Genomic DNA, 144,179 nt, shown 5'->3' with positions numbered 1-144,179 from the left:
ATTATATCCCCTTGTCAAAAGGGCTTTAAAAGCTGAGGACAATAAACTCTCAAAGCGTCTCTCTCTCTCTCTCTCTCTCTCTCTCTCTCTCTCTCTCTCTCTATCTGTCTCTCTCTGTCTGTCTCTCTTCATCTCTGCCTGTTTGTCTGTGTGATTAGACTCACAGTTACAAATGTATCATCTGCTCAGTGCGCTTGCAAACCAGCCCTCGTGCAGGTGAACACAAATTGCGCTTGATTCTGAGCGGTACGTACGGCTTGGCATATCCGTGTATATGGCTGATTGCAAAAACGGTGAAGTGCGGCTGTCGGTTTTATTTTCTCTCTCACTGTGCTTATGTGTCAACACCATGAAATATCACATTCCTTTAATCGGCATGTTCTAGACGTTGCCCTTGTTTGATGTGATTGCACAAATCCCCGTTTACCGAGATGTTGTCAGTGCAAGTGATAAATCGCCTCCTGTTTTGGGCAAGACGCCCGTTTTTGCATGCTAAAACTATATGTATCTTCCTTACAGTCTTGAAGTCTTGGTTTGTTGAATAAAGACAGAGATAAGCATGTCGCGTCAACTCTGTGTGTGTGTGTGTGTGTGTGTGTGTGTGTGTGTGTGTGTGTGTGTGTGTGTGTAAGTGTGTGTGTGTGTGTGTGTGTGTGTGTGTGTGTGTGTAGTTGGCTTTAGGCGAGATATGCTTTTTTTTCAAAAATACAGTACCGGTATATTGTATTGCCCAAAGTTGGGAATTTTCCCTGACATCGAGGTTAAAAAAACATTTATACAGCCAGGCTCACCCAAACACACGCATAAATAGAACGAATCCACAATATCAAATAAAATCAAAAATTATCAGCATAATCAATCCATAACTTCCTCTCTGACACACCCACACACACGCACGCACGCACACACCTACACGCACACACACACGCAAACGCAAACCGTCACACTAACGCGCGCACGCATACGCACACACTTGAACGCCTGTATTCTTACATATCTGTCTCATACAGTCTCTAATCGGAAAAAAATCACACTGCACTGAACGCTTGGGTAAAAGTAAAACTCAACAATAATAAACATAAGGCCAAAAAAAAATATACGTTGGTTTAAGGTAACCTGACCGACCCTATTTTTTCCCGCCGACCCAAAACTTGTTTTTCATTTCTAAAAAAAAACACAACTTTTGGCACATTTTGCGAACCATACCGAGACTAAGGGAAGTAACCTCCTTTAAAGTCGACTAAATGTTTAAAAAAAATATATATCTATATATATATACGACTTGTGTCTGTCTGTCTGTCTGTCTGTCTGTGTAATCGCGATGCGCGGCCAAGGTTCTCGATGGATCTGTTTCAAATTTGGTGTCCATATTCAGATACACCCCGGACACAATCTGGTCGATGAGATATTTCAATACGTGCTCTCAGCGCGCAGCGCAAACCGATTTTGTTTTTTTTTTCGGGATCAACTACCATAACTCTTCCTTATCTTCTCCATGTTTTCAGCGTTTACCTCCCTTCCTTCGTATGGTGCACTACGGGGCATCTTCGGATATTCCCGGCGTTCTGTTACTATTTTTAGAAGGTCACCGCAGTGTCCAGAACGCTTTCCTTAGACCCGTAAGTTGTCCTCACTGTAAAAGTGCAAAGGTCGAATCAATTTATAGCCACGCGAAAAATACACTGTCATCTATCTCTATGTATTTATACATATAGATATATAGAGAATACTACATGGCTTGCTGTGTCGTACCAGACTTACACGAGTTGTTTTTATTAAATATTGAACTGCGAGCGAAAGCGAGCTGTTCACTATTTGAAAAAGCAACGAGTGCAAATCTGGTACGAGACAGCAAGCCATGTAGTATTCTGTTTATCCTACATACTGTACTTACGTGTATTTTACTGAAAATGTCCTGCAGTCGAAACAGCTAACTTAAAGACGCTTGTTTTGGAACCTCGATCTCTTCTAAAGCCTCGTGCAATCTATTACGTCAAAGCAAAGAAACGTCACTCTGAAAGTGTGGCGTGACGTGTTGGTTCTCAAAATTCATCGAGGGTAATTAGCGAGCGCAATTTTTTTGGTCTATTATGACGTTTGTCTCGGTGACTTTGGCATCACGAGCAGTAGAAAAACAGGTCCCTGTCAGACTTGCTTGACATGACCTCATTTACATGAGACACACACGTGTGATTTGAACGATTATTATCTCACGGGTGTCTCTCTCACGTATGTAGGATAAATATATATACATACGGCTTCTGTGTGTGTGTGTGTGTGTGTTTGTGTGTGTGTTTGTGTGTGTCTGTAGAAAACACCTGTGGATTGTAGAGTTCTGTTTGTGATGTGGTATGGCTGCTTTTCTGAGTCTGTATGTTCTGGCCTTCCTCTGAGAAGCCATCACAGATTGAAAAGGGCTTAGAGATAAGCTCTAAATTTCTCAATCCTGTTTGAGTGGACTTCGCCTCCAAATGTGATTGTGGTCTTTCGGCACTCAGTTACATTGGGCGTCGGCGACAAATATGGGACTCGACATGATATGATCAGGAATGGCATTATCATGGCCACTGAATCATTTTCGTGCTGTTCCCATTCCACGAATCTGGGAGGGACCTTAGCTTGGCGGGTCCATGGTTCGGACCCGGCGAAGCCGGCGTACGGTGCGCCACTCAAGCCGGGTATTCGGCTCTACTTGCTACCCGGCGAAGCGGGTTTGTTTGTTTGTTTGTTTGCTTAACTCCCAGCCGACCACGAAGGGCCATATCATATACTAGATGAATACCCGCTTTGCCGGGAAGAAGGGGAGCCGAATACCCGGCTTCGCCGGGTGAGTGGCGCACCGTACGCCGGCTTCGCCGGGTGAGTGGCGCACCGTACGCGATTGACGCCACACGAAGGAAAACTTCTAAAAATAGTAACAGGAATATGGATTGAGCGTTGTGGACAGTGACCTTCTAAAAATAGTAACGGGAATATGGATTGACGCCACACGAAGGAAGGGAGATAAACGCAAAACACTGGAGAAGATAAGGAAGAGTTACTGGGAATGGATCTGGGAAGATGAACAGAAAAACCAAAATCGGTTCAGCGCTGCGCGCTGAGAGCACGTGTTGAAAATTCTCATCGACCAGGTTGTGTCCGGGGTCTACCTGAATAGGCCCACCAAATTTGAAGTAGATCCATCGAGCACTTTGGCCGTGCATCGCGAACACACAGACAGACACAAGTCGTATATATATATATACTGTTCAAAAAAAGAAACGCATAGCTTGTAATATTTGGATAATTTAGTTATATGGCTACAAGGATATCCACCAAACTGCAGAAAATGTTTATCTGGTCGTCGACCTTTCGTCCATTGCCACAAGTGAGCTCTGCACGTGACGCATGCGTTATCAGTGGCTACAATGTCAAAATTGCTCATTTGGCATGACCACTCGTCATGCTTCAGTGTAATCTCGTGAAACTCGGGGAATATTGAGCTCTCACCATGTCTTCCAAAACCCATAAAAGCGGATTGTTCGCCACAAAGAAATCAGACGACAATTCAGCGACGAAAGATGGCCCGATTGAGCAGAGAAGACCGCCAAATTGCATTGGGTCGTTTACAAGCAGGCCAAAGTCAAAGTGCAATCGCCAGGCACTTCCACGTGTCCCAGAGCACCATCAGTAGACTGTGGGTCAGGTTTCAAGCCACTGGCTCCGTTGCTGACTTGCCACGAGCGGGAAGACCAAGGGCGACAACTGCTGCTCACGACCGCTTCATACGGCTCCGCCACCTCCGGAATCGTTTCCTGTCGGCCTCATCTTCTGTCCAGGCTCTCCCCGGGCCACACCGATTATCGGACCAGACCGTGCGGAACCGCCTGCATGAAGCTGGTTTGAGAGCTCGCAGACCTCACAGAGGAGCTGTCCTCACCCGCCGCCATCGCCAGAACCGAGTGCAGTGGGGCAACCAGCACCTTCGCTGGACCGTCCGGAATCACTGGAGACACGTGTGGTTCAGCGACGAGTCCTACTTCCTGCTCCAGCGACATGATGGTCGGAGGAGGGTCTACCGGAGAGTAAACGAACGTTACGCGCCCAACTGTGTGGATGAGGCACCCGTTCATGGTGGTGGAGGCGTCATGGTGTGGGGGGCGATCAATACCGCTGGAAGGAGCACCCTGCCCAGCGATACGTGGAGGAAATTCTGCGCCCACACGCCCTTCCTCTTCTGGCTGACCAGGATGCCATATTCCAGCAGGACAACGCTCGCCCGCACACAGCACGACTCACCACCCAGTTCCTCACCGACCACCATGTCCAGGTGCTTCCCTGGCCATCCATGTCGCCAGACATGAACCCGATAGAACACCTCTGGGATGAATTGGACAGACGTGTGCGCAGGCGAGAAGAAGCGCCGGCAAATCACCGCGATCTATTGCAGGCACTTCAGGAGGAGTGGGACACCATCCCACAGCAAGATATCCGGCATCTGATCCAGTCCATGCCCAGAAGGTGCCGGGCAGTTGTTGCTGCTCAAGGCAGTCACACCCCCTACTGACTTGACAGCCTCGGCACCCAATCGTATTGATTGACTGATTGATTTGAAGATGCAAATGAACTGTGTGTGCATTCAACTGTGTCCATACCAAATTTCAAACAAATAATCTAAATATTGGATTTTCTGTTAATTTTTTCGAAAAATAAAACAAATTTGGCAAGTAGCAACTATGCGTTTCTTTTTTTGAACAGTATATATATATATATAGATATATTAATTTCTCTCACACTGTGCTTATGTGTCAACACCATGAAATATCACATTCCTTTAATCTGCATATTTTATATATATCTTTTTTATTTTTATTTTATTTTTTTTATACTAATACCATGCTTGTGATTCAAATTCAAATTTTAAGGAAAAAAAGATCGGCAATTTCTGAATAAACATTTCATAAACTAATTTTAAGGTGTCAAACTCAAACGCAATCCAATAGTCCAGACGGGGGGGGGGGGGGGGGGGGGGGTAAAAGGATCAAATTAGTGGGAAAATGTGTCCGAGACAGTGCGGCCTCAATATTAAATACCTTAAAAAAAAAATACATACATCACATAATTTTGATTTTTAAAAAAGGAAAGACGTCTGATACATTTTGAGAAAATCATGCTTTTGACAGACACACACACATACCAAGGGAGACAAAACGGGTCGTTTTATAATGGTCTGAACTTAACCACATGTTATTACATGCCGATAAAACAAAAAACATGTTAGTAACAACGCGGCAAAAGCGCAAAAACTTGATATCAAAACTAAAACATCTTAAAGTAAATAAATCTAACTATAACAGAAGTACAAAATAATAGAGTTTTAGGTCTAATGGTTGATAATACTCTATCCTGGAATGCGAATGCTGCGGAAGCCAGGGTTACAGCACCAGATCTGATATCTGCTGCGGCAGCCAACTTCAGACCAAGGGACTTAACAATGAATGCTGTGGAACCCAAGCTTACATCACCAGATCTCATATCTGCTGCGGAAGCCAACTACAGACCAAGGGACTTAACAACGAATGCTGCGGGACCCAGGCTTACAGCACCACATCTCACATCTGCTGCGGCAGCCAACTTCAGACCAAGGGACTTAGCAACGCATGCTGCAGAACCCAGGCTTACAGCACCAGATCTCATATCGGCTGTAACAGTGGGCTGTACTCGAGGGAATTTAATAACGCTTGTGGTTAATTGGATAAAATTGATATTTTATTAGCCAATGATGTACAAGATATTAACCCTCTGACAAAACGAGAAAATATTAAAACAAAATTGGAAATATTTTCACTGGAAGAAGAGCAGAGTGCTCAAGTCCGTTCCCGTATTAAAGTTTATAGAAGAAGGTGAAAAGAACACGAAAATTAATATTTTTTGAATTTAGAAAAGAGTAGAGCCAATATGAAAATTATTGATCAATTGAAAACAGGAAATGGCAGAGAGCTTGATACACAGAAAGAAATAATGAAAGAACAGGTACGGTTTTTTAAGAATTCGTATGAAAAACATTCCGAATTTAACGAAACGAACGTTACGGAATTTATACATGGTCTGAATATTCAATCCCTCTTCCGTGACCAAAAATCAGATTTGGACATTGATATTATTGAAGAAGAATTAACTGCTGCCCTTTAAATTATTAAATAACGATTCTGCCCCGGGTATGGATGGCCTAACGACAAGTTTTTATAAAGTTTTTGGTCCAAGATTGGGAGTGCTTTTCACGCCTCGTTTATAACTTCTTTGCTGAAGGTGAATTATCTACCACTCAAAATCAAGCAGTCCTGACTTTAATTCATAAAGGTAAAGAATTACCCAGAGATGATCTCGGGAATTGGAGACCAATTTCTTTAGCTAATACTGATTATAAAATCCTTGCGAAGTGCTTGTTTGTTTGTTTGTTTGTTTATTTGTTGCTTAACGTCCAGCCGACTACGCAGAGCCATATCAGGACGAGGAAGGGGGGGATGAAGGGGGCCACTTGTCAAGCGATTCCTGTTTACAAATGCACTAACCCATTACTTGTGTCCCAGCAGGCTTTAGTAAAACTAAATTAATACCTACTGGAAGATTACCAGTTTCCAGTATGTTAAAATAGGCTTAACCTATCTACTGCTGGACTTACATCAGAACACTAACAGATTAAACTATACATGAATCGCGAGACAAGCGGCAAAAGAAGCGATTTTTGGAAAAAATACAGGTGAATGAGCAAGAAGGCAGAAAAAAGAAATGAATTCATGAAGAAAAAGAGAGCATGACAGGAAAGAGGAACCAAAAATCTACCTAACAGCAAACTAGAAAGCTCCTGCGGTTCCAAAAACAGGAGGGGCCTTTAATTAACAACGGATTGCGAAGTGCTTAGCGAAACGACTTTCCTCTGTACTTTGTGACATTGTCCATGAAAATTAAGTTGGTTTTATGAAGGGTAGAAAAAGTAGTACAATGGTAAGACTCATCAAGTTGATGATACCATAGACATTATGAATACATTAGATAAACCTGGAGTTTAACTGGCAATCAATTTCCGTCGTGCTTTTGACAACATATCCAAGGATTTTATTTTGTTTGCATTTGATAAATTTGGTTTTGGAGACCATTATAAGAGATAAGGGTTTGTTCTCATGAACAACAGTCAGAGTTGCATAAATTATACTCGGGATGGATATCAGAGCAGTTCCCTGTCGAAACAGGCATTTGTCAAGGGTGTCCATTCTCGCCAATGGCTTTTATTATTGCCCTTGAACTTCTGGCGAACAAGATCCGATCTGAAGATGATATTAAAGGTATTTATCTGCCTATGTCACATGGTGAGGCGTCACCAATAACTGTTCTGAAACTGCTCTCATACGCAGATGATGTAACCCTTTTTCTACGTGATAAAGAGGATATGAAAAAAGCAATAGATGTTTTAAATATGTTTAAAGTTTTACTAATTTAGAATTGAAAGTTAATAAGACTGAAGCAATGTGGATTGGTTCGAAGAAGTATTGTTTGGAGGAGTATTATGGTTTAAAGTGGAAACGAAAGGTGAAAATCGTTGGAATTGTATTTTTTAACAGTACGCCTGCTCCATCAATTGAGAAAATTGGATAAAAAGAATACAACGGATGCAACAATTAATTACCAATTGGTCGAAAAGAAACTTAAGTTTGCAAGGTAAAATTTGTATTGAAAAATATTTTTGATTTCTCCGTTTGTCTATATTTTTCAATCACTGACAGTACCTTATGATGGTTTTTTTTTTTTTTTTTTTTTTTTTTGACCTCAGTTGCATGCAAGGCTGCTTCAAACCCATCTTTTTTGCCTCTTTCGTCTTTTTTTTTTTTTTTTTTTTTTTTTTGGCGGTGAGCATATCCTTCTTCATTGGTCTTTTTACATTTAGTCAAGTTTTGACTAAATGTTTTAACGTAGAGGGGGGAATCGAGACGAGGGTCGTGGTGTATGTGCGTGTGTGTGTGTGTGTGTGTCTGTCTGTCTGTCTGTGTGTGACGTGTGTGTAGAGCAATTCAGACTAAACTACTGGACCGATCTTTATGAAATTTGACATGAGAGTTCTGGGTATGAAATCCCCATACGGTTTTTTTATTTTTTGATAAATGTCTTTGATGACGTCATATCCGGCTTTTCGTGAAAGTTGAGGCGGCACTGTCACGCCCTCATTTTTCAACCAAATTGGTTGAAATTTTTGTCAAGTAATGTTCGACGAAGCCCGGACTTCGGTATTGCATTTCAGCTTGGTGGCTTAAAAATTACTTAATGAATTTGGTCATTAAAAAACTGACAATTGTAAAAAAAAAATTTTTTTTATAAAACGATCCAAATTTACGTTCATCTTATTCTCCATCATTTGCTGATTCTAAAAACATATAAATATGTTATATTTGGATTAAAAACAAGCTCTGAAAATTAAATATATAAAAATTAATATGAAAATTAAATTTTCGAAATCAATTTAAAAACACTTTCATCTTATTCCTTGTCGGTTCCTGATTCCAAAAACATATAGATATGATATGTTTGGATTAAAAACACGCTCAGAAAGTTAAAACAAAGAGAGGTACAGAAAAGCGTGCTATCCTTCTCAGCGCAAGTACTACTCCGCTTTTCTTGTCAATTTCACTGCCTTTGCCGTGAGCGGTGGACTGACGATGCTACGAGTATACGGTCTTGCTGCGTTGCATTGCGTTCAGTTTCATTCTGTGAGTTCGACAGCTACTTGACTAAATGTTGTATTTTCGCCTTACGCGACTTGTTTACATTTAGTCAAGTTTTGACTAAATGTTTTAACGTAGAGGGGGGAATCGAGACGAGGGTCGTGGTGTATACGTGGGTGTGTGTGTCTGTCTGTGTGTGTGTGTGTGTAGAGCGATTCAGACTAAACTACTGGACCGATCTTTATGAAATTTGACATGAGAGTTCCTGGGTATGATATCCCCATACGTTTTTTTCATTTTTTTGATAAATGTCTTTGATGACGTCATATCCGGCTTTTCGTGAAAGTTGAGGCGGCACTGTCACGCCCTCATTTTTCAACCAAATTGGTTGACATTTTGGTCAAGTAATCTTCGACAAAGCCCGGACTTTGGTATTGCATTTCAGCGTGGTGGCTTAAAAATTAATTAATGACTTTGGTCATTAAAAATCTGAAAATTGTAAAAAAAAAATTGTTTTTTATAAAACGATCCAAATGTACGTTCATCTTATTTTCCATCATTTTCTGATTCCAAAAACATATAAATATGTTATATTTGGATTAAAAACAAGCTCTGAAAAATAAACATATAAAAATTATTATCAAAACTAAGTTTTCCAAATCAAATTAAAAACACTTTCATCTTATTCCTTGTCGGTTCCTGATTCCAAAAACATATAGATATGATATGTTTGGATTAAAAACACGCTCAGAAAGTTAAAACAAAGAGAGGTACAGAAAAGCGTGCTATCCTTCTCAGCGCAAATGCTACCCCGCTCTTCTTGTCAATTTCACTGCCTATGCCGTGAGCGGTGGACTGACGATGCTACGAGTATACGGTCTTGCTGCGTTGCATTGCGTTCAGTTTCATTCTGTGAGTTCGACAGCTACTTGACTAAATGTTGTATTTTCGCCTTACGCGACTTGTTTTTTTTTTCAATGAAATTTTAATTTTGTTTTCTTTTACATTACAGGTTACATTTCCATTAAATTACTTTTTAATTCAACAACAATCTAACTAAGTACAATGGGGATAAACCTTTCGTAGCGCAAGTTCTTGTTGAAATACAATTTCCAATGGAATACGCGATTTAGTTTTCTTAACTTTGCTAATGCACATTTTTGCTATCAATAAAACATGGTTAATTAACACTGATTCCTGACATTTTTCAATTCCGAATAATACATCTGTAATAGACAATAAGAAAGCCCGACCTGTCAGACTGTTCAACATTTGTTCAATATAAGTCCAAAACCTTCTAATTCGGGGACACTCATAGAAAAAGTGTTCCATGACATCCAAAATATGTGGGCACTCGTTGCAGTTTTTTGTTTGACTTACTTTCATTTTATGTAATAAAATATTGGTGGGATATAAATTGTGACAAATTTTCCATTGCAACACACGCAGGCGCACTTCTTTTGTCACCTGTCGTGGCAACAACCACGTTTGTTCGACAAAAACAAAATCTAGTTTTCTTTTCCAAAAATCGATTGCATGAGGTTTTTCAATGCTATAATTCCGTTTTTTTCTTTAAATATAACTTACTTAACTTGGGTTTGCTTTTAGACACATTCAATTCATCATCAATCATATCTACATTAACTATATATGTGTTGGGTTGTCTACAATCCAATCTTTCCATTGTTTTGGAATTGCATTCATCACAGCGTTGTATTCAAAAAATGTTATTGCAGGGTTTTGCTGCACAGTGATCTGTACTTCTTCACATAACAGAAACTGATTTCTTTCAACATTCAACAAATCATTTATAACATTAAAACCTTTCTGACGCCATTTTGCAAAATCCAACACTTTACCCTTAAACTGAATCAGTCTATTATTAAATAACAGTTGATTGCTAACACCATTTCTGTCAACTTCCTCTAAACCTACTTTATTCTTATTATCAAGATATGTCAAAAAAACCTCTTTCCAGAAATCATGTCTTTATCATAACTGTGAAGAACAGAACGGAGATCACTGTCGAAGTCGGCCAATCTGCAATCATTTTCGTCTCGCGAACACTGATCTCAAATTAAGATCAGTGCTCGCGAAAAAACATATGGGAGATAACTCTGTATTCCTAGTTTTGATAGATTCGCGTAGGACTGTCGCGTCCTGTCAGGAAGAGAATGTCTGAATGAGCCGAACTCATTTTGACCTGAGTTCAGGATGATAACGACACGTGTTTCCTTCTCTCTTTCTCCAGGATTACCACAGTCACTCACACACACACACACACACACACAAACACACTGTGACGTGCGCGCGCGCACACACACACACACACGCACGTTTGTTTTTATGGCCTGGCCGTTTGACCTCTGACAGATGATAGGTTAAGGGAGGTAATCCTCTTGCTCGGCAATGTGATTTTTCCTGTGCATGGGATTGTCCACACAAAAATGTTTTTTTAACGTGAAGTAATTTATCAATCTGTGCATAATCATCGTGAAAAAATATCACATTCTTTTCCAACAAATTTGTATCTTCAATAATACAGTCGAACCAGCCTTTAACGACCACCCAAGGGACCGAGCAAAAGTGGTAGTTATGGACAGATACATTATATAGAAACAAGTCGCGTAAGGCGAAATTACTACATTTAGTCAAGCTGTGGAACTCACAGAATGAAACTGAACGCACTGCATTTTTTCACAATGACCGTAGTCCGCCGCTTGTGCAAAACGGAGTGAAACTGACGAGCCTGTTCAGCGCGGTAGTGGTTTCGCTGTGCTGCATAGCACGCTTTTCTGTACCTCTCTTCGTTTTAACTTTCTGAGCGTGTTTTTAATCCAAACATATCATATCTATATGTTTTTGGAATCAGGAACCGACAAGGAATATGATGAAATTGTTTTTAAATCGATTTCGGAAATTTAATTTTGATCGTAATTTTTATATTTTTAATTTTCAGAGTTTATTTTTAATCCAAATATAACATATTTATATGTTTTTGGAACCAGGAAATGATGTAGAATAAGATGAACGTAAATTTGGATCGTTTTATATATATATATAAAATTACAATTTTCAGATTTGTAATGACCAAAGTCATTAATTAATTTTAAAGCCACTAAGCTGAAATGCAATACCGAAGTCCGGCCTTTGTCGAAGATTGCTTTACAAAAATTTCAATCAATTTGATTGAAAAATGAGGGTGTGACAGTGCCGCCTCAACTTTTACAAAAAGCCGGATATGACGTCATCAAAAGTATTTATCGAAAAAATGAAAAAAACATCCGGGGATATCATTCCCAGGAACTCTCATGTCAAATTTCATAAAGATCGGTCTAGTAGTTTGGTCTGAATCGCTCTACACACACACACGCACAGACAGACAGACACACACACACATGCACCACGACCCTCGTCTCGATTCCCCCCTCTATGTTAAAACATTTAGTCAAAACTTGACTAAATGTAAAAAGGAGTCAAGGATCATTTGGGGTAGTCGTAATGGGCAGGTGGTCGTTATCAATAGGTGGTCGCCAGGACAGGTTTGACTTTTTTTTCACTATTCGTGTACTGAAGCGCAAACAATTTGGTGTGGACATTTATTATGTGAGATTGACTGGTAAGAATGGAAAGAGGCAACAGATGTGTGACATGTTTATGTTTGATACGCAAAGCACACGGTAACTGTATCCGAATTTGTTCTGTAATATGTAACTGTCGAGTGCAGAGCAGCTGCCAAATCATGGCCTAGTATAAAATGAGACGTCGCGGACCCAGAGCGTCAGAGTGCCGAGAGCAGCTATACGTGTACACTGAGACTTGACTAGCGAACTCCTCACACACTGAGAGATTTCACGATTTCACGCTCAAGCAAACCCAACCAGCCTGTGAAGATGAGGGCCCAACTGCTGGTCGCGAGCCTGCTGCTGTGTGTCTCTCTACTGTTGGGACAAACCTCGGGTAAGTCGCTTAATTCTCTCGACATGTTTAAAGTTGTACGGAACCTTCCCTCTCATGAAAACCATCACGTCAAGCCACCGCCGACCTGTCCAGGCTCGTAAAGGGGTAAGCGCATCCTTCAGCCTGAAGACATTCCCACACAAAAATATTAACCTTTCTGTGCAGTGGATATTTTGTTGTTGAATTAATGTCGTAACTTGCACAAGTGCCAAACATGTGAAATCGCTTCTGCAGAAATGAGAACTCTTTCTCGTTGAGAACGCAGCAAGGATCGTGGTTCTTACTTTTTTTTGTACGCATGATTGTCTAGAATACGAGCAGTTCGGTCAGTGAAAAAAAATACGACGAGAAAAATTCCTAGACTTCTTTTCTTCATATAAGCGCATCCCGAATACGATCACGCGGTCATTTGACACATGATTACAGCTTTAAAGTGTAACTAAACAGACATTTTGAAGTGTCAGCTTTACTGAATTGCTTTATGTTTTGTCCAAGTATAGACCTGTAGAAGCGATACTGGACGATTTTTCCAACGTTTACTGTGTTTTCTGATTTACTACGATTTTTTAAAAGTGTTGAACCCATTTCAGATTTACCTGCTTATCTGTTCTTGATTTGATACTTCCAAAGAACAAGTGGTACTTTGAGTTCCGGTTTTATGTTTTAACCAATCAGAATTTGGTTCCTAAATAAAATCGTCTGCTGCCTGTCCCAGCAGAGTCGGCAACAAGCACTGCTTGCCACATGTGTGATGTTACCAACAGAAATAGCCATAAATTGGGCAAGGTAGCAATGTAAATGAATTGGATCTAACTAATGTGCTTGTACTGCATCTCTGGCCTTTGAATTCACTCCAAATGTACTGGCTCAGCGTGAGAGGCAACATCCTGTCGAAGTCGTAAGCACGAGGCTGACTGGGAGATTATTATTCGAAGAGCATGCTGAAACGGATTGTAAGTACACTATTTTACATGTTCTCGACATTTCTGTTGATCTTTCCTTAACTTTAATTGTTTCCTTGATTTAAAACCCTAGGGCTTGTATTTTCAGTTGTGATACTAAGCACGTATCTTTACCACAGTAGTTGATCACTTCACACTTGAATTTTGGAATGATGAAGTGGAATTATTTCTGGATCAAATTTATTCCTTGTTCCCCCCTCTCGATTCCTTTTTTCGCCACATATGTATTGTCGTGTAAGGGGGTAGATGCGTGTACTGGCTGAATTTTTTACTTCGGTCAGATACAGATGATTGGAAAAAAAACTTGTCAAGGATTTCAGAATTTAATAGATCTGTTCGAAGTTTTTACGGGATGGGTCCTGTTACAATACAGACTGAATGTGCGCAAGATTAACTTTTGATTAAACATACACACACAAATGAATCTCTTGATTTTGTTATACGGCGAATGTCCAGTTTCCACCACCACGTCTGTGGTATGTTTTTATACTGTTTGATTGAATAGACTGACGTGCATTCTCTCGCAAATGTGCGCGCGTGTGTGTTTGTCTGTGCCTCAGACTTATTAATCAAAGATGATGTTGCACATTGCAGATCTATGCGACAGGAGCAAGTGGACAGCTACATTTGTCTGAGCGAAGATCCAACGGTAACCAAGCTCTTTTAGCCGAAGACAGCGAGCCTGGGTGCATGCAAGCTTCTATCATGTTCGTGTGAGTGCTGCAGGGCTATTAGACGACTTTTCATTATTCTTGATTTGGAGATCCATGCAGGGTATTAGAAAGTGCAGAATATACACGTTTGAACAAATACGATGTGTGTTTGCTCTGAAAAAAAGAAAAAACGCAACAAACAAAAATTTGTTTAAAGTATCACAAATATTTATTAACCGTATCTGCATGTTTTGATAATGATGAAGGGTAAATTTCTTTGACGTGTGCTTTTGTTTTAACCACACTGATAACGAATGATAGAAACACAGACACACTTAATAACATATCCACAAAAATTGTAACAATAAATGTAAGCTGAACAATGCCTGCAACACATTTCAGGCCTCAGAAGGAAGTAATTATGAGATTCAGACAGAGAGAGAAAGCCCAACACGAAACCAGTTGTGACATTTTTTATTTCATTATGTAATATTAAAAACACGACAACAACGTATTTCCTGTACTTAGTTTCGTGCAATTATGGATTGCAAAGTATGTCTAATTGAGTGGCATAAAGAGGCACAGTTGCATGAAAAACCAACTCGGATCTTGACTAGGATCAGGATTTTACATGGACACAACCTAGAATTTAACATCCTGGGGGGAGGGGGGTACTGCGCCTTTCACATCAAGATGTAAAGATCTATTTTAAATAATACTTATTGGAAAGGAACAAAATCAAACAAACTACAACAATCGTTCTGAGGGGAGAGAATTACCTCTTCCGAAGAAATTACCTCCCTTGCTTTTCTTGTCGTGACTTATGTAGAGTAAAGTGAATAGAAAGTGAATCAGTCAGTAACAAAAAAAACCACAACATTTCTTAAGATCAATGAGGAGTCTTGAAGTATTTGTCAATGTTAATCTTGTATGCATAACAAACAATATATTACGGATTGATAATTAAAGAAAATCGTCTCTTCTACAGGGTTGACCCCCCTAAAAAGGACACCCACAACCATGCAAATTACTTCTGCATCTGTTGAACCAATTATTTTATATGTGGTATTCATTAACTTCAGTGTATGTTCTGCCTTTCCAGTAAGTGGCAATTTTGTAAATTGAATGGTCTGACTTTTGTGCAATTTTAATTTTTTTCTCCAAATTCGGGGGTCGACTAAACAGAACGAGTTTTGACATTGAGCGGTAGCCATTTTTACCTAATTTAAACCCTTCAGGCTTTTACCTTTTTGATTATTTTGAATGTCTGAGTATGTAAAAACATCCCCTTCAACCCCCAGGCTATCGATGACCTGAAGAAAGCATGCAGTTACAGCTAGGTTCAGGGCAATCCTCAGACACGAAAGCGTTGGTGTCATTGGTGATGCAAAAGTTAGATAATTTAACCTACAAATTTGCCACTTTGTGAACTGCACATGCATAAAATCAAGTTTAAGTATGCTGAATATGAAGTTATCCAGTCCATTGGTGTAGAAGTTATAGCATTTCTGTCAGTTAACAGTATTTAAAATCTCTAAAGTAAAATCTGACATATTCGAAAGTTTTGCAGACAATTTTTACGATATTCTCCTAAGCTTCTCCACTTCTCAGCCCTGTCTTGGAAATGAATTCGAATAAGGCAGTCAAAATAACTTAGTTTGGAGCACCCATCAATCAGAATAAGCATTAACTTTTGACACAGGAAATATCTTCTACCGAAAGCTCTCCTGGTTTTATTCTACATTTTTTCTGCATAATGGTAACAAATTTAATGATAAATCTAAACAACGAAGTGACTGTGGTAAGATGAACAAAGTTAAAAAACAAAGGATTACTGTAAATGGTTTACGAATCGAAATCTAAACAAGTTTTAATGATAAGTAAAATGATAAAAAAAATAAAATTAAAAAAAGCTAACGTCCTCGCATTTGTCCAGACTTATTCCATGTTTAACATGGGAACAGAGGGATAATTGGTCTAAAGAATTTTTAAAAAGGAGGGTTAGGGTCTTTGGACTATCTGTATGCAATGCCCGCTATAGGTGAAAGACTTTTGTGGACGCCATGGAAGAATGCATCGCTGTTGTGCTGGTTCAGCTTGAGGTCCTGTCCTAGCGAATATCCTGCACACACAAAAACACGACTTTTTAAGCCACTTATGTTGCATTCCGTGACATAGCTTTGTTATAACAGTGTGCCTGATAATAATGACAGATTTTGTTGATATATATACATTGTTTTTTTAAGACACCCCATATAATATTGTTTGACAATCTCTTTCAACATAGTTTACGAATCACCAATGTGTATACAAACGCAAATAACCCACAGGTCAATAAATTACTTTCCAGACAGAGAGAGAGAGAGAGAGAGAGAGAGAGAGAGAGAGAGAGAGAGAGAGAGAGAGAGAGAGAGAGAGAGAGAGAGAGAGAGAGAGAGAGATTAAAACTAGAAAATGTGTGCTATATAAAACAAGGATAATCACTGTCAAATCTTTGCTTGTACCTGCATGGTGTTTACTGCGCTATATACACAACCTGTTTTATTTCATTTATTTAAATTTTTTTTTTTTTGGGGGGGGGGGATGTTTTGTGATAAGGGTTTTTTCAAAGCCTTTACTGCTTTAGTCATTGAATCCACCCGACTTCGATTTATTGTTCAGTGATGGGTAATTGTGTGACCAACTATGTAAGCTAGTGATTGTTCTGGCTTCATACAATGACATTGCATTAATTTTATGACAATACCAACAACCATGCAAAACAAATATCCCCCCTCATACTAAGGGGGGATAATCAATAAAAACACAAGGCTTATGATCAGTCAAGTTCATTTTTATTAGACTGATAAAAAGATATATAGGTAAAAGTTTGGCATGATATGGGCACGGATTGGCGGAAGATAAGCATGACAACCTGTTTTATTTCATTTATTTAATTTTTTTTTTTTTTTGGGGGGGGGGGATGTTTTGTGATGAGGGTTTTTTCAAAGCCTTTAATGCTTTAGTCATTGAATCCACCCGACTTCGATTTATTGTTCAGTGATGGGTAATTGTGTGACCAACTATGTAAGTTAGTGATTGTTCTGGCTTCATACAATGACATTGCATTAATTTTATAAGTGTATGTGTGTGTGTTTCAGGCAAAAGCTGATATTACAGTCCTAGTTGTATGCAGTACCTCTGCTTCTTCGTTCAGGAATCAAAGTATACAATCTAAACCGATTATTTTGTTCAATAATGTTCAGCTTACCATCCCGAAGAAGGCAGTAACGTGCCGAGATATTGATTATAGATATTAACGTACCTAACCTGGTTACTGGTGTGTTTTCTTTTTATTTCAATAATGTAAATGTGTGACAACTTGCAGGGTACTTGATGTTCAGAGCAATTTTTCTGGCAAAAGACCTTTTATGGATCAAAGAAAACTTTTGTCATGGTGCACAAGTCAATCAATTTGGTTCATAAATAATTTGTGCTGCATTTTCCCTGGTTCCAAAACGTAGTATGTATTACCACATGTCCTTACCTGTCATTGGCATCACATGATTCTCTGCAAGCAGTCTTTTGTGGAAATACGTCATTTAACACTTGCACTTATAGTAGGTGGCTGTGGAACGGTAGACATGCAACGACAACGAACAACAAAAGACAAAGTGTGGAGTACACTCATTTTTCTTAACATACGCTAAGTTTCTTTGAGAATGCTCCAAGTGAAAATCAGGGGTTCCTAGGCCTGATATCACAATTAAACAGCTTCTTCTCAGAATCAGGAGGGAAAAAACTGTTATATGGCGAGATGTCGTGACAAGAACAGACAGCAGCAGCAGCAGCAACAACAACATTGCTAAATCGTCGCTTTAACAAAATTTCATGTTTAGTATCGCAGACAAGGCACGGCTACTGATCCGACCAAAGCCACACTTCATGCACGATGGGCACATTGTTATGGCCAGCTTAACGTGAGCATTGTGCATGTTTTTACATAGAATTGAATGTGTTTGTCGTTGTGTCTGTCATCTATCCTAGTCGTTTGATTTAGAATAAAGCAAACTTATTACAATGACGATTTTCTTCGGTTTTTGATGAAGGATTGGCATCAAGACTTTTCCTATTTTCCAACTCTGCCACCATACACTGGCCGTTCAGGTCTGCATGTCGACCACATGGTGTGTGATCAGATTTTTCGGACATGTTCACAATGCTTACATGACCACCAAATGGAAAATCAGTTGGTATTTGTTATGTTTTTGTGTTAGCACAATCTTCATACAAGTAAACAGAAACAGTTTTGTTGCAAACAGAGCCTTCATAAGAAAAAAATGCTTCTGAGTCAAAATACATACCCCCTTTTTCGTATTGCGTAAAATATACCCATAAATTCTGGACATCATATTTTTATTTTTTTTCACAACAATGAAACCAAACTTTGGCATATGTTTTAGCAATATATTCACAATAAAACCTATGAGTTTGAAGGCTGCATTCTTGTTTTGTTTATTTTTGAGAATTTTTTTGCAAACCCATGCAAATGGCCAGTTTCTGGGGAGAGACTGGGGAGATAATGGCCAGTATAGAAAGAGTTAATAAGTAAACTAATGTCAGAAGTAGGTATTTACCTTGTTTGCCTTCGCGTTCTTGATAGCCCGCTGCAGCATTTGTATCACTTTCCTTGACATTCAAAACGCCAATGTATTTCTGAAAGGAAAATAAAGATATTGACCGAAACATCACACAAGTGGTATATCATGCTAGGTTTTGTTTACAGCGCCTGTTCTACGACCACATCTGATTGTAATTTAAATAAAGAAAAACTGTATCCATTTATTACTTCTCTATTTGTGTGTGTTTGTGTGTGTGCAGGGGCGGATCACATCATTTTTAAGGGGGAGTTTCCAAATTTCTTTTAGGGACAATTTGACGACGCGAAGCGTTTAGTTGAAGACGCGAAGCGTTCAACCTCCTTGAGGGGGGGGGGGGGGGGGGGGGTCCGACAAATGTTGATAAAAACAAGGAAAATGGATCAATCTGAGCCAAGAAACATCCCCTGATACACCTTCCAAAAAAGTAAATATATTAAGAAGAAAAATTTGAATCACAACAAGGACAATTGATCGATCTGGCGCAACCTGAGCAAACTAATTAGCCAACTTCTTTCCAAAATCGTCACTTAGAATACAAAGGCCGGCTCCTAAGTGGTCCGGAAACCCCGGAACCCCCCTCCGGATCCGCCCAGTGTGTGTGTGTGTGTGTGACCGATGACCTTCTCTAAATTCTAATCGTTGCGTTTGCATGGTAATAAAGTTTTAATACTGGATATGCCCATGAAAAAATATCATTTCTTGTTCATGTCATTGTGTGTGTGTGGCCAGGACCGTGACTTCTGCTTGCCTCAACGTCTTCAGAAAAGACACAAAATGCCAGCAGGCGTATGTTCTTGGAGCACTCAGTATGCCGTCATCTGCAAACAAATAAATACAAATTATTCAATTGTGTAGATAAAGAACAATCATTTTAATATTACAACAAAAAATTCATATAACTGTAGTCTTCACCAGAGACATCCACTACACTATCTTTAAATAAAACTGCCGTAAAAAATTGAAATACTATAAAACTTACCCCCACTCAGATCTATTTGGGATTATTCAAGTTTCAACCATGTAACGATGCCGGTTTGGACAGATCTGCTAGTTTGCCGCTGAAACTGAAATCAAAGGCGATCTTCAGAACTATTTCTAATCTTGTATTTGTGATTAATATAAAATACTGATCTTCCCAATAGAAGCTGATGTGCATACACATGACCAGGACAAGGTATTTTGTTACAGGGCATTTACGCAGACGTCGCAGTTCAAAATATCGTTTTAGATCTGATTTTGTACAGCAGCCTGTGTGATTTAGAATCGTCTGCCCTTTTTCGGTTTAACATTTTATGGACGATTCCTATGAGACTGCTCAATCATAACTGATGACAAATTCAGAAACAGATGATGGTTTCAAGTAGGCTACAGTAATGATTCGTTAAAAATGTCAAGCCACTCGTCGATCATTCACACTCAAAGAACCCAAGCCAAATCTGCTCTGGTTCCGAGCAGCTTTTTCCAACTGAGACCCTAATTGTTACGCATCTGCCGCGAAAAGATAGACCACAAACAAGCGGCACTGTACCATGCTTTCGTTTATGTTGCTAAACAGATTAAATGTGCATTGTAAATGTGCTTACAGCAAAGAAATGCATCCTTACTTACCACAAAAATACTGGTACCACATTCATCGCACTTGTGTCTTCTTACCAAAACCTATCGATATGTTTGTTTACGATATATTGGTAATTACTAACCGTTAACTATTTTTCAAAAATCTGAAATGACTTTTAAGAATCAAAGAAAGATTAGCTAAAACGGTTGACTTCAGAAAATAAGCAATATTTTTCTGAACCATGAAATAAAAATCGAAAACTCCGTTTGATCTTTTATTTTGGTAGATTAATGACAACAGCCGGAACTGAAAGTACCAGAACCAAAAATTAAGGGCATTAATCAGGTAAACTAAGAAGATTGTCGTTCCTGGCGCGCACTTCACATGTCCGTCAAACAGTGTCCGAGTGAGAGAATTTTTTTTTTTTTTCGCAGTTCGACAGTGTATGAGGCCCTTCTTCATATCAAAGTGTAAAGGTTGCTGAACGATGTTTTTCCTTTTTGCTTGTTTAGTTACACTTTAAGTCAGTAAACATTGAAAGAAACTTCTTTGTTTTAAATGTATTGGTTCACTTAATTAACGACGCGACGGACGTGTCTGAAACATGTTTGAATCATGGATGTTCAATAGCTGTGTGGAGTACGCACATTTTTTTTCTGAAAATACACCAAGTTTGCTTGATAAATACTCCAAGTGCCAAACAGGGGTTCCCAGGTCTGGTATGGACGGAAGGACGCTCTCGACCTCATTCCGTGTAAAAGACTAGAGAGATAGGTCTGTGGTGGTTGACAAGATCGTCCACACGGCAAGGAAAGTATGCTTAAGTTTAAACGAATTCCTGAAATCACTCTGTCACCGGACGGCCTAACACTGCTCATTCTTAAGACTCTTCACACAGTTATTTCCGAACATCGTCTGTTCACGGAAGCAGTTATAAGTTACCAAACTAGTTTTGCAGAAGTAGAGAACTGTGGCAGTATGTTGTAACACTTATTCCGTAAAATTATTTCCATGTAAACTAAAAGCGACATAATTACATGGCAGATTGTCGAAGCGAAGAGTTGATTTGCAACGTAGCTAAACTTGAATTCTACCTCTCTTTTTTTTTTTTTTTATACATGGCCGAATATGCAGGCTGGGATGGAGACGGGATTAGAGGGACAGGAGAACTAACCTGCCTGACATGCACTGCGTGGTGCTAGTTGATTGTAAACTGTGCAAAAACATTATTCTTTCTTTATTTGGTGTTTAACGTCGTTTTCAACCATTCAAGGTTAAATCGCGACCGGGAAAGGGGGGAGATGGGATAGAGCCACTTGTTAATTGTTTCTTGTTCACAAAAGCACTAATCAAAAAATTGCTCCAGGGGCTTGCAACGTAGTACAATATATGACCTTACTGGGAGAATGCAAGTTTCCAGTACAAAGGATGCTTGACTAAAATCTTTACAAACATTGACTATATTCTATACAAGAAACACTTAACAAGGGTAAAAGGAGAAACAGAATCCGTTAGTCGCCTCTTACGATATGCTGGGGAGCATCGGGTAAATTCTTCCCCCTAACCCGCGGGGGGAAAAACATTATTGCACTCATTTTTGTACCACAACAAAAACAATCATTCCCGTGTCATTTGATTCAAACTTTCTATGCTATTTAAGGCCCTACACTTAGCTATTTGGCACACTTTTCGGATCAAAGATTTCTGTTATAGGTGTTACGTGACCGCCGCCGAAGTAAGGGTACCCCAAAAATCGACCTGACAAAAACGCCAGGTACCAATTATAAAATCAACAAAACATTAGAATAGGCGCAACTTTCCCACTTTTACATACGAGGAGAAAGCAAAATCAATCCAGAACAGGTTGTTTTGTTGGGCTATCTTGCGTATCTCTTGTGTTATGCCATTTCTACTGATGCAGGTGTGGAACGCATGAGCAGTAAAAAACGAGAGGGTTTGCGTCCATTTTGAGTAGTACCATGACAAAAAGCGCTCTCTGCAATTAGGTTAACAAGGGACATTTGAAAAGGCCTGAACAATCCTTCTCATTGCGGTCAATGCGCATGCGCTAACATGGGGAGATTAATCAGGTCGTGAACAACCTAACCCTAACCCTTACCCTAATCCTAACCCATACCCATGGTTCGTTCGGTCAAAGGGTCGCATTTTTTAAGTCCAAGATTGGCGCATGCGCATTGACCGCAATGAGAAGGATTGTTCAGCAGAAGTTTCAGTTCGTGACACCGGTCTGGGCAATTGGATTGAACTTCAGCTGGGAAGGTTAAAAACAAATCAGTTTATCTGTTCATTAAAATTCTGATTTAATTGAAATTATTGCACTTTATTCTGTATCCACACCAGACCGATTACAGCCAACTTTCATTTTCCAAGGTCAGCAGTGTGGTGCGTACAACACAAGAAGCCAGATCTGCTGTGCTGGCCGACTTCAGAGCAAAGGATCTGACAATGCATGCTGCGGAACCCAGTCTTACAGAACCTCGTCTCGTATCTGCTGCGCTGGCAGGCTTCAGATCAAAGGATCTGACAATGCATGCTGCGGAACCCAGTCTTACAGAACCTCGTCTCGTATCTGCTGCGCTGGCAGGCTTCAGATCAAAGGATCTGACAATGCATGCTGCGGAACCCAGTCTTACAGAACCTCGTCTCGTATCTGCTGCGCTGGCAGGCTTCAGACCAAAGGATCTGACAATGCATGCTGCGGAACCCAGTCTTACAGAACCTCGTCTCGTATCTGCTGCGCTGGCAGGCTTCAGAGCAAAGGATCTGACAATGCATGCTGCGGAACCCAGTCTTACAGAACCTCGTCTCGTATCTGCTGCGCTGGCAGGCTTCAGATCAAAGGATCTGACAATGCATGCTGCGGAACCCAGTCTTACAGAACCTCGTCTCGTATCTGCTGCGCTGGCCGACTTCAGAGCAAAGGATCTGACAATGCATGCTGCGGAACCCAGTCATACAGCACCACATCTCGTATTTGTTGTAACGGCCGGCTGACTTCTATGGGATTTAATAACGCTTGTGGCTGACATTGCAAGGGTATGAACCGCTGGCTACCGCTTACTGGGGGAATGTTTTGAGACTTAAAACAAGCCGCAGTAATCATAGAGCAGAGACACATATTAAAACAGTTTAAAATCAATGTTTGTTTTTGTTTATATTACGATGACGAATCATTGTGGTGTTTGTGTGAGCTTCCGTAGTGTGTGTGTGTGTGTGTGTATGTGTGTGTATATATATGTGTGTGTGTGTGTGTGTGTATGTGTGTGTGTGTGTTTGTGTGTGTGTGTGTGTTTGTGTGTGTATGTGTGTGTGTGTGTGTGTGTGTGTGTGTGTGTGTGTGTGTGTGAGTGAACATGTTAGTCCAACATGCTGATAGAAATGCTGATTTTGTTGTTGATTTTTGTACATGAAGTACAGTATGATTATCGCATTGAAATCCCGTCAACAGTAGGCATGCTTTGCCAAATTAAATGATGGGTTGGTGTGACCGAAGCTTTCCTGTCAAGTATGGTGCAACCTGTAAGGCAACAAATCTATCAGCAATTACCCAAAACTCCGTCCGACCCATGTTACCACCTCAAACACAAGATTCCTTTTCTGGGGTGAGAAAGAACTCAATAAGACAAAATGCTATGAACAAGTCTTAATAAATAAAAGCTTCTTTATAAGTTAATGAGTATAAAGCGCGAACCACACAATTAATATGTGCTCTCTCAGCAACAACATCTTACATGGCCATGTCCACAAACAAAGAGACTGCCAACGTTCCAAAATTCAGAATAAAAAAACAAGAAAGGTAAGTTGTTGGAACGTTGTTATGAACAAAAATACGTTACAATCACAAATATATCGACCCAACGGTCTTTTAAGTGAACAGACCAACAATTAGTCACAAAAAACTTTAGCTTGATGGAATCAGTTTTTACCCGCTCGCCAGGAAGCCGAGCGAATGAATGAACAACTTACCTTTCTTGTTTTTTTGATTTTATATGGCCATGGCTCAGATTTCGTATCAAAAATTGTGACACAAAGTGATTTACTGAAAATATGACTTGCATAGGGTATAGCTCGATGAGAAAAAGATAACAGTTCAAACAATACGAGTTTCAGAGAAATCGGACCCTTATTGGGGACATTATAGTGGACAAAAGAGTGTGCATGTGCTGTTCATAACACTTACACCATGCCACAAAATTAAAGTTGATTTAGAGAAAACAGATGACACAGCATGAAGAAAAAAAGAATTGTATTCGATAAGAAACCCTCAACTGAAACAGCGTGTACAGTAGCGGAACGAAGTTCAAGACACAAACTTAGAGATTATGAAATCTAGCTATGCAGTTCATAACCTTACAACAATGTGAGGGTACTCGGATAATTAAGACTAAAACTCAATGATGTTCTGAGCAAATGAGAAGGGAATTGTTATAAAGCTATAAAGCAGCCTCAAATGTAAGTTTAAAAAAAAAACTTCTGCGGGGTACCACATGTAAATCTAGGTATACAAGTCTCATTAAGCCTGGTGTAACGAACATTGTGATTTTTTAAGCACAAAAACAGGGAAACCTGACAAAAGCCAGACATAAGATTGTGAGCTAACTGAAATATTAAGTCAACTGACAGAAATTATCATGTTATCAACAACCAGTCAAAAAATCAAGTTATACCTTTTTTGTTCATAACTTTACACCGTGACATAGTTTAATTTGGCTACTTAGCAGCCAAATGGTACAGAACTTTGATACACTAAACATGTCCAGAAGACATGCACTCAAGACAGATACCAATCATCCAATGGAATATTTTGCAACAGTAAGTGCTCAGCTATCATTCTAAATCAAAGATGGAGGAGTTCATAACTTACACTAATCTTGCTAAAAATTGGAACAAAGACGATTCTCATGGCTGTAAATTCATTCAGTAACTTCAGACACGAGCTAATTAGGTTTATAGAGTAAATATATTGTGAATTATTCAAATTACACAGACAGAAACATTGGCACCGATATGGTGCATGTTCATAACATTACACGACAAAGATGAACGCAGTGAAAGACCAGCTTGCCACTTTGAAAACAAAATGTAAACAAAATGGGTAAATATGGCATACTAATACATGGTAAGACAAAAAGGAATACAGAAAAGCCAATACCAAGAAATTTTGTTTGACAGTTCGTAACTTTGCAGCAAGTTCTAACAGTAACAGTCTGCTTGCTGCGTAAAGTTATGAACATATATTTATATCACAAAAATGCTCGCCACAATGCTTGTCACACAAATGAATGTTTTTGAAAAGAAGGTATGCAATGAATTCAGCAGACTTTTCTGAGTTCCCCTCACAAGCAGACATAAATTTGATTCAGATGTACCCATTGTTAACATGGCACACAAAATCAACCCAAAACGTGGTATATATTTTGCAGAAATTGCATCATAATGACCAAATCTAACTGGTATTTTTTTTCTATTGGGAGCAGAAACCTTAACATGTTTCAGATGTAACTAACATGGTTTTGTTCTCCAAGTGCAGCTCTGTTAAGAGAAAAATTAGTTAACAATGACACCAAGTTGGTGAAAAATGGCTTTGACGCCATTTCTGAGCCATATGGCCATATGAAACATGTTACAAAAAAATGACAGCTGGCTTGCAAAGCGCGGTACTTCGTATCTTTCACAATCACAACAGCCTGCACGATATCACTCAAGGCCAATAGACAACTCAGCAGTGCAGCGAACAAATGAGAGCATTTGCAATACTGTTTGTAATGATATGTTGGAATACAGGAATGAATGTGCACCTCTCAGAACGCAATGTTTTGATTGGTTATCAATAGAAGCAGACAAAATAAGCTATTGATATAATTATTGGAAAGAAAACTTTGCGGCTCTGTAAGTGTGACTGATACTATGATGCACCTCTTGTGAGCAATAAATGTCGGTGCCATTTTGATTTACAAACCAGGTGTCTAATTATTCCCAGAGAAAAGCTATGCAGCTTTGTCTGTGACCGCTACACCCAGATGAAATATTTGAGAGCAAGCAAAAATAATTATAACAGTACACACGCGTGTGAAATTCCATCACGGTTGCAAAATCATCTTAAAAAGTCAGTTGAGATCACAAGGCATTATGAAAAAGACTAATATTGAACTTTAGCGTTGTAATTCAATAACTCACAATCCAGTGGGATTATTGACTTATTTTTGATACAGGTCCTTTTAATAAAACCAATAAAATATGTATCGTGAAATTTATTGACGGATTAAGCTCTGAAATTAAGCATGAATGATTAGTATGGTAATTTGATTGAGGAACATTAATGCCATGGTAGACAAAATGCATATGTAACAAGAGGCGAAGCCTTCAAGGCTCACGTAAGAAATAGACAAACAGTAACACAAACTCAATCACTCCGTCACACATACACACCCACACACACAGTAAGCTTAGGTGACACTGTGCAAGAAAGAGAGACACTAGATCTAGATCTGTCTGTGTCTGCATGTAGCCTACTTACAGGGACACGACTGCCAAATAGTCTCGGCCCGCTCAAAATAACAATGACCGAGACCACACACACCACGCGAGAGAGAAAGACTACAGGGAGGCATGCCGTCATGATGCATTAATTGACGTCAAACACTTTTGACCGTGACGTAATCTTATGCGAGCTTTATCCATAGTCTTGGATAACCACTCACACATAGACTCGGAAATGTTAAAGTTTCTACCACAGACATACACACACACGCACGCACACACACACACACGCACAAACGCACAGACAGACAAAGTTACGATCGCATAGGCTACACTTCGTGAGCCAATAACGACAATGGTACGAGTGTTTAACTTTAGCGTGTTAAATTCATAGCTCAGAATCCACTGCAATTAAAGCCTCCAATTTTGCAGTACCTGCTCTTGTTAGCATAGCAAGTCAATTTAGATACCTTTGAAGTTACGGAATGAACTGAATGAACTCCACATATGCCTTTCATTTTACATGGGTTTTCGCATCGAACCATAAGCGGCGGCCATTTTTGATGCAAATTTTCAAGGAAGGGAGACAACTTTGTCAATATGACGTGTGTGAATTCTCTCCTTTGGCGCATGACGGCAGCCTTTTTCCTTGATCAAATGACCAAATTATGTATTCATGCTTAATCGTGGAGCTCAACCAGTTAAGTAATTTCACGATAACTATTTTTGGGGTTGATTAAAGGGACTTGTATGAAAAGTAAGTCAAAATGCCACCGGATTGTGGGCTATGAATTTAACACACTAAAGTTCAAGATTATTTTAAGAAACTGAAATCCTCTTCTTGCCTTACTTCGTCCTCAGCCTCTTGAGATAGTATAATAATATCACAGTCCCGCATCGCCCCATCGATCGAGCAACAACCGTGAAGTATCCTTTCAGTCTCACACCTTGCTGGCAGACGAAGTATCCACAGAACCGCCGCATGCTATAGCCGGTGACTGTTATTTTCGACATTACCGACTAACTTGAACTCCTTGCTCGATTACCAAACCAAGTACAATGATCTATCTCTCCGGCGCTGACCCCATTCCGGTTTTGGGCAAAGAAAGTAAACTTGGCCAAAATATTATTGCAATAAATTTCGCACCCAAATTAAAGCATTAATTCCAGTATCAATTCATTAAAACTGTATATGCCAGTTAAGGCCGTTCACTTGACTATCAGGATAACTTTTTGGATTAAAGATATCTTTTACAGGGATCACGTGACCGCTGCTCAAATAAGGGTACCTTCAAAATCGACCAGACAAAAACGGAAGGGCCCAATTAAAAATCGACAAAAAATCACAATAGGCACAACTTTGCAACATTTACATACAAGAAGAAAGTCAAATCAATTATCTACCCTGAACAGGTTGATTTGTTTAGCTAGCTTGCGTGTTTCGTGTGCTATACTATTCCTCCTGATGCAGATGTCGATAGCAAGAGCGGTCAAAAACGGGACTTTTTGCGTCATTTTTTCGGGGTATCATGACAAAAAGCGCCGCACTTTAGCAATGACTTGGTGGATTGCTTTGAAACTTTCAGAATAATTAATCAACATACCGAAAATACTGCGACCGAAATTGTGGATCATTACAATTGTGTGTTGAGATGTTATGCAATGTTTTGAAAAAAGTTGTTAAACTCGTCATATGATTGTTCTTCTTCTTCTTCCATTTAACGCCCAGGGTCAACGTTCTGACTATTAGTGGCGCATTGGAGGGTTGCGGAAAAAAAAGAAGAAAAAAAAGAAAAAATCACCTAATTTGCAGGGAGAGGGGTGGGGGGGGGGGGGGGGCAGGACCACACAGCATTTCCAAGTCTCGGGCTAGGCCAAGCCGGCGGCCGGAGCGGTTGCAGGGGTTAAACCCCTGCCGGTACTGCCCTAGCCTTCATCGACCCTACTTACTGGTGGCCTAGGACAGGGTACAGGGTTTTGTTTACAGGTGCTGGCAGTGGTGGGATGCGCTGGAGGTGAAGGCGGCTGCTGTCGCCGCGCTGACAACCTCCTCTGGTAGCTCATTCCACTCCCTGATGGTTCTGGGGAGGAAGCTGTTCAGTCTCGTATCGGTCTTGCTTGGGATCCTGTTGAAGGCTCTGGTGTTTGTTCTTGAGCTTCTTCTTGATCTGCTGGGGAGGTGTTGGAGCTCGTCGCAGTTGACCTTGACGAGATTGTTGGTAATCTTGTACAGCATACACAGTCTGGACGTCCGTCTGCGTTGCTCAAGAGAGGGCCACTGGAGGGTCTGCAGCATCTCTCCGACACTTGAGGTGTTGCGATGTCGGTGGAGAACGTAGCGTGCTGCCCTGCGCTGTACGGCTTCGATCTTGGCGATGTTCTTCTGCGAGGAGGGGTCCCAGGCTGTGCATGCGTACTCCAGCAAAGGTCGCACTAGGGACTTGTAGGCCAGTTCCGTGGTGTGGACTGCTCCTATCTTGAGGTTCCTGCGAAGGAATCCAAGGGTCTGGTTGGCCTTCTTCACAATGGTGTCGATGTGAATATCCCACTTCAGATCTGCTTGCACTGTCACTCCAAGGTATTTCGCGGAGGTGACATTCTCGAGGGCGTGTCCGTGCAGCGTATACTGGTGTGCGGAGGTCTTCTTCTTCTTACTGACTGTGAGCACACTGCATTTGTCGGGGTGGAAGGTCATGTCCCATTGTGACTCCCACTCTTCTAGTCGTTGTAGGTCGGACTGAAGGGCAGCATGATCGCATGTTCACTTGTGTCAAACAAATCCATGACCTCGCATGTCTTTCGACAAATGATTGATACACACACTGCGAACGTTTTATGTGCGTATATGCACTGACGCGAATTTGCTAGGCTTGTAAACACGCTTGATATTTTTATTCTGGTGCCACAGCGATGCCCAGTCAAGCGTGACCAAAGCATGTTTTGAGAGGCACGCAGCGATAACAGCAGTCAGAGCGAAACAGCGTGAACGTTCTATATTTTTCTCATGTGTTTGCATGACTAGCAAATTTACGCCAGTGGTTACACGCAAATGAAACTTCGACAGTATCTGTATGAATCATTTATCTGTAGACATGCAAAGTCATGAATTTGTTTGACATAAGTGAACAATCCCATCACGAGTTTAACAACTTGTTCCGAAACATTGCGTCACATCCAAACAAATATTATCTGGAACGATCTAAACATTTCGCTCGAAGTATCTGTATTGTGTTGGTTAATTATTTTGAAAGTTTCAAAGCAATCCACCAAGTACAGCGCTTTTTGTTAGGACACCCCTAAAAAATTATGCAAAAAGTCCCGTTTTTGACCGCTCTTGCGATCGACACCTGCATCAGTAGAATTAGCATAGCACACCAAATACGCAAGCTAGCTAAACAAATCAACCTGTTCAGGGTAGATAATTGATTTGCCTATTGTGATGTTTTGTCGATTTTTAATTGGGCCCTTCCGTTTTTGTCTGGTCGATTTTGAGGGTACCCTTATTTGAGCGGCGGTCACGTGATCCCTGCAAAAGATATCATTAATCCATAAAATGATCCTGATAGTCAAGTGAGCGGCCTTAACTGGCATATAAAGTTTTAATAAAAGGATACTGGAATTAATGCTTTAATTTGGGTGCGAAATTTGTTGCAATATTTTTGTGGCCAAGTTTAGATTTACAGATCTGCAACAAAATTTGAACGCTCCAGACGACAACTTCTTGAGCTTTTCGTAACTTCCCGGGAAAAGAACGAATTCAAAATGACCTTGACCGCTGGTGTGGTACATGTGCACCCAATCATATCAAACCGAGCGTTAAACCAGAAGGGAAAGTCACACCTCGGCTAGCTGTTGTAATACAACGTAACATTACGTGAAAAGCGAGGGACGCGAGGGTCGGACTGAAATCACACAAAGGGAACGACACAGTCACTGGCCCTTTCGCGTTGCACAGTTTTAGACAGCTGCAGCGTGTTTTGCAGTATATCACAAAATAAATATTCCTAGTTTTTCCTCTCTTAACAGATCCATTCATAGCTCAGAGGTTAGCGAAGCACGTTTCGGTTCGAGAAGCCGCTGGTTCGAGCCCCGCATACGCTCAGGTGTTTTTTCTTCTTCTTGTTTAGAATCATGCGCGATTTTGCTTTTCAGTTTATAAAATCAGCTTTTAGGGGGGGCAAGTTGTGAGCGAAAGAGGCAGTGCTCATTGATATCTTTATCTCTGCTAAATAGATCGTCATTCAAGACTCAAAAGACTCAAAGATTTTAATGTCCTTATAAAAACAAGGAAAATTGCCTTGCAGTGTCAGGCGGTTTAAAACATAAAATAAATCTTATTCACTAAAAGTTCACAATTGTGATTCTAAAACTGATCTCCATTAATCTTTCTCCAAAAAAGCAAAGACCACAGTTGTTTGAAATCAACTTTAGAAGACAATCTTTAATGAACAAACCATCGGACCTCGACAAATAAAGGCCGGTAGCTTGTGGAAAGTGCCGGTCATTGAAACTGGGGGCCCCGTAACCGACTTCCCGTTTCCCGAGCCACGGCCTTTACATTAACATCACGATTTTGTGAGCAAATACTATTATTTCTATTTTTCCCTCCTTTCAACGATTTTAACAAAATAATTGATTTGTCACCTGCTTTTGTTTGTTTCTTTATTTCTTTGGTGTGTTTTTTCTTTCTTTCTTAATTCTTTCACATTTAATGCTGTTACTGATCTTCTTGTTTGTTACCGTTAAGTTCTCTCTCTCTCCCCTACCTCTAGCTATCTTGGTCTCTCTCTCAGTATCTGTTTCTTTCTAATAAAGTGGGCGTGATTATGCGCGAATTTCCTGCTCAGTTTCTAAAATCAGCTATTTGGGGGGGGCCAAGGTTTGAGCTAAACAGGCAGTGCTCATTGATATCTTTAGCTCTGCTGAATAGATCGCCATTCAACCTGTATTAGGGTTCTTCTTTGCTGCTGGTCTCATTTTGGAGGTCGCTTAATTTTAATCATGTTTTCCTTAATTTTAGTTTTCCTAAAAAGTTTTCACATGAGATGAGTACAACTTCAATTTCATCCAAGAAGCAAGGAAAGCACTGAATAGGTAAATGAAACTCGCGTGTCACGCAAATATTTCGAACAAAAACGGGAATGGTCATACCCTTGCTCATTGTACAGGAAGCTACTTTATAGCAGAAGTTTATTTTTTTTCAAAAGATTTTTCCAACAGCAATAATATCATGAGATACAAATCATGACACAGTACCATGTACACTGGCCTAAATGTCTCGTATCATAACACAACCAATCAGTCAGCCGTAACATTCGAAGTGTTCCTAAAACATATGCTGACACGAACAATCAATCAGGTAGAATATTCATAACGTATTTGTACTGATAATATGTGAGCACAACCAATCATTTAGCCGCAACATTCAAAGTGTTCCTAAAAGTAAACGTATGTTAACACAAGCAATCAGCCAGCTAGAACAGTCATAACGTATTCATACTGATAATATGTGAACATCCCGCCTGGACACAGTAATAATTATCGTGTTCGTAAACAAACATTTTAACGCATACAATCGGTCACCGGAATATATATATTTATTGTGTTCGTACAATAAAAAAGTGTTAACATATGCAAACCGTCACCTAGACCAGTCAAAAGCGTGTCCGTAAAATTGTTTTTATGAGTACAGGCAATCAGTCAGTGAAACTCCTCATATTATGTAAGTATATAACAAACAAAAAACAAACAAGTCGCGTAAGGCGAAAATACAATATTTAGTCAAGTAGCTGTCGAACTCACAGAATGAAACTGAACGCAATGCCATTTTTCAGCAAGACCGTATACTCGTAGCATCGTCAGTCCACCGCTCATGGCAAAGGCAGTGAAATTGACAAGAAGAGCGGGGTAGTAGTTGCGCTAAGAAGGATAGCACGCTTTTCTGTACCTCTCTTTGTTTTAACTTTCTGAGCGTGTTTTTAATCCAAAAATATCATATCTATATGTTTTTGGAATCAGGAACCGACAAGGAATAAGATGAAAGTGTTTTTAAATTGATTTGGACAATTTAATTTTGATAATAATTTTTATATATTTAATTTTCAGAGCTTGTTTTTAATCCGAATATAACATATTTATATGTTTTTGGAACCAGCAAATGATGGAGAATAAGATGAACGTAAATTTGGATCGTTTAATAAATTTTTATTTTTTTTTACAATTTTCAGATTTTTAATGACCAAAGTCATTAATTAATTTTTAAGCCACCAAGCTGAAATGCAATACCGAAGTCCGGGCTTCGTCGAAGATTACTTGACCAAAATTTCAACCAATTTGGTTGAAAAATGAGGGCGTGACAGTGCCGCCTCAACTTTCACGAAAAGCCGGATATGACGTCATCAAAGACATTTATCAAAAAAATGAAAAAATCGTTCGGGGATTTCATACCCAGGAACTCTCATGTCAAATTTCATAAAGATCGGTCCAGTAGTTTAGTCTGAATCGCTCTACACACACACACACACACAGACACACAGACACACAGACACACGCACATACACCACGACCCTCGTTTCGATTCCCCCTCGATGTTAAAATATTTAGTCAAAACTTGACTAAATATAAAAAGGAGAAAATAACATGAATCTATATATATATCTATATATATACGACTTGTGTCTGTCTGTGTGTCTGTGTGTGAGTTCGTCTGTCTGTGTGTCTGTGTGTGAGTTCGCGATGCACGGCCAAAGTTCTCGATGGATCTGCTTCAAATTTGGTGGGCATATTCAGGTAGACCCGGGACAGGACACAACCTGGTCGATATTTCAACACGTGCTCTCAGCGCGCAGCGCTGAACCCATTTTGGTTCCACCTCAGCTACCCGGGCCCCCATACCGACACACCGGCAAAGCCGCTACACCACATCACAACGCCAAAGTTCTCGGTGGATCTTTTTCAAATTTGGACACCGTATTCAGCTACACCCCGGACACAATATCATCGATGAGATATTTCAACACGTGCTCTCAGCGCGCAGCGCTGAACCGATTTTGGTTTTTGTGTTCATTTCACCATTATAAGTAACTCTTCCTTATCTTCTCCAGTGTTTTGCGTTTATCTCCCTTCCTTCGTGTGGCTTCAATCCATATTCCCGTTTGTAAGTTACTATTTTTAGAATGTCACTGCGCTGTCCACAACGCTTCCCTTGCACCCGTAAGTTGTTCTTACTGTCAAAGTGAAAAGGTCGAATCAATTTATAGCCACGCGAAAAATACACTCTCACCTATCTCTATATATTTATAGATATAGATATACATATATATATACGGCTTCTCTGTGTGTGTGTGTTTGTGTGCAAAAACCTGTGTATTGTAGAGTTCTGTTTGTGATGTGGTCTAGCGGCTTTTGTCTGTCTGTATGATCTGGCATTTGAGAAGCCACAGCAGATAATATAGAGCTAAGAAATAAGCTCTAAAATTCTCAATCCCGTTTGACAGGACTTCGCCTGCAAAGGTGTTTGTGATGAACCGCCACGCTGTCTGTCTCTGTCACGCGATTCACCATATGCCCCGGCAAAGCCGGGTATTCCTCTAGTATATATATATATATGTCACGGTAGAGACGAAGATCTGGTGGAAACGTCGTTTCTACCGGTAGAGACGAGAATCGTCGTTTCTACCGGTAGAGACGACGTTTCTACCAGTACAGACGACGATCGTCGTTTCTACCGGTAGAAACGAAGAAATAATACACAAGAGTTTTTAAAACAGATGGTTGCGAGTTGAAAGCGAGAGAAACTTTGATCTTGTCATTAAAACCGCTGGTAAAAGTCACCTCACATAGCACAAATAATACACAAGAGTCTTTAAAACAGCTGGTAAAAGTCAACTCATATAGCAAAAATAATACACAAGGGAACTCTCTCTCGCAGATATAGCCTGTGTGTACTTGTCTTGTGTTATCGTAAACGAGTCTCTTTTTGTTGAATCAAGGCCATCAATGTGAAGCCTTAACAATTTGTAGAACTCTTCTTTTTGTTCCATTGTCAACAATCTTTAGCAACAATTAAAATAGCCGGCTATAAGAATGTTGAAGGTCTGTGGAATACTGTTTTCGGAAGTCAAACTAACAGAGATATTTCACGAATTGTGTTCACTCTGAAGGAAAAAAAAGTTGTGATTGCTGTCTTCGTCTGGTCAGTGAAGGCAGTTGTAGTAGGTGAACAATATTTGCTGACATTCTCAATACATTTCCCACAAATGCACGTGCTCTGTAAACAACGTTAACAATGAGTTCATTCCGGTAAGATAGAACTGTGTTCATAATTGACAAAATCACCTACATTGCACACACACACACAAACGTTTTATTCCGATCGTCGTTTCTACCGGTAGAAACTCCGATCGTCGTCTCTACTGGTAGAAACGTCGTTTCTACCGGTAGAAACGAGGATCGTCGTTTCTACCGGTAGAAACGACGATCCTCGTCTCTACCGGTAGAAACGACGTTTCTACCAGATCTTCGTCTCTACCGTGACATATATATACGACTTGTGTCTGTCTGTGTGTGTGTCTGTGTGTCTGTTCCTGTGCTCGATGCGCGGCCAAAGTTCTCGATGGATCTGTTTCAAATTTGGTGGCCATATTCACGTTCACCCGGGACACAATCTGGTCGATGAGATATTTCAATACGTGCTCTCAGCGCGCAGCGCAAACCGATTTTGGTTTTTTTTCGGGATCCACTACCAGTAACTCTTCCTTATCTTCTCCATGTTTTCAGCGTTTACCTCCCTTCCTTCGTTTGGTGCACTACGGTATGAGAAGCATCTTCGGATATTCCCGTTCCGTTACTATTTTTAGAAGGTCACCGCAGTGTCCAGAACGCTTTCCATGCACCCGTAAGTTGTCCTCACTGTAAAAGTGCAAAGGTCGAATCAATTTATAGCCACGCGAAAAATACACTGTCATCTATCTCTATGTATTTATACATATAGATATATAGATATACGGCTTCTTTGTGTGTGTGTGTGTGTGTGTGTTTGTGTGGGTGTGTAAGCAACACCTGTGTATTGTAGAGTTCTGTGTGCGATGTGGTCTGGCGGCTTTGATGTGGCTGTATCATGGCAGGGCACACTGGTGCGTGATGGGTGATTTTAATAATCACCACCCTCTGTGGGACTCTGCTAACCCAAGATACAAACATGCCAATAGCAACCTTGCTGACGTCATTTTGGAAACTGACTTTTGTATACTAAACGATGGCTCGGCAACCAGACTTCCAGACAGAGCTGACCATTCCCCGTCAGCAATCGATCTCTCCCTTTGCTCAAATGCCATAGTCACTGACATCGACTGGAACGTTTTCCCGGACGCCCTCGGCTCCGATCACTTACCCATTGTTCTTACCTTCCGCCACTTCGCCCCTAATCGCAATAACTCGGAGGTCAGAAAAAAGTACAATTACAAACAGGCAAATTGGGACAGCTTCCGTGCGGAGCTCGAGGGTGTCAGGGAGGAAACTCTCCTTACGGATGACATCGAAGCCTCTTACAATAACATACGTCAATGTATACTCACTGCTGCCAATAATCACATTCCGCTTAAATCAGTAAATCCTAACTGTAAGGCCAAAAGGAATGAGTGGTGGAATGCAGACTGTGATGAAGCCTTGGCAAACAAGCGATATCACATTAGGACATATCTCAGGCACTGCTCAGACGCTAACTTCACGAATATGAAGTCAGCTGAAATACAATTTAACCAGATCACCGCTGAGGCTAAACTTCAAAACTGGGAAAACTTTGTCCACAAAGAAACTAAAGATTACAAAGACTGTGGCAAAATCTGGAAGAAAATCCGCAGATTTAAATGTAGATACAGAACTAAAGAAAAGCCACTACTATCGGGTGATAAAATGACCACAACTGACTCTGAAAAGGCAAACCTATTAGCAGATACTTTTGCCAAAAATAGTCAATCAAAATCCCTAGATACTGAACGACTCAATTATAGGTTAGATCAGGAGAAGGGTTTCACATACCCCCCAGATGACAACCAGTTGCCTATAAACTGCATGTTTAAGGCAAAAGAAGTCCAAAACGCCATCTCTTCTGTGAAAGACCCAAAAAAATCCACAGGTTTAGACCCAATATCATATCACATGATAAAACATCTACCACCTAACTTTGTTAAGTTGCTCACTCAGTTTTTCAACCTATGCTGGTTAAAGGATACTATCCCCGCAGCGTGGTCAGACTCACAAGTAGTAGCAGTATTGAAGAGCGGAAAACCGGGCAATCTACCTGGCAGTTACCGCCCCATATCACTAACCCCCCACCTCAGCAAGATCTTTGAGCGTGTGGTGAACCAGAGGCTGGAGTTCCACCTCAATAAACACAATATCATTCCTACATGCCAGGCAGGTTTTAGGCAAGGTCGTTCGTGTGCGGACCACATTGTGCACGTCACTGAAAAAATCAAAAAGACCTTGGCACATAGTAATAATTCTCTTCTTGGAACCTTCTTTGATATTAAATCTGCGTACGACAGCGTCTGGCATGCTCGTCTACTCCTAAAACTCGGCAGAATCGGTGTCTCTGGCCACATGTACCAATTCATCAAAAACTTCATCAGCAATCGCAAGATGTCTGTCCGGGTGGGCTCTTCGGTGTCCGAAACCCATGCGCTGGACATGGGGGTTCCCCAGGGCAGTATCATCGCGCCAAACTTATTCAGCATCATGCTCTATGACATTACTTCTGTTAAGGTTGACGGTGCCAGTGTACTTCTGTATGCGGACGACCTCGCCTTAATAGACACTAATAGACCACGCCATAACAGAGTTACCAACACTGTTGACTTATCTTCTTACCAAACTAAAATCGACAACCTCTGTCAATATATGTACACCAACGGCTTCCAACTAGCCTCAAATAAAACAGTCTTTCTTGTTGTCTCCCGTAGACAACTGTACAGGAACTGCAGTATAAAGATAGGTTGTGATATTATCAAACCGAGCTCAGAAGTTAAGTTCCTCGGCGTTATCATCGATACCCGACTTAACTGGACCAGTCATATCGAACATCTGATCAATAAGGCCAACAAGGATCTTTATATCATACGCTACCTGGCGTCCCAATCCTGGGCCAGAGGACGTAAGTGTGTCACAGAGGTAGTGCGGGCATTAATTCGCTCCCGCCTCCTTTACGGGTGCGAAGCTTATTTCGCGACGCGCCCGGCGCTCATGAAAAAACTGGCTATTATAGAGTGCAGGGCGCTCAAAATAGCTCTGGGACTCTCCCAACAAGCGAGTAAGAGTCGAGTCTACAGCGAGTGTGGGTGGCTGCCCCTTGTGGATGAGATAAAACTCCGTTCAGCTCAGTATGCTGTCAGAGCCCACGCGGTAGAGAACTCTGCCTGCGAGGTCCTGACTGACTTTTTTCCTCAGCACCAAAATTATGAGGCCAACACCAAACATAGCACTCAACTCTTGGCCAAAACGCTACCCTTATCCGACACAGTAAACTGCATTCTAGCCGATAGCGGGGTGAAGGTCAGTGAGCTGGCCAGGGTCCCCCCGCCCTCCTACCCGCCTTGGCTTGAGGAAACCCCTACTATCATATACGACAGTGAAGATAATATTACCAAAAAAGATAACCCCGTCTACCTAGCTACTGTTACAAAAGAAACCCTAAACTACAAATTCTCGGAGCATTTAAAAGTCTTTACTGACGGATCCAAATTTGCAGACGGCAGCGTTGGCTGCGCCTTTGTGATCCCAGATCTCAAAATCTCAAGGAAATATACTCTTAATAAAGACATCTCCATATTCTCAGCCGAGCTATTTGCCTTGCTCATGGCATGCACTTTTATAAATGACCTCCCAGTCACACCGCGTGCGGTAGTTTTCTGCTCTGACTCGCGCTCTTCATTACAAGCTCTGCATCGAAACACATCAAATCGGGCAGAGCTACAAAGAGAAATCCTCTTTATATGTCACCAGTTAATCTCATCCGGCACATCCGTATCATTTCTCTGGGTCCCCTCTCACGTAGGGGTCCGGGGAAATGAACTGGCGGATGTCGCTGCCAAAGAAGCGGCAGAATCTAGCCCAGCTAACACTAACATCGGCTACTCAGTAACCGAGTTCTACAGTAAAATCCGTAAACTCATTCGAAGTCAGTACGTAACATCTCTGTCCTATCAACCCATTGATATGAACGATCTACACCCCGATCTCCCAACAAACCTCCTCACTATCTTCAGACGCCTCCGTGCCGGCGGCTGCCGCTTCCATATCTTTAACAAGTCCTGCCATTGTGGAGAACCCTATTCATTTCAACACATTTTCGCTCCATGCGCTACAAATAGAATTACCTTTAAAACCTTATATGACCATATGCAGCTCCATGGTCTGAGTCCCCAGGATTATCTGCGCAGTAGCAGTTCTCTAGGCTGGTCACACAGCTTGCTGCTGTGCCGACTGGTCAGGGACTCGGACATGGGGCTGTGGGTATAACTAAGCCCAGATTATCACATCAGCGTGTTTCAGTTTGAGGTCGAGTGGCTCCCGCCATCCCTCCTGATTCCAGCGACTACCTTCTAGACAACATATCCTCACCCAAGGCCCATTAGTCGCCAAACTGTACATATTGTTTTTATTACCACGGCCTTCGTGGCTTACATCTTAATCCTTTTATTTGTAAAAAGTTTTGAGATTTATTGTTCGTGTTCCTCTTACTTGCTCATCTATTTGGTTTTATTGGTGATCCTGAAAGGTTCCACTTTTTAACTCGATTTGAAATAAAATAAAAATAATATTACAAGCCCGTTATTCAAGATATAGAATACAGACTTATAATTCTTACCAAGAAACATCTTAACTACTTTTCATTTTAACAAATTCCACAGAGCATTATCAACTCAACCCCACCCCCTGCCCTCCTCTCCTTATTTTTTGTTTCTTTCTTTCCTCTTTTTGAAAGCGGACAAACACTCAAGTCCTTAATGGCTCAAAACCGTAGGACTTTTAATATTAATTTTAACGTGGCTGTATGTTCTGGCCTTCCTCTAAAAAGCCATAACAGTTTTAAAAGGGCTAAGAGATAAGCTCTAATGTACTCAATCCTGTTTGAGTGGACTTCGCCTCCAAAGGTGATTGTGGAGTTTCGGCACACGGTTACATTCGGCGTCGTCGACAAGGTTGATATGATCAGGAATTGCATTATGGCCACTGAATCATTTTCGTGCTGTTCCCATTCCACGAATCTGGGTGGGACCTAAGCTTGGCGGGTCCATGGTTCGGACCCGGCGAAGCCGGCGTACCGTGGTGCGCCACTCAAGCCGGGTTATTCGGCTCTACTTCTTCCCGGCCAAGCCGGCTACCCGGCGAAGCGGGTATTCATCTAGTGTGTTATACTAGAGTGCCAATTCGGTGATACAGACCTGCGATTCGGGAAAAGTGTTTCTGGGCGCTGAAAACGCTAATATATTGGATCGTGCTCAGCGTAACGCACGGCGATCAAGATAAAGGCGAAAAGTGCCAAGATACCGATCGAATGTGACAGCTGCTACGTTGTGCTGTGTGCGTGTATTGTGCAAGAGGGCCGCTTACCGGGGTTGGCAGATTATTAAGACAGAGCGCACTGCCTTCATCTAGTGTGCCCTAATCTGCATGTATGTAAGCATGGGAATCGTTTCTTTCTCCCCCATGTTTTTGCCAAGCACATCATTGTGGGGCTTTTAATCAATAACATGCATCCGTCCATTCACAATGTATTATCATCCATCCTTCAACATTTACCACTCAAGGAAACCTAGAGCATTGTGATCCATGAAATAAATGAAAGGCATCTCCGGATATATAGATACATGGTTGACCACACACATTTTATATACATTCTGACAATTCAGATGTAAATGGCACATATACAACACATACATATAATCATAACATTAGGACAAAAACAGACAGACACGTACAACATAACATTCACCTACAAGTAATACCGGAACATAAAACACGCCGAGTACAATACTGATGAGAGAGAGAGAGAGAGAGAGAGAGAGAGAGAGAGAGAGAGAGAGAGAGAGAGAGAGAGAGAGAGAGAGAGAGAGAGAGAAAGACTCAGACTCAGAGAGAGAGAGAGAGAGAGAGAGAGAGAGAGGTAGGGCATCCTCCTCCTGGTTAAGTTAATATAGAGAGTAAAGTAAGGCATCATCATCCTAGTTCAGTTAATAGAGAGAGTTCAGATTACAGATTATTACGGCGCTGTAGGCCTATAAACGGCGGTGTCGGTGAAATATGACTGAGAGAGAGAGAGAGAGAGAGGGAGAGCGAGGGGGGTAGTGATGGTGGTCATAACATTTACAAATGACACAATCTTAAATTTTATACAAATACAAAATGATAGATTCTTCCTTTAGGTTCCATCCAGCTATAAGCACAATGAGAAAGAACCACACAAATACAAGACACCACTACACCCATAAAGTTAGACGGGGTAACACACACACACACACACACACACACTCTTAGCTTATAAAGGTTTGCCGTTTCAACTGTGAAAAAAGAGAAGCTGAAATGGACACTTTACCCTGGTCAGTAGCCTAAAGTAAATCCACATTAATAAGGGCATAACAGATATTTGCATTGGATAAGCAGTCTGACAAATAATCCAAATATCTATTTCTAATAAAATTCAATTCCGAATGTCCCCTGTCTTTTCAACAACCCACCCTACTGTCTATGTATGTGTCTTGTCTAGGTATGTGCATGTGTATGCGCTAAGACAATCATATCTTATGCTGATAAACTCTGTGTATGCTGTATGTTATGTAGTGTTTATGTGTATATAAAAGAATTAAAAGTTTTTAAAATTAAAAAAAAAACGAAACGTTATTAATGTTCACATTATCATCATTACCAAATATTATCAATCTTTTACGAAAAGTCAATCGTTCACAACGCAAACATTCTTTGTGCAATACATTTTTTAATTCAATCCAAAAAATGTTAACAATCCTACATTCCCAAAATAAGTTAAAAGTTGTCTCTTCCTGATTACAAAAAAAAAAGTGCAAAGCAGTGAATCTTTAGTTTTACACAACTATAAATATCTATTGCAAGGTAAAATCCGGTGCAAGAGTCGCAGTTGAAACCACCTTAAACTTATATCATCGGTACTTTGAAGGGTTTCCGAAAATATACATTTCCAATTCATATTCTTTTTATAGAATCAATATGTTATTCCATTTTAAAACCGACTGCACAAAAATCTTCTTCACAAACTGATTTCCTTTTTTTTATCACTGACCACACTCTAGCATGCTGACAATTCAATGTCTGAACATTCAATTTCATTTGATAATTTTTCACAAGGGATACAATTCCACTATACAACAATAATTATATTACTGTTATCATTAGGAAACAATTCAGAAAACTCTTGATAATTCAAATATCTACCATAAGAATTTACTAAATGTTTTACAGACAATTCCTTCTTCATACTAACTTTCAAAATAAATACTTCTATTATCTCTCACCATTCTATCATTATAAAAAAGACATTCACACAAAAATTCATCAATATCAGCAGGTAAACATTTTGCACATAACTTTTCATAACGCTTTAAAGGCAGAGTAAGCCTCCCGTAAACCATCACAGATACGGTCAGGCTTTTACACACAGTACAAACACCATTTCATTTAAACACTCACCAATTGAGAACATCCTAGGTGCCCTCCGTAAAGAGCGAACAATTTTCAAAGAATTTATTTTTGCGTGGTTTATCTTACCCCTGAGCCATCGTGAACCCGTGTGATCCAGTTTTCCCTTTTCACAATGCAGTCGTCATAGTTAGTCATTTGAATGCGACTCGACGTGAGCTTATCTACAATAGCACGTTTTTTTTTATGCACGAAACAACGGCTGTGGTTCACAAGAACTCTAGCGATGGCTTTTGACTGTTGAGAGGAACGGCGATTTGCACTGATAAACCGGCCGTCGTCTGCTACGACCCTTGCGTGACCCTGCTTCCGGGCTTTTCTTTTTTTAAACTTTCACAACTTCGAATTGTTCTGATCTTGTCTTGATGAAAAACGAATTCTTTTATGATTAAAGAATGTTTGTGTAACAAGCTGTCAATTTATTATTTAGATTTTAAAAGTTAGGTCTAGCGCAAAAACGAGGCGCCGTTGTTGTTAACGGAACAAGTCTACGGAAATAAATTCTTTGAAAATGTCTCACGCTCGACAGAAAGCAGCCAGGATGTTCCCGTTCGGTGAGCGTTCAAATGGAAGTATGCTTGTACTGTATTTAGACGCTCGGGGAGCTCTGTGATGGTTTACGGGAGGCTTACTGTGCCTTTAATCTTGCCAAAAATTGTTTTTCACCTTTTTTTCTCAACACTTTCACATAATTGCTACCAAACAAATTCACAATACTTAATGCTGGGTATAATATCCATCACAAATCTCTTCAAACATGAATCACTATAAACAACTTTTCGCATCCAGTCAATCTTCAATGTTGACAAAAGTACATAAATATTGACCATATTTAACCCCCCTTTTTCAAGGGGTTTACACCCTACTGTTTTTATATTTAGTCAAGTTTTGACTAAATATTTTAACATCGAGGGGGAATCGAAACGAGGGTCGTGGTGTATGTGCGTGTGTGCGTGTGCGTGTGTGTGTGTGTGTGTGTAGAGCGATTCAGACTAAACTACTGGACCGATCTTTATGAAATTTGACATGAGAGTTCCTGGGTATGAAATCCCCATACGTTTTTTTCATTTTTTTGATAAATGTCTTTGATGACGTCATATCCGGCTTTTCGTGAAAGTTGAGGCGGCACTGTCACGCCCTCATTTTTCAACCAAATTGGTTGAAATTTTGGTCAAGTAATCTTCGACGAAGCCCGGACTTCGGTATTGCATTTCAGCTTGGTGGCTTAAAAATTCATTAATGACTTTGGTCATTAAAAATCTGAAAATTGTAAAAAAAAATAAAAATTTATAAAACGATCCAAATTTACGTTTATCTTATTCTCCATCATTTGCTGATTCCAAAAACATATAAATATGTTATATTCGGATTAAAAACAAGCTCTGAAAATTAAATATATAAAAATTATTATCAAAATTAAATTGTCCAAATCAATTTAAAAACACTTTCATCTTATTCCTTGTCGGTTCCTGATTCCAAAAACATATAGATATGATATGTTTGGATTAAAAACACGCTCAGAAAGTTAAAACAAAGAGAGGTACAGAAAAGCGTGCTATCCTTCTTAGCGCAACTACTACCCCGCTCTTCTTGTCAATTTCACTGCCTTTGCCATGAGCGGTGGACTGACGATGCTACGAGTATACGGTCTTGCTGAAAAATGGCATTGCGTTCAGTTTCATTCTGTGAGTTCGACAGCTACTTGACTAAATATTGTATTTTCGCCTTACGCGACTTGTTTTAATTTTGGCTCTTTTAGCACTCCATAAAAATCAAATAACAACTACTCCAATTCTTTCAAAAAAATATGATCAGGATCAGGCGAAGACATAAACAAGTGTGTAATCTTTGACAATACAAGGGTCTTAATAACTATTATTTTACCTAGTGGGGTAAGCTAGCTGTCTCTTGCCCCATACATATAAAGACTTTTTGATATCATTTAATTTATCCTGATATTTAATGTGAACTACACATTGTCTTTCTTTCTTTATTTGGTGTTTAACGTCGTTTTCAACCACGAAGGTTATATCGCGATGAGGGAAAGGGGGGAGATGGGATAGGGGAAAGGGGGGAGATGGGATAGAGCCACTTGTTAAGTGTTTCTTGTTCACAAAAGCACTAATCAAAAAATTGCTCCAGGGGCTTGCAACGTAGTACAATATATGACCTTACTGGGAGAATGCAAGTTTCCAGCACAAAGGACTAAACATTTCTTACATACTGCTTGACTAAAATCTTTACAAACATTGACTATATTCTATACAAGAACCACTTAACAAGGGTAATAAGTGAAGAATTTTATGGGTGAGAAAAGGAAAGTAAAAGGACTTTGGGGAGGCAGAAATAGAGAAGAAACAAGAAAAAGATCCTAATTAGGTTCACGGCATCGAGAGTGATGCGACCTTCTCTCAGAAGTTAGTAGAGAAGGCTCCCCCATCCACCACCCGGGGGACGCGCCTCTACGCCAATTAGGGGGCGCGAGGAACTACACATTGTAAATCAACATAAACATTAATAACAAAAACTATCCAAAAAAATACCAGGGTTCCAGCAGAAATGTTGATCTTGTAAAAATCTAACATGCGGATTCTTTCTACTACCTATCCAGACATTTGTTTTATCATAATTCATGTTCAAACCAGACATAGCGAACAATTTAAGCGTACATATTTCTTCTATAAATGACCCCTCACTTCCATCTAAGTATAGGGTCATCTGCAAACCGAGACAATAAAATATTTCGTTCTTTAATATAATTTCTTTAATTTTATCATTTTGTCTTATCATAATTAGGGATAACATTTCCGCACAAATTAAATACAAATAAGGTGAAAGAGAATCTACTTGTCTAACACCTCTGTGTATCCCAAACCATCCAGTATAATGGCCATTTACAGTTACCACAAGTGGATAAAATACTACAAGTCCACATCACTGTTCATTGGCTATCGACTCGTGACACCCGTTATTAACCGCTTGCTTCTCTTTATATCATAAACCGTCCATAGATCGTCGTCCTCCTGAACAAAATTCATTGTATGTCCACGAGAATAGAGGATTTTGGGTAGAGAAATCCTTTCGTGCAATGACGTCAGGGCCTTTCGAGGAGAAAGCAAAATCAATCCAGAACAGGTTGTTTTGTTGGGCTATCTTGCGTATCTCTTGTGTTATGCCATTTCTACTGATGCAGGTGTGGAGCGCATGAGCAGTAAGAAACGAGAGGGTTTGCGTCCATTTTGAGTAGTACCATGACAAAAAGCGCTCTCTGTGTGCATGCCCTCAGGATTGGAAGTGTGTGATGAGTGAAGCAACATGAGACGTCATCCATACTCGAAGTCCCACAACAGAAGTTTGGTTGAATATTATTATCTCGTCAGTTCCAAGTACAAATAAGGAGAGAACGGGGACAAATAGGAAGGGACATTGGGTGGGTACATGGCAAGGCAGTTTGGGGTTGTGGGTGTTCATCGGTGATAACTGCAATAGACAAATAATACCTTATAATACATGCATTGTGAACATCAAATACTATACCAAGTCATTCAAGTTGCAGACAGAAGGGCCAGGGGAAACTAGGCGGATAAAGAAGAAATAAATGGACGAGAAAAAGGGAGGGGGAAGACGCCGGGTGAGAAAGAACAAGTAAACACGAAAAAGGGGGGGGGGGGGGGGGCATGAGATAGAGGTAAACACGAAGACCAAGGTGGGGGGGGGGGGGGAAACGGGAGGCAGGCATAATTAAAGCGGGAGGGGTGAGGGGGGGAAGGGGTGAGCACGAACTTGAACTTCCAGTAAAAAAATAGTAGTAAGCATTATCGTTGAGAAAAGGGAGACAATCTGCACTAATGTGCACATTTAAAGAAAAAGCATAATTGTATGCATATTGGGACCGTTTGGGGATGGGAGAGACCGTACTAAAGTGTGCCTTTAAAAGGTCAAGATATACATGTGTTCAAATCAATCTCGTTCTGTTCCCATGACATAATTTTCACAGGTGGCCGAGGCCAGCGTTTCAAAACACCACTCTGTAAATAGAGTCCCGTGCTTCACGTTATTACGTTGCAAAACTGTCTAGTGACAGTACCGTTCGTTTTCAGATCAAGCCGACTGCATAAAGAAACAAGTCGCGTAAGGCGAAAATACAACATTTAGTCAAGTAGCTGTCGAACTCACAGAATGAAACTGAACGCAATGCTATTTTTCAGCAAGACCGTATACTCGTAGCATTGTCAGTCCACCGCTCAGGCAGTGAAATTGACAAGAAAAGCGGTTTAGTAGTTGCGCTGAGAAGGATAGCACGCTTTTCTATACCTCTCTTCGTTTTAACTTTCTGAGCGTGTTTTTAATCCAAACATATCATATCTATAATTATGTTTTTGGAATCAGGAACCGACAAGGAATAAGATGAAAGTGTTTTTAAATTGATTTGGAAAATTTAATTTTGATAATAATTTTTATATTTTTAATTTTCAGAGCTTGTTTTTAATTCAAATATAACATATTTATATGTTTTTGGAATCAGAAAATAATGGAGAATAAGATAAACGTAAATTTGGATCGTTTTATAAATTTTTTTTACAATTTTCAGATTTTTAATGACCAAAGTCATTAATTAATTTTTAAGCCATCACACTGAAATGCAATACCGAAGTCCGGGCTTCGTCGAAGACTATTTGACCAAAATTTCAACCAATTTGGTTGAAAAATGAGAGCGTGACAGAGCCGCCTCAACTTTCACGAAAAGCCGGATATGACGTCATCAAAGACATTTATCGAAAAAAGGAAAAACACGTTCGGGGATATCAATCCCTGGAACTCTCATGTAAAATTTCATAAAGATCGGCCCAGTAGTTTGGTCTGAATCGCTCTACACGCATGCACGCACACACACACATACACACACACACACATACACCACGACCCTCGTTTCAATTCCCCCTCTATGTTAAAACATTTAGTCAAAACTTGACTAAATGTAAAAAGCTCACTTAGTCGTTTGCCCTTTAGTCCTTTACACTTCCGTTTAAATTTAATGACGGAGCCGTTTGTGGCAAAGTTATATCCATGCCACAAAAACTTGCGTGGAAGTCATGTAATCCCTAACATAGCGTTAATTTCGTTTTAATTAACATTACATAACAAAATAACATTTGCACACAAGGCGGGGAAGGAAGATCAACAAGTGAATACCTCACACTCACAATATATAAGATTTACACCACCGACTGGCGTGAGAACAACTTGAAAGGGAGTAACCATTAACAGGTGGGGGGGATAATCGACCCAATCAATTTAGCATTAACTAAGCAAACTTAAGCACGCAGTCAGGTTAACATTACAAGCATCGATTGCCTACAAAAATCACAACAACAACTATTTAAAATACTAACCATTTGGGCTCATTTCTTCACGACACTTCTCATAAAGGCACGCAAGTCATGAATGCGCAAAAACTTTAAATCTGATGCACTTCTCTCCTGAACTATTTTGAACACAAAACCATGGTCGGTTTTACTGTTAATCTAAGTTTCTATTTTCTGACACATCTGTAGAGATGTGTTCGGTTTCACAGACAGGAAGCAACTGATGGTATTTGCGGGAAGAATAGTCCGCGTGAACCTTTTTTGAGACTGTACAAAAAACTGATTGTGCAAATTCGTTCTCGTGCGTGTTTCACGCCGGCCCGATCAACAATCATGACATAAATTCAACTCACTGCGTGCGTCTCGTTCAAACGGAGCTGAGGGGCAGTTTTCACAACAAAAATCAACTGCTATCCGCATTACAAAAACATTCACACATTCATCCATCGAGTACGTGGAACTAAAGCGTCAATCCCAATACATAGTAGAAAAAGTGAGTCAGGAGTCAATGAATGATAGTCGGTCCAGTAAAAGTCTCAAACCAAGGAAAACAACATCTTTCTCACACGCATGACAACCCAATGAACAAAAAACCCTTACACAGGTACAAAAAAAACCAATACCAATTAATATCGTCATAATTTGAGAACGCACACACGGCAACAACAATTCTGTCTTGTTTCGTCAACAAACAAAAATTGACAATAATAGCCCAACCATAGGCGCATGACATTAAGTAGCATGCCTTGATCAGGGGCATGCACACTCTGCAATTAGGTTAACAAGGAAAATTTGAAAAGGCCTGAACAATCCATCTCATTGCGGTCAATGCGCATGCGCTAACATGGGGAGATTAGGTAATCAGGTCGTGAACAACCTAACCCTAACCCTAGTCCTAACCCATACCCATGGTTCGTTCGGTCAAAGGGTCGCATTTTTCAAGTCCAAGATTGGCGCAATGAGAAGGATTGTTCAGCAGAAGTTTCAGTTCGTGACACCGGTCTGGGCAATTGGATTGAACTTCAGCTTGGAAGGTTAAAAACAAATCAGTTTATCTGTTCATTAAAATTCTGATTTAATTGAAATTATTGCACTTTATTCTGTATCCACACCAGACCGATTACAGCCAACTTTCATTTTCCAAGGTCAGCGTACAACACAAGAAGCCAGATCTGCTGTGCTGGCCGACTTCAGAGCAAAGGATCTGACAATACATGCTGCGGAACGCAGTCTTACAGCACCTCGTCTCGTATCTGCTGCGCTGGCCGGCTTCAGAGCAAAGGATCTTACAATGCATGCTGCGGAACCCAGTCTTACAGCACCTCATCTCGTATCTGCTGTGCTGGCCGACTTCAGGCAAAAGGATTTGACAATGCATGCTGCGGAACCCAGTCTTACAGCACCTCGTCTCGTATCTGCTGCGCTGGCCGACTTCAGACCAAAGGATTTGACAATGCATGCTGCGGAACCCAGTCCTACAGCACCACATCTCGTATTTGTTGTAACGGCCGGCTGACTTCTAGGGGATTTAATAACGCTTGTGGCTGACATTGCAAGGGTATGAACCGCCGGCTACCGCTTACTGGGGGAATGTTTTGAGACTTAAAACAAGCCGCAGTAATCATAGAGCAGAGACACGTATTAAAACAGTTTAAAATCAATGGTTTTTTTGGTTTATATTACAATGACGAATCATTGTGGTGTTTGTGTGAGCTTCCGTGTGTGTGTGTGTGTGTGTGTGTGTGTGTGAACATGTTACTCCCACATCATACTGTTTGAAATGCTGATTTTTAAAAAAAAATTTACATAAAGTACAGTATGATTATTGCATTGAAATCCGGTCAACAGTAAGCATACTTTGCCAAATTATATGATGGGTTGGTGTGACCGAAGCTTTCCAGTCAAGTTTGGCGCAACCTGGCTGTAAGGCAACACATCTATCAGCAATTACCCAAAGCTCCTACCGACCCTTGTTTCCCTTGTTACGTACATCCCAAACACAAGATTCCAGTCTGACACACATACGAAACCCGACATGAAATTAAAAACAAAAACATTTATAATTACTATATGCACATTCACAAGCCTGCCTGGGGCATATAATGTAATGCTTTCCAAAAATATCATGATGAAAAAAATATCCTCAGACGAGAGAAAGAAATTGCCTAAATATTTCCTATATCCGGAGTCTGCTGATAAGAAAAACCTCAATAAAAGAAAGCAAAAAAACATTTCCCCTTGACTTTCTTACATGCTGGTTCCACTGTATATCCTAAAAATAACAACTAAATTAAAATACTTTAAATTAAATTGAATTTAATTTAAAGTATTTTAATTTAGTTGTTATTTTTAGGATATACATTAAATTAATTGTCTTCCCTATTTTTTGGGCCTTGGCATTAGAACTAAACATTAACCTTCGCCGGTCGTCGTGGGTCCGTGTGGACCCAGAAGGGTGTTTAATTGCAAATATCTCTTAAACCAGTTGGAATTTTTTAATGAGCTTTTAAGAATGCCTCAGACACCTAAAAAGCTCTCATGTCCTAAAAGATCATTAAATTTCAGCGAGAAGTAATTAAAAAAACAAAGGTCAAATTTAGACTACACACAGAAGACATCGTGGGGCCGTGCGGACCCATGTTTCTCAAACTGAAGGAACTTACATAAAAACTAGAGAGAGAAGTCACAAACCTTCAGGTATTGGCTCTAAACATCATTTTCTACGATCGGTTTAATTTTGGAATTAATAAGCAAGTCGCGTGGAGCAAAATTAATACATAACAATGTGGGTCAACACGGCCCCACGACGTCTACGGAAGGGTATTCACGTTTTTCCTTTTTTGAGAAGCTTTAGTCCGCACGGTAATAATTAAATTAATAATTTAATTTAATTACTTCTCGCGGAAATTTAACCACGGCGTCTACGGAAGGGGATGCACGTTTTTGCTTCTTTGGAAAGCATGGGTCTACGGAAGGGTATGCATATTTTTCCTTCTTTGAGCAGGGTCCCCACTGCTTTTTAGAAACAAAATTCCATGACTTTTCCATGACTTTCCATGAGCCTCAATAACATTTTCCATGACTAGATCCACAGGTCGCCATTTCCGAACACGCAAACTTTTTACGTCTTGTCACTGCCAGTTTTGACACTGGCTTGCTTTGCACTGAATTTGAGTCAGTTTCTACGCAGTGTCTCTTCCACAAGCAAGTCAAGCATTTGCTACGCAGTCAGATTATCGGTAATGTTTGCTGGTCCTGTCATTTCACTAAACTGGACCAGCCACTGTTTGTATCTATCTGCACTTTCGTAAATTCCGTTTCGTAACCGTCACTGTGACTTGACGAACTGTCATTTTTTTCACAGCGATACACAGTTCATTGCGAAGATCTTCCTCGGTAATTCGTTCCAATTCCGCATACTTTTTGTTGTCAAGAAACAACTTGAAAGAAAGTTTCAAACTCATCATCCTCCATCTTGCTTGTCGAAGCGCTAAAGTACTTTATCGATGCAAAAACAAAACCAGAAAACTTCGACGAAACTGACTCAAATGCAGCACAGACGACACGACGAGATAACGGAAGGAAGTGAGCCTCGCTTTGGCTCAAGTGCCGTTAAAAATACCGTTATTCTCGTATGCAAATACGAACGAGAAGTTGGTCATACGAACAAGCCTTGTGCTGGCGACGCAAATCGCCACTGGCTGGCAAAGGGGGGCGAATGGCTGGGCGACAAAAATCGCCGCTGGCGTGCTAAAGGTTAATTTTTTTTTTCTTTCTTATTTTTGTTAAATTCCATGACTTTCCATGGCTTGAATTGAAATTCCATGACTTTCCAGGCCTGGAAAATTAAAAATCAAATTCCATGACTTTCCAGGTTTTCCATGACCTGTACGAACCCTGTTTGATGTCTTCCGTGTGTAGTCGATAACCCGGTCGGGCGAAGGTTAATTAAACAAAATAATTTAATAAATGTTGGCCTGAGAAAATGATGTGTCGTTATCCAGTGTTGAGGTTGCAGATGCAGCCATGTTTGTAGCTGACTATGTGTGTCACCCAGTCAGTGAGTTAACATATATACCTGACCTCTTCACACACAGTCACACACACTCACACACACACTCAGTCATACAATGTAAAACAAAGGAAAAAGAAGATGATGAATTTTACAGGCAAATGCCTGAACACAGTTCTTTCTCTTCAGTACACCTGCTTGGTAAGAAATATAACACAGATAGTCAGTAAATGCACATATCATCGATCTCTTCTTCTGTATCTTTGTAACTTTTTTCGCCCTCCATTCTCTCCCTTTCTCACATAAGTTATTTAATCTTTCTCTCTCTCTCTTATCTGCACACAAACACACACACACACACACAAACACATTGACTGTCTTCCTGTCTGAAGAAAATCATTGCAATTCAGTGCCTCGGGCACAAGTGTGAAGTCCATTGAATTAGATATGTTAGCCCTGGGTTGACTGAATGCAATTCAAACAGTGTCAAGGTTTTTGCTGAAAGCCATTGTACTCTCGGTGAATGCAGTCAAACGTTGGACAAAAATAACTTAGTTGGGGTAGCTTTTCTCTTCCTCCGAGTCTAAATTATTTTGTAATCATCTGGAAGCTGACACAGCAACCTCTGAAAGTGGCCTAACATCTGAGAGTTAACCATGCCTGATTACTAAGCCAACGCTTTGAGGAGACTGGACACCCTGCAGTCAGAGGAGACTCTCTGTGCCCTGCAGTCAGTTGCATGGGTGAAACCTAGGAAAATCAAATTGACTGAAATTTTTTTGAGGCAGGGGTCCAGGGCAGGGCCCCGTTAGGGCGTCCAGGGGGGGCGTTGCCCCCCGGCCAAAAACGAATTTTTGCATTATTCATTGTGATTTTGTGGCCTTTCCTGGCAAAAAAATACACTATCATGCAGGTCAAAAAAATACCTTCAGATTCTAATGATATGGTAAAAAGGGTAAACAAAATTAAAAAAATTCAGAAAAGTAATCATTTTTTTTTGGTATCCTTTCACATTTGCATCTTCCAACACAACGACACAATTGATAACAATTAACATTGACAACAGCCATACTACATGAAATAGAAAGTGAACAACTGAAATAAAAGTTCGAAATATTAAATTATAAGAAGCAAACATTGCCAGACAGGCATTGAAATAAATGATGAAACAGAATGTCACACATGCAAACAGCATGATGTAGCACTGCACGAAGTAGCAACTAAGCAGTAGCATCTCTTATACAGTGGAACCCCTCTCTAAGACCCCCCCTCTCTAAGGACTACCCCGCCACAACGACCCTTTTTTTTTTTAACCGATGTGTTTCCTTATATAGTTGTCACCAGTGTAGCGACCACCCCGCTCAAACGTCTAAGGACCAACCTAACAGCTTGTGCAACGACTTTGTCAGACCACAGGCGAAGGTATCGTCCACTGACTGACTATTAGGGTTTAACGTCCTCTTAGACCAACTGGTCTATATTGGGACAGGTATTGGTAATACGTTGAAGATATGGTGTGATACTTTGATTCGAACAAGCCCGCTGTGGCTGTCTTCTTCGACACACCAGCATTGGGTTTTTCTCGTCAAAGTATCGAAATACGATCATGATAATCGGAGACGAGAGATGATGCATGCGTGTCTTCGTGTTTTCCAAGCCCTGAGACTTTTGCTGTGAACGTGGGATCTTTTTCGTGCGCATGTGTGCACACGGGGGTGTTCGGACACCGAAGAGAGTCTGCACAAAGTTGACTCCGAGAAATAAATCTCTCGCCGAACGTGGGGATCGAACCCACGCTGATAGCGACCAACTGGCTACAAAGCCAGCGCGCTACCAACTGAGCTACGTCCCCGCTCCTACTATAGTAGCCTGTGGTCAGACAAAGCCAAGACTCTCAGTCAGCCTAACGCATCACTGACAAACCAGTTAAAACCGTCGCAAAGGCACTAAACCGCTGAGAGGTGTGATGGTTGGGTGGGCTGAGTAAACATCACAAACCAATCATCGAGATCAAAGGCAGGTCCATTGTGATAGCTGGGTGGCCTTGTTTATAGACACTGACCTTCTTCCCAGGGGTCATTGACCCAGTTTTAGCTACGAGAGGTGGTTCCCCTTTCATATTTGAGAGAGGAAACACTTCCTGCACCCGGGTCAGTGACCGAGTTTAACCTATGGGGAGTTTAACCTATGGCGCGGTCTCTTTGATGTCTTGAGAGGAAACTTGGCCAGGGTACTGAGATCTGAGGGTAGTACATGCACCGGAACTGGTGGACACCATGGACAATGTCAAACATGAAATCGAAGCAGTTTGCTTGAGGAAACGGTCGTCAGCAACTCAAACTTCTCTGTTTTCTTTTTTTAAGAAAATCTGAGGTGACTTTCTTTGTGGCCCCCTGACCCCGCCCCCTCCCTCTGTAAGGACCCCCCTCCATAAGGACCGATTTTTGTCAACATTTTCAAGGTAGCTAGAGAGGGGTTCCACTGTAGTGCAAAGTTCACAAGGAAAAGCACTTGAGTTTCAAGCACCAAACTTATCACACACAGTTTTAGTTTCATGAACTCCAACCAGTCCCATCGCCATTTGTTGGCTAGACCAGCATCAATAAGATCTGTCCATGCGTTTTCCGTCAAAACCGGCATCTTTGTCGCAGAAATCGTGTCACCACTTCGTAATGCCTGCCAAAACGCGAGAGAACTTTTTTTTTTATCGTGATGCAGAACGAATCCGAAAGCAAAGAAACCTCACCTACGGGGTTTACCGCGAGCACGGGCAAAAGCGCTTCCGTTTCCGGGCAAACTGCAACCGGTTCACAGTTCGAAAACGCGTTTCGCAAGGTTCGGTGGTTTTTTTTCTCAAAAATTTGTTGGTTTTTTTCAAAATTGCGGATTGACGGAATTTCCGTCAGACTTATTTTCAGATTGACGGATTTCAGTCAATTGATGGGCTAGTTTCACCTGCAGTCAGATAAGACTCTCAGTGCCCTGCAGTTAGTTGTGCAGCGAGGTGCCCTCAACGTGAGCTGTCTGTAGGATCTCAGCCGATGCCTTGAGGAGACTCTCGGTGCCCTGCAGTACGGGGTCGCCCGACGTGAAGTCCACCAGCTGTGTGGGGCAAGTGACATACGTTTGTCGCTGCTGACCCCCTGACCCTGATGCTGCCATCACCACCTGCAATGCACAAAGTGTGTCAAGTTTCAGAGCTCTAGCTTCATTACCATCCGAGAAAACAAAAAGACCCAAAAATAATGTACTGTGAACGAAGACGACAAAAATCAAAAATCAACGTTTTGACCCTGGGATCTTCTTTCGGAACATTAATGAAAAAGAAGAAGACAGACGATAGAACAGAAAGAAGAACTAGATGTCATGACTCACAAACCAAAACAAACGGACAGAGGAGCATGGAAGAAAAAAAAACCGCAATGTGAATTGTTGTGTCTGCAGCCAGCTTACCTTACACACATTAATAGCATTAAAGAGACTCTCCTAACTTTTCAGGTGAGTGAAGGAACACCAGTGATGTGCACGGAAATAAAACAAAAACAAAGATTATTATGAATGTCATTATCAAAGTTGTTACTGCATAAATACTTATACCCCAAAAGCAAAAGACCATTAAGATAATTATGAACATCAGTTGGAAAATCATGAATGACGTTTGTAGACGTTATTTAAAACTCGCCAAGGAAAAGATCCCAAAAGGAAGAGAACATCAGGATAACTACAAATGATGTCAGCCAAACTTTTGCTCAGGTAGAAACGTCTATCCCACTCCTCTCCCAAAGAGAAGAAGTTGACCAAGACGTACCTGAGTGGCCATGACCTCTGCCCCCTGGGAGACAGCGACGACGGGAAGCCCGGCCTCCATCATGGCGGTTGCCCCTGTCATCTGGACAGGTGTGGCCTCGATGATGGTGATTGGCTGCAGCGTGCCGGCAGCCAGCCCCGCTTGGAGGGACACGGGGGTGAGGGCAGTGTGCAGCGTGGGTACCATCCCCCCGTCACTGCACTCAGTCAGGTGTACCACAAAGTGGTCCATCACCTGCCCGCCATCCAGCTCACCTGATATCACCTGTAACACACAGTGAATTCATTACACTCCTGTATCACACAGTGTCATCATTACACACCTGTAACACAGTGACATTACACACCTGTATCACACAGTGTCATCATTACACACCTATAACACACAGTGTCATCATGACACACATCACTGCTGTTGTCAGGTGTACCACACATTGGTCTATCACCTGCTTATCATCCAGCTCACCTGATATACTTAAACAAAACCACTTCGTAAATTTTGTCCGATAATTCTCATTTCACTATTTTTAACACTTTCATTTCTATTGCCAATGCCATGGTCCAATTTTTTTTGTAAAACCTGTCCAAGCAGTGTGTACACCATAGCTATTTTTAAAAAATCACCAAAAATCCACTACAGCACCGATATCTTTAAAATTTATTTCATATGTTTTTTCATAGATCATCTCCATTCTGATAATCATCCGTCCACGCTATCGCTGGTCTCTCTGACGGGATAAATAATTACTACGCGCATTAAAGGGAAATCTATCAAAACAAGAATACAGAGTTATCTCCCATATGTTTTTCGCTAATGTTGCTGATAACAGACGAAAGACGAACGTGATTGTAGAATGGCTGACTTCGACAGTGATCTCCGTTCTGTTCTCCACAGTTATGATAAAGACATCATTCTAAGGTCAAAACAAGTCAAAATTTTGAGACTGCTGTGGGAAGGAGACCGTGATATTGTTGCATCACTCCTAACTGGTTACAGAAAAAGTTGTCCGCTCCGTTGCCATTTTGTTATGATCACGTGACAAAGTTGATTATCATGTGACACTTTTGCCATATTTAGAGTTGTTTGCACAGTAAATACATCCGCGAAAGATAGCTCGCTTGAAAGTGTCTTACATAACAATTCCTTCCTAAATTTAAAAATTACACAACACCATGAAAAATCATTATTGACGATCGCGAATCTGCTTATATCAATAACACATTACGAAAAGCTCTAAATATGTAAAAAATCGATTTCCTCTCCAGAGAAGGAAAACAAAGGCGACCCAAAGGGAAGTAACTCATTCTGACCTGAGTTCAGGATGAGATCATCTCTGCATTTCCTTCAAAAACTTTTACTTGATAACAAAACTTTGGTCCATGCTATCAGTGAAGAAAAGTAAAACACAGGAGGGCAATACTCTGTGGTGGTGGAAGGCTGTTGGTGAATAGTGAACTCTGATGAGTATATCTCAGAAGTAAAGGGAATCATATGGAGCCGACACTGCCTTACACGCACATCATTATTCACTGTGACCCCCTGATTGCCTGTCTCCACTAATAAGTAGTGCATGTCTTCCTCCAAGGGGCACAATTCTTCCACTGAAACGTGACACAGTGCTACAGATCTCTAATCGGGAAATATCCGAGACCAATAGTGCTCCTGCAGTTTTCTGTGATAACTTATAGCAACAACAAAGAACACCCATTACCTGCTGCACCAGCTGCTTGTCATTCAGGGTAGCTAACTGCGCCAGGTGAGCTGCAGCCGTTGCTTCCCCTTGTTCATCCAGAGGGCTTTCCTTGAGAGCAGTCACTCTGGTGTCGGCAGCAACCTCCACAATAGACCTGACCCCTCGTGACCTTGCACCGCCCTTCATTTGACTTGCAATGGCAGCGGCCACGCGGGGACTCTGCAGGTGAATACCGCTGGCCGACCTCAGCCCCGGCGTGCCGTGCCCATGTCGCTTGACCTCTACCCCCAGCACCTCATCACGCAGCGTGTCTTCCTCCACCAAAACAAAGTCTCGCTTCCTGGGCCGCCCGATCTTACGGCGTCTTCGCGGCCTGAAGAGTTGAGGCTCCGACATGCGCCCAGGCTGGCACTTGTGCTCCATGAACAGCTTGTTTCGGAAAAACCCTCGTCCGCACATGTCACACTGACACAGAGAATAAAATTCCACGTAAAATATCTTGTTGATCACAACTTGTGTCACTCTGACACACAGAGAATAAAATTCCACGTGAAATATCTTGTTGATCAAAACTTGTCACACTGACACACAGAGAATAAAATTCCATGTGAAATATCTTGTTGATCTGAGCTAGTGTCACATTGACAGACATTCAAAACATTTCTCTCAGTAAAATTCCATCAAACCCTGTTCTTGTCTTGATAAGACGTGATGAGTACTTTAGTCTCTCTGGTGGACATGCTTCATGGTAAAATAATAATTTCTCCTAATATAACCTCTACCTACATTCACCCACAATCAAAACACTGCTTGTACTTGTAAACATTTTAGACACATTGTCTGTGTGTATGTGTATTTCTGTCAGTCTGTGTTTGCACACACAAGCAGGGTTTCATTTGCACTTTTATGTATGTGTGTGTATACATCTGTGTATGCATTTTAGTGTGTTCGCCTGTGTGACTAAGTGTTTATAATTATGTGTCTGTGCGTGCGTGTTTCCATGCAAATGTGTGTATATGTATGCGCCAATTCATATATCATTGTATATATGCATGGTTAATCGTGTGTGTGTGTATGTATGCCTGAATGTGTGTGCACATGTGTGTGTGTGTGTGTGTGTGTGTGCGTATGTGTGTAAAGAACCGGCCCACACACCTTGAAGCGGTAGTCCGACTTGTGTCCACGTTCGTGTTCCAGCATGTGAGGGCGCCGGCTGAATCCCTTGCCACACACTGAGCACATGAAGGGCTTGATGCCGCTGTGCGTGATGATGTGAGACTTGAGCTTGTCTGTACGGTTGAACTCCTTGGGGCAACCTGCACAGCCACACAACAAACATGGTCACAACACACCCTAAAACATCACACCGTGGATACATGGATGAAGACTAGTACAGTTGTACAGTGGAACCTCCTGTTTAACCCCTTCACTGCCCAGAACGTACTAGGTACGTGGTCATGTTTGGTTTGTCATACGCCAATAAACGTACTAGGTACGTGGCATTTACATCAGCACTTTTCAGGACATTTGTGAAAACTAAATGGGAGGTAACCACTGTCCAACTTCTTGTAGGGGTTTAAACACAGTTCTTTCCCATTGACCATTCAGATAAGTTAGTACCACGTGGTGAAAACTTTTTTAGAAGTTTTTTCCGATCTATAAGATTCAAAATGGCGGCCGAAAGTCGGACATCAACTTGTAGACCAGTTTTCAAATGATACAGTGTTCTGGAAGCTCTACAAGAAGTGATATATGGATTACCACACAGAAGAATACTGTTATGGGCTGTAATTAATGTGAGTACCTGATGTTTGACACCAGTTTTAGCTGTGTTTTCTGCGGTTTTACGTGCTGCAGTGTGTGTGTGTGTGTGTGTGTGTGTGTGAAAGTTTGGAAACTGTAATTTTTGACAAAAATGGTCATTATATCAATTTTTACTATAACAATCACAAACAAAGTCCAATGATCATGTTATCACATAATAGCCAAGGGTGTAAGCAAACCACATGCCAAAGATCTAAGAGATATCTCAATAAATGATTGAGCAGTGAACAGATTAGTGAACCTACCAATGAAAGCAAAATTTGCCCTGGCGCACAGCAATACCAAAATGCTGTTATACTGTGGCAGTGAAGGGGTTAAGACCAAAAATCTATGGAAAATCAGGTCTTTTATGTTTGTTTGTTTGCTTAACGCCCAGCCGACCACGAAGGGCCATATCAGGGCGGTGCTGCTTATAACATATAACATATAACGTATAACGTGCGCCACACACAAGACAGAAGTCGCAGCACAGGCTTCATGTCTCTCCCAGTCACATTATTCTGACACCGGACCAACCAGTCCTAGCACTAACCCCATAATGCCAGACGCCAGGCGGAGCAGCCACTAGATTGCCAATTTTAAAGTCTTAAGTATGACCCGGCCGGGGTTCGAACCCACGACCTCCCGATCACGGGGCGGACGCCTTACCACTAGGCCAACCGTGCCGGTCCAATCAGGTCTTTAAAAGGGGGTAAATCTAAAATGGGGGTACAGTAACAGAGGTTAGGGTTCTTCTTTGCTGGTGGTCATGTAACAGGTGGGGGGGAATCAGAGGTAACAAAAATGAAACAGCTTTAAACTTATCGAACTGACCCGTGAGAGATTTGAAAGGGCAGCGGTATTTCTTGATGGATTCGTGAATAGTCATGTGTCGCTTGAGTTTGTCCTTCCTGTTGAAGGCAGCATTGCACATGTCACACGGGTACGGTGTCTCCCCCGTGTGTATCAACAGGTGTGACTTGAGGTAGTGCTCCGTCTTGAAGCGCTTCTGGCACGCCACGCACTCAAACTGACCTGCAACACAGCAGTCACCACATCACTTGACGTGCATTTTTCAGATGTATTCTTAAATGCTTTACATGCACATACTATAACATGCTCTCTCCTCTCTCTCTCTCTTTGAGTCTCTCTCTCTACTGAAAGTATGGTCTGTGAGCTTCCAAATAAAATCTGAAATACTGAGCTGTTTGTGAAATGTATCATTCAGTCAGGGTATGTTCTTACCTTCCGAGCCATGGATGGGTAGATGGCGGCGCAGGAAGCGCTCACAGGTGAAATTCTTGGTGCAGTGAGGACAGGGGTACTGGTGGGAGGTGGTCGCCAGGTGATGCTCCAGAGCTTCCGGTGTGGTGTACTTGTTGCCGCACTTGGTGCACTGAAAGTGTCTGAAACACATGTTGTCCACACAGTCAGTGATGATGTTCTTTAAGATCGGATAGGGTTTTGGTTGGGACCTATGTGTGTGCGTGTGTGTGTGTGTGTGTGCATGCAAGCGTGTGTGTGTGTGTGTGTGTGTGTGTGTGTGTGTGTGTGTGTGTGTGTGTGTGTGCATGCAAGCGTGGCTGTGTGTTGCGTGCATGCATGCGTGTGAGTGTGTGTGTGCATGTCTGTGTGAGCATGTGTGTGTGTGTGGGCTTGAATGCAAGCTTTTGTGTGTGTGGATTCATGCACGCTTGTGTGTGTGTGCGCCTTCATGCATGCATCTGTGTGTGTTAGAGACAAAAGCAGGGTCAAGAGACTGACCGCGGGCCAGGCTTGATGCCCTGCGTGGGGAAGATGTTGTGCGAGTACTGGTGGCAGCCCAGGTCGTACAGCGAGGCAAAGTACTTGTTGCACTGGTGGCACCGGTACGACATCTCGTTCTCGTGCGTCTTGGTGTGCTCCAGGAATGACTCCAACTCTTTGTAAGAATGCCCACACTTCTTCATCACACACTTGTACACCTAAAAGAACAATCATTGCACATGTGTACACTAAAAGAACAATAATCACACATGTTTTGTGTACTACAATATACACACACAAACATGCAAACACACAGAGTGCTGTCACTGCACTGCTATCTCCATTGAAACCAATCTCCTCGATAACATTTTCTAAAACCAACAAGTATACCAAAACAAAGCACTCACATATATATGAGTTGTTCTTCAGTACTGGTGACAAAAAGGGGGAAAAGTGGTTTTTGAAATATAGCTTTTCAATGATTCATAAAGCAGAAATACTGTAGTATCTGATGTACATAAGAAACAATCACTGGTTCACATGGTTCTTACATAATCGAAAATTTTATTGTAAATTTTCATTTAATAAATATACCTACCCGAATCACATATAGCATTGACACAGTCTGAGATGCTAAGGTCTGAAAACGCTTACCCATCTAACATTTTTAAAGGGAAGCAACCCCATCACCAAAAGAGCTAAAAATAGCCATGGTAATGAGCACATACTCTGTGAGTTACCTCACAGTGGTGTGTACTACGTCACTACCTCTATCAATCAATCAATCAATCAATGAGTCTTATATCGCGCATATTCCGTGGGTACAGTTCTAGGCGCTCTGCAGTGATGCCGTGTGAGATGAAATTTTATACGGCCAGTAGATTGCAGCCATTTCGGCGCATATTTACCTTTCACGGCCTATTATTCCAAGTCACACGGGTATAGGTAGACAATTATTAACTGTGCCTAAGCAATTTTGCCAGGAAAGACCCTTTTGTCAATCGTGGGATCTTTAACGTGCACACCCAATGTAGTGTACACGTGGCTACAATCATACGGCTTTAAAGAAACTAAAAAACCATACGCGGGGCAGGTGGGAGGGCATAAACTATGTGATTTGGGAAGTATATTAATCAAATGAAAATTTACTTTTAAAATTTTCGATTAAATTACATATTCTTACTCCGAATCACATATAGCAGATAGCTTCAACAAGGCGGTGGGAAAGAAAAAATGTCAAACTCACTCTCAAATCCTTGCCAGAAACTGGCCAGCTGCAATCAATGCAGGAAGTCCACGAGAGCCATCCTGACGGACAGCCGAGACGTCCCGAAGATAATAGTTAATAAAAACATCTTCAGAGCGCCTAAAAAGCTGTGGACAGCACCTCTTGTAGCCTCTTAGAGCGCAAGACGGCTAAAGATGATGCCCAAGCCCTTGTCTCATGGGCTCGGGCCAAGTCTAGGGGAAAGGCAGGCTGCGCCCCCCTTTTGAGGCTTTGTTCAAGTGGCTCCACCCATATGCTTGTCTGATAAGGGAAGACACCCACCGGGCCAACGTTACCTTAGAGATGTCTTTTTCCCTTGCTGTGCTGAGCGAGATGAATAAGAGCTTCTGTGAGCTAGACCTGACCGGCTGCGTACGAGCAAGGTAAAAGCCAAGGGCACGAACTGGGCAATTAACCAAGTCTGAATCCGCAGGAGCCAAACCGTTGGAAAGGGGCTTAACAAGAATCAGAGGAGAGGCTTGTTCCGGAGCTTGATTCTTTGCCAGAAACTCCGGGCAAAATCGCAAAGAGACTGAGCCGTCCGACTCATACGAGATATCCTCTGGAATTCCAGAGAGGGCGTGAATTTCACTACCTCTACAGGCTGTTGCTAATAGTAACAGAAAAAGAGTTTTCCGTGTCAGATTGGAAAGGCTAGCGTCGCTCAAAGCTTCGAATTCGGCTGAACGTAAGAATTCCAACACAAGAAAGAGATCCCACTTAGGAGTGGGAGAGCGAGATCTAGCCTCCTTAAGGGCCGCGCCCTTAATGACTGCCGCAATGACTCCGCTGACGCTAATGGAACGTCCAATCTGTCTAAGAGTAGCTGAGATAGCTGATCTCCGTACCCTCAGAGAGGAAGCGGAAGCCCCCTGGAAGGACAAGAAGGAAAGATGGTTGGCAACTTACATGGAGCGAGGAGCAACTGAGTTCAATCCACGAGCAGAACACCAGGCGGCCCAGGCCCTCCAGTGTGAAGCATAAACAGACGAAGTAGACGCTCTGTGTGAGCGGCCGACTAAGTCCATCGTCAATTCTGATGCTCCAGCACGCATCAGCGAGTCCCGAACAACCTCCACACGTGAAGCTTGAGCAACTGGGGCTCTTCGTGTGGAACGCCTGTTCGAGGCTGCACTAGTGAAAGAGGAATGGGAGGACCGTGAGCGAGCCTGAGCAGGTCCAGGAACCAGGCCTGCGATGGCCAAAGGGGGGCAACCAACAGCTTGGGCCGGCCCCTCCAACTCCGCCTTTCTGATAACTCTGCCGAGTAACGGAAACGGCGGGAAGGCGTACGCCTCCAGACCCGTCCAGGGAAAGTCCAAAGCGTTCGTCTGCCATGCCTGAGGATCCGGGAACGGCGAGACAAAGACTCATAGCTGCCAACTTTTTCCAAATAAAAATAGGGAGGAATGAGTGTCTTGGCGCGAAACGCCTAGAATGCTAGGGGGGTCCTGGGGCATGCCCCCCCGGAAAATTTTTGAAAAAAAGGATGCAAAATGGTGCAATCTGGTGCATTCTGAGGATTATAATTGCCAGTTTCTGGCAGCAAATATTGTCACAAAAAAGGAAGAATGAGCTGGAGAGAGTGTAGATGTAGTGACTTACCAATGCACGTCAAGCTTCCTTCTACAGTATTTCATACTTCTTGACACACATCTTCAGTCCAATTGTGTGGGGTCGGGAAAGATATCTTTTGCAATCACAGTTCACAACAGCACCAAAATATAAAATTTCTAAAGTAAATTTTCATTTGATTAATATACTTACCCCAATCACATATAGCATTTGACACAGTCTGAGATGCTAGGTACTGAAAACGCTTACCCGTCTAACCAATTAAAGGGAAGCAACCCCATCACCAAAAAGGCAAACGTAGCCATGGTAACGGGCCGGAACCCCGGGAGTTACCTCCCATCTAGTGGACACTACGTCACTTCCTACCACACCCACTCATACGGCTTTCAGAAAGCTAAAAACCATAAGCGGGGCAGGCGGGCGGGCCTACACTATGTGATTGGGGTAAGTATATTAATCAAATGAAAATTTACTTTAGAAATTTTATATTAAATTACATAATTATGCTTACTCCCAATCACATATAGCAGATAACATCAACAAGGCGGTGGGAAAGAAAAATCCAACCACTCTAAAAACCTTGCCAGAAACTGGCCCGCTGCCCAAAAAAGGCATGAAGGGCCCGGTGGGAAAGAAAATTCTAACTCACTCTAACACCCTTGCCAGGAACTGGCCCCCTGCCAACTAGTCAGAAAGGGGCCAGAGAAAATCCTGAAAGACAGCCAGGATGTCGCTTAAACCAAACTTGCTAAAGACACCTTCAGAAAGCCAGCGTTCAGTCAAAACCGAAACAACGCAGCCGCCGAAACCGCCACAGCGGAAACGAAGACTGCATAGACTGAGGCCGGAAGCCATAAAGCCCGGAGGCCAGTCTGCGATCCCTCCGTACACCGCAGCCTCAGCGTACGTGTGTAGGTGGACCTATGCTTCCCGCCGAAAACGGAAACGCAGCCGCCGAAACCGCCACAGCGGAAACGAAGACTGCATAGACTGAGGCCGGAAGCCATAAAGCCCGGAGGCCAGTCTGCGATCCCTCCGTACACCGCCGCTACAGCGTACGTGTGTAGGTGGACCTATGCTTCCGGCCGAAACCGGAACCGTTTATCCCGGCCGAAACCGGGAACGGCCGCCGCTGCCAGTCAACAAAGTCCGAACCTGCAACAGGCGCTCTTGTCAACTGGCCGCAAGCCACTCGAAAACGCAGCCGCCGAAACCGCCACAGCGGAAACAAAGACTGCAAAGACTGAGGCTGGAAGCCATAATGCCCGGAGGCCAGTCTGCGGTCCCTCCGTACACCGCAGCTTCAGCGTACGTGTGTAGGTGGACCTATGCTTCCGGCCGAAACCGGAAACGCAGCCGCCGAAACCGCCACAGCGGAAACGAAGACTGCATAGACTGAGGCCGGAAGCCATAAAGCCCGAAGGCCAGTCTATGGTCCCCCCCGTCACCGTCGCCGGAGCGACCAAGCGAGGGAGGAACCGTTTATCCTGGCCGAAACCGGGAACGGCCGCCGCTGCCAGTCAACAAAGTCCGAACCTGCAACAGGCGTTCTTGTCAACTGGCCGCAAGCCACCCAAAAACGCAGCCTCCGAAACCGCCACGGCGGAAACGAAGACTGCAAAGACTGAGGCTGGAAGCCATAAAGCCCGGAGGCCAGTCTGCGGTCCCACCCACCACCGCAGTCAGAACGTCCAAGTGAAGGAGGAACCGTGTTCCCGGACGAACCGGAAAACGCAGCCGCCGAAACCGCCAAAGCGGAAACAAAGACTGCATAGACTGAGGCCGGAAGCCATAAAGCCCGGAGGCCAGCCTATGGTCCCCCCCCACCCCCGCAGTCGGAACGACCAAGGAAGGGAGGAACCATGTTTCCGGCCGAAACCGGAAACGCAGCCGCCGAAACCGCAAAAGCGGAAACAAAAGCTGCATAGACTGAAGCCGGAAGCCATAAAGCCCGAAGGCCAGCCTATAGTTTATTCCGGCCGAAACCGGAAACGGCTGCCGCCGCCAGCCAACGAATTCCGGTCCTGAAACAGGCGGAAAATGTCAACTGGCCGCAAGCCACCGCTGCTGGTCAACAACCCCAAGCCTCGAAAGGTGGTGTCGGCCGACCAGCAGAGTGCAGGTAGTGAAGCTGCAAAGAACTGTTTCCCGGCAGGGAGTGTCCAGTCACCAGGGCCGTCGGACCAGTTCGACTTACTTGAGAGTCCACCTGAGGAGGCGGAGACCGGTGAAGCAGGAACCTGAATTCCGGAAACCGGAAGGCACGACCAGCGAAGCAAGTGACAACACATCCCCCACCGCAGGCGGAAATGCGGCGCTGCCGGAAACAACCGGGCGCTGCATCACCTCGTACACCAAAAGCGGATCTCTGAAACGAGGGACAGTAAAACAGAGAACACAAACGCCCCCTGCTCCAAAGCCAAAGCCCAGGAGGAGACAATAGTAACGCTAGAACACACAGAGCTAGCACTATTACCAAGAGTAACGGCCTACGACCGAAACTCCCACTATTCTTTCCGTTGATCAGAGTCAGCCATGCTGACTAAACAAACAAACGAAACACAAACAAAGATTACCGACAAACGCAAGTCCGAACGGACAGAAAGCTCAGTAACACACAATGTTCAAAGAACAACAAAATACCAACGCCTGCAAACTACTAGAGTAAGCAGACAAAGGCAAACACGCCAAACTATCAAAGTCAAAACAGTGACCAAAATGCAAATGGCGACAACGCTGAACGTCGCTGATAAACAAGTCCCAAAGGACGAAAAAACCAGCAACAAACCAGCGAACAAGTTAATAAACAACAAATAAGAACGAGCTCACCCAAAGGAGCCCGCACGGGAGAAGACGAGTAACGTGGCCGGCAGGTGAGCGAACTCACACAAGGTAGCCACAGAGCGCAAAAATACCACAACCTCTCTCTAAGGCTGCCGAAAGAAGTATGAGTTGGTGTGGTAGGAAGTGACGTAGTGTCCACTAGATGGGAGGTAACTCCCGGGGTTCCGGCCTGTTACCATGGCTACGTTTGCCTTTTTGGTGATGGGGTTGCTTCCCTTTAATTGGTTAGACGGGTAAGCGTTTTCAGTACCTAGCATCTCAGACTGTGTCAAATGCTATATGTGATTGGGAGTAAGCATATGTAATTTAATCATAGTTCATGTTAGTTACTTCCTTGAGTTTATTTCACAATCCAAAAGTCACAACACACTACACCTTCCAGGGGTATGAAGGAGATTGCTGTTGCCATCACGGTTCACAACAGCATAACTGGCACGGATCAGCGTTCATAGTTCGAACATCGACGTCTGAAGCGAACAGTTGGGTAATCTTTCTCGTCTTCTCGACGGTTCCGTTCATGTTTTGCTGTTCTTGAATGAGCTTCAATATCCCCGGGCCCCGGTGTGACGTTTTCATCTTTCGCCGTGTTGATATTTCGCTTCTCGGCCTCGTTGACTGATCTAGTATAGATCAGTATAAACTCTACACTGAACAAAAAAACACCCTTCGATAGTACTGATGAGCGACCTTGTGTACCTTACATTCATGGGGCCAAATTTGTCCAACCAATTTGTTTTATTTAACTTTGAAATTTGATTCATCCTAAAAATGTTTTCCTTCTTACTCACGGGACGTAACCACTGAGTACACGTTTTCAAAGACTTCTTCTTCTTCTTCTTCTTCTTCGCTCATGGGCTGAAACTCCCACGTTCACTCACAAATTTGCACGAGTGGGTTTTTACGTGTATGACCGTTTTTACCCCACCATTCAGGCAGCCATACGCCGCTTTCGGGGGAAGCTTCAAAGACTTCGATTTTGGGGGTGAAATCTATTAAATTTTACCACCAATTTTCTTCACATGCAAGAAACTGACATGCTTTTCGTCCATAAATAATTTCACTTCTTAATTTTACCAGGAAACAACATTTCAGTCTTGAGTATACGTCGAGGGGAAAATATGTACACAGGCGAAAGATGAAATCGTGACACCGGCCTCCATGTCCGATGCTGATATCTTCGCGGCACTTGGTGCATAACGTGAAATGTATACCGCGTCATGTCGATTCGGAGATGAAGTCATACTCTTGTTTGTAACTCTTTTGAAATTTTACAAGAACTTTCGGGCCGACTTTCGGCCGCTGGACCGTTGTTTTCTTCATTTTGTGGTCGTCTGCTGCTGCTTCTTCTTCTGCTTCTCATCCACATTCGACTGAAGCGCATGCGCTAGCCACAAATCTCGCCTATTCTCGTTTAGTTTCGATTTTTATCACAGCGTTTGTGTGACGAAGCCTCGCGCTGAACGAGAGTTCAGAAGTGAAACTACGCCGAGTACAGGCGCTTGAAAATACACTCCAGTCATTATATAACTATACTCAACAATTTTTTAATCGGGAAACTTTTGCACTATTCGGGAAAATCCGGGACTGGACATAAAATCGGGAATTTCCTGGTTTTCTAGGGAGGGTTGGCAGCTATGAAGACTGGAAGCCTCTTTGAGAACCTTGTAGCAAAAAGGTCTACCAGAAGCCTTTGGACCTGGCCCCAAAGGCGAAGCAGTGCCCCGTGAGTGATCGTCCACTCCGACTGAAGCACCCTGTCTGAGCGGCTGAGCGCGTCCGCCAGAGTGTTCAGGCTCCCTGGAAGGTACCTGGCTGAGATCGTGATATGGTGTTGCGAACACCACTTCAGGATCTCGCAGGCCCTGTTCGAGAGAGACGGGGACCACGAACCTCCCTGCTTGTTGAGATAAGCTGCCACTGTCATGTTGTCTGTAGTAAACAGACGAACATGCTTGGCATGAAGGGAGGGAAGAAACTCGACCAGAGCTAGAGCCACAGCTTCTAGCTCCAGCAAGTTGATGTGCCACAGGCTCTGTTCCGCAGACCACAGACCTGACGTTGTACGTAGGTCCATGTGTGCCCCTCACCCCAGCAAGGACGCATCCGTGAAGAGGTCCATGTCTGGGGGAGGCAAGGCAATCGGCACTCCTCTGCAGACCCATTCCGTGTCTAACCACTGAAGGGTCGTGGACTGAAACCATCCCTGAAGAGGGACAAGGGCGTTCCAGTCCACCCGAGGAGAGTCCACATACGGTTTCAGTGCCAACTGAAAAGGCTGTTTGTGGACCCTGCCCAGAGGAACCAAGAGAGCCATGGACTCCATCTGCCCCAAGATGGAGGCGAGCGTCCGGAGGGAAGCCCTCAGGAGAGGCAAAGTGGAGCGAATGAGAGCTTGGAGCTTGTCCACCCTCCTCCTATCGACAAGAATGTACGCATTTGACATTAAATGAAACATTCATAGACAGTTTCCAACTCACCAGATCTGCCAAAGAGCCTTCATTCGTGAAAAACGATGATTTTAATCCGACAGGTATCGGAAACAATCTCTTGGTAACCTGCGTTTCTCCTTCCGAAGCGACGTGACAGCGCCACATTTGTTTGTTTGTGGCTGTTTATCGCGAAACAACACAGTTGAAATTTGTGTGTAAAATATCACAAATGTGTGGCGTGTAATCTCCGAATCAGTTCGTTATCTGCGTTTCAATGGTAATTCAGTTAGCGTGGAGTTACTTTGAATCGAAGGCGAAGGTAACCTGCGTTGCATGTGGGACGGCGTGAGCAAATTTGATTGCAATATTTTATACAGGAAGTAAATTTCAATGATTCTGGCTCAGTCTTGTAGATCTGTTATGCAGTGTTTTGGTAGTGCATCTGCTTTTCTACTATCAAGCTCATTTGGAGTGAAACGCTGATCGAAGTGGGGTACCCTATATGGGACATCAGCCGTATGCAGATTACGCCTCAGAACACTCTAGCATTTCACAGAGACAACAATAACATTTCAAGAACTGCATCAGTTTTATTAGATACTATTTCAACAAAAACAGCACAAACACGACTTATCAACAGACCTGTTTACCCTAAACCCGAGGCAAGAGTACTTTCCCAAAAAGTTGAGTGTATTTTTCAAAAAGTTGGTGTACTTTGCAAGCAAAGCCATATGGGCTAGGGAAAATGTACGCGTGGGTGCAAACGTGTTTGTGTAAGAATAGCATGTCTTGTGAACACCTTCAGAATTTAACTCCTTCCAATACAACAGGGATAAAACAATTTTATTTACCTGTCAGTTTATAGCATTATAACTAGTGTCTTCCTAACAGATTGATAATGAAAAGATGAAGTTTGTGAAATAACATCTGCGGTTGACAGTGGCAAGTTCATTTTTACAATCATCTCAGAAAACATTGCTTCAGCACGGACTACAGCCTTTTCTTCTGGCAGGATTTGCGGTGTTTGCGGGAGTGAACTTCATAATTCCTTGGCAGCTTTCAGCGGATTTCTTTGCAGCAACCTTGTCCAGGTGAGTTTTGGAACTGCAGTGTCGTTCGATGTCATATTTCCCAGCATGGGCAACGGAGAAATCTGATTTACAATACTTGCAGTGTGCATGACTTTTCCCCATAGTAGACTCCACAATTCCTGGCTCTTTCTTACATTTCTCCAAGAAAATCTGCTGCTTCTGCTGTTTAGATTTGGTACAGTCATCCGAAATGGGCACATTTTTCCACTTCATTTTGCCACGATTGTCCAGACGATCGCACGTGCCAACAACTGAACAAGGTTTCCACAGCTGAAGACTCGCTGTCATGGTTATCTCCCTTCGACCGAAACCGGTATCAGTTGTACCATCCCGTAATCAGCATACCAACACCAGAAAACGTATTCTAGACTTTTTCTTAGGCGTATTTTGTGCGTGTGTCGCGTATTTGCGTACCGATAATAATTTGGCGTACAAAATACGCCCAAATCGTACTGGTAAACAGGTCTGTATCAACAACACAGAACGGGAGGTAAGTCTTCAAAGACGCACCAAGTGTTCGTTCCCGTTTTTGGACGCCATTTTTGCTAGCATTTTCACAGTAAATCTTAATATTTCCATATCTATTGAATGATTTTGGTATTTTCTTTGATTGTGCCTATTCTCCTATCTCTCTGGCATGTACTGGGTGCTTTGTGACCAGTTTCTCCCCTAGACTGTATTGAAAAATGCATCCGTGTGAGCTGACCCCCACTTGTGACCAGTAGCAAAGAACAACTCATATATATGTCAACTCGCACACACACACACACACACACACACACACACACAATACACAGACACTCACCCACAGAGGCAATCCTACCCGTGCTTACCTGTTCAGACTTGTGTTTGACCATGTGCGACTTGAGCATGAAGAAAGTCTTGAACTTCTGCGAGCAGTACTGGCAGATGTAAGAGTTGTCCACCACCACTCTCACTTTCATGGCCTGGTCCTTACCACCCACCTGGTCCTGTAACCATGGAAACACAGGTAAATGTTTTGGTAATCTAACTTTAAACGTATGCCACTTAACCCACCAAAGTTTGGAGTTACATGTACCATGTAGTTACATGTACTTACAACTCAAGTGTTTCCAGTTCTGTCTGTAGCTGCCAACTGATTTTTTTTTATTGAATTTATTTTTAGCAGCAATGATATCCATGGAACTGAGAGATTAATCAATTCTTAATGCTAATGCTTACCTATCAAGCCCCACTGAATACAACTTTTACTGACTCTAACTCGGTATGAAAACAATAACAAGATAACAAAAACATTTTATTGAATGAACATAATTATTAAAAATAGTAAAGTCTTTGACACATCTGAACCTGCCTGTCAACTATTTTTAACATACATTCACATGCATACACACACACACATAGCAACAGACACACAATCACAGTCTTAGTCTATCTCTATCACTTTTTACATTTAGTCAAGTTTTGATTAAATGTTTTAACATAGAGGGGGAATCGAAACGAGGGTCGTGGTGTATGTGTGTGTGTGTGTGTGTGTGTGTGTGTGTGTGTGTGTGTGTGTGTGTGTGTGTGTGTGTGTGTGTGTGTGTGTGTGTAGAGCGATTCAGAGTAAACTACTGGACCAATCTTTATGACATTTTACATGAGAGTTTCTGGGTATGATATCCCCAGACGTTTTTTTCATTTTTTGGATAAATGTCTTTGATGACGTCATATCCGGCTTTTTGTAAAAGTTGAGGCGGCACTGTCACACCCTCATTTTTCAATCAAATTGATTGAAATTTTGGCCAAGCAATCTTCGACGAAGGCCGGACTTTGGTATTGCATTTCAGCTTGGAGGCTTACAAATTAATTAATGACTTTGGTCATTAAAAATCTGAAAATTGTAATTAAAATTATTTGTTTATAAAACGATCCAAAAACTATTTCATCTTATTTGTCATCATTTTCTGATTCCAAAAACATATAAATATGTTATATTCGGATTAAAAACAAGCCCTGAAAATTAAAAATATAAAAATTATGATTAAAATTAAATTTCCGAAATCAAATTAAAAACAATTTCATCTTATTCCTTGTCCATTCCTGATTCCAAAAACATATAGATATGATATGTTTGGATTAAAAACACGCTCAGAAAGTTAAAAAGAATAGAGATACAGAAAAGCGTGCTATCCTCCTCAGCGCAACCGCTACCGCGCTTTTCTGGATTGTCAATTTCACTGCCTTTGCCACGAGCGGTGGACAGACGATGCTACGAGTGTACGGTCTTGCGGAAAAAATGCAGTGCGTTCAGTTTCATTCTGTGAGTTCGACTGAGCTTGACTAAATGTTGTATTTTCGCCTTACGTGACTTGTTCTTTCTCTCTAATTCCAGAGAAAACTCTCACCATAGTCTTGTCATCATCAGGTTCTTCTTTGATCATAGTCTGCTGCTGATCACAAACAGAAATGACGACCCCCTTCTCTTCCTCCTCCTCTTCTTCTTCCCCCTCACCCTCCTCCTCCTCTGGGGCTGGGGGGTCTTGGTCTTCCTCTGGCATTTCTTCGGGCGGGGGCTGCTTGGGTAAGGTGGATGAGGTGCCACTTGGCCATACCTGGTGGCATATAATCACACATTACAGGTGTGTGCAGGGAAACGGCTGGCTTGAATAATCATAATGGCTGAGACTCTCTTCGTTGGGAGACAATCCAGATCACAGAGCACTGATCCATTCATATGTTGGAAAGCGTGTTTTGAAGTGTATCAACTCAAAACAGTACATGAGTTTAGACCAGGTAATTGTTTTCCACTGAAAGGCATAGCAAACAAAAAAGCAGCATATTTTACATCCATCTCTCCATGCCTACAGATGAAAGGAACAATAAGCAGCATATTTTACATCCATCTCTCCTTGCACAGGGAACCTGCCTACAGATGAAAGGAACAATAAGCAGCATATTTTACATCCATCTCTCCATGCACAGGGAACCTGCCTACAGATGAAAGGAACAAAAAGCAGCCAACAGAAGTAAACTACAGTAATAGAAAACTAAATTCTAATAAACAAAAAAATAGTGAACACAAAAAAACGTGAAGTGTCTTTCAGGGTAACGCCAAAGACTGAATCCTTCTCATGTTACCTTGTGTGTAGCCATGTGTTTCTTGACGTTAGACTTCTGGGCAAAGGCACGGCCACACACGATGCACTGGAACGGTTTCTCTCCCGTGTGTGCCCGGAGGTGCTGCTGCAGGTCAAAGTTCTTGGAGAACAGCTTGTCACAGTACTGACACTGCAGTGACCGACGTTTCTCCTCCACGGCATTAGCTCCCCTTGTTCCGCGCCGAGCGCCCCCTATGGCCCCAGCGCGGTCTGCTGCCAGGCTAGCATTGGCAGCCGCCTGAGACTGTGATGATTTGCGACCTGCCCAGAATGAGATGAATGTCTGAGTTAAGTCTTTTGGTGCAGATAATAATACAAAATAAAAATTTAAAAAATACACACACACACGAAAAAGCAAAGTCAATGACAGACAATTTTTCATTGAAACTCACCTCATGCACGTGCCTTTCCCTCAGAAAGTGAAAGACAGAAAGAAAGGAATAGTTATCTTCCAACTACATGTACCCCCAATAAATGTGAAGATAATTAACATCATACACATACTCAACTAAGGCCACAGAAAATGGACAAATCATCTATCAGTCAACAAACTGCATGAAAGGAAAGAGAAGCAGACAAAAGCTGAGAGACCTTTCCTTATTTTCTATAAGCTATTCCTCCAATCCGCTTCTCTCTTTTTCTATAGCTATTCTTCTGATCATCTTTAACTCCTTTTCCATAAGCTATTCCTCTTATCCCATTTCCTCCCTCTTCTAAAAGCTATTCCTCCAATCACCTCTCCCTTTTCTACAAGCTATTCCTTCAATCACCTCTCCCCCAAGCTACATGGGTGGGACTGAAAAATGTCATGAATCCTGAAGTATTTTAAGGGGGGGTCTGGGGGCCCCCAGACGCTGAAGGATTTGTATAACCCAAAAAACGTCACCACAGACATTACGAATCCGGATTTCCGGCATATACCGGAAGAATCCCACTCATGAAAATATTTCTCCAATATCCTTTCCTTTTCTATAAGCTTACTTCAATCGTCTTTCCTCCCACTTCTATAAGCTATCTTCTCTCCCCATTTCAGTATCCAGCTCTGCTTAACAGCCCCCAATCACCTGCTTTCGTGGGTGTGCGGCGAATGATGGCGGGTGGCTGTTTATCGGGCAAGGTGATGGTGATTGGCTGAGGGCCCTGCTGGGATACGATCTGCAAAGGCTGCTGGGAAAAAGACGTGAGAGTAGTGGTAGTGGTGGGCTGAGCGGAGAAAGCTGCCAGCTGTTGTGTAGCAGACACAGTGTGCTGGGGGGTGAAGGTGGCTAGTTGTGCTTGTTGTTGGTGTTGTTGTGGTTGGTGGTGTGGTTGTTGTTGTTGCTGGAAGGGGTGGGAAGCCTGAGCAGCGAAGGTGGAGCTTGGCTGCACTGTGCTGAGAATCGTCACGCTGTTGGTCGACCGAGGATTGAAAGGTGCTGCCACCTAGCGGAAGGAGAATGACAGAAAATGTCTGAAGCACACATATTTGAACGTTGGATGAAGTTTTGTACAAGGAGTGACAAAACAGCCAACATTCTGTGAATCTATAAGCGGAAATCCTCTACTTCAAGAAAGACCTCTCACATATCTAAGAAATATAACGCTAAATCCTTCAGCAGTTATAACAATAGCATGGGTGGGACTGAAATATGTCCTGAATCCTGAACCTCAACTGAACGACACAACAAAAACAAAAGAGAAACAAGTCGTGTACGGCGAAAATACAACATTTAGTCAAGCTGTCGAACTCACAGAATGAAAGTGAACGCAATGCAATTTTTCAGCAAGACCGTATACTCGTAGCATCGTCAGTCCACCGCTCATGGCAAAGGCAGTGAAATTGACAAGAAGAGCGGGGTAGTAGTTGCGCTGAGAAGGATAGCACGCTTTTCTGTACCTGTCTTCGTTTTAACTTTCTGAGCGTGTTTTTAATCCAAACATATCATATCTATATGTTTTTGGAATCAGGAACCGACAAAGAATAAGATGAAAGTGTTTTTAAATTGATTTGGAAAATTTAATTTTGATCATAATGTTTATATTTTTAATTTTCAGAGCTTGTTTTTAATCCAAATATAACATATTTTATGTTTTTGGAATCAGAAAATGATGAAGAATAAGATGAACGTAAATTTGGATCGTTTTATACAAATTATTTTTTTTGTTACAATTTTCAGATTTTTAATAATCAAAGTCATTAATTAATTTTTAAGCCACCAAGCTGAAATGCAATACCGAAGTCCGGCCTTCGTCGAAGATTGCTTGGCCAAAATTTCAATCAATTTGATTGAAAAATGAGGGTGTGACAGTGCCGCCTCAGCTTTTACAAAAAGCCGGATATGACGTCATCAAAGGTATTTATCGAAAAAAAGAAAAAAACGTCCGGGGATATCATTCCCAGGAACTCTCATGTAAAATTTCATAAAGATCGGTCCAGTAGTTTGGTCTGAATCGCTCTACACACACACATGCACACACACACATACACCACACCCTCGTCTCGATTCCACCCTCTACATTAAAACATTTAGTCAAAACTTGACTAAATGTAAAAAAGGCCATAATCGAATCCGGATTTCCGGCATATACCGGAAGAATCCCACCCATGCAATAGTTTCTTTTTCATTGACCTTGTTTTTTTTAGTAAACTGACTGCAGCAATCAGAGTAAGTACTAAAGTAAAATCATTCCTTTGGGTGCAACCCTAAAATCACTGCTAAAAATCATTACCATCTGAATGGTTGAGCCTTGCAGAGTGCTGGGGTCAAGGTTGGTGGTGAACGTCACAAGGTCATCAGTCAACACGACCCCTTGAGGCAAGTGAGAGAGAGGTGAGGTGGGGAGTGTGGTGTATGCAGTCAACGGCTGGCCTGCCTGCAACAGAAAAAAACATCAGCAAACAAACAAGGCAAAAAAAAAAAAGTCTGTTAAGGTATCCCGACCGACCCTATTTTTTCACGCGTCCCTAGACTTTTTTGCATTTGGGGGAAAAAAAAAAAAAAATCTGTTTTTTGGGCAAAATAACTTAAAAATATGTTTTTTGGGAGAACAAAAGAAAAAAAAAATTTTTAAATAAAAATCCCGACCTACCGACCCTATTTTTTTGGTCTATGTTACCGTAAACAGACTATTTTTTTGTTGGCCCAACAACAAAAATACAGTTGCGTATTTACAGTGGAACCCCGTTTAAAACTCCCTCCCTTAAAAGACCCTTTTCTCAGATGTTCAGTTCATAACCTCTGTAATTTTACCCCCGTTTTAAGACTCCCTCCATTATAAGACCTGATTTTCTCAGATGTTCAGTTCATAACCTCTGTAATTTTACCCCCGTTTTAACACTATTGTGACTAGCATTGCCACGGCGTTAACGTCCTGCCTGCCCAAGCTTGCCACCAAGAAACTTCCCAAAAAACAGTAACTGTAAAGAAATCTGTCTAGCAAGCTTGAATTAAGTCCAATCACCACCAAATTTTGTGTACTAATTAAAAAATGGATGCCCAGTTCAGTCGTGCTATTTATAAGTTTGTCACGCGATTTGTTTTAGCAAAGGGGGGGTGAAAGGGGGATAATTTGTGTTTTTTAACGTTTTTTTGTGTGTGTTTTCTTTTCCACTGCTTTTTTAAAAGTTATTTTTTAACAGAAAGTATTATAAATAATGTTATAACCAAACAAGGTGTAAAACCTATGAATTAGCTGAAATATTGTTAAAATTCTACACAGAAATAAGGAGACAGTACAAAGAAAACAAGTCGCGTAAGGCGAAAATACAATATTTAGTCAAGTAGCTGTCGAACTCACAGAATGAAACTGAACGCAATGCCATTTTTCAGCAAGACCGTATACTCGTAGCATCGTCAGTCCACCGCTCATGGCAAAGGCAGTGAAATTGACAAGAAGAGCGGGGTAGTAGTTGCGCTAAGAAGGATAGCACGCTTTTCTGTACCTCTCTTTGTTTTAACTTTCTGAGCGTGTTTTTAATCCAAACATATCATATCTATATTTTTTTGGAATCAGGAACCGACAAGGAATAAGATGAAAGTGTTTTTAAATTGATTTGGACAATTTAATTTTGATAATAATTTTTATATATTTAATTTTCAGAGCTTGTTTTTAATCCGAATATAACATATTTATATGTTTTTGGAATCAGCAAATGATGGAGAATAAGATAAACGTAAATTTGGATCGTTTTATAAATTTTTATTTTTTTGTACAATTTTCAGATTTTTAATGACCAAAGTCATTAATTAATTTTTAAGCCACCAAGCTGAAATGCAATACCGAACCCCGGGCTTCGTCGAAGATTACTTGACCAAAATTTCAACCAATTTGGTTGAAAAATGAGGGCGTGACAGTGCCGCCTCAACTTTCACGAAAAGCCGGATATGACGTCATCAAAGACATTTATCAAAAAAATGAAAAAAACGTATGGGGATTTCATACCCAGGAACTCTCATGTCAAATTTCATAAAGATCGGTCCAGTAGTTTAGTCTGAATCGCTCTACACACACACACAGACACACACACACACACACACACACACACATACACCACGACCCTCGTCTCGATTCCCCCCTCGATGTTAAAATATTTAGTCAAAACTTGACTAAATATAAAAACAAGCAAATCCCGCATTTACTCACAGCATCCTGACTCAAATGAAACAAAATTGTGACACTCACCAAATGATGTCTAGGTAATCCATATTGAATATAAGTCACATTTTCACAACAAAGTCCCAACTGTACACCTATGAACATTTCCAAAAGGATTAGGCTCCAGCCATCCATTGTTATCAGTGCTGCCACGCCCCCCTTGCAACTACACATTCGAAGATTCATGCAGTACCACCCTAACACGTGTAGTTTGCCGACTCATACTAGCAACAACAGGACTGTTTCTTCCTCAATATCACTGCTATTATCGCTTTCTTGAGGCGAAAACAACACGTCGGAATCATGATCTACAGGGTCCTCAAGATCCAACATCCGGAGAATCTCCTCCCGTGACAAGGCTCGCCTTCGATTCATTTTTTTTCTCGAAAAAACCACACAAATCAGGCTAATTTTGCATATGGCGAAAGGGCACGCCAAGTGTGTCAAGGGAAACAACTCAATTTACTGCAAGCTTCAAAAACCGGGAAGCAATCACGAGTCGTGTACCTTGTATGTCTAATACTAAAATAGTCACTTCCCGTCCGTGGGCGTGTCAGCGCTATTACTAATATAGTCACCTCCCGTCGCGAAAGTGTTAAGACTCCCTCCATTATAAGACCTGATTTTCTCAGATGTTCAGTTCATAACCTCTGTAATTTTACCCCCGTTTTAAGACTCTTTCCATTATAAGACCTGATTTTCTCAGATGTTCAGTTCATAACCTCTGTAATTTTACCCCCGCTTTAAGACTCCCTCCATTATAAGACCTGATTTTCTCAGATGTTCAGTTCATAACCTCTGTAATTTTACCCCCGTTTTAAGACTCCCTCCATTATAAGACCTGATTTTCTCAGATGTTCAGTTCATAACCTCTGTAATTTTACCCCCGTTTTAAGACTCCCTCCATTATAAGACCTGATTTTCTCAGATGTTCAGTTCATAACCTCTGTAATTTTACCCCCGTTTTAAGACTCCCTCCATTATAAGACCTGATTTTCTCAGATGTTCAGTTCATAACCTCTGTAATTTTACCCCCGTTTTAAGACTCCCTCCATTATAAGACCTGATTTTCTCAGATGTTCAGTTCATAACCTCTGTAATTTTACCCCCGTTTTAAGACTCTTTCCATTATAAGACCTGATTTTCTCAGATTATTTAGGTATGAAACAAGGTGGCTCCGTTGAACTCCTTTCTATGGAGCACCTGTGTGACACAATGACAGATTAAAGAGTCAAGCTCTCATGACTGAACTGTATCCCTAACTCCAAAGGTAAAGTCCTGTCTCACCTACCCGGCAAGATCAATCAAACTTGGAGGTTCCATCAATTTCACAACACTCTAACAATGTCCGCATTTCTTTCACAAACTAAAAACTCCCCTTATTCAGGTGACATGGTAATGAGCCGGTCTCATCATTAAATAATGGCAGGGATGGCCAAATCGAAAAAATATGTAACTCGCCAGCCAAGCAAGCAACTTCAAAAAAGTCGCTAGCCCACCAGAAATTTCACCAGCCCTGTACCTACTACATGTACACAAACAAATCAATTATGGCATCTTGTCCAGCTTTTTTCCACTGTCTTTCAATGACGAAAGTTGCAGAATTTGAGCCATCATTGTTTCGTATGGCTTGATATTTTCTGATATTCCAGTGTTAGATTCTGGTGGCCTTTTACTTTTCACGGAACCCAATTTCTAGCTCTTTTATTAATTTTTTAGCTGTAGGCGTTGTGGCCTAATAGTATGGACAGACAGCTAGCTTTAGTTTAAAACCAAACAGTCCTCTCCTGTGCTCTCATGGAAGACAACGTGTGTGTTGTGTACCTGTGTGACGCTGCAGATGGCATTGGAGAAAGCGGTGTGACTCGAGGGCAGCGAGGCCTGTACGTGTGTCTTCACTGTGGCTCCCTGAACCTGTCCCACACTCTGCACCTTCTCAAATGCAACAAAACATGATTAACATCTTAAACAATGAGCCAGAGCATTGTTTTAAGATCTGAGAAACAAATGGAAGTAAGCGCTCTAAATGCATGACATGTGCAATAGAGTAAGCGAGAATTATGCGAAACCAATCTCCTGGCACCTGAGATGTGTGTATTGATGTGTACATTTCATGTGTTTATATGTTTATAGAGTGTGATTTCATGTGATGTTATTTTGTACAAGAGCAAAAAGAAACATTTGTTTGTCACATTCAGATAATAAAGTTGGACATGTATTGAATTGAATTGAATTGTATTGAATTAAGATAATAACAAGTAATGAATTGAATTGAAATGAACAAGCGACTTTCATAAAATCATATCCTATGGAGGATGAAAGTCACTTGTTCATTTCAACTGGCAAACAATGTTTTCTGTCTGCATATTATGCTGTACTGCTCCCAAACCTGATGCAACTGTTGAAATGACTGGTGGTGCTGCTGCTGGTGGCTTGTGGCAACCGAGGCGGGCAGACACTGTGTCTGTTTGTGTGTGAAGAACGTGTTGAGGGAAGTGAACTGCTTCTTGCAGCGCCCGCACTGGAACAGGTCCTCTTCCTCCACTGTCACAACAAAACACAAATACCCCCCTTTTAAGACCCTCCAATTTAAGACTTTCAAGACCCTGTTTTCTTAAACTTTCTATTCATAACCTCTGGAAACTTACCCCCATTTTAAGACCTAATTTTGTCAGATTTTTGGAGGTCTTAAAAGGGGGGTGCCACTGAAGTACATTTTATTTTATTTTATTTATTATCCGATTTCTAGAAAATTCTGGTTGCTTCCTCCCAGTGGAAAACTAGCAGCAACAAGTGTTGCGCTACCCAAGTGTGTGAGTGTTTAGGTGTAATCTGCTATCTGCACTTATCGCAGAATTCGTGAGGTATTTCACTGTGGGACATGGATACATCTCTAAGTCTGCAAATAAATTTGACCCGTTTCTGTCCCGGCCTGGATTTGAACCTGGGATCCCAAGTCCAGTGCTCTACCAACTGAGCCACCTGGCGGTTGTTACAACAAATACGCACAAACGTATCAGAGATACCTCCATCTGGCATGTCACAACAATATGACAGGAGCTAGGACTGGACTGATGTTCTCAACAAATCGAAGGCTTAGTGATTACTATTAAGAGGGGTAAATCCAATGAGAAAATTAATCTACCACAAGAATCAGTACAGTAGACTTCCACTAATCCCCTTAACCGACCAGGCGCGGCCGAAACTTAAATACTCAACCTTCCGCATAGGAGACTGGCGTCTTATCCCCTGGGCCATTGCGCACATTGACTGTTTTCAAATTTAAATGAATAAATAAAACAACAAAAAACAAAAAAGCACAGACCTCCAGTGTCCTGAGACTGCTGAGAATCCAGCAATGACTGCACGGCCACTGCTGCCTGGCTGTCAACATTCATTCCCCCTTGTCCCTCTATGCGCAGCTGTGTCACGCCCCCTGACCCCTCAGTCCCTAGGTGGGTTAACGGGGTCTGTGACACCGCCTCCAAGGTCATCTGGGTCACGGCTGCGGAGGTCTGGCTGTCCATCCCCATGTGACTCACCGCTCCTGTTTCACAGCACATACAATAAGGTATATTAGAAGAACAGTCAAAATGTGACTGAGAAACACAGCACGCAATAAAGTATTAGTGTAGTAGGAGAACCATCAAAATGTGAAACACAAGAGAATTAACTGTCTGCGAGATGAGTTGTAACGTGTATGTATCTCAAAAGAACGTCATACAGTTACAGTACATGAATGTGGCTCAATTGTTGTCGTCAAAGCTCATTTCAAATCGCTAACATTTTGGCTATGATCATTTCGGCACATCTGCTGATCGCTTTTTCATTGTCGGGAAAAGGTGATGCCAAAATGCCTTAAAAGTTCTGCAAATTGTCAAAACTTTAGTGCTACATGTATGGCCTTTTAGGCAAATTTGCCAAAGAAAATAAATCTTGCAATACCCCTTATAGTTATACAATGTACAATGTATGTGTTGTGTACTCTCAGCTGATGAGAGAGATGCACAGCCACCCATCCATCCATCCATCCACCTGTGAAAATCAGGTTTTACTCTTAAAAGGAGGGAGTCTTAAAATGGGGGTAAATTTACAAACGAAATTAACAGAAAGTCTGAGAACAGAGGGTCTTAATAGACCTTAAAATGTGAGTTCAACTGTACTAACTACCATATAAATTTCACATGAAGTTTCTATGATAGTAGATACCACTGCTCCGAGGCAAAGCAGTGTAAAAATTGTAACTCTGCATGTTTGGACATGAAAACTTGTGAATTCAAGGATAGAATAAAATGTGGGTTGGTGAAATAACCAGCCTTTTTTTAAAACTTAAAGGTTGTGTTGCTTTTGCGTGTTCTGGCATTTATCCTTATCAGTGAGATTAATTAATGTCGGTACAGACCTGGCGGATATTTTTTCTCTTCTTCAAAATCCAGGCAAATGAGAGCGTAGGTACATGTCCATTCTGAATGGAAACTAGCAGACAAGTACAGCCTGCAAATCAGCATACCGACAGTTCGCGTGATAACAAAAATTTACAAACATGCAATAACAAAAATTGCCTCCTAGGACCCGCTATTTTCAGGTTTATAGTGCATCACAGACCTCCTTCAAGAATTTCCAGTAAATTTTGTTCAGTTTATATTCTTGAGCACTTATGACGCAGCTGTGACACTCAGTTTGGCGAGCCCTGTCAGAAGGTGGTGTTGTATTAATTATTATGTACTACAATCTACATAATTGAATGTCAGTAGTGCCTACCATTTAGATTAGATGTAACCGAGTGCCGTAACTCTACGATCACCTTGGGAGGCGAAATGCAATCAAACAGGATTGAAAATGTTAGGACTAATTTCTTAGCCCTATAAAAACTGTTATGCAAACCCGAAGGTTTCCATGAACATACAGACAATCGGAAACCACCAGACCCCATCACAAACAGAATTCCACAATCCACCGGTGTTGACTTAAAGGCCAACAACTCGGATGCAGAGTCTGCTGTGAAAGGAGCGGTAGCCTCCCCCGTCACAATCGCCTCCGTTTTAATGAACTTCGTCCCGAAGTTCCGAACCGGGGGACCACTGTCCATGCCAAGTTCGCAGAATGGGAACAGCACGAAAATGTTCAGTGGTCACACAGTCTACTTCGTTTATAACGTCGCCGGATATAACGTCACCCCGTTATATCGTCACCCAAACACTGGTCCCGGCTCAATTCCTTCTTTCCAAGACTATTTTAACCTCGGATATAACGTCACCGGATATAACGTCACCCAGTTATAACGTCACTCATCCATGTCGGTTATAACGTCATATCAATCCCCATATGCAGCAGTTTGCATGGTGAACGACTGTCAAGGCATGTTCATTTACCCTACACGTGTCACAAGTTTTGTGTGTTAACGGTATTCAAGTTTTTCCGTTTTCCCGTTGTTAGAGACCCAAGGAAAACTAGGTTCAAGGCATAATCATTTTTGCTGCATGCGTTTTGTGAGTTCCTGTTCGAGGTGTTTAATCAAAAGAAAAATGTTTTATTTCATTTCGTTTTGTGAGTTCCTGTTCTATGTTTTTAGTCAGTAATGAAAAATGTTTCATTTCATTTCACTTTGTGAGTTCCTTACTTAGGTTCCTCAGTGTTCTAGGTTTTTAATTAAACAAAAAATGTTCCATTTCATTCGTGTTGTGAGTTCCTGTCTTTGTTTTTAACTAAAAAAAATTGTTTTAAAAAGTTTCATATCGAGCATACATGGTTACTCCTGCGCGAGCGCGTGCGAATGGATCTGTCTACTTCTGTCCTTCAATCACGCATATAAAAAAAAAATCGATTATTGAAATGACGGTAGGAGAAGGTCGAGAGGATGAGAACAGACTACGACGTTTGTTTGTTTTTTGGTCCGTAGAATACAGACTACAACTGCCCTCGACGAGGAGGCTGAGCGTCACTTTCAATTGGGCGTTGTCGACAGGCTGAGTAGGTCGCTCAGGCTAAATTGTAAAGGTAAACATTAAGTGCAGTGAACCGACAAATTGAGAAAAGTGATACTGCACTCTTAAAGCACTATTTTGACTCAACTTGGAAAGCCATGGACGTTATATCAAGTGACGTTATAATGATAATAATAATACAGTAGTAGTCTAACGAGTATAACGTCCCGCTCACTAGATGTGGTGGAGACGGTGGATGGGGAAAGGGGGTAACTATGAACCCAAAGTTGTTACTACCAGAACGATTGTGCGTAAAGGTGGGCAGCCACTTTGCTGTTGACGAGAAACTTCTTCGTTAATAATAATAATATAAGTCAAATAGACATTAATTACGTATAAGGACCCATGAAGTTCTCGTCATTGGTTTTGACTAAATGTTTTAACGTAGAGGGGGGAATCGAGACGAGGGTCGTGGTGTATGTGTGTCTGTGTGTGTGTGTGTGTGAGTAGAGCGATTCAGACTAAACTACTGGACTGATCTTTATGAAATTTGACATGAGAGTTTCTGGGTATGATATCCCCAGACGTTTTTTTTTTTCATTTTTTTGATAAATACCCTTGATGACGTCATCCCGTTTTTCGTGAAAGTTGAGGCGGCACTGTCACGCTCTCATTTTTCAACCAAATTGGTTGAAATTTTGGTCAAATAATCTTCGACAAAGCCCGGACTTCGGTATTGCATTTCAGCTTGGTGGCTTAAAAATTAATTAATGACCTTGGTCATTAAAAATCTGAAAATTGTAAAAAAAAAAATTTTAAAAATTATAAAACGATCCAAATTTACGTTCATCTTATTCTCCATCATTTTCTGATTCAAAAAACATATAGATATGTTATATTTGGATTAAAAACAAGCTCTGAAAATTAAAAATATAAAAATTATTATCAAAATTAAATTTTCGAAATCAATTTAAAAACACTTTCATCTTATTCTTTGTCGGTTCCTGATTCCAAAAACATAGATATGATATGTTTGGATTAAAAACACGCTCAGAAAGTTAAAACGAAGAGAGGTACAGAAAAGCGTGCTATCCTTCTCAGCGCAACTACTACCCCGCTCTTCTTGTCAATTTCACTGCCTTTGCCATGAGCGGTGGACTGACGATGCTACGAGTCTTGCTGAAAAATTGCATTGCGTTCAGTTTCATTCTGTGAGTTCGACAGCTACTCGACTAAATGTTGTATTTTCGCCTTACGCGACTTGTTATTTCTTCGGACATCAAGGACAGGTCAAGATCTAGCAGAATATGAATAAACGACAGCCATGTGTGTGTGTGTGTGTGTGTGTGTCCGTCCTTAAAGCTAATAACGTCGGACACTATAATTAAAGACTGAGATTGTCGATGGAACCAGACGGAGCTTGACACTCCAACACTAGCAACCTGTCTCAGAATCAGCATGCAGCCTACAACACTGTACGTTGATACTGTTGCCGAATTTCGGGGAAAATGTTGTGTATACAATTTGGTATTCATGGTATAGCCAGGTTTTGGAAATATGCAAAGAAGAGAATAGTCCACAATTCTATATATGAGGAAGTGAATTAAAGATTATTGTAATAAGTTAGTTTAAAACTTACAACAATATGTTGTTGTAATTTTTAAACAACACTAATGCATGCACTTTCCATTTCTGCACAGTTTTATTAAAACAGTCAGTACTTTAGAAAGGGACATAACTCTTGGACTCCGGATATAACATCACCCGCGCGTAAAAGTGACGTTATAACCGATGAACCGGATACAGCGTCACCGCGTATAACGTCGCTCAAAAACATCCCCCGAGGGGTGACGTAATATCCGGAGTCGACTGTATTATGCCATTACCTGAACATATCATGCCGAGTCCCATCCCTGCTCGCAAGCGCCAGATGTAACCGAGTGCCGTAACACTACGATCACCTCGGGAGGCGAAGTGCAATCAAACAGGATTGAAAATGTTAGGGCTAATTTCTTAGCCCTATAAAAACTGTTATGCAAACCCAAAGGTTTCCATGAACATACAGACAATCGGAAACCACCAAACCCCATCACAAACAGAATTCCACAATCCACCGGGGTTGACTTAAAGGCCAACAACTCGGGTGCAGAGTCTGCTTTGAAAGGAGCGGTAGCCTCCCCTGTCACATAGACAACATATGGCAAAGTTAATGTGCTTCAAAATAACATGACCCGCTTTGGTGGACTTATTTTTGTAACTTAGGTAAGTGTGCTTTGTGAATTATATATATGACAAAAACATTTGTTTGTTTGTTTGTTTGTTTGTTTGCTTAACGCCCAGCCGACCACGAAGGGCCATATCAGGGCGGTGCTGCTTTGACATATATAACGTGCGCCACACACAAGACAGAAGTCGCAGCACAGGCTTCATGTCTCACCCAGTCACATTATTCTGACACCGGACCAACCAGTCCTAGCACTAACCCCATAATGCCAGACGCCAGGCGGAGCAGCCACTAGATTGCCAATTTTAAAGTCTTAGGTATGACCCGGCCGGGGTTCGAACCCACGACCTCCCGATCACGGGGCGGACGCCTTACCACTAGGCCAACCGTGACAAAAACATATATGTAACCATATTACTATTGTTAGTTGTTAGTTATAATTATATTAACACACACTACAACCTGTGCCTGCGGTCAAGAAGACCAAACAGCGGAACACATCTTACAGCGATGTCCCCTACTAGATGAGGAACGAAAAGAAGTGTGGCCGTCACCAACTCCCTTGCAGACCAAACTATACGGCAGGCGACAGGTGTTGGAGAAAACGACAACATTTATCACCAGTGCTGGACTGATCGTGTAACCTCTGCGAACGCCAAGAAGAAGAACACACACTACAAGTATAAGTGTAATTTTAATATCTTATTCATTCTTATAGTTCAAAGATAGAAATTAATAGAAAGGACTGTTATTGTTAAGACTAATCTGTATGCAAACTTTTCACAAACCATCATCTATGTTGTGAATAATTCATTAATAATTGGAATAATGAATCTACCACCCAGCATTGTGTCAGTGTCAGCAATTAACTGAGCAAGAACACTAAACACATTAAAAATGTATTGGATAACCACTCGAGACAACTGAACAAATTTTAAAATGAAATGAGATGGTCATATCAGGGATGTCGTTAGGCGTTGGACATCTGACATAGACCGATTAAAAGGCTCAAATGTCCGATTCACATAGCCCAGGTCTGCCTACCCTCCAAGTGAAGCTTCAGGGACAAAGTTCTGTTGAAGATTAAAAGAAGTCGATTTTGCGCGAAGCGCAACAGTCGAGGTTGCGCGAAGCGCAAGCGAGCTGGCTAGGGGAGTCCGGGGGCATGCCCCCCCGGAAATTGTTTTTGGCCAAAAGGACACAATTGGTGCAATCTGGTGTCATTTTACCCTAACATTGCCTTCAAATCATCTTGCCAAAAGGACACAATTGGTGCAATCTGGTGTCATTTTACCCTAACATTGCCTTCAAATCATCTTGCCAAAAGGACACAATTGGTGCAATCTGGTGTCATTTTACCCTAACATTGCCTTCAAATCATCTTGCCAAACTTGAACATTGTCACTGTAAATGTCACTGAAAAAATGAAATTCAAACTTACAATATTTACATTTTGTACAAGGTTTGGTGGTGTCACTGCATTCATTTGGAGCTGGCCTGAAGGGACCTGTAATAGGCACTCTTCATGTCTTTGAGCTCCTTGTTGGTGTAAACTCTATCCAGAGCTTCACCGGGTCTCAACTTGGCGACAACAAGTGCTTCGAGAGTGTCTTTTGCCATGCTGCCTCTAAAATCTGTCTTGTTCTTGCGGACCACCGAGAAAATCCTCTCGCAGTGTGCTGAAGAGTGTGGAATGGTGAGGATTGACAGCATGACCATTGGCAAGTGTTGGAACATTGACGCCATCTTTTCTTCGACCTTTTCTTCTTGCAAGAAGTTGACGCGCATGAGTATTAGCTACAAAAAGCTGCTCGGCAATGATCAAAGGCATTGTGATAGCTGGGTGGCCTTGTTAAAAGACACGACCTTCTTCCCAGGGGTCAATGACCCACTTTTTGCCATGAGAGGTGGTTCCCCTGTCATATCTGAGAGAGGAAACACTTCCTGAATCGGGGTCAGTGACCGGGCAGTGACCGAGTTTAACAGAGTGGAAATCTGTGTGTGCGGCCAGATCAAAGGCAGGGCAGTACCTAGTGGGGTCAGTGACCGGTCAGTGACCAGTTTAACAGAGTGGAAATCTGTGTGTGCGGCCAGATCAAAGGCAGGGCAGTACCTAGTAGCTGAAGGCAATCTCTCTCGCTCACACTGTTGTGAGCGTGTTTGGAATTTTTTTGAGTTTCCGGGACGCATTTCGAACATCCGTATTTTCCGGAACACTTGATAAAATTTATTGATTTCCGGGACAAATACGGAAATTCCGTAACGGTAGGCAGACCTGCATAGCCGCATGGCGGTCAGATGTCCTATCATTTTCAATTGAGCGCGGTCATTGTCCGTTTGTGTCAAAAACAGAAGAAAACACGGCGAGCGTTATTCTTGAAAATGACAGTGCCAATGACAGTGTCGCCGTTCCCCCGAAATCGGCGTATGCTGCCTGAATGGCGGGGTAAAAACGGTCATACACGTAAAAATCCACTCGTGCTAAAAACATGAGTTAACGTGGGAGTCTAAGCCCATGAACGAAGAAGAAGAACAGTGTCGCCGCTGAAACTCGCTGAAACTGACACAACCACGGAAAGAGAAGTTTTGTCTTTTGTACAGGACATGGTGTCGGCTCACAGCAGGAAATTCGCAGAAACAGTCTTTTAACTATCCATGTTTGGTTGGTTAGACCTTGACAGCAAAGAGACTGCTGCTTTGTCGAATCTGTGTTAAAGACTTTTTTTTATTTTCTCATCATGCAGTTTGTGAGACAATCAAAAAAAGAGTGCTGAAGGTTTTGGCTGCTTTTTAGATGTTTGTTTCTTTTTGTGTGTGTCCTATTTGGAACTAAATAATAAAACAATGTATGCAAAAATGTTCGGTGTATATATATATCATTAAATGTACTATGTGTGTGTGTGATATAAAGCATGTGTGTGTGCACATGATTTTGGAGCCATTCCATTGACAGTGTTTTGCACAAAATTATGATGTCCTATTGAAATTTCTGAAAGCGGTCAAATGTCCTATTGATTCTAAAGAGCTCAGGACATGTGTTCAGTCAACAATGATCAATATTCTTAATCTAGATCATCATTGTAATTGTATACATCAGTTGCACTTGCAGGCAAAAGGCTGAGTTATTCTTATGTCCTTTGCAAGTCTGACTTTAAACAAATCTATCTCAATGTCTGCTGTTTTTTTTTACAATTTAATGTCTTTGGTGAGGGGGGGGGGGGGGGGGGGGGAGGGGATGGTAAATACAAATGTTTAAGTCTAGTTTTGGAAAACAAGTATGTTTTGATTTGTTCAAACAAGTTCATCCATCAATGAGATTTTTTTTAAACTGTGAGAATCTTAAACGACAGAAGTAAGAAAGTGAAAGTAGGTAAAAAATGCTGTTTATCCTAACAAGAAACAAAACTTAAACGGCCATGCAGTCTGAAAATAACACAAGTACGGACATAGTAAACAGCTGAACTAGTCTAGTAGCTTTTCTTTCTTCCAAAACACACAGCTCCAATGTCAATCGAAGTTGGAATGTCCCAGCAGACGACAGTTAAATAACTGTACCTGGGAGCGATTGGTAGCACAGCGTTAGACATGTGCCTTCAGAGTTTGTTGTCAGCCGTTCCATTTGACGTGACCACCCTCAGAAAATACGAACAGTCAAATATCAGATTTGTTAAGTTAGCTTCGTAGGAACAGAAAAACCATCACATTAACTACATGTGATTTACTACACAATTTAGCATTCAAAGATCACACGGGAACTGATTCCAGACATGACAAAAACTTGAAATTTCACAACGACTGAAGGTGGAGGGAGAAACCGGTCTTTAAAATGGCGGCTGACCCCCTCCGCTAAGCTATTTGGAATAGTTGTTTGCAGCCCACAGTGTTTTAGAATTTTAGAATTGTCACTCGCTTTCATTTATGAAAATCGAATAAGAATTTGTGCATGAAGGATTTTTGTTCATTTATTCAAAAATTGAAAAGCACGGAGTGTTGCTAACAGCGACACCATCCACAGTGCAAGAGGGAGTAACTCCTGTCGGTAACAGCGAGTTCGACAGTTTTATTTATTGATTTCAATAATTTATATTACTCAATGATATATATTTGTTTATTTTTGGAACACAGCAATCATAGAATCAGAGTTCAGATCATAGTATATATAAAATACATTACCTTTGTAGTGCTTTCACTGCGATATTGTCATTGGCTGATTGATGGTTTTGAGTGTGTGCAATATTTCTGGTAAGGTCTGTGTAGATTTTTTGCCAATACCGGGCCACTTCCATTCTTCAATGAAGTTCCAATCAGATCGTTGCCGGTTACCGGTCAGTTCAGGTTACCGGCTGAACTGAGGTCTAAACCGGTTTCAACTCAGAGAGGAGGATGGGTACAGTGGAACCCCCCTTTAAGACCTAAAAAATAATCTGAAAAATCAGGTCTTAACATGGAAGAAGTCTTAAAATGAGGGTAAAATTCACAGAGGTTATGGGGATACATTTTTTTAATTAAATTTAAAAAGTCTTAAATATGTTGGGGGGTCTCCAACTAAGAGTGGTTCCATTGTACTTGAAAGATCATCGTGTGTACCACAACAGATTCATCCAAATGTTTAAATGTATACTGTTAGTGCCCATACCTGTCAGTATATCACCTTACAAGCTTTCCGGCAACACCCTCCTTGTCTCTGTTGACGCCTGCTTGCAACCGGTTGCTCCCCTTTACATAATACACCGAATATAAGGCGCCTTAAAGCTGTGGTCTATTTATGACTTTCCGGGGCTACGAGGTTGAAAAATAGGGATACAATCATGTACAGAATTCTGTACAGCAAACGCTACCCGAAACCCCACCTATACGGCGTGTATGACCTTGATTTTGTTTGTTTGTTTGCTTAACGCCCAGCCGACCACAAAGGGCCATATCAGGGCGGTGCTGCTTTGACATATAACGTGCGCCACATACAAGACAGAAGTCGCAGCACAGGCTTCATGTCTCACCCAGTCACATTATTCTGACACCGGACCAACCAGTCCTAGCACTAACCCCATAATGCCAGACGCCAGGCGGAGCAGCCACTAGATTGCCAATTTTAAAGTCTTAGGTATGACCCGGCCGTGGTTCGAACCCACGACCTCCCGATCACGGGGCGGACGCCTTACCACAAGGCCACCGTGCCGGTGTGTATGACCTTGAGAGCTTCAGTCAACGCTTGAATTTTGCAGAGATAACATCTGGTTTGCTCTCTCAAGACTGATCATATTTTATCTTCAAGAGAGATAAAGGGGAAAAAATAAACGCCCCGGCGAAGATTCGAACTCTCGACCTCGAGACTTCGTGTCTCATGTCCTAACCAATAGGCTACTGCACCAATTGAGAAAAAGAAGGAAAAACATTGATATGAATTTATGTTATGTTATTCTTGAAGCAGCATGATTTATAGCTCAATACGCCCATTGTTCAGAAGTGAATACATGTATGTATAACTATTTCTTAGATGTCTGGTTTCGACTGCACAGAGCTTTGGAGAATTCAATTACTGTTCTTGTCATTTTCTTGCATGTTGTAAATAGAGATATCGCAGCTATTTGCATGACCTCCCGATCACGGGGCGGACGCCTTACCACTAGGCCACCGTGCCCGTGTGTATGACCTTGAGAGCTTCAGTCAACGCTTGAATTTTGAAGAGATAACATCCAGTTTGCTCTCTCAAGACTGATCATATTTTATCTTCAAGAGAGATAAAGGGGAAAAAATGAATGCCCCGGCGAAGATTCGAACTCTCGACCTCGAGACTTTGTGTCTCATGTCCTAACCAATAGGCTACTGCACCAATTGAGAAAATGAAGGAAAAACATTGATATGAATTCATGTTATGTTATTCTTGAAGCAGCATGATTTATAGCTCTATACGCCCATTGTTCAGAAGTGAATACATGTATAACTATTTCTTAGATGTCTGGTTTCGACTGCACAGAGCTTTGGAGAGATTCAATTACTGTTCTTGTCATTTTCTTGCATGTTGTAAATAGAGATATCGCGATGTTCTGCGACTCCGTAAAACATGTTTGCAAATAAAGGCAAATTTTAATGTCAATTTTTACGTTTTTACAACGCATGAATGGTAATTCAAGCGTAGAATGATATAAAATTATCAATTTTTTTATCTTTGACAACACTGGCGATGAAGTGGCCTTGCGGTTAAGACATCGGCCCCGACATTTGGAGGCCCCGAGGCCTTGAGTTCGAATCCCTGCCAAGTCGTTTATGTTTTCTGCTCGATCCTTCTTGACAAATTTGCTCAGCTCTGCGAGAGCAAACCGAATATTACCACTGCAAAATTCAAGCGTTGACTGAAGCTCTCAAGGTCATACACGCCGTATAGGTGGGGTTTCGGGTAGTGTTTGCTGTACAGAAATCTGTACATGATTTTGTCCAAATTTTTCAACCTCGTAGCCCCGGAAAGTCATAAATAGACCACAGCTTTAACACCAAAAACAAACTTCGATGTTCCCACATCATGAGGGAATTCTGGGTAGGGAAATCCTGTTTGTAAAAGTCAGCTACCTTTCGGTGATTGGTCCATGCGGTTCGGTGGTACATTGTAGTAGTGCCAACATAAAATCGGTCAAGCTGGATATCAGTGTTATTTAATCAGTTTGCTTCCCAAAAGACAAAGTGAACAGGCAGATTGGGGCAGTCATCAAATTAAGGCAACTCAGAGTTTTGCACGAGTTTCTCACTTACTTCCCTTGGACCATTTTTCAGAATTATATACCATTCTACTTATACAATGTATGTGTTGTGTACTCTCAGCTGACGAGGGAGATGCAACGCAACCAAAATATATATGTTAGTAACATCGACTTTGGGGAAAGCCAAAAGGGAGCAAGTATCACCGCTGCAATTAATCAGACTGCAAGTTATGGCTGTTACTTGGCTTGATAATGCACTTGTGCTTCCGATTACACATTAAAAGTCAGCATACTGTTTCTTGTGGAAGGTGTTTCTTCTTCTTCTCGTTCGCTATTATTATAATTGTTTCTTGTGTTTTTTGTGTTGCTCAATTACTTTAGTGACACTAGCCATGTCAATCTGTCAAATTTGATTCAACAAAAACAGTGTAGAAAGCGGCAGCCAGGCTGTGGATTTTGTAGTGTCCTTGTGGATTGATGCTCTTATCCAATATAAGACGTTTTCCGGAAATAACTAGGTCAGGATTTTTAAGCTTTGTGGAAGAGTTGCGCCCCAGAAAGCTAGTCAAACAATAACTCTTGGTTGACCAGTTAAACCCAGCAATCGCAGCAAATCTTTCTTTATTTGGTGTTTAACGTCGTTTTCAACCGTTCAAGGTTATCGCAGCAAATAACTGCAAGCTATTTCCAGTGAAACCTGGCTCTGATGTGCAGATTTTCCAAAGAAAAAGGAAATCATGTTGGGGATACTAAAGCGGGGCGCAATCTTCCACAACGCTTGAAAATCCTGACAGTTATTTCCCAATATCATCTATTGGTATTGCAAGGCAACCAAGGTACTGAAGTAGGCTACTCCTGTAGCACTGGATACATCTGCTGCTGAATGGTGGTGTTAATTTTAAAACTGCTCGCACACTTTCTCTCTCTCTCTGGTTTAGATCCAGTTACATGACAGGAAGCCTGAAGTTTACAATGACTCTTTCCCACACAGACACACAGGGACAGATGTTTTCAGTTTGTAATTTTACTCGGTATCGGTTTGAAAATTTCAACTGAGCAGATAATCATAGCATGTGATGATACATGACAATAGTTACAAAGTTAAGGGGAAAATACTAGAAAATAATAATATTAATAATAATAATAATAAGTATGATATTGGAGCTTTTTCTGTTTTAGTAACATGCAAACTTGCTGATGTCATTAAACATATTATCAAAAGAAATAGCATTAGAAAAATGACAAACCGTAAAGATGTGAAGAAAACAAATTAACTAACATTCTATACCTTGCACAAATCAAAATGCAAAACAACTTTAGTCTCCACTAAAAAAAAAAAAAAAAAAAAAAAAATGAACACTCAGATCCACACTGACTTTCAAAACTAAATTACAGAATCTTATTTACGTTATACTTAAGTATTGTAAATAAGGAATGCAGTTGCAACAAAGATTTCAAAATAAATGAACAAAATGGAGTTATGCATAAATTTGCATGCACCAACAGACAATACTTTGCATACGACTCATTTTAACTTTGTCAACTAATGAAAAGAAACAGATGGGCGGAAAAAAAAAATCAGTTGCACAATCACATTTACAGTTATTGAGTTTTCACGAACATTCATTAACAAAACCTCTAGCAGAAGTCTAACTTTCTGATACTTTAATGCAGAATTTTACCCTTGTGTCACGCAGTTTATTAGCACAAATGCTGGCAGATTGTATCCATGTCTGGCGACGCTGCTTGTAAAAAATTTCAAAATTGTTCAGTCTATTAATTTCTGGAGCTTCTGCCTACTTCTTTCTGTTTTCACCAAGAACTGATCTCTTGGCTAATGGCTATGTAAACAAGCATATTTTTTCATGCCTCTTGTGCCGAGACTGTCGCACAGCATGTTCTTCAGGCGTGTTTGTTCCACGTCTCCTGTACAACTTTAACAGCCACCATTCAATTTCAAACCACATTTGAGCAGCGGGTGATTTAGCCGAGTCTTGATCTAATCTGGCCAATGGTCAAGTTAGACTTGAACGGCTTGTTATCATTTTAACAGAACATCAATTACACAGTATATGCACTTAAAAGATCATCTAGATTTCATTTAAGAGAATGTTGTCCAAATGATATGTTGGGTGCCTAGGATTCGGAATGTCAAATAAAAAAATAACGATAAAAAGAAAATAAGCAATAAACAAACATAAAACACATGGAAAAGAGGGGAAACAGGGAATGTTAGTAGTTACATTCAGTTACGCTCAGTCCAACCCAAAGCCTTCTCCCCTTCTGAGGAATTAACTTAAAATGCTGCGATGCAGGAACATTTTAACAGTAACAAAATTCAACTTTTAATATTGAACACAAAATTGACTACGCTCTGGAGTGGAAGAGTAAGAACAGTGAATCTAAAGTAAAGAAAAGAAAGAAAAGAAAAGAAAAAAAAAGAGAAGCACATGGGATGGTGCACGAGTTGTTATAATGGAATTCAATACATGAAACAAAGCCAGGTCTGCTGCAAGTTATTTGTTGTCTCACCAATACAGCGTAAACAGCCAACTTTTTGTTACACAGCACAGAGCTGGGAAAATGCACATAACTCCCGTTTCAACTTGAAGAAACCTGGTCAAAAGCAACAGCAGACATTGACGGCAAGTCTAGATATCCAGTCAGTCAACAATACTTGCTTTCGGTCCAAGACCACAACTGCGTTTGTTAGTGACACGTCCCTTAGACAGTAGTGCTGCATGCAATTACCAAGATATTAACCAGCAAAGGGAGAAACAAAAATTGAAATGTCACTAGTTTCAGATGATCAGGGCATGTTGATGCTGTGCGTGAACCCATCAGTAGGACATGAGGGTCTCAAGACGGAAAAAAAAAAAGAGAAAAGTTCCTTGGTGCTCCACGGTTAATAACCTGCGGTTTCTAAGCTGGCTGCCAATTTTTCCGTTGCATCTCTTACATGGTTGGCTTGCACGGTACCATCCTTGTTACATCCAAAAACAAGAGCTTGTTTGGTCAGGGCCACCGTCATGGTCTTTTCCTTGATCTTGTCATCCTTGCCCTTGATCACTAACACATTTTCTTCCAGTCTAAGGGCGGCCCACTTCTCGTTGTTGAGCGTAACACCGCTGGTGAAGATATCCTGTTTCTGCAACCTGATGGCTTCCTCGATGGCCTTCACCTCCGCCGGCGTGGCAGTCAGGTTTTTGCAAGACCAGGGGTTGCCGTCACGGCCGAAGATGGCAGCATGATACACGTTCTGCGCGACCAGGTTGTCGGTCCACTGTTCCCAAGACATGGCTGTAGTTCAACGTCAGACAGGCACAAATCTGAAACACATACAACCACAACTTAAATCATTCATGTGCAAATAATAGATCATGCTTTAACTACTGAACATAAAGTGTATGTTGTCACAACTGGCTGACTTTACTGTAACATTTCTAAAGGCCTGTTGATGTTGATCGAAATGACCCCCAATACACGTAAGCTACACAATGTGGGAAGCTGAACTACTACTGCTAGCACTAACATCATGAACCTTTTGCACTGTTCCTGTTTAAATGTGATGTATTTTATGTCTGTAACCGCCCGACACTGCATGGCAATTTTCCTTGTTTTTAAAAGGACAGTAAAATGTTGAGCCTCGAGTCACTGTCAGCATTGCGAGCTTCTTCCTTGTTGACAACTACGTGGAGACTCGTGTCCGTCTCGCGAAGGACTTCCCCTATGAATACAGGTCATTTTCTCTGAAATGTCCAGTTAGACAACGATGAACAATCACTTTTAGATCACAGGAATTTGGGAAACCCTTTTCCTCAGTTTCCTTTGTGAGAGCATACATGTACTTCCTGTCCCAAAATAAGCCAATTGGTCCTAAGAGGACATTAAAACTAATAAGCAGGGGTGTCGTTTGGGTCGGCCCTTCGGCCAATCGCCGATTTTTTTTTACTTTGGCCGAAACTTTCATGTCCCTATCGGCCAAATGTCCGAAGAGTATTCGCCTAAATCGGCCACAGTTTGTCCAGTTGTTTTGTATTGGTCAGGCTTTGATTGCTAAAACTGCTGCCGATGTACTTAGTCAACTGACTGACGTTTATTTCCTTCGCGAATACCAAAAACTAAACATCAATGTTTTGAACGGAAGCCATTGCCAAAAAATATAGATGCCAGAGTGGATTACAAGGGAAACCACACTCTCAGCGTTTGCGTTCGCCGGTTCCCGATAGTTTATCAGTCAGTCAGTGCTTTCGATTTGGATTTGAACATCATGTCGCAACCAAACAAGAAAAAAACTAAATTGGCCAAGGTTTGCTACCCGTTGCCAAGGTAAGTGATTCCGGACAAAATGATAGGAACATCGCGAATGTGGACAGTGTCAGTGTGAGTGGTAGTAGTGTTGTCGAGTCGATCCAAGCAGACGACATAGACGATAGTCACTGCGAATCGAAATATGCTGCAGCCAGAGAATGAAAAGCGTCCTCCAAATCGTGGTTTCCAAGCAAAATGGCTCACCCTACACGGCCTTTTATTGGTGTTTTACCAGTCATGTTTCTCAAGGCTTGTCAAGAATTGCACAAGATTGGAAGAGTTTTACTTTCAAGAAATTAAAGTTAAAGGTTTGAAAAAGTTTCAGAGAACTGGTGTCTGATGTGTTTCAGTTGCAGTATGCAACATATAATCCAGGGGCGGATTGGGGGGGGGGGTGTCACAGGGGTTCCGGACAGCGGGACCCTGGACCCCAGGTTGTAACCCCCCCCCCCCCCCCCACACCTCTGGCTTAACTGCTCCGCCCTGTAATTTGTGTTCCTGAGACAATGATTGTATGTATTGGTGTTTCCCTCTTGAGTCTTGTGCTTCAATGTTGCGGTGACTTTGTATGAGCCAAAATAATGGCCGAAAATTTTCCAAGATGTCCTAAAGCTTTCTGACAGTTTCGGCCAAATGTCCCAACATGAAAATGTCTAGCAACACCCCTGATAAGCCAGTCAGATAGTCAAGTCAGACCACCAATAATATGACAGCATGGCGCTGATGAGAGGAAAAGTGCCAAAGGCAGGTGTCAGTGTAATGTGACTGGCTTGCCTCTCATCAGAACACACACTGTGTGACACTTGCCTCATCACTAACACAGTATGTGATGCTTGCCTCCTGAGAACACACATGTAATGTGTGACACCTGCCTCATGAGAACATGCATTGTGTGATACTTGCCTCATCACAAGCACATTGTGTGATGCTTGCCTTGTGAGAACACACATTGGGCTATACTTGCCACATCACAAACACATTGTGTGATACTTGCCTTGTGAGAACACACATTGTGTAACACTTGCCTCATCACAAACACATTGTGTGATGCTTGCCTCATGAAAACACACATTGTGTGATACTTGCCTGATCACGAACACATTGTGTGACACTTGCCTTATCACAAACATATTGTGTGATGCATGCCTCATGAGAACACACATTGTGTGATGCTTGCCTCATGAGAACACATTGTGTGGGGCTCAGCATAACACTGTCATGTCAAACCCATTGTTCCCAGTCTCACAACAGACTTGACACCTCAGGCCACCGTTTGAAAATCGCTTAGTGGACGGCAAGGAGGGGTGTGTGCACACCACTGAAAGCCATCACACACAAATAACGGACAAACCAAACACCCCCTGGCCACACCCCGTTCTGTGCAATTCCTAAACCTCATCACTCCCACACATCTTTATCACTCAGTCACTGACCCAAGCGCTTCCAACACTGCAAGCAGCCCAAGTGTGTCACCTCTGGCTGTGCTAATCACCCTGTAATTGTGCGAGAAGACGCCGTAATGAGGAGACGAGTGAGACAAGAAGCTGCGTTGATGACACGTAAGTGGCGGGGAGAGGTTGCTGAGACACTCGGCAAAGCTCGTGCCGGCTGACACACACACCATGGGACTGAGTCATGCCGCCTTCCGCCTCGCTGTCTCCGGCTCTCACCCCAACAACGGTCGTCCAACAAACCCAAGACGCAGTTACACAAAGTGAGACAATAGAACCCTGCACATTGTTACACCAGCAAAAGATATCAAGCAGACGCGAGTTAATTCACAACCCGTACAAGCGATAAGCTTGACCTCGTGAGGACTCCTCGCCTCGCCTGACCTGAAATGTACTCCACCCCCACCCCCGAATGAGCCGTGCCTTCATTCGATCTCGCCTTCGTCTCCATTTCTCTCCACCTACCCCAGACAAGTTGACTCGCTATCTCTTGTTTTTCGTCTTGTCAGGTCAGCAGTCCCCAAAACACTAGACACGACCACGTCGACTGAGGAAGACACACACACTACGGACCCACTGCACTTACACCGCGACAGGATTTCGCGAGTGAGAGGAAGCGAACCCGACACGGACCGGCCGGTATGACTGATGTCGGCTCGCCAGTCATTATTGTTCTGCCACTTACCCCGTTAAATCCCTACGGCTGCGTCCGGTGCAGGTCGTTTGAACACGGCGTGTAAATCCAGTAAGTGTCGAGCGGTGACGAGTCTGGGTGATTAGTCGTGTGTGTGAGTGTGCACTGTCAGTCGTCACCCAGAATGTGTACTCACCGTGTCACACCAACCGCGTGCTAGCACAAACCAACAGCTTTTCCCTCACTTCACGCCGTCTGCCTCGCTTGCGTGCGAGAGAGCCGCGAGACTATGTGTATGGTGGCGCAATGCGGTCAGCCTGGCACACTTTGCCGTCACAGCGCGCATTCGTGTCGCAAAGCGGGACCGTGTTTACTGCCGACACGATGGAATATTGCAGCAAGATAACGTCTTTCTCGTTAGTGTAACTGTCTGTTTTCTTTTTTTTCTCCGATTCACGGATATAACAACACATGGTCGCGTAACTTAAGCTACTCTTATAAGGCCAGAGACGGCACGGAATTTTGGTCCAAACACGTGTTTTGGGTTCTCAGCATTTTTAGTTACTTTGAACACCATAGAATCATTGAGCAATGTAATTTTGTCATTAAAGCTGTGGTCTATTTATGACTTTCCGGCGCTACGAGGTTGAAAAATAGGGATATAATCATGTACAGAATTCTGTACCGCAAACGCTACCCGAAACCCCACCTATACGGCATGTGACCTTGAGAGCTTCAGTCAACCCTTGAATTTTGCAGGGATAACATCCGGTTTGCTCTCTCAAGAGAGATCAAGGGGAAAAAATAAAAGCCCCGGCGAAGATTCGAACTCTCGACCTCAATACTTGTGTCTCATGTCCTAACCACTAGGCTATTGCGCCAATCGAGGAAAAGAAGGAAAAACATTGATATGAATTCATGTTATGTTATTCTTGAAGCAGCATGATTTATATCTCTATCCGCCCATTGTTCAGAAGTGAATACATGTATAACTATTTCTTAGTTGTCTGTTTTCAACTGCACAGAGCTTTGGAGAGATTCAATTACTGTTCTTGTCATTTTTCTTGCATGTTGTAAATAGAGATATCGCAGCTATTTACATGGCGCGAATGTCGTGTAGCATGACGGTGTAAACATGTACTGCGATTCCATGAAACATGTTTGCAAATAAAAGCAAAATTTGATAGCAATGTTTACGTTTTTGCAACGCATGAATGGTTTGTTTGTTTGTTTATTTGTTGCTTAACGTCCAGCCGACTACGTAGAGCCATATCAGGACGAGGAAGGGGGGATGAAGGGGGCCACTTGTCAAGCGATTCCTGTTTACAAATGACGCATGAATGGTAAATCAAGCGTAGAATGATATAAAATTATCAATTTTTTTATCTTTGAAAACTCTAGTGAAGTGGCCTAGCGGTTAACCCCTTGACTGCCTTAGGACGGGTATACCCGTCCTGCACTTGTGCATTATTTCCATGATTAGATACTAAAAACAGATTCTTGGTTGAATTTCCTTTAAAAATAACATAGGTTTTACTTTCCTACCTACTGCCAATTTGGAGCTAGAATTTTTTGTGAATTATTACACCCCGAACTCCAATATTCCCTGGCAGTCAGGAAGTTTTGATTGGCAGCGAAAGCCATCGGCCCCGACATTTCGAGGCCCCAATGCCTTGAGTTCGAATCCCTGCCAAGTCGTTTATTTTTTCTGCTCGATCCTTCTCGACAAATGCTCAGCTCTGAGAGAGCAAACCGGATGTTACCACTGCAAAATTCAAGCGTTGACTGAAGCTCTCAAGGTCATACACGCCGTATAGGTGGGGTTTCGGATAGCGTTTGCTGTACAAAATTCTTTACATGATTTTATCCCTATTTTTCAACCTCGTAGCCCCGGAAAGTCATAAATAGACCACAGCTTTAACCTCTTTTTTGCAATAAAATGATCATGTTCAAAGTATTTTTTTTTTTATTAATATTTGACACCATTGGTTACATCCGGCATGTTCCGGTTTATGCAAAAGCTAAGATCGGACCAGCTACGCATTGTGTAGTGGAAAAATCGGTGAATCTTTGGTCGTGACGTTCGGAGAAACTATCAGCCACGGCACACATTTTTTCAAAATACTTGTGATGTTCAAACTTTCCAATATGCAGTATATAGTTTTATCGTTATTACTGTTGTTTATAAAGGAAAACATGTTTCAACTTGTCCATAAAGCGATCAGGTGAAAACAAAAAAAGATAAATGGGAAACACATCGGAGGGACATACGCGGGCGAGTCACAACGGACTGACTGATTCTTTTGGGTCAAAATCATCCGAATTTACAACAGCTTAACCATAATGTTGACTGAGGTGTATTTTTCAAACCTCAGTTGTGTGGTTACTTGCTAAAATTTAGTGCTTATGATTTTGGATTAATTTTTTTTTATCAACAAAGTAGGTGAACACACCGGACACGTTCTCAGGAGGGAAACAAAGAGAATATATTTATACTTTTTTTTCTTTAAATAACATCCAGATTCACAGACATCAACATGTTGTCATATGTATCTCTCATACAGTGATGTTCCTAGGACTGGAGGGCAACAGGACAAAATGTCCTGAATCAAAAAACTAATAGGACATCATGTCCTGACTACAAAAAAACAATAGGACATTCAGATCAAGCGAACCAATCATGGCACCTAACCTTTTTAGATGCCAGTGCGGATTTGCGAAAGTTGCTGCAACCAACGGTGAACGAGTTTGAGGCAACGCCATCCTCCTGACAGATGGTGCAGAACATCAGTTCTTTTTCTTTGCTGTAGCTGAGCCAAGGGAACATAGAAAACCAGCTCTGCACAAACTTTCTGGTCGCCCCTACTTTCGTTTCTTGCGTCTCCTCCTGCGTCTCTTTCTGAGGTTGTAGATCTATTGGCTCACCTTCTGAGGCTTCAGTCTCCGACGGGGCCGAAGGCCCTGCAACTTGACTGTCCGTGTCGTCCTTTTTTTTAACAAAGCCACTCAAAAGTGTCTGCCCTTTTCCCACGCAAACCTTTTTCTTCGGCGGCATCTTTGCAGAAATGTGGCGGCGGCGGAAGTAAAGTGTCGCTGTCAAAAGTAGCGAGAGTTGTGGCTCTTGTAATATTGTTCGGTCGAGAGTTGCGTCCCTTGTGTTATTGTTCGACCGAGAGTGAAAATTGAAGTTCAAGTAGGCCCCGATTCGAACTCGTTTTAACGGGGTTTGATACTTCAGTTTGTACAGATTCTTCTTGCAGTGACCGCTCTAGGCGTAATACTATCGGACAATGACCGCTGACTTCGCGATCGGATCGGACATTTGACGGGACAGAGGTGTTTGCAATCGGTCATTTTACAACCTAAATCGGTCTATGACCGATGACCGACGCCTCGGAACATCACTGCTCATAGGTATATTCAAAACAACAAACTCGCATAAAAATAGTAAAGCTTTTGTGAAAACATTTTATTTTCTTTGCAAACGCACAAGGGTATACCGAACGACCTTTTGTCACAGGCTCATATATATATTCCCATCACACTGACACTTGGCAGAAACTCTTACAAATGTGTTTGTTTGTTTGTTTGTTTTGTTTATTTGTTGCTTAACGTCCAGCCGACTACGCAGAGCCATATCAGGACGAGGAAGGGGGGGATGAAGGGGGCCACTTGTCAAGCGATTCCTGTTTACAAATGCACTAACCCATTACTTGTGTCCCAGCAGGCTTTAGTAAAACTAAATTAATACCTACTGGAAGATTACCAGTTTCCAGTATGTTAAAATAGGCTTAACCTATCTACTGCTGGACTTACATCAGAACACTAACAGATTAAACTATACATGAATCGCGAGACAAGCGGCAAGAGAAGAGATTTTTGGAAAAAATACAGGTGAATGAGCAAGAAGGCAGAAAAAAGAAACGAATTCATGAAGAAAAAGAGAGCATGACAGGAAAGAGGAACCAAAAATCTACCTAACAGCAAACTAGAAAGCTCCTGCGGTTCCAAAAACAGGAGGGGCCTTTAATTTCATAACCGCAGTGCCCCACTGCGGGATTACAAATGTGTCCACAGTCACATTCTAATCAAAGCAATATAATATGAATAAATCGGGATGATTTACATTTGATTAAAATTTCACTTTTTGACCAAATTCGCCAACCATAGGCGTTTCAAGCCCAGCTGCCCCTGCGCACCCTAGTCTGGAGCACTCCGGCGGCATTCCCTGAGTGCTGCGACTTTCATTCTTCCTTCCCATTGATCATAATGTAAACCGAAGCCATTCCCTTCTTTTGAGGACAAAATCGACCAAAGGCAGTTTATTTAGTAGAAAGTTCGACACCAAACGGCTCAATGACGGTGATAAATCAGCTACGGGCGTAACTGATCCGCATCAGTCGACGCTGTTAATTCGCCGCTCAGCACAGTTTTGGTTACGGCATCAGTGTCAGTCTGAGCTGTAATTTCAGCTTATACTTCAAATCTTAAAACTCCTTGACGATCGAGTTTCCACCAAAATGGACGTCTATCTAAGCACGAGGGGTCAATTCACATTGTTGCATATGAAACTCCACGGGCGCCATTCAGCCGGCGAGCGGTTGATGACCTTGCAGCAACGGCCTTGAGGTCATATGACCTTACCGCCGACCTGATGCGTCCAGTGGCGAGAGGGAGGGAGGGGTCAGGTTTGGCGGTCGTGTTCTTCACCCGTCCTGTTTGTGCATGCCGGTCGAAAGCCCGGAGGACAATACTGCATGCGTGATGTCAACTCACTGAGCTATCCCGGACTGACGATGAAATAACACCAACGCATTTATCAGACGATAAATTATTGTGTAATTGACATTTTGAATAGTTGGAAAAGGAGTGTGCGATGGAGGGGGGAAAAGAAACAAACCAGTCTTCATCCCTCAGGGCCTGCAGTTCTCCGGGCACGGGACACTCTCTCTCTCTCTCTCTCTCTCTCTCTCTCTCTCTCACACACACACACACACACACACACACACGCGCGCGCGTAGTCCCACCACAACAGCTTCAAGTCAAGTTATTTTGCGCAGGTTAGCTACACAGGCAGGCCCCTGGCCGATAGAACGGTCGCCTTTCAAACTTGCGTCATTCACGCGTGAAAGCGCCAGTGAGGCGTGGCGGATTCGCTTACAAATGGAATGTCAGATGTCGACTGACACAGAGCCACACACCAAAAAAAACAACTGTCACACACACAGGCCGCTTCTTCCAGCACTATCTTTTAACACATCTGACTGATCTGAGTTTTACGTTTTTCTCTACCTGTCCCAAGATAGGCCAGGCCGATTGATCCTAAGAGGACGTACAAATCACCTAGTCACCTACGTTTTTCTGTGTGTGAAGTGATCGATTTACCTATTTATAAACACCCTTACAATCCCAAGCGGTGATTAAGATGCCTTTCCAGTCTAGAGACCCTTTGAGATGGATGTTACGCAGGTGGTCAGTCACACAGCAAATTAACTAGACCTCTTTTGAACGAGCTTTGATGAGGGCTGACCTCTGGAAAATGCGGCACCGGTGTCATTTTAATGGGTATGTAAACGACATTGTCCGTGCGGTTTCATTTTCACCTAATGGCGAAAACACAAGGAGGAAGTATTCAGAGCCAGTACACTGACTTGGAGGGGGGGGGGGGGGGGGGTTTCCTATGCTGAAGTCCAATTTCGATAGTGAAAAGCTTAACCAATGGAATATTATTTTTCACATTAGTTAACGTATTTGGATCCACAGCAGTACTGTTTGCGAGCAAAAACACTAACATATCGACTCACCTGTACTGTGTGTGTTGTACGTGCGTGCGTGTGTCAATGTTGAGCAGGAAGTACACACACGAGACAGAAGGTAAGGACAAGGGCCACACTCAGCAGGGACAATGAGCAGGGTGTGCTGGCAGTGCGGAGACTTGAGAGCGAGGGCCCTGGCAGGAAGTGGCCCATTCAAGGCTGTCAATCACTATCTGACCAGCCCTCATCAGCCTCACCCCATCACCAGCGCAACACTTCCGCCTTTACTTGAGTCACGAATCATGACACTGTCAAAATTGTGTTCACCATCACTGAGCTGTGTGTTACTGAGCAGTGGTCACCGTGCACATCATTCTCATAGCCAGCAAGCCAAGTGCTCTCTCGGCTACAGTTCCGTCCTGGGTGATGCAATATATTGCCGAGTGTTCGCTTATACAAGTGTATATCTCTATTCAAATTAACAAAATTGGTGAACACAAAAACTACATGATAATTTTCATATGATGTCGATAGTAGCAGAAGCCTCAGGTCCAAATGCTAGTCTTTGCTCAACCGAAAGTCTTGTATGAAACGAAAATAAAGGTCGCCTTGTGTTTCCACTGTGTGAAGTAATGTCGGATTTGAAATTATCGGTAACATCCTTTACATTTCTGTCCCCTTAAGTCAAGCTTCACTGCCACTTGAGTTCAATCTGGCCAAGATCTACGAACAGGAAAGTTGTGTTTCTTATAAGACGCAGTATGACTCGCATACTTCGTGCATTGTTGTGAAGGAACTAGGAACATCTTAGTTTGTAAACCGGAACGTTAACTTTCTCAGTCAGACCCGATACGATTTACCCACACTTCACATTCCCAACTGGACAAAAACATGCCCCTGTTTTAAACCCGAAGATAACTATACTCAAAACTCATGTCTGAATTTCAATAGCACTTCTTCGTGTCATTATATTTTGTTGAACTCCGCAGGGAGCCATTCAGCATTTGCAACGAGAAGCCAGCCATACAACGTGTATGTCATGTCACTGCCAATTTTGCTGCGCGCTTCATTATGAAGGTGAGCACAATTAATATTGAACGATTCAAATTTAAACAAGAGAAGGATTATTTATACATGCATACACCGTTAGGCTTAAGTGGCCGATTATTTGCCATGGGCTGAAACGCCCATCCGAACTGATTTTCTCAATGCCTCACTGTGGGTCACACATATTCCACCAGTCATCTGATACCCCTCCACTCAATGCAACTAATTAAACTTGAATATTCAACTTGTCTTCTCAATGCCTCACACATACTCCACAGGTCATCCGATACCTTCCCACTCAATGCGACTTATGAAAGCATGACAGTCTAGGCCTATTGATCTGAACCAATAACTGTTCCCATCCCGCTCTCCTCGCTCTGTACATCGCCGAACAAGGAAGATGTCTCTATACACTTAGGAATGTACAATAGAAATGCTCAGCTTGAACAGCACCAAGGCATATCGTTGAAAATAAGAAGAGCAAACGCTCGATCGAGTCACTTTCGCAGTTCTGAATATTATATGAGGCATCAGATGGACAGGAAGAAATTGCTATTCACAACACAATGAGTCACGTTCACATAAAATTTGAGCCCGGTCATTTTTATAGTTTCCGAGAAAAGCCCAACGTTAAGTTGTGTGTTGCCGAACAGAAAAGGCTAGTTATCTCCCTTGTTTTTCTGATAACGTTCGTAAAAGGCTACAGATGTAAATACTTTGATGTAAAGAATAATCCTACAAAGTTTCAATCACATCCGATGAACTTTGTCAAAGATATAAAATGTCTAATTTTTCCTTTGACGCTGACCTGTGACCTTGAAAAAGGTCAAAGGTCAACGAAACCATCGTTAAAGTGTAGAGGTCATTGGAGGTCACGACTAAACAAAATATGAGCCCGATCGCTTTGATAGTTTCCGAGAAAAGTCCAACGTTAAGGTGGTGTCTACGGACGGCCGGCCGGACAGACTAACACTGACCGATTACATAGAGTCACTTTTTCTCAAGTGACTCAATAAGAAGGGGTACGTCACAATGCGCAGGCAACTCGATTTTACATCCTGCATGGTTGGTTGGTTCTTAACATTCCTTCAACCTATTTGACTATGGAGAGAGAGAGAGAGAGAGAGAGAGAGAGAGAGAGAGAGAGAGAGAGAGAGAGAGAGAGAGAGAGAGAGAGAGAGAGAACAAAGTGACAACAGCCCGGAGTGAATAGTCTGACAAGGAACGGTATACAGATTTAGTCAAATAAAAGGTATGCCCTTCAACAGATCCGGCTGTCGACAAGAAGCCCCCGTTTTCACTCTAGATTTGGACGTATGAAATGTTTATTTATTTTTAATGAGTGCAATACAATCACAATAAACATTCCTCGAGTCAATGGTCGTAAGTTGACAATACAACAAAACAAAAATAAAAAATTAAAAAATAAATCGGGTTTCTTGTTTCCACTTCTTCTGACCGCCGTGTAGACGAAGACAACATCGCGACCCAAGATGACATAAGGTTGAAAGTCTTCGCTCTTAAGATGTTAAGATCTGACACACAAGGTCCATGGTGGCGGAATGACAGCACAAGAGGTCTGAAGAGATAAGGTTGAAAGGCGAAGTTTGCTGTGCGTTTACCTGTCGTGTGATAAATATTGCCTCACTACGCTGAAGATCAGAGAGCAAACAAAGGCCATGCCTTTACGTGTAGTACATGTACCTCCCACTCAGGCCCTCCCCTTTCCCCTCCCATGACCCCCCTCCCTTCTCCTCTGCGATCCTATCAACTCATTCTGGTTTGTGCTGTCAAATCGAATGCTGAACATGATCGAAAATGACATGAACACACGAACACAAAGCTGCAACGAATACAACATCAACAAAACCACAGGTCTCTTAGAAGAACTAACTGTAACCATGCGTGGGCGTGAAGGATTCAAGCTGCATAAGTTGATCAACTGAGTTTACTGCACCGTCGTAAAGAAAAGAAAGAAGGAAGGGGAAAATTAAAAGGCTGAAAAGCTATTTCACCTTTACAACAAAACACTCCACACACTCGCCGCCCACACAAAACCCCTCACAACAATAGTCATTCACTCGGGAATAAAAACAGACAACTTGATACTACAAGTCATGTAGTTCGGGAGGGAGAGAGAGCGGGAGGGAGAGAGAGGGAGAGAGAGAGAGGAGAGGGAGAGAGAGAGAGAGGGAGAGAGAGAGAGAGAGAGACAGAGACAGACACAGACAGAGAGAGAGAGAGAGGTTCTCTTTCTGCGTACTAGACTCATCGTCGAGGTAGCACTGATGTCGTGGAGATGTTTGTGGCTTTCTGAGAATAAAGCGCGCAATCTAGAATAACGTTTCAGGCCAAAGACCTCAAGTGAAGCTAGCTAGCTCCGTCATACATACTCGTCAAGCGTGACGAATTAGAACGTTGCCCACAACGATGAATAATCGCTCCTCGTTAAAGAATGACAGCCTCTTAATTGCTGTCATACGTACAAGCAACTTGGTTATGACAGCACACCGCAGCGTAATTTTTTCTAACCCTCCCTTTTCCTTTCCTTTTTATGGCATACAAAGATTTCACACCGAGGAAAATTTTAACTTGAAAAGTTTCCTTTTGTGTACCAATTTACAAAGAAGTATGGAGAGCATGTCCTCAGGCAAGGAAAAAACGCCACGGAAGTTTTAACAACAAAAAAGGAATACGCTTTAACTTTTCAGAGAAAAGCGAATGAAGAGAGCAAGACAAAATAACACGACTGTTTTAGAATAACTTCCCATTATGCTAGAAAAGATATTTTTACGCAATATAAAACTGTTCAGAGAAATGCGAATGAAGAGAGAAAAACAAAATAACATGACTGGTCCAGATTACCTTCCCATATAAATAATAATACAAAAAATATATTATTACACCATTAAAAACTTTTCAGAGAAAAGCAGACACTAAACAAGGAAGCCTTACATGGTAACACATCCATTGTGTGGGTAAAACAAGTGCGCAACTTAAATTAAAGACACACCCTTCCCGTGAAAACAGTTTGGCTCATCATCTCAGATCTGGCCAGACTTTTGCATGGGATAAGACCATCCCTCCACTTGGTCACATACTAAAAATCTCTCAGTGCACAGTGGGAATTTGTTGATTAATTTATTTCGTAATTGAATGCCGCCGGTGGCCTTTTAATAAATTAATTCCTAAAAACAATTCATACTCGCCACAGCAAGCAAGCAAGTGTCAAAGTGGAGGGATGGTATCCCATGTAAAAGCCGGACCAGATCGGAGACAGTGCGCAAAACTATTTTCATGGGAAGGAGCGTGCCTAAGACGTGTGTCGTAGCAGGACACGTGCGACATGTGTGGTGGTGACCGGGGTATAATGCCACACAGACAAAATGAGACTACAGACGTCAAGAGGATCTGTGCACAAACACCCCTGGCCCTGGACTTGGACCCCTGAAAGCTGAAGTACCGTCGCCTGTCCCTATTTGACAATAAGACGAGGACGTCTTAGTCTCACAACCTGACCTACCACTTTGTGCCCACCCCTGTACACACCTCAATTCTGTGCCCCTACCTGTACCACAACCAACAACTCAGTCCCACTACCCAACCATTTCAGTTAATCCTCCCAAAGCCCCCCTTACTAAAACACATGTGAACTGTGTTCTTGACATAAACTTCTTCACCGCACATTCATCTTTGTGTACTACGCCCCCCCCCCCCCCCCCCTTTCTCCTTTTGCCACAGTTGTTTACTACAGCACTCGGCATATCCTCGTCCTCGATCACCATAAGGCCAACAAAAAAAAAATAGGTGTGGTTACGGTAACATAGCCAAAAAAATAGGGTAGGAAGGTAGGCAATCACTTTTTTTTTTTTACTTTTTTTTCTAATGTGTACCAATTAAACCTACTTGACAGGGAAATAAGTGTGCGACTCGGGCGATTTCGCTTTCATTGTGTTTTCTGCACTCGTTTTCTTGGGGTTTTTTTTGGTTTTTTTTGGGACAAATGTAATAAATAGTTATAGGGTCGGCCCCTAGAAATAGGGTAGGTCGGGTTACCGTAACCACACCTATTTTTTTTTTTTAGGCCTAATCCTCCAAAAGTCCCTTCCCCTCAAACACCTTTCACTTGATTCTTCAAGTCACCCTTTGTAATGCTCATTCCTCCAGCTCTTTCTATACTACAGGGTGACCCCCCAAAAAAAAATGCAACCCCCAAAAATGCAAAATTAATGATGTAATTGTATACATCTGCTGACCGAATGACTTCATATTTGATGTATTTTGGTGAGCTTTTATTGTACAAACATTATCCTCCTCTTCGCCTTTCCCCCACCCCTTCCTTCTCCACCCCCCCCCCCCCTTCCTTCTCCACCCCCCTCCCCTTTCCCCTCCCGTCCCCCCACTGTTACAGCATTTTTTAATGCGGTAAAGGTGCAGTCATGTGGACCCGTGTTTGTTCGTGTGCTTACTGCTTACCCGTGGGGCTTCTCCCCGGGTCTCTACCCATTATTCACCTGCTCCGTACCACAAACAACTCCTTGTCCTCACTAATGTCATGAAAGCTAGCGCAATATGTGACGTCATTCCACTGAAAGCGACACTGAGGATCCGCTTACAGACAATTCTACTATAATCTCTTCACATAATACAAATGCGCAGAAGGAGCAATACTAACAGTTTGAATTCTGTGCAAACAAAATAGTAGCTAGAAATCAATGTTTGACCGGCTGCATATTCCATTTCAGTCATGTGTATGCAGATTGTTATCCGGAGTCGCAAAAAAACAGACAATTCTGGTTAACTCAATCCCAGCTGAAGGATCCAATACAAGTTTTGATTCTGGATAACACAAAATCAAGACAACAGCCTGGAATGGGGCACTACAAAGTCCACTGTGAAAGGGTAACAAACGAGTTCAAGGCATCAGCACAGAGAGGGGTACGACGATGTGGACCGGGTGCCACGTGCCTCACAAGGTCGGTGGCAGGAAGTCACACAGCAAAATCACGGGTAAACTCTTGTCACAACCCTCGCACGCAAACACACTCCACAGGTAGGGGGAGTGTTGGTGTATCAACCATGAGCAGCATTTGTTCACAACCCTCGCACGCAGACACACTACACAGGGAAGGGGGATCGTAGGTATCAACCAAAGCCAGCATGTGTGACATTCCGCACACGACAGTCACGCTGTAGCCACCGGCAAAGAGGGCCTTTTCCTCCGCCAGAAAGTCTCTTCCTCCGTGTCTGCGTCACAGCACGACAACTGGGGAGTCGACACAGGTCAGCATCTATACGCTGCAGTGTCGTACGGAGGATCAAAAGGCATCGTTCACCCCGTAAAACACTACTCCTTACTTACCTGGGGATGCTCCCCTCTGAGTCTGATTGTGACTCACGCCTAAAGGCCAAACACTCCTACCTGTACACCCCCCTCTCTACGTGTCGACTTGGAACTGTGGGGATGGGAATGGGTACAAAGGTGCGCTGCAGGTAAAAAATCAGAGAGAGAGAGAGAGGCAGGCAGGCAGACAGAGACAGAGAGAGATTGTGCGTGCAATTATATCATTGCAGTACACATGGCAGAGACGGGGGGGGGGGGGGGGGGGGGAGGAGACGTTGGTTGATTTTTCGGGTTTTTATTAACGTCCCTTAACACTTTCTACCCCAGCTATGTTGACCAAGCTTTTTTTTTAGCCGAGACCAGCTGTGCTGCAGCAGGTCACTCAGAATTGTAGTAACTGTGTATTAACACGCTGGAATGCAAGCGTTAGATGGACGTTACACGAAGCGACTGAAGCTACCAGTCTGCGCGGACATATCTCTACCTGGTAAGATAGAGCCATATGACCTGGAAGACAATGAGTTAAACCGATGTGTTATCGAGGGACCGATGCCAGTTTGATTATTACCCTTCTCAGTTTATACGACATAGTCTACATAAATATTTGAAACTATAAGTATTTTACATATTGACCCATCCCTGTCAATTGAAGGTTCTAAAAAGCCCACATCTTTTCACGCTTTTGACTTCAAATCTTGTTAAGAACATTTGGTCTTCGTTTAAAATATTGTCCGGGGGAACGTCCCGCAAAAGAGAGAGAGAGAGAGGGGGGGGGGGGCGGGGGCGTACAAGTGTCTTCTTGGAATATCCCCTCTCCTTTCTATGTGTGTCGGGGGGGAAGGGGGGGGGAAGGGGGGCGGGCGGGTGCGTGCGAAACTAAAATTGTTATTGCGACAGATTCCATGAAAACTGAAGAAAAAACATGTTCTGAGTAAGTTACAGGGGGGGGGGGGGGGGAGCAGAGGGGGGGGAGGGTGGCGGCACGCGTGCGATATACCTCGGTCGACGAAACCAAACTTGAAATCGCAACAGATTCCATGAAAACTGAAGAAGAAAAAAAACGTTCTGAGAAAGTCAGTTCGAGAAACTGAACTTCTTCTTCGTCGTTCGCTCAGACAGCAACTCCGGAGGCCCTGATGAAGGCTGCTGTACGCCGGAGGCTAAAACTGAACTAACGTTGACAGAATGATAGGCTAATAAATCAGAAGAATCTCTACCGGTATTTCGGTAGAATAAAAGATTGAAGAAAAAAAACGGAAAAAAAAGTGGGATAATCGGGTGCACCGACGATGGCAGCGTTTCACTTGCTGACTTATCTCTCTGGTCCCTCCGCTACAGATGTGTAATTGGCTGTGACCGCGTGCTCAGTGGAGCATGAAGTATGCAAGTGTAGGTAAAATGCGGGCAACACCTGACATCAATCAGACCAGGGGCAACAGGTGTCTATATGTACCTGTCCGTGGCGGCTTCATCCCGTTTTTAGAAGTACTCTGTGGTCTCCGACACTGGCAGCCTGCTACACTGTGGCTAGTCCAGTGACCGCCTGCTACACTGTGGCTAGTCCAGTGACCGTCTGCTACACTGTGGCTAGTCCAGTGACCGTCTGCAGGTGGTCAAGAGGTTCAGACTAACAATTATGTTAAGACAAGAAATGTTGTGGTAAAAAAAACGAACCCATACTAAATAGAGTATACTAATGTCCTACTTAGAGATCTCATCCGAACTTGACAGTTAACCCAAACTGCGTGCTGCTCTTGTGTAAAGTGGTGGGAAATGAAGTTTTGGGACTATCTAGTGTCAGAGTGTATACAGCATGGCTTCAATTCGCACCATCTGGCGAAGTCAAGGACCCGAGTCCGGCGTTCTCTGTCAAGTTTGACTTCCGCGTTGAGGCGGCAGCGAGAGAGAGAGAGAGAGAGAGAGAGAGAGAGAGAGAGAGAGAGAGAGAGAGAGAGAGAGAGAGAGAGAGAGAGAGAGATTGTGCGTGTATATCATTGCAGTACAGATATATCTTTGCAGTACAAACGGCAGGTAAGTTACGTGCGTGTGTGTGAATTGACAGCGTTGTATCTGTACCGCTCCCTCCTCCCCCACCCTCCTCCAAACCACTCATCAGCACTCCGTCATGCATCTTGAACACGCGGCCAGTACAACTGGCCTTGACACGGAACGATTCAAGGGGGGCAATCTCAAGTCATCTGAAAGAGGGAAATCCAAACGCAATCCGCCTTGTTCGATTTTATGGGCTTGGACGATAGAGAAAAATAAGAAAAGCAAAAGCTGGAGTCCAGTCTGGACGAAACTGCTATCAAGAACGCAGAATTGATTTTTTCTGAGGTTTTTTTTTTAGCCGTAAGCGCCATTTCTCATTTCGAATTTCTCATAACTGCTGTTCACCGCAGTGAAACCAACAAAGGGGCCTCAGAGAAAGGGGGTTGGGGGGTCGGTGGGGGTATGGATGTAGAGCGATTATGAACTGCATCACATCTCCCGAAATAGCCCCCTGGAAAACGTCGCACACTGAAAGTGACCATTTTAAACTTCATCCAGTGTCACGACAAACACGACTCAGGGCTAAATCAGGAGACGGCCAGACAAATCAGCTGCACGGTAGTGCAATGGACAAGCTTACAAATGATAAAGGTAAAATGTTCAAAATAAACTGCAACAAGCAAACAACTGGGGCTGAGAAAAAACTCAACCATCTCATCCCGAAATGTGAGAATTCCTCCATGTCTGCCACAAAACGAAATCGTCACCCACGCCGTGTGTTGCACATATATTTATCAAAACGAAATGTGTCTGACTCAGCTAAATGTGTTTTCTCCTGTCATCTCGCTGCCTAAATCAGCGTATAAAACAGTGCACAACCACATACTGTTGTTTTCCACTGTGACAGTGGCCTTGAGAGCTGTGTATTTTTTTTCTGCGGGTACGTGGAGATAACACCTGCCACTTGGCTGCACTGACTTGAAGGATAGAAAATGTAATCCAGACCTGTTTACCCCCATAAGTGTTTTGGAGTAATGCTCAGCCCCAAAAATAGTAATCCTGGCACAAAAATAGTAATCATCCAGCATTCGTCGCCAATTACAACGCACATGACAACTGTGTCTGCGAAACGCAATCATGCACATATATATATCCATCATTCACAAACAAAACACATCAGTCAGTTTTTGTAGTCATCATAATTTCAAAGAAGACCACATCAAAAGCACATGCATTACTGATTCTTTTTCTTTTGCTCGTAGTAGGCCTTTTTCAGTGTATCAAGCGCTTCTCTACTGTACTTGCGCTTGCCGAATGAGTGAGGGCGAGACTTCACCACTAGAATAAGGCTCTCCAGCGTCTCATCAGACAGACATGATCTCTGGTCAGTGCTGTGCTTTTTCACCCCATTTTGCCATTGAAAAAAACAATGCCAAACATGTGAATTGATAAAAAAAAAATATATATATATTTTTTTTTTATTTTTTTATTTTATTTATGAAAATCGTAGTCTTGACACGGATAGCGGAATGGCGTATTTTTTGCAGAAAATCGTAATAAATTACGCCAAAATCGTAAGGGTAAACAGGTCTGAAATGCATACGAGGTTATAGGGCTATTAAACCTTACACGGCTTGTTTCGCGTTATACTACGCACTGCGTCAGATGGTTGTTGCGACATATGTATATGTCGTAGTGAAGGCCCCAGGGTGATTCTGTTTGGTGGTGAGTGGTGTTTGGACCCCACATGCAGCCATCCACCCAAAGATAACACGCAATTGAAACTATGACCGTTTGTTTGGTTCTTTATAGATCTGTTTATTCACCTTTGGCACTGCAATATGCATCAGGATTTGCATCCGGGTAAGGGTTAATGATTAACAATATACATGTCTGCCAAGCATTTTTAAACTGAAGGACACACTGTACTGTATAGGTGTGCATATACTAAAATCGACGCATCATATGTGCGTGTGCTTGTGTGTGTGTGTGTCCGGCAGAAAGCAGGCTGTGACGATAGGTACAGACAACCATGACCGATCTGTAGGAAAGGGGTTATGAACTTATTGCTACGAACGTGTGGATGCATCGTGGACAAACTATGCACTTGAAGATTTTGAAGACTATGCTAACAAAGTGCATTACGAGATTTGGCACGTATACCACAAGCATCGTCTCCCGCAGACGCACGGGGAAACAGTGGGAAAGGCGAAGACTGGCCCACGGAAAGATGGAAAGGGGTGTGGAGAGGGTGAAGGGGGGGGGGGGGATCCTTGGCTTTGAGCATAATCATGTACTCGCACACACACAGACTCAAATTCTGAACCATTCACGCTTTGGTAGGCAGTAGAAACAGCACGTACAATAAGCAACACCCCCCCCCCCCCCCCCCCTCTTATGTGCCACTTCTGCAATGTCGTTCATCAGTCTACGTAACTCGCTTTGTACAAGTCTTTTCACATAGCTGAATGCAGAACCAAGAGCGACTAAACAAGCAAACAAAAGATAAGGCACCGACTGAAAACAGGATCCGCATACGCACGAACCACAAACTATAGATCGGAGAAACATCCCCGCGCGCTTCAAACAACCATCTCTCTCTCTGTCTCTCCCCCCCCCCCCCCATAACACTCATACTAACACTCGTACTAACACTCTCTCTCTCTCCCTCCCTCGATGATTGTGAAGTAGCACTTGAAAAACGTTAGTTCTTTCTCTCCCCCCCCCCCCCCCCCTTGATCAGTTGATGTAAATGACGAAGCACTGAAACAATTAGTTAAGAAAGTTTCATTGAGGTAGGTCCAATATGGACCTTTCTAACGTGCCCGTCCTCTACGATCGTACAACACATCAACAGTGGGGCATGCCGAGGGAAAGGGTAAAATGAATAGGGCATCTATAAATTCAATCGCTTGCTAGTTTTCGTCATTCATATTCAGTCCAACAATCCATTTTATACAGCGAAGCAGAACAACAGCGAAGCAGAACAACAGCGAAGCAGAACAATGGCAAAGAAACCTCTTAACATCCCACCGACTCAGCAGTTCGCGAAGAAAAAAGTGAAGAGTACAACCTTGGTTTGAATTATCTATTCATTCACGTCAACCTCTGATACTGGTATCTACTTCCCTGTGTGTCTATCTACTTTACTCTGCTTCTCTCAGCTTTAACGAAGGTCTCTTCTTTAAAAGTACCTTCCTCCGTGTGTAAACGATCTTTACACCACCAGAGATGTGAAATTGTACGTGTGTTGTGAGTATCCTTCCACTTGGACACATACCTGGGTCCATAATGTGCACAATGGGACAAAAAGTCACATACCTGGGTCCATAATGTGCACAATGGGACAAAAAGTCACATACCTGGGTCCATACAATACAATACAATACAATACAATAAACTTTATTAATCTCTAAAAGAGAAATTGCATTGCTGAGCTTTTGTGTCCGTAATAAAACATACATAAAACATTCAAAAATAAACATTTGTACTTTGTCATTCATACATTCTTGTGTTCTTATACATTTCTTCAATTCATGCATCATTATTCTATCATAATGTGCACAATGGCACAAAAAGTCACATTCTTGCTGAATAATTCTGCAAATTGATGTAAATGTCAGTTACGAAATTACTACAATCGTTCATTGAGAAAAAAATGCTACTCTGCACAAAAAGCAGTGCCAGTCCCGCCATGATTTGAACCCAAGGGGCTGGATGGACGGATGCTGTTGGCACATGTATGCAAAAGCCTGGGCAAAGATGTGCTGGTGTGTAAGATTGACTTACACCTGAAAGAAGATGCCTTTCAGGCGCCGCTTTTTTATTTCCCTATTCCCCGGGCCTTTTCTTCCCTCTAGTTACACCTCGCCAAGGTCACCGTGTTGTCACTACACAAACATGAAACACACTCCACATCCACTACACACACATGACACACAGGTTACAGTCACTACACAAACGTTAACCCACTCCAAATGACAACAAAATGCAGATAAACGTTCGGCCAGTAAACTATCATAATGACATCTGATGTTCCACCTTTCACCTGTATGTTGGCCAGGTAGGTTACCCCGAAATTAGCACGCCCACCTGACCGCCCACTGCCTGTCGTCTGCTAAGTGAAGTCGCGATTATCAGGTCTCTGTCCTACCCATTCTTGGCAACGTCACAACGAGATAGGCGTAACTTACATAAGCGAATGATTGTTCTTGCAATAACAACTGGCATCAATGTGTGTTGCGAGTATTCACGACCACAATGAGTTAAGAGTTATATTTGACAATAACGAGTTCGTCGTAAGTTGCATAAGCGACTGAATGTTCATACAATATCAAATAGTATATTGTGTGTATTCAGTTCTTATCAACGATCAATGGGTTAGGCGTAACTTACAGGACATACTAATTATCACTTCAATAGGAACTCGTTATCAATTCACGTTACAAACACCCCATATCTAATATTGGGTTTAGTTTGCAACCGCTACTCTTTGTAGCCTATGTGAGTTTTTCGTCTTCTTGATATGAATTCTCGTCTGCATAATTCTTCACATTGTAATTTCCCAGAAAAGTGGCCAAAGAAAAAGACTTCCTGCTAAGTGTCAGCTACTCTGATGCGTTACTATTTTGGAGGCTAATTAACAAAACCGACTGAACAGGACGAACATAACATTTAATCACCGTGTTGATTCTAACAAAACTAGCCAAGGAAAAGCTCCCTTCATAGTCATACTGTCACCCACTTTCAAGGGAATTACCTTGAGGAAAATTCTTGATCTTTCTAAAATTCTGCTGACTCACACACACAACGGAGCCCGAACATTGCAACGACACAACGCGGACATGGAACACAGCTAACAGGAAGCTACCACGTGCCAGCCTGGACCAGGACTGTCACGTGACGTGGTTCAAATCTTTTCAGCATACAGTCATACTCGGCAATCGTCAAACAAGGAAATATGATGCCTAAAGATGACAATTAGGAAACACTACAGAATGTGACAATAGAAGTTGAGAAAGACTACTGTACACGACCACAGTCACATCAACTGGTTTCACTGAGCACAGCGCACCAAAGCAATCGTGAAATGAGGAAAGAAATGCCTTAGGGTGACAAGGAACACTTCACAATTGTATTTCTTTGACAATCAATTAACAATGACAACAGTTTTTTCCCCACCTTATCAAGGAAGATAATTAAACAGATAAGGGAACAGGCAAATACTTCGACCCTAGAGTGAGGGGTAACCAGTAGGGAAGGGATTTGAAGCTCTGAGTCCAGTCGTTGCAGACAGCGCAACCATTCTTGTTATTCTAAATATGTGAGACCAACTATGTGGTGACTAAACTATATCTTCACACGTGTATATTATGTAAATGAGGTCAAAGGGTCAAACTATAACCACCACACATATACAGCCTGGCGGGGACCTTTGAATTAATTGTCCACTGCTCACGCTTCAACATTTATAAAACAAAAAAAAACCTCATGTAAACCTGGTAACACATGTTTCATCTTGTCAGGTAATTCTGTTCATCCCCTTCATCCTTGGAGATGTTACAAAAGAGCTGTGTTGAATGCACTTGGCATGGTAACAGGACAAGTTTTCCTGAATTACTCATCCCGTACCAAATTGGCAAACACTATTCAGCTATTGTTCTGAGAGCTTTGTATACGGAATAGCTGCTATCCCGGGGGTACCGCTACCCATCACACTGCACACAGGGCTAAAGTCACTGTGGCAACAGCAGGTAATGGCAGCAACTTCTCTTCCCCCCTCCCCCACCCCCCTCCCCCTCATCGCACTGCTGCCAGCCGCCACTGTCATTAACAACATCGACTTCTCCCCGATGCCAGATATGCAAATATGTGCATCATGCATGAACGCCTCACTTGGTGAAACAGCAGTACGGGAGGTGGAGTCACTGACCTCCAATCGCCTTTTAACATTGTATTGCTTCCCTTTTCATCATGACCACAATGTGTTGCCTCCCTTTTCATCATGACCCCAACGTGTTGCCTCCCTTTTCATCATGACCCCAACGTGTTGCCTCCCTTTTCATCATGACCACAATGTGTTGCCTCCCTTTTCATCGTGACCACAACGTGTTTCCCCCCTTTTCATCGTGACCACAAACTCTTCTATCGTAAAGATAGCTTCCTTCCAATGTAAACCATGTAATTCTGTAAACCAACAGGGATCTGTCCAGGCTTTTCCATGGGATGAAGATAATAAGTCCTCCTTCAACTGGCAAGCATTGAAACAAACCCTCAGCCTATCTGCTATGCAGAGATGAAATTTATTGATGAATTAATATTGCAGATTGACATAGGCAGGGGCAGGGGGTGGGGGGGGGGGGGGGGGGGGGGGCAATAACAATGGACTTCACCGAGCACCCTACTCTCACACCTAAATTCTCCTAAGTTATATTATTCCAGCATGCCCACATTTATAACACAGTCTTCTGCATTTAACACAAGAAATTATTAACAACAAGAAGAGCAAACGCTCGATCGAGTCACTTTCGCAGTTCTGAATATTATATGAGGCATCAGATGGACAGGAAGAAATTGCTATTCACAACACAATGAGTCACGTTCACATAAAATTTGAGCCCGGTCACTTTTATAGTTTCCGAGAAAAGCCCAACGTTAAGTTGTGTGTTGCCGAACAGAAAAGGCTAGTTATCTCCCTTGTTTTTCTGATAACGTTCGTAAAAGGCTACAGATGTAAATACTTTGATGTAAAGAATAATCCTACAAAGTTTCAATCACATCCGATGAACTTTGTCAAAGATATAAAATGTCTAATTTTTCCTTTGACGCTGACCTGTGACCTTGAAAAAGGTCAAAGGTCAACGAAACCATCGTTAAAGTGTAGAGGTCATTGGAGGTCACGACTAAACAAAATATGAGCCCGATCGCTTTGATAGTTTCCGAGAAAAGTCCAACGTTAAGGTGGTGTCTACGGACGGCCGGCCGGCCGGACAGACTAACACTGACCGATTACATAGAGTCACTTTTTCTCAAGTGACTCAAAAATAAAAAAAAAATAAAAAAAGAAGATGCCATTCATCTTCATCATCACCATATCATTTTCATCCACGATATTGATGGTACATGTCTGACTCATTGGTTGTACTGATAGACTTAGCCAGTGAATTGCACACACCTACACAGAGTTCTGCACACTGTACAGGGACCCAGGTGTTAATGTCATTGATGACATGCACAGCTGTGTGCTGTGACCCAATGCACCATCTGCAGGCCTGCTTTCTGTACATACAGTGGAACCTTCCTTTGAACACCTCAACAAACCTGAGACATTCTGATTCTTGAAACAGTGTTTACAGACAGTATGAACAGAAAATCTTTTTTTTTACAAAAAAAGTCTTCAAAATGGCAGGGTAAAATCAATGGGGTCTTAAAGGTGGGTTCCATTCAGCACATTTATACCAAGGGAACAATACTGGCAACACATCACCACACACCTTTTTTCAAAACAAAATCTTGAGGTTTCATCCCCATTTCTCTTTTTACACTATGAAAGACATACTGCGGCAAAAAAATGCATCAAATGTGTACATGGGAAAATGGCACTCCCATAATATTTAAGTCAAAATTGAGCTCTTGCAAACTACAGTAAATATTTGCTACATATTCTGAAATGTCTGATACTCCTTGTTATGCACTACCACGACAGTTTACCAAAAGTTACTCTGAAAACCAACCCCTCAAATTCTTTCTTTTTCATCTGTTTTAAAATGTGGACTGCGTATGATGTCCATGTTAGTCCTTATTACAGTTGGCAGTGGTTATAATATAACATTATAAGGTGTTCCTTGGTTGCCCACACCTGTCTCTGCAAGTCATGCCTGGTGTAAGGTGCGTCCTTACAGTTGTGACCTAATCAAGATCAACAGTGTTGTTGGGATTTTTTTTTCTATTCACTCAATTTCAGTGTGTGTGTGTGAGTGTGTGTTGTTGCGTGTGATTTGTTTTACGCTGCAATGAGCTCTTATTAAGTCTTATGAAAAATTGTGATTAATGCCTTCATTAGTAGTAGTAGTAGAAGCAGTAGAGTGTAGTAGTAGTACATTGTAGTAGTAGTACATGTATCAGATGTGTGCGTTGGGCAGTTTTCAAAGATTCAGTCAAACTACTCTTCTATCCTTCATACAGCTACACCAGATAAGTATATACACACCAGCACACTACACACCTTGAGCATGCTGCGGTGACACACAGTATCAACTGATCAATCAAGGTGTGTCAGTAATGTAATCACATTTTCCATCCATACATTTATCTATTACTCATTGTGGGCTAAGCTTCAATTTACATACATCCTCATTTTATATTGCCTGCCAGGGTTACATGAAAGTGTGCAGCAAAAGCAAGTAACACCCCATCTAAATGAACTGGTAAATGTGCAGGCAAATTAATGTCAGACATGAGACCAGCAAATGTTCCAAAAGTAGGAAAGTAAGCCGGGACCCAGGGGCCGCATAGGCCCCTGGTGGGGTTCAGGGGCAACGCCCCGGTAGGGGGTTCAGCAAAGCCCCCCTGATGGAAAATGAATGTTAGAATTATAAAGGCCATATTGGGGCCTCTCTTGATAGCAAAAAATTAGATCATGCCTTTTTAAAAAGCCATAAAAACCACAAGAATAATATGTTTTGGCATTTTAAACAAAAGTGTAATTTTTAACAATCACACACACACAAAACTTACTTGAAAACTTTCAGAACCAACACATTTTTTCCACCAAGTCCATATTTCACCACGCAGTAGCCGTTGTCACACCACGTGCACACGGCCTGACCGGGAATGGATATCTTGGCGATACTGTCGCCAATGAGCTGGCGTCTGCCCTTTCTTTCTTGTTGATAATGACAGTCACTTCTTCTGACAGCCAGTTGGCTTTCCACTTGTTTTTCACACTTTGGTCGTCGATCGTAAGAGCTTCCACAGCCGACAAAACAATACGAAATCCAGACGCCATAATGCTACATGTTTCACCTTCGGCGTTTGGAGATCGGCAGCCAATCAAAACAACCCGCAAACCGCCATCGGTGCATAATTAAGCCCAGGCGATAATCGTCGGACATCGACAGCCAATCAAACGCGACCCATGATACCGCTATAGGTTCACGCGAGTGCTGGGGTGCGAATGCACTGACTTCAGACGCAGACAGCTTCAGCTGAACGTTTCTTACCACCACCCCCCCCCCCTTTTTTTTTCTCAACAAATTTGCATCGATCTCAAGAAGGGTCTGTGAGCTAAGGAAAATATCGGAATTCCGATAAAATTCGGACCAGTCCCATGTCTGTAATGTACAACAAGGAGGCTAGTCGGGCCCCATTTGCAATCACACAGAACACATTCTATCAAACAAGAAAGCTTTGGTGCGTTCATGTAACCAGGTATGACGGAAAAATGCCAATACAGCAGAACACCAACCTTTATCGAGCCCATTTACATGCAGTCACCGGTCCACTACAATGCCACTCAAACATTATTAATAGGAACGACAGCTGCTCGTCACTTCTCAAACAGAAACAATACTGCTTGTATGTAATTTAAATGAACAATCAAGCCTTTAGAATTGTTCATTGCTGTACTGAAAGCTGTGGTCATTTTCAACAGAAACTATGTACTTATACCGGTCATTCACTTACTGCAGTAAGCCATCTAGATTAGTTTTCATCCCACCTGAACTATCCTCTCTAGCTCTCTATCTCCCCCTCCCTCTGTCCCTTTTGCAAGTTCAGACTGCATGCTGCACGTTTTTGCTGAGTACTGCCGTTTCTGTGTCTCTGCCAGTTGCACATTTTTTTTATAGTGGTTATGTCCCACACCCTTACAACCTAATTTTTATGCTGAGTAAGACAAATGACCAACGATTTATCTTGAATCTACTGATTGATCCCGCTAGGGGTTCTGTGAACTGATATTACCCAAAAGACAGTGCATGTGTGTGTGTTTGTGTGTGTGACCCTCATACTGCAGTTAAACCAGGGTAATCAGTCAAACTAAGGTCAATAATACAGTGATCATTTTATGCTGATCTGGGGGAAACAACTGCGAAATGGAGAAGAAGAAAAAAAGACTGGTTGCGGTTTTCTTTCACAGAATTTTGTATTACATTTACACATTACAATGTCAGGAATGTGTGGTAAACATGAGTGTGAGCCTAACAGAGGACCACAGAAGTGGGACAGAGCTAAGCAGACAGGATGATTTGAGTGGCACAATGTCCACCTACAATCAGCATTATCAGGGCAGGGTGGGCTGTGATATGCCTCCCCTCACACAACTCACCTATCCACCCGGGGTAGGAGCTAGCAATAGGGTAGAGGGGTAGGATTAGGGAGGACCCTTGACCCACAGGGGGTCATAAACCTGATTGTCTGTCTGGAGGTACTTCTGCCTGTGTAATTCACTGTGTTCCCTGTCCATCATCCATGTCTAAGGTAACCAGCTCACTTATACACGGGTCATAGTGTGCAACTAAGTTAAGGTTTCCTTAAGCTCAAAACTGGTTTTGCTTCCTTTTTATTTTAACATTACAATTGTCCATCTGATTTTATGATACACTTTTCAATCTTCAACACTTACACTAAAGGCTTGAACTCCAAAATCATGCTGACAAAATTGTGAAGAAAAAAGTTTTGTTATGCAAGTTGTCATGTGCCGTCTGCATGTCATTTGTGCTGTGCAAAATAAAACAAGTAATTTCTGTTTCTGTACATTCTGCAACGCTGATAATACATGTATCCATTTTCTCCATATTACTTGTATATGTCACTTTAATCTACTCTCGACCAGGCCTGAAGATCGTTTAATTATCTCCTAGGTTCACATTACAGGCTTTTTCTGATTATCTCACAGCCACACCAGGTAAATAAGATCAAATACTGTTTCCATTGCACAACTGTTCCCAGGATGTCTCTGCCTTGCTCTTGTAGTTGTATCCCCCTCTATGACAACCAAACAGACACACACACTCAGTCACAAACACACATGCGCGCTGTCATTATGTTAGTCTGTGTCCAATAAGCTGTCTCTTACTAGCATTCCTCGTTTATTGCCATATGATGTGTCTCATGTTTTTTCCTCAATCTTTAGTCTGTGGACATATGACCAAATAAACTCTCAGAAAGACAAATGTCAGTAGTCATTGTATGTTCTCAATTTAATTTATTCTTAAAGTTCCACAACACAGAACCTTCCCTGATGATAGCAAAGTCACATAATTCCTCAAAAGTGTGAATGTCACTGGTGGAGGGGTTAACTGTAGTGGTGTGACCTTACAAAACATGTCACTCTCATACTCTGCCCTACCCTCCTCCTCACCCACAACCCACGCATACTGACACACATACTGTACACACCCACAAATCATTTAAATCTTCAAATGGTGTTTGTATAAACTAGCCTTTTCGCTGTGTATCCTGTACAGCGTTGCCTGCATGTTATCAGTGTCCTAACAAAAGCTTTATTTACAGCTTTAATAAGTGCAACTATAAATATGCGAAGCCAGTTATTGACTGCGGCCACACTGGCACTGAAGTAACTAGAACTGGAAACACTCCAACCAGTTTAGCCTGGTTAATACGCCCCTGATTAGGCTATGAATGGTTCAAGTCACTACGCTGGCTTGTGTCATTTGTTCTAACTTCACTTCACTTTCAATTTCATCCTAAAACAGCCATTTCCTGATGAGAAACAGTAATGACTTTCACCTGCAGCCTATAGGCCACCTAATATGTTAACCACCAGATTAAAAATAAATTATTAGGAAAAGACATCTATCTCAAGCAGAATTAATTCAGAGCAGTTAAGGTCAAGCCGACTCAAGGGTCTGCAACAAACATGAAATGACACCTTTTTTTGTGGTATATATATATATATATATTCACTCTTCAGTGTGTTCTTCATTCAACTCACAGCCATGTGTGAAGCAAGACTGTATGAATAGAAAGCTCCCTTTCACAGTTCAGTGAACTGAACTGAGGGGGTGCTGTCTGCTTTGTTCGCTCACACAATGACACGCCTGACACTAGGAATGAATTTCTACTACACAGCTTTTATCTTGTATAAGGAAAACCTTTGTCACAAACAGGTCCTGCCTAGTGCAAGTAAAACCCTTGTAACATTAGCATATCCTGATTTGTGTGAGGAAAACCCACATCACAAACATGTCCTGCCTAGTGCAAATAAAACCCTCATCACAAACCTGTCCTGCCTAGTGAAAGGAAAACCCTTGTAACGTTACCATGTCCTATCTGATTTGTGTGAGGAAAACCATCACAAACAATTGTCCTGCCTTTTGAAAGGAAAACCCTCATCACAAACATGTCTTGCTTTTTACAAGGAAACCCTTGTCACAAACATGTTCTTGCCTAGCAGTAGTAAGGGATCACAGTATCCCCATCTGCACTATGTCAACAGCTGTGCCATGAAACTGGCCTTTGTGTCACTCTCTCTCACAGACATCACTGCCCTGAAATTGTCCTTTGTGTTACATGTACTATCTCTCACAGACATCCCTGATTAAATCTCTAACCCAGTGCACCACAAGACTCAACTGGGTTTAAGACTACACTCCCTCACACAATAAGTATTACAGCTCTGAATTTAAAGACTCAATGATCTCTAAAATGCTTGCATTTAAACTCGTTTAAGTTTGTATTTGAAGCTCCTGTTGAGCTTGCACATTTGTAGGAGTGTATCTGTGTCTGTGTCAACTCAGAATGAAAATAGTCATACCTTTAGCTCAACAACTAGCAAGCAGTCCTTTGCTTGTAAACAGACATGCAATTACTCACAAAAGCTCACCCATGGTGAAGAAACAACCATTTCTTTATGCACTAGTTTAGTCTTTCAACTACTAAACACGGCGTAACCAATTATCACACACACCAAGACGGACCACAATTCTAAAAGATGGTGCTCATCAAAATCATTCTTTCAGCAAATACAGAGCCTGCCCATGTTCAATACATGTCACCCATGTCTTCCTTCTGTTTCAACCATCAAATATTTGTAAAGTAGGCAGAGAATAGAAAGAAAGCTAGTAATAGTATGTATGATGTTGGCATCAGCACAATAACAGACATCATCCCCACTGTACAAAAAAAGTGGCTGCTGGTACTAATCTCGACAACCTTTTTTGGCAGAGTTCTTTCTTTCTTTCTTTATTTGGTGTTTAACGTCGTTTTCAACCACGAAGGTTATATCGCGACGGGGACAGAGGGGGAGATAGGATAGAGCCACTTGTTAATTGTTTCTTGTTCACAAAAGCACTAACCAAAAAATTGCTCCAGGGGCTTGCAACATATACGACTAGTGTCTGTCTGTGCGCGATGCGCGGCCAAGGTTCTCGATGGATCTGTTTCAAATTTGGTGATCATATTCAGGTACACCCTGGACACAACCTGGTCGATGAGATATTTCAACACGTGCGCTCAGCGCACAGCGCTGTGCGCGCTGAACCGATTGTGTTTTTTTGTCTGGATCCACTACCAGTAACTCTTCCTTATCTTCTCCAGTGTTTTCAGCCGCGATTATCTCCCTTCCTCCGTGTGGCGTCAATCCATATTCCCGTTACTACGTTACTATTTTTAGAAGGTCACTGCACGTTACTATTTTTAGAAGGTCTCCAGTGTTTTGCGCGTTTATCTCCTTTCCTTCGTGCAAAGCCGGGTCCCAGGCGCAGCCTGGTATTCGGCTCTACTTCTTCCCGGCGAAGCCGGTACCCGGCGAAGCGGGTAATCATCTAGTAGTACAATATATTACCTTACTGGGAGAATGCAAGTTTCCAGTACAAAGGACTTAACATTTCTTACATACTGCTTGACTAAAATCTTTACAAACATTGACTATATTCTATACAAGAAACACTTAACAAGGGTAAAAGGAGAAACAGAATCCGTTAGTCGCCTCTTACGACATGCTGGGGAGCATCGGGTAAATTCTTCCCCCTAACCCGCGGTTTTTTTTTGGCAGAGTTATCTTTCAAGTTTTGTTTCAAATTTTGAGTAATTGTCTTCATTCATTCCTGTCCAGCAGAAAAGAAAACCACAGCTTTAACGCAAAGTATAAATAAGTTGCTGAAAACCAGGACAGCATAAGGATCAGCTCAAGTTCCAATCAAGCGTTTCATTCACTGCCACCAATACCCACCCCTGTTTTCCTATTTCATGTGGCAGTGTCATCCTCAATGACTAAGCTCTTCCTTCTGATGGGATGAGTAACAGCTATACTACAGATTCCTTAAAACTGTGTGGTTACAAACAGGAATCTTCCAGTCCCTGGCTGCGCGCACTACAATACACAGTACAATAGTAAGGGTCAGAGCACTGGCAATAGTCCAGCTTGTCACTGGCAGTGGCAGGACACAATTTGTGTCAGTGGTAAAAGATGACTCCAGTGAGTCACTATACATGTCAGCATGAATATAGAATAGTCAGGTACTTTTCAATGGTTTCATCATGCTTTATTTTAACAGGGAAAACAATGGCGTAGACACCTCTGCTCTAGTGAAACATGTGTTGTGCCTTGAGAGTTTGATACCAAATATATAATTATACTGGTCATGTCAGGCATAAGTAATGACTTCTGTTCATCTTTAAAAAAAAAAGAGAAAAAAAGTCAAGGCCGGGCTTTCAATTCTCCCAGATCAATTATGCTAATGTAGATTTGTCATAAATAAGCTTGGTTCAGCATTGCTGTCCGGTCATTTGAACGTCAAATATTAGGTTTGCCAAGGGGCAAGATTTAAGTTTTTACTGTCATGGAATGACAGATACATGTATGGTGGTCACAAATAATTACCAACTCAGTAACTCTCTAAAGGAGTGGGCAGTTCAAATCTAAATTACTTCCTAGTCTCTTTGCGGTTGGTGACAGTTTTGAGACATGGGATTAAGCCTCGGGCCAAACAGTCGCAAGTCCGACTCAAAGGTCATCATTTTCAACTTCAACTGCACCCCTCCCCCCTAGTACCCACCCTCTTTCCCCTGAACCCGGCCCGAAGTTCGTCATGTGAGAGGTGTGCAACTGAGCAGACAGCTCTAGAAAGCTCGATGTCTGAAGAAACCGATGCTGACATGTCATTTGAGCGCCGGTACAAAAAATTCTGACATGAGGACATGAAAAATAGAACACTCACCAAAAGTGAAGCAAAGAAGCAGGAGTTCTGTCGCTGTCAGGGGTGTAGCTGAAAGCTGCAGGTGCCGTTAAAGTTCGAAGTTGAAGTGACCTCGCCCACGTACGCGAATGCAACAGGTCTGTCTGGGAAGGAAGTGACAGTGCGCTCATTTGCATGAAAGCAGGAACGATAAGTAGTAGACACTCTTGCTCGTTTACTACAGTTGTGGCCCTTGGCCTTGTACCACACCTCTGCATCCGTGTGTGTGATACTGCAGAGTGCAGTGGTAGTTACGTTTCACTGCTCGACTACGCCTCACGATCTTCAACAAGTGATCCTATCATACCAATCTCCGCCCCACCTCCATTAATAAACGATGTTCTGAAATAACTGTCGGTTTTGTATGGGTTTTGAAAGAGTCAGGGGGGGGGGGGGGGGGGGGGGGGGGGGGGGGGGGGGGGGGAGCGCTGCTGGAAGAACTGTTCGACTTCGACTTCTTTTCTTTCTTTTTTTACATTTAGTCAAGTTTTTTTTTAATAGTTTCGACTGTATTTGCAGTGTAATAACATTGACTGACCCGACTCAGTGACGTTGTTCAGACTCATGGGGCTATATCTCGTATTATGCTCTCTTTTCAGTGACTGATTAACAATAAACAGGCTTTGACCAGTCTTCCATTGTCTGCACGGTTCTCGATTATTAGTCAGTTTTGATAATTCGGTACATAATGATCTCGTCATCATCACTAGGACTGACAACGTTTTGTGATTATGTTTATTTGTTAGCGGCCCTATGGCGGACTCATTGTACTGTCAGTGTTGTATTGAATTGTCACTATTGTCTTGTATTGTATTGTATTGTATTGTAATGTCGGTACTTTTGTATTGTATAGTCACTACACCGTCACACACACACACACACACACACACACACACACACACACACACACACACACCGGCACACACACACACACAAACACACACACAAACACACACACACAAACACACCGTGGCGCCGGCACACCACACACACAGGCACACACACCCGACCGTGGCACCGACACACACACACACACACACACTGCCCACAACGCCGAGGGCCCCAAAGGGTTTAAAATCGTGATCGTGATTGGCGTTTTTTGACCTTTCTGTGATCGTGATTGCCGAAATGTCCATTTCTGTGATCGTGATGGGACTTTGCCCGTGATCCGTGATGACAAAAAAAATCAAGTCTCGTGACTGATCGTGATCGTCATTTGTTTTCGTGATCGTGATGGGCATTATAGCAAAGCATTTTATTTTCAACGTACATTTTACAGCTGTATCACTCTATGATCCTCTATTCGTCAAGGAGCCAATCCCGATTGAAGGGAAGCAACAACACATTCAGAAATAATTATGATTTTGACAGCAATTGCTTTCCTTTAAGAGAACCAATCACACAAAAAAGAGATCCAATCAGAAGGCAAATTGCAAAAGTCTGCCAAACTTCATCCAATGGAAGGGCTTCGTGCAAAAGTTTTGAGTGCATTCAGTCAAATTCGAATTCGAAGATCAAAAATGGCGTGCAGCGGTACTGTCATCGAACTTGTTATATTTTGTGCATTCAAGCCAGACCAAAGCAGGCGGCGAGAATGCCTTCCTTGGTGGAAAGGTCAGGCTACGGGTCGGTCTTTCCGAAGACGAAATATCAAGGTATGTTGCTCTATGACTGTTCTGAATGTAGGCAAAGATCTTGAAATTTGTTCAAGATCTTTGAGTTTGAGTGAGATCATTGACATTGTCGACATTGCCACGTCCGGCTGTCACTCGCTCAGTGTGACCTCGACTGGCTCGAGATCGAGTCTGCGTGTAGCCAAAACCGAAACTAGAAATGTGTTTTTCATCCCAGCAACGTGGACACGCTTGGCATAGATTCTAATTGTCGCTTCTTTGCATTAAGCTTGGATTTATTTTAGCGCCTGTAAACTTCAATATCAACAATGGGTTAAATTCAGAAACAATGGCGGGGAGACGTGCCAGTTTGGGTCACTTGATCCTCATGTCAAAGACGATCAAAGTCATGTTCGTTGGGGATTTTGTCAGGCATGCTACTTTTCCGGTAATTGCCGGAAATCCGATAAAGCCGTTTTCAAAATCCGGTAAAGTCAAATTTATTCCGGTGAAGTTGAAAAATTTCCGCAAAAACGATCCGTGTGAATATCGCGCAACGCGACCGGGCGCCGGTCTCAATGAAGCCAGCGCACAGTAGTGTTGTTTTCACCAGTTTGGAGGTGTGTTGAATGGTGGTGGGGGGAGGCTAAAATGGGATTTTTAACAAGATCACAACACTATTACAGCCCTGAAAATGATGCCCAGAATGCACCAGATTGCACAGATTTTAACCGTTTTTTGAAAACATTTCCGGGGGGGCATGCCCCCGGACCCCCCTAGTTGGCTCGCCTGCTTCGCAGGCTCAGGCTTGTGGCTTCGCCACTGGCACTGCGCGCTTCTTTCAGGTAAAACCATTTTTGGCCTGTAGCATTCCTGTTTGTTTTTCAAGGCCATGAAACCAGGCGATGGTGTACCTCAAATTGTATGGCAAAGTTGAAAATAAAGAACCCATCACACATACATGTACTTTAATTTCAATCCACCCAATAGTTTTTGAGAAAATGGGTTTACAAGATTTAGCTCTGGAAATGTGAAATTGTGCAAGTATATAATTATTCATGTGTGTGAGTGAGGGTGTGGGAGTTGAATGTGTATGAGTGTAGAGAGAGCGAGAGAGAGAGAGAGAGAGAGAGAGAGAGAGAGAGAGAGAGAGAGAGAGAGAGAGAGAGAGAGAGAGAGAGAGAAAGAAAACAATGAAAACAACATTCTTGTTACTGATTACAAATCATGATATGTATTTCTATGTGTGTATGAAAGAAAATTAAAAAATAATAATAAAAACTTGAAGTGCAACAGTTCTCACTTTGTGTTGAATAAACAATAGATCCAGAGGAGCGAATTACTGTGTGGTTGTGTTTACTTTGACACGTGCTTTCTGTACATGCAACTTTTACCGTGACCGTGATTTGCCACTGGTGTTCGTGATCGTGAAAACAAAAATCAAGGTAACTGTGATCGTGAAAGCTAAAATTTCCCTTCCCGTGATCGTAATGATACCCCCCCCCCCCCCCCCCCCCTTTGGGGCCCTCAACGCCGTGCCACACACACACTCACACGACACACACCCAAACCGACACACACACACACCGTACACACACACACACACACACACACACACTGACACTGACACACACACAGCGTCACTGAGTCGCACACAAGAACGCCGCATCGGAACCCGGGCAATGTTTTTCCCATACTACGGGCTAACATATTTTATTTCAGTAATCAGTTGTGTAACATGTTGAATATTCACCTGGAGAAACCCCTTGCCAGTACAGGCACATGAAGTTCAGTGGCAGTGTCTAGTGGTGGTTAGCTGCTGATTGCACATTGAAGCATCAGCAGCTAACCACCACTAGATCCTCCTGTTTTTACAGGCTTGCCACAGGTAGACTCAATAGTTTTTGTTTACCCAGCTTATCATGAATGAAAAGGATGGAATGAAAAGTCAACAATGCATCATCCTGTTTCAATTCGCGGCAGGCGTGTCACCCTGTACCGTCCACTGAGTGAGTTTCGTTAGTCGCCACATCATCAGTAGTAATTATATTCACAAAAACTGGACATTAGTGTCAGCGCGCACAACCGTCTTTTTTCAAAGTCTGTCTGTCTGTCTGTCTGTCTTCTTGCCTGCATGCCGCTTACGCGTGCGTTCACGGTTTTTGTGTACTCTAAGGACACGTTGAGCTGTGCCCACTCAGTCCCTCTGCTTTAGATACAACTGTCTAAGCACCAGTCTCTGCAGGTCAAGTCATGGAGCCAGCCTTTCAGTGGTCTCTCTGCCTTCAGACAGAGTACATCACACATTTTTTCATCTTCAACTTCTGCCCGAAGAAAAACTGTCGTCTCTCTGTCTGGAGACGAGTGTGTATTACAATTGTTCATCTTCAGCTTCTGCCAGAAGACAACTAAGCTGTCGTCTCTCTGCCTGGAGACACTGAGTGTGTATCACAATGTTTCAGCTTCAGCTTCTGTCAGGCTGAATACAAGCTGTCGTCTCTCTGCCAGTACAGACAGTGTGCATCAGTCACAATATTCCATCTTAAGCTTCTGCCTGAAGACAAGCTGTCGTCTCTCCAGATGAAGATACTGTACCAGAGGCCTTTGTCTCTAGCTCTGCTCAGTTTCAGTTGAAACTGCTAGTGCTACAAGCGGTCGCGTGCCTCCTGCTCCTCGCGCAGCTTGACGATGAGCCAGATGAGGAACCAGCCCGGGGGCCCGCAGCAGAACAAGCAGGCGATGAGAGGCAGGCCGCACACTGTGAACAAGGACGTGTGACACCACGTCATGCACATTCTGCTGCACAACGCCCACTGCCCTTCCTGCAACACAACGGGAAGAACATCTTAAGAGACCGAAGAACATATTTAGAGAAGGAAGAACATCATTAACGGCGGAAAAACACCATTAGAGGCGGATAAACCCCTTTAGAGGCGGATGAACCTCATTGGGGACGGAAGAACATCTTTAGAGACGGAAGAACATCTTTAGAGACAGAAGAACATCATTAGATACGGAAGAACATCAATAGCGGCGGAAACTGAAACACCATTAGAGACGGATGAACCCCTTTGGAGGCGGATGAACCTCATTAGGGACGGAAGAACATCCTTAGAGACGGAAGAACACCATTATTTGGGACCAGCCAGAAGTGTCCCGACGTCAGTTGCAGCTGGCCTGTCATGACAGGTATACTTTGGTCAAGTTAATAATAAAGGGATAACAAAAGGTGTCCTTTATTTGGAGGTGTCCCCTCACCAGAGGGGCCTCACGTCGGCGGTGTCACTGTTCAAACAACGCAGGGTGGAGTGGTGTCATAACTACTACATGCAGCAAAGTCCTCCTGAGCAAGTCAGGAATAAATTAAGTCCGCAAGAAAACTAACTACAACTTTTTTTTTTTAAACCTAATTACCTTACGATCATCCTTTCACTAAGTGACTATAAGGTTCAAATCACTAAGTGACTAAGGTTAAAAATAAAGATAGGTCTACGTGAACAAGAGGTGGGAGATACTCATGAATTTAAGCAAATAGGCCGGCAGCACGACTAACATTGTACTAAAACAGACAAAAAGAATGGCGGAGAGCTATTGTAATATTGTTTTTAATTTTTTATTTGTTTTTTTTTTATGCAATTTATATCGCGCACATATCTCAACCACGGATTCAAGGCGCAGGGATTTATTTATGCCGTGTGAGATGGAATTTTTTACACAATATATCACGCATTCACATCGGCCAGCAAACCTCAAGCCTATTAGGGCGAGCATTCACCTTTCACGGACTATTATTCCAAGTCACACGGGTCTTAATTATATCAAACCATTGTAAATCTTTTGCACTAAAAAAAAATGCTTGTATACATTTTCAGTCAAAATACACATGCCCTTTCTCTATACCTTACCTTTTTACGTGGTTTGTGTGGTTCTGGCGATCCGATAGGCACCCATTTTTCTTCTGTGGGGTGTCCTGGCACCCGTACCCAGTACCCCGCCTGGCCTGTCTTGTGTGTGCTGGACTCATCTCTGAAGACCCATCTGTCCTCTGGCTGCTCTGTCACTCTGTCCGAGACCTCGCTGATACCGGTATCAGTCGCTCTGTCTGAGACCACAGTGATACCGATACCTTGAGGCTGGTTTGTGACAGAATCTGTTGCTCTGTCCGAGACCTCAGTAATACCGGCATCTGTCGCTCTGTCCGAGACCTCGGTGATATCGGCATCTGTCGCTCTGTCCGAGACCTCAGTGATACCGCCATCTGTCGCTCTGTCCGAGACCTCAGTGATACCGCCATCTGTCGCTCTGTCCGAGACCTCACTGATACCGCCATCTGTCGCTCTGTCTGAGACGGCCTCAGCGATACCGGCACCTTGACTCAGTTGAGGCTGGCAGTTTGTGGAAGCATTTGTCGCTCTGCGTGAGACCTCAGTAATACTGGTACCTTGGGACTGGCTAGTGAGAACATCTGTCGCTCTGTCTGAGACCTCAGTGATACTGGCACCTTGGGACTGGCTAGTGGGAGCATCTGCCGATGAGTAAGGGGCGTGCTGGGAGTCGTCAACGGACGACTCGCTGTCTGCTTTTTCTTCGTCGTCCCCTACTTCCACTATTGTGTGCAGTCCGCTATTTTCTCTTGCAGAGTATTGTTCATCATTTTGTTTGTCCTCGGAATGAGGCATGGCAATGTGAATACAGTGGTTCTCTGAGATTTCGTCATGCTTGTTCATGGTTAGCATCTGATCCATGATGTTGTGTTTGTTGAAAAGTCTGTTGAGCAAATTGCCTTGTCCAATGGACTTCACTTCTCTCTCTCTATCTCAGTAGTGTCGGCTGGAAGAAGATAGGGGTTGTACAATGGTGGACGCGTGGGAAAAGCTGACCACACTCTGGGTGGCTGGACTGAAGGACTTCACTGAACTGACTGAAACAAAGGTGTCAGAGGAATAAAGACTTGGTTGTGTTATGTTGTGTTGTGTTGTGGCGTGTTGTGGCGTGTTGTGGCGTGGCGTGGCGTGTTGTGGCGTCAGTGTTGTGTTGTGTTGTGTGGTGTCTTGTGTTGTGTTGTGTTGTGGTGTAGGTGTGGTGTGGTGTGGTGTGGTATGGTGTGGTGTGGTGTTGTGTGGTGTTGTGTTGTGTGATGTCATGGTATGGTATGGTATATAATGTTATGCAACATTTAAATATATGTATCACGTTATGTTAACTTTCTGATGTATTTCGGTGTGTCAGTGTTTGTGAGTGCGCGCACATGCGCGCGCGCACATGCGCGCGCGCACTGTGTGTGTGTGTGTGTGTGTGCGGTGCCCGGACGGTGTGTGTGTGTGTGTGTGACAGAGACAGAACTAGACACAGACAGGAAGACAGACAGATAAAAAAGAAAGAGACAAAGAGAGATAGAGAGACAGACACACACATAGACTGGGCCGGGAGAGAGAGAGAGAGAGAGCCTCGGAGAGAGAGAGAGAGAGAGAGAGAGAGAGAGAGAGAGAGAGAAAGAGAGAGAGAGAGCCTCGGAGAGAGAGAGAGAGAGACACAGCGAGAGAGAGAGAGAGAGAGAGAGAGAGAGAGAGAGAGAGAGAGAGAGAGAGAGAGAGAGAGAGAGAGAGACAGAGACAGAGAGAGAGAGAGACGTAAGACGTAAGACATTTTATTGATTAAACACACAAGGTTTATTTCAACGGGGTGTGGGGAGGGGGGGTCAGTAATACATGCCTTGCGTTTGTATTCATGGACAATCACACGGTTTTATCTCTTTCTCGAGGGGGAGAGAGACAGAACAAGAGAGAGAGAGAGAGAGAGAGAGAGAGAGAGAGAGAGAGAGAGAGAGAGAGAGAGAGAGAGAGAGAAACAGAGAGAGAGAGACTGACTCAGACAGAGACAGAGAGAGACTCAGACAGAGACAGAGACAGAGACAGAGACAGACAAACGGACAGACAGACAGACACACAGAGACCGTGAGAGAGACAGACAGAGACTGATTAATCATACGGCCGGTGTGGGTATATGTATCGTATTCATAATACGAAACAACAAGCACTAATAGAAATCTAAGAAATAACCAAACGAGTACTTTATCGACAGACCACGAACCGCAATCAAGCAAAAAGACTTTTGTATCAAAATGTTCTTGGTGCATTTTGTAGAATAATGTGTTTCAATACAACCAGATAGTACTGATATTTCATCAGCTGCACAATATTAGTTCTTACAAATTTTGCACTGAGAAACAGCATGTAAGGTTTTTTGAATGATGTTTCATTGATTTGTAATTTAATAATACATGTATCAGGAATGGAGTTCAATATTTATATTATAAAGCATGCCTTGTCAATATACACACACAATTTACACACAGACTCAGAGAGAGAGAGAGAGAGAGAGAGAGAGAGAGAGAGAGAGAGAGAGAGAGAGAGAGAGAGAGAGAGAGAGAGACTCAGACAGACTGGACAGAGAGAGACTCAGACAGAGACAGAGACAGAGACAGACAAACGGACAGACAGATAGACACACAGAGACCGTGAGAGAGCCAGACAGTGACTGATTAATCATACCGGTGTGGGTATATGTATCGTATTCATAATACCTTCACCTTCTGTAAGAAGATGGACACATTTTCCGATTTCCACAACAATATTGACTGCATTATGAATTTGGCCGCTACATATACGAACAATAATATAAATTATATAAGCCTTGTCTCACCTTATAGACTGTGATCCAGAGATGGCTGTATGACTTACAGAAGAGAACCACGATACGAACGGCACAAGTTTATAACTTACCATGTAATCAGTTATGAACGGCGAAATATATAATATCAGTTTTATGTTCCTGGAAAAAAGAGACAAGACGCGCAGTGGAAGTGTCACTGTGGCTACACGTTGTTGACACTGCGACAAGTTCGGCGTAAAAGGGGCAAAAACTCAGTCAGATTCGAGACGGATGTAGCATCATTGCGTGCGTGCAGCTTCATACATAAGTTATCTATAACCCACACTGAAATGTAGGGCCAAGGGGATAGGTGTGGGGGTGGTGGGATGAGCTGAATTATTAAGCGACAGACACACACACACGCACAGACAGGGCTCGGACCTGGGGGAGGGGGGATTCCACCCCCCCCCCCCCCCTTCGGCCCATCTTTTCTTTCTTTTTTCTGTGTATATTTTTTTCTGATTTTCACAGAATTTTTGTTGGAAACAATTTGGTTTCCAGACACGAGGATAGACCCAAACATTACCATTGAAATGTCAAATGTTCTCACCGTCAGGGGGGCTTTCTGACCTCCCCATCAAGGCGCCAACCCTGTACCCCAAAACTGCCTCAATTTTGGACCCCCTCCTCCATTATACTTAATCCAGCCCTGCAGACACATACAGACACACACACACACACACATACACACCGTGTGGCATTCACGCACCGGCGCACGCAATCAAGGCGGACACAGGCAGCCTCGGGCAGGCAGGCAGATAAAATAGGCGGACAAACAAACAGAAAGACACACACACACACATGCACGCGCGCGCACGGACAGACAGACAGACACGTGGCACAGGATGCCAAGTCTGAATGTATTCCTAAGTGTGTAAAATTAGACGGGCAAGTAATTTTACAGATGAGTGCTGAGGCACGATAGTGGCAACCATTTCAATATCATTATTATTATTATTTTAATTTTTTTTTAACGAGATTCATGTTCCAACGCCAGGCGGGCCAGAGGGGCGTGGCATGGGGAGGGAACAGCACCAGAAAGCCGCCAGACAGTGAATGCTGACGGACGGTCAGTGGCCATTTCACGCAGTTCCAACACCGGGCGAGCCTTACAACTCTCCTCCTTCTCCAAGAACCCCATTGTTGTCGCGTGTAAGTTCGTCTTGTGTGAAGTTCGGCTGAAAATGTGACTTTTGCTAAAAGTTGTCAGTTGTTGATCTTGTGACTTGTGTCGTTGCACTTCAAGTGTTTCAAAGTGTGTGTGCGTGTGTGTGTGTGTGTGTGTCACGTGTGTGTGTGTGTGTGTGTGTGTGATTGCGCACAGTAGGCCTACGTGTCAGTGTGAACAAGCAAACAAACAAACAAACAAACACACAGAACAAGCAAAACAGAAAGCAGAAAGACGTATAAACAGAGAGCACCTTGTTCGTGCATGCACTTGAATCAGTACATGATGCCGATGCCCAGCACTTTCTTTCCAGGTCCAGAGCTAGATCTATACTGACGGTCGAGGCAGAACTGACACGACAGCAGCTAGCCCACACGACGAGCACCCCTTACCTTCTATATGCTACGCTGTTAAAATGTGAACAGACATCTTCCACTGTCACGATTTGCTGCCGGATTTGTTTGTTTCCGCAGTTCCCGGACTGTATGAACAAGCCTGTGACACCATGCCGCAATTAATGACCCCACTGACGTCATAAATGACACCACTGACGTCACTTAGTGGCACAGTCTGCGGGGCTTTATCAGTGTAAGGCGCAATATCATCGGAATAACGCAGTTTCTTTACATTGATTCATATATTATGACACAATTGTGCTAGAGATGTCCATCCAAATAGACCTTGTTTCAAAATCACAATGTCACGTGTAGCTTGCCTCCGACTCCGTGTTTATATTGGAAAGCAAGGAAAACAACTCAATCTTCCAAAACCCATATATGCCTACAACATGAAAACTTTTTGTCTCTGCGCGAACAGATTGTTAGCTCTAGGCAACGCACCCTTCATTCCGTGGCCGATCAGTTACAGCATTCGCCTGATACACGATTGAGTCGAGTTCAAATCACCATCAGTCTGGCCGCACTTTTTTTTTTTATTACTATTTGTCATTTGTTTACTTTTGTTTATTTTCTTCATGTGCAAGAGTACGTTGTAATATCAAAATTGATTTAAAAATTTAATTTTAGGCAGGATCCGGAATTAGTTTCTTTTTAAAAAATCTTTTGTTACCATGATATTAGTTTATTGATAAAGTTTGTTAATTTAAACATGTAAACATTTGATTGAAAAAAATAAAAAGACCATTGAAGAAGGATGCTCCCCCCGCTCAAAAAAAAAAAGTGAGAGAGAATTTTTTTTTTTTAAATAAATGTCTCCCCGTGTTTTAATTTCATTCAGTTCGTTTGGGTTGTTGCTATTGACTTTGAAACTGACACGTCGGCGAAAACGCCGGTAACGCGTGCGCAGAGAAGAGCAAGCATGGGGAATCTCCTATTCTAAAAATAACCATCACTGCCGGTAGCTGCCGACCTTCCGCCAGATCCACATGAATACCGGGGGAAAATAAATAATTACTGGGCTGTAAAAATAAACACTGGGCGGTAGTTAAACGTCATTTTGACTTTGTAGGACACAATGTTGCAGCTTTTTCAAGAATATGGGCCCTGGAATAGCAAACTCACTTTAAATTCTTACTTTTGTTTGTGAAAACACAGCCTGTGTTTTCACAAACAAAAGTAAGAATTTAAAGTGAGTTTCGGAAACACATCCAAAGTCAAACTCACTACTTCTAATAGTGAAACGCAGACAGGCAACCACACACACACCTTGTGAGACACAAACAGAAAATGACTCAAATCGTGTAACTGATTTTTGTTCAATGTTTGCAAGTTCAGTGAAGTTACCGGGATGTAAGATTCACTTGCCATTTGATTTTCACACAGCTAATATCTCCTGGTGAAACTGAAAACGAGGGTAACTGTGTGTATTCGTGTATGTGTGTCTTTGTGTGTGTGTGTTTTTTTGTGTGTGTGTCAGAGTGTGTGTGCATGCGCACGTGTGTGTTTGTGTATGTGTTTGCGCGTGTGTATGTGTTTGTGTGTGCAGGCATGTATGTGCATGTGTGTGTGTTCAGAGAAAGAGAGAGAGAGAGAGGGGGGGTGGAGGGGGCCAGTGTCTCTCAGCACACATTTTTGAGCATAATTTAAGAAAATGCACTTTGTATACCATAGTTTATTGCAATTCAGTACGTTAAACGGTGAACAAAAAGCAAAACTGCTTTTCTACACAATGGATAAAAATGAACAACAACAACTTGTAATTATAAATATAGACGTTTAACAATAAATGCAATACCTGAGAAAGAAACGAACACATTGCCATTGGAGTTCGGTTTTGGCAGAAGAATTGTTACAAATAAGTACGAAGATAAAGTGAATGCAAAAAACGCTACGGATAAAAGCTTCAAACATTCTTTGGAAAAATGTCCCCTGTGGAAAAAGATGATGCTGCGGCTGATGCTGACAAAAGGCAGTTTTTCTGCAGCATTTCAGTTATTCCACAGCAAAATCGAATATTGTCATCAATATAACTATAAGAATGGTTGTGGAAGAGCCATACAGTGGTACCTGACTTGTGAGGCCCCTCCAATGAGAGGACACCTCCAAAGAAAGGACACCTTCTGTTGTCCCTCTACTATCTCTATACCAACACATACCTGTCCTGACAGGCCACCTGCAATGTGCGGACACTTCGGGCTGTCCTTTCATCTTAGGTACCACTGTCATCGCAGGTGGCACTGTACTCGCTCAAGAATTAACAAGTCGCGTAAGGCGAAATTACTACATTTAGTCAAGCTGTGGAACTCACAGAATGAAACTGAACGTAGTCCGCCGCTAGTGCAAAAGGCAAGGAAAGTGACGAGCCTGTTTGGCGCGGTAGCGATTGCGCTGTGCTTCATAGCACGCTTTACTGTACCTCTCTTCGTTTTAACTTTCTGAGCGTGTTTTTAATCCAAACAAATCATATCTATACATTTTTGGAATCAGGAACCGACAAGGAATAAGATGAAAAATAGTTTTTAAAACGATTTCGGAAATTTAATTTTGATCATAATTTTTATATTTTTAATTTTCAGAGCTTGTTTTTAATCCAAATATAACATATGTATATGTTTTTGGAATCAGAAAATGACGAAGAATAAGATGAAATTGTTTTTGGATCGTTTAATAAAAACATAATATTAATTACAAGTTTCCGATTTTTAATGATCAAACTCACTCATTAGTTTTTAAGCCACCAAGCTGAAATGCAATACCAAACCCCGGCCTTCGTCGAAGATTGCTTTGCCAAAATTTCAATCAATTTGATTGGAAAATGAGGGTGTGACAGTGCCGCCTCAGCTTTTACAAAAAGCCGGATATGACGTCATCAAAGGTATTTATCGAAAAAATGAAAAAAACATCCGGGGATATCATATCCAGGAACTCTCATGTCAAATTTCATAAAGATAGGCCCAGTAGTTTAGTCTGAATCGCTCTACACACACACACACACAGACAGACAGACAGACAGACAGACACACACACACACATACACCACGACCCTCGTCTCGATTCCCCCCTCTATGTTAAAACATTTAGTCAAAACTTGACTAAATGTAAAAAGATAACAGAAACAAAACACACACAAAAGGTTTAAAAGGCATATGTTTCTTTCTTTATTTGGTGTTTAACATCGTTTTCAACCGTTCAAGGTTATATCGCGACGGGGAAAAGGGGGGGGGGGGGGGGGGGGGATGGAATAGAGCCACTTGTTAATTGTTTCTTGTTCACAAAAGCACTAATCAAAAAATTGCTCCAGGGGCTTGCATGCAACGTAGTACAATATATGACCTAACTGGGAGAATGCAAGTTTCCAGTACAAAGGACTTAACATTTCTTACATACTGCTTGACTAAAATCTTTACAAACATTGACTATATTATAATAATAATAAGAACATTTATATAGCGCTAAATCAAAAACTTTCGTTAAAAAGGCCTGCTCTAAGCGCTTGACATCTAAACTAAAACGTCATTCACACTCTTTACAATGATGTACAAGAACTTCATGTCACACTCTTTCATTCAGTATAGCACCATTCACACAGTTGTTATTCTGTACAAGACAATAAGTTAGTCTAACATTTAGAATGTTCATAAGATGAAAACAAGAGAAAACCAGACTGATTAAAACAACTGCTTAGTGCTAACAAAGCATGAATCTTAATGATAACGTAATACATGTTTAACTGTTAAGACCATAAAAATTTTTTTTTAAAAAAACTATATGCTAAAATAACTTCGAACTTTTAAGAACTTCTTATAAGATACACAGCACATCTAGATAAACACCAGAATGATAAAACAAAAGGCAACTCGTTAAAACTATTAAATGCATCAATGTCTAAAACACGAAAGACTCAAATATAAGATACACAATTCTTTAGAATTGTTTATTAAAACTGAAACCGACCTGCTCAAAGTAAACCATACCCACCCCCTCCCTACCCACCCCCAACCCTCCTCCTACACTAAAATACTAGTTATTTCTACTCTTAACTTCCCAACTACACGTTATCCATAAACTATGCACAGGAACATGTGTGTCAGCATTATGTGGCACCGACATGACCTGTGCATATCTAGCTTACAGCTAAGGGTTAAAGTTAAAGGACTACTGCAGTGAAAATTATATTTATAATAATTTAAAACAAAGACAAAAATAACAAGCTGAATAGAGATGGAACCGTTACAGAACAGGATGGCAAAATGTTGCGACTTTAGGAGTTGTGTTTCTGGAAGAGGTGAGTTTTGAGTGCTCGCTTGAATGACTGTACTGACTGAGAGTGGCGAATGTGAGAGGGGAGAGAGTTCCATTGAGTAGATGCGCAAAATGCAAAAGTGCGTTGTCCATATGCTTTTGATTTTGTGTGTGGGATGACTAGGGTGCGGCTATCAGAAGAGGAGCGGAGTTGTCTAGCAGAAGTTCAGAGAAATAAGCAGGAGACGAGGCAGAGAAGAAGTGAAAGCAGAGAGTGGACAGTTTGTATTCAATGCGGGCTTGGATGGGTAACCAGTGGAGTGTGCGGCGAAGTGGTGTGACATGATCTTTTTTTCGTGCTTTGAGGATCAGGCGTGCTGCAGAATTTTGAACTTTCTGTAGTTTGTGCAGGAGGTAGAGTGGACAGCCAGAGAGAAGAGAGTTACAGTAGTCAAGTTTAGAAAGAACAAGAGAGCAGACTAGAGTGTTTGTAGTTTGAACGGACAGAGTATGGCGGATGGTTGCGATCTTGCGGAGTTCAAAGTATGCGGACCTACAGATGTTGGAGATGTGCTTGTTGAGTGTCATGTCTGAGGAGATGGTGAAGCCGAGGTTTCTAGCTGAAGAAGAGAAAGAGATGTCGGTATTGCCTACTTGGACAGACGAAGGTTGAGAATTTGGGAACTTAGTGGACTTTTTCATGAAACACTTAACAAGGGTAAAAGGAGAAACAGAATCCGTTAGTCGCCTCTTACGACATGCTGGGGAGCATCGGGTAAATTCTTCCCCCTAACCCGCGGGGGGTAAAAGGCATATGTACCTTGCATGCTTACTTATTTTCCCTAATAAATGACAAAATTGATTTGTGGCTGTAAATGGACCAAAACAACTACTGGTTACAAATCAAATAAAGTGTTAAACTTATCATCAACAAGATGGCAATTATCAGGACAAACTCCATGCCTAAAAAATCTGTCATCAGCTGCAAATTTAAACTTTCATTCCAAATGGCAAATTTCTCTGCATTTTTCACATCATCTTTAAATCTGAAAATAAACCGTTGATCAAGATAAAAATCTAATAAAAAATGCTTCTAATTATAAGGTATATATCTATCTAAATTATAATTATTATAGTTTATGTTCACAGTAGAATCGTTTTTCCTGGTGTATTTTATCGCTTGTTAATTTACTTCCAACGACAAAGATGTACGTTCTGCATATATCTATATATATATATATATATATATATACGACTTGTGTCTGTGTATCTGTGTATTTGTGTATTTGTGTATTCGCCATGCACGGCCAAAGTTCTCGATGGATCTGCTTCAAATTTGGTGGGCTTATTCAGAGAGACCCCGGACACAACCTCATCGATGA

General features: G+C 42.2%; 5 protein-coding genes and 3 long non-coding RNA genes across 16 annotated transcripts in view; 3 read left to right on the top strand and 5 right to left on the bottom strand.

Moving 5' to 3' along the window:
• LOC138972597 (calbindin-32-like) overlaps positions 1–560 on the top strand; it is a 197,744-nt gene extending 197,184 nt beyond the window's left edge. The window contains exon 12 of the mRNA XM_070345253.1: positions 1–560. This exon is cut by the window's left edge and continues 3,239 nt beyond it. The gene's annotated coding sequence lies outside the window, so the exon portion shown is untranslated.
• An 11,569-nt stretch (positions 561–12,129) lies between these two features.
• LOC138972511 (uncharacterized) lies at positions 12,130–23,626 on the top strand. Its single transcript, XR_011457649.1, has 2 exons — positions 12,130–12,653; positions 22,858–23,626. It is a non-coding gene; the product is annotated as an uncharacterized lncRNA (long non-coding RNA).
• LOC138972524 (uncharacterized) lies at positions 13,079–19,092 on the top strand. Its single transcript, XR_011457655.1, has 3 exons — positions 13,079–13,606; positions 14,210–14,328; positions 17,409–19,092. It is a non-coding gene; the product is annotated as an uncharacterized lncRNA (long non-coding RNA).
• On the bottom strand, positions 14,752–20,668 carry LOC138972519 (uncharacterized). The gene is made up of 5 exons (XR_011457654.1): positions 20,517–20,668; positions 19,888–19,972; positions 19,657–19,726; positions 18,885–18,963; positions 14,752–16,390 (listed from the first exon to the last, which is right to left on the bottom strand). It is a non-coding gene; the product is annotated as an uncharacterized lncRNA (long non-coding RNA).
• A 5,322-nt stretch (positions 23,627–28,948) lies between the features above and the next one.
• On the bottom strand, positions 28,949–29,662 carry LOC138977274 (uncharacterized). Its single transcript, XM_070350208.1, has one exon. The coding sequence runs from the start codon at positions 29,660–29,662 to the stop codon at positions 28,949–28,951; it is 714 nt and encodes a 237-aa protein (XP_070206309.1).
• A 22,557-nt stretch (positions 29,663–52,219) lies between these two features.
• LOC138972436 (zinc finger protein 341-like) lies at positions 52,220–90,096 on the bottom strand. 2 transcript variants are annotated; one of them, XM_070345092.1, is made up of 16 exons: positions 89,794–90,096; positions 81,416–81,637; positions 80,480–80,634; positions 79,915–80,025; positions 76,165–76,308; positions 74,520–74,877; positions 73,436–73,716; positions 72,703–72,909; positions 71,164–71,301; positions 61,143–61,342; positions 60,624–60,784; positions 60,213–60,413; positions 58,731–58,891; positions 57,594–58,040; positions 55,883–56,146; positions 52,220–55,242 (listed from the first exon to the last, which is right to left on the bottom strand). In XM_070345092.1, exons 1-16 carry the CDS (start codon positions 89,855–89,857, stop codon positions 55,063–55,065), a joined length of 3,294 nt encoding a protein of 1,097 aa, XP_070201193.1. In that variant the 5' UTR covers positions 89,858–90,096; the 3' UTR covers positions 52,220–55,062. The 2 variants fall into 2 exon arrangements, with proteins under 2 accessions (XP_070201193.1, XP_070201197.1); XM_070345096.1 differs by having other exon boundaries at positions 79,915–80,022.
• Positions 90,097–93,938: 3,842 nt separating this feature from the next.
• LOC138972478 (profilin-like) lies at positions 93,939–128,807 on the bottom strand. Of its 6 annotated transcripts, none has more exons than XM_070345111.1 (2): positions 128,648–128,807; positions 93,939–96,259 (listed from the first exon to the last, which is right to left on the bottom strand). In XM_070345111.1, the coding sequence occupies exon 2, from the start codon at positions 96,226–96,228 to the stop codon at positions 95,836–95,838; it is 393 nt and encodes a 130-aa protein (XP_070201212.1). In that variant the 5' UTR covers positions 96,229–96,259; positions 128,648–128,807; the 3' UTR covers positions 93,939–95,835. The 6 variants fall into 6 exon arrangements, with proteins under 6 accessions (XP_070201212.1, XP_070201250.1, XP_070201225.1 ...); XM_070345149.1 differs by lacking the exon at positions 128,648–128,807 and adding an exon at positions 105,131–105,272; XM_070345124.1 differs by lacking the exon at positions 128,648–128,807 and adding an exon at positions 99,523–99,658.
• A 3,161-nt stretch (positions 128,808–131,968) lies between these two features.
• Positions 131,969–137,199, bottom strand: LOC138972413 (S-antigen protein-like). Of its 3 annotated transcripts, none has more exons than XM_070345082.1 (3): positions 136,981–137,199; positions 134,184–135,199; positions 131,969–133,100 (listed from the first exon to the last, which is right to left on the bottom strand). In XM_070345082.1, exons 2-3 carry the CDS (start codon positions 135,021–135,023, stop codon positions 132,924–132,926), a joined length of 1,017 nt encoding a protein of 338 aa, XP_070201183.1. In that variant the 5' UTR covers positions 135,024–135,199; positions 136,981–137,199; the 3' UTR covers positions 131,969–132,923. The 3 variants fall into 3 exon arrangements, with proteins under 3 accessions (XP_070201183.1, XP_070201176.1, XP_070201189.1); XM_070345075.1 differs by having other exon boundaries at positions 134,184–135,195; XM_070345088.1 differs by having other exon boundaries at positions 134,184–135,195; positions 137,061–137,192.
• Between the last annotated feature and the right edge of the window lie 6,980 nt (positions 137,200–144,179).

Source organism: Littorina saxatilis, linkage group LG1 (genome assembly GCF_037325665.1).
Source record: "Littorina saxatilis isolate snail1 linkage group LG1, US_GU_Lsax_2.0, whole genome shotgun sequence".
Taxonomy (NCBI): Eukaryota; Metazoa; Mollusca; class Gastropoda; order Littorinimorpha; family Littorinidae; genus Littorina; species Littorina saxatilis.
Note: the sequence above shows the minus strand (reverse complement) of the source record. Positions and strands in the feature narration are given on the sequence as shown.

Coding starts and splice junctions, on each gene's coding strand:
- LOC138972413 (XM_070345082.1), bottom strand. CDS start 135,023: ATGGATCAGATGCTAACCATGAACAAGCATGACGAAATCTCAGAGAAC. Junction 133,101..134,183: donor CACACAAACCACGTAAAAAG/GTAAGGTATAGA, acceptor GTTGTGTTGCAG/GAAGGGCAGTGGGCGTTGTG.
- LOC138977274 (XM_070350208.1), bottom strand. CDS start 29,662: ATGACCTTCCACCCCGACAAATGCAGTGTGCTCACAGTCAGTAAGAAG.
- LOC138972478 (XM_070345111.1), bottom strand. CDS start 96,228: ATGTCTTGGGAACAGTGGACCGACAACCTGGTCGCGCAGAACGTGTAT.
- LOC138972436 (XM_070345092.1), bottom strand. CDS start 89,857: ATGGAACGGCTGACAACAAACTCTGAAGGCACATGTCTAACGCTGTGC. Junction 74,878..76,164: donor AAGGCTCAACCATTCAGATG/GTAATGATTTTT, acceptor TCCTTCCGCTAG/GTGGCAGCACCTTTCAATCC. Junction 60,414..60,623: donor ACCCATCCATGGCTCGGAAG/GTAAGAACATAC, acceptor GCTGTGTTGCAG/GTCAGTTTGAGTGCGTGGCG.